This window comes from Aquarana catesbeiana, linkage group LG12, assembly GCF_042186555.1.
Source record: "Aquarana catesbeiana isolate 2022-GZ linkage group LG12, ASM4218655v1, whole genome shotgun sequence".
Classification (NCBI taxonomy): domain Eukaryota; kingdom Metazoa; phylum Chordata; class Amphibia; order Anura; family Ranidae; genus Aquarana; species Aquarana catesbeiana.
Genome location: NC_133335.1, coordinates 224,418,185 through 224,562,363, shown reverse-complemented (window position 1 = coordinate 224,562,363; position 144,179 = coordinate 224,418,185). Strand labels below are relative to the sequence as shown.

Sequence of the window (144,179 nt, the reverse complement as noted above, 5' to 3'; positions counted from 1 at the left end):
GATACCAAACATGTCACGGCGTCAAACTACGTATCCATAGGCACTGCTTTAAAATCCTTTACAGGTTGTTCCTGATCTTCTGATGTTTGCAGTGATACCGCACATGTGTGGTGCGAATCGCGATCACTTTTCATGTACCGACGCAGAATCGACGCTTGCTCGAGCATTGGGGGACGGGGGCTTTTTAAACATTTATTTAAAAAATTTTTTTTTTACTTATTTTATTTTTTTATTTATTTCCGGTGCTTATATAGCGCCATCAATTTACGCAGCGCTTTACATATACATTGTACATTCACATCAGTCCCTACCCTCAAGGAGCTTACAATGTAAGGTCCCTAACTCACATTCATACATACTAGGGACAATTTAGACAGGATCCAATTAACCTACCAGCATGTCTTTGGAGTGTGGGAGGAAACCGGAGTACCCGGAGGAAACCCACGCAGGCACAGGGAGAATATGCAAACTCCAGGCAGGTAGTGTCGTGGTTGGGATTTGAACCAGCGACCCTTCTTACTGCTAGGTGAAAGTGCTATCCACTACACCACTGTGCTGCCCCACTTCACACCTTTTCTTTTTTTTTTTTTTAAATCTCTTATATTGTTATCACAAGGAGTGTAAACATCCCCTGTGATAGCAATAGGCAGTGGCAGGACCTCTTTTTTTTGTGATCACTTATATTGTTATCACAAGGAATGTAAACATCCCTTGTGATAGCAATAGGCAGTGAGAGGCCCTCTTTACTGAGACATATAGGGTCTATTAGACCCCAGATTCTCATCTCTGCCTTTAAAAGCTTTGGATCAAACCAAGATGGCTATGATCTGATGCTTCTTTTCAAACCAGTAATGGTTTGTTTACAACCAGCGAAATATACATACTTGCATCGGTTCAAGCAGGTCCAATGTAACTTCGTAAAAATTGCCATACCTAAAGTCCAGCTTTAGGCTTTTCCCCAAGAGCAACCATTACTTAGTCAAGTGAGCTGGTCATTTTTCATGCGTTTTCATATTAATATACACAAAAAATCCAGAGTGAAATGTTATCATAGGACCTTTCCAAGAGAGCGTTACATAGAGACATTTATAAAGGAAGAGAACAAAGGTCAACCAACATATCGTTGGGTCTATCCAATAGAAATCTAGGCTGATAACTGGGCAATAAATTGTGATTGGCTGGCAGGGGCTGCTGTTAAGTTGGCAATGAAATCAGGGATTACGCAGGATGTCTTGGATTGTAATTGTTACATATATAAACTTTAACAAATTTTCACTCTATTTGTGGAGTTGATAATTGGAAAATCAGCCTCTCCTCCATAAGAATTTAGGGAGTGTTGTCAGGCTGAACACACTGAACCAGCAGAAGAGGAACCCTGAGAAGTGGAAGAAGAGAGGAGGAAGAAGCCTGAAGATTGAAATAGGAGTGGGGGAGTAGGAGTAGAAGAGGAAGCCTGAGGATGGGAGTAGAAAAGGACAGAGAAGCCTAAGGATCAGGGCACAAAAGGTGGAAGAAGCCTGAGGGTGGGAGTAGAAGAGTAGGAAGAAGTCTAAGGGTCAAGGCACAAAAGGAGGAAGAAGCTTGAGGATCAGAGTAGGAGTGGAGGAGGAAGCCTGGAGATTGGAGTAGAAGAGTAGGAATAAGCCTAAGGATCAGGGCAGAAGAGGAGGAAGAAGCTTGAGGATGGGAGTAGGAGTGGAGGAAGGAAGCCTGAGGATCGGAGTAGAAGAGTAGGAAGAAATCTAATTTTCAGGGCAGATGAGCAGGAGATGGGAGTAGGAGAGGGAGGAGGAAGCCTGAGGACCGGAGTAGAAGAGGAAGAAGACGTCTAAGGATTAGGGCAGAAGAGGAGAAAGAAGCCTGAGGATGGGAGTAGGATTGGAGGAGGAAGCCTGATGATCGGAGTAGAAGAAGAGGAAGAAGCCTAAGGATCCGGGCATAGGAGGAGGAAGAAGCTTGAGGATCAGAGTAGGAGAGGGAGGAGGAAGCCTGAGGACCAGAGTAGAAGAGGAAGAAGACGTCTAAGGATTAGGGCAGAAGAGGAGAAAGAAGCCTGAGAATGGGAGTAGGATTGGGGAGGAAGCCTGAGGATTGGAGTAGAAGAAGAGGAAGAAGCCTAAGGATCAGGGCACAGGAGGAGGAAGAAGCTTGGGGATCAGAGTAGGAGTGGAGGAGGAAGCCTGCGGACTGGAGTAGAAGCGGAGGAACAAGTCTAAGGATCAGGGCACAAGAGGAGGAAGCTTGAGGATCAGAGTAGGAGTGGAGGAGGAAGCCTGAGGTTCAGAGTAGGAGAGGCGGAAAAAGTCTAAGGATCAGGGCAGAAGAGGAGAAAGAAGCCTGAGGATGGGAGTAGGAGTAGAGGAGGAAACCTGAGGATGAAAGTTGAAGAGGATGAAGAAGCCGGAGGATCAGGACTGAAGAGAAACAAGTAGAATAAGGGTAGGAATAGGAGTGGAGGAGGAAGCCTGTGAATCAGAGTGGAAGAAGAAGAAGAAATCTGAGATTGAGAGAAGGAGAGGAAGGAGAAGCCTGAGGATCCAAATATAAGAGGAGGAAAAAAATGAGGATTGCATTAAAAGAAAAGGGAGAAGCTTAAAGCGGGGGTTCACCCACACCGCCAAAAAAAATAAATATTAAAAGCCAGCAGCTACAAATATTGCAGCTGCTGACTTTTAATACATGGCCACTTACCTGTCCCAGGGTCCAGCGATGTCGGCAGGGGACGCCGAGAACCCGCTCGGTTCTCGGCAGCTGCCGCCGCCATCCTAGGTGAGGGAATCAGGAAGTGAAGCGTTGCGGCTTCACTTCCCGGTTCCCTACTGCGCATGCGTGAGTCGCGCTGCGCGTCCCAAGTGGTCCCCGCTCTCTCCTGGGAGCTGTGTGTCCCCAGCAGACAGCGCGGTGGGGATGGGAAGAGGCATAGACTCCCATGGGAGTCTATGCCGGAAGTGGGTGCAAATACCTGTCTTAGACAGGTATCTGCAGCCCCCTCCCCCCTGAAAGGTGCCAAATGTGACACCGGAGGGGGGGAGGGTTCCGAAAAGCGGAAGTTCCATTTTTGGGTGGAACTCCGCTTTAAAGATAAGATCAGGAGAGGAGGAAGAAGTTTAGGGATCAGAGCAGGAGAGGAAGATGAAGTCTGGGGATGAGAGCAGAAGAGAAGGATGAAGCCTGAGGATCAGAGAAGAAGAGGGAGAAGCCTGAGTATCAGAGCAGATAAGGAGGAAGATGCCTGAGGACCAGAGTAGAAGAAGAGGAATAAACCTGAGGATCAGAGCAGGAGAGGGGGAAGAGGCCTGCGGATCAGAGTAGACGATGAAGAATAATCCTGAGGATCAAAGTAGAAAAGGAGGAGGAAGTCTGAAGATCAGAGCAGCAGAAAAGGAAGAAGCCTGAGGACCAGAGCAGGAGAGGGGGAAGAAGCAAGAGAGGATCGGGTAGAAGATGAGGAAGAGGTATGAGACGCAAAAATGGAGTACAGTACGCTCCAGATTCTTCTTCTGTTATTATAGCTGGGATAGGAATTCAGATGAGCTCTGTACACCATAGCTGGGATGGGCAGTCAGGTGAGCTCTGTACACCATAGCTGGGATGGGAAGTCAGGTGAGCTCTGTACACCATAGCTGGGATGGGCAGTCAGGTGAGCTCTGTAGACCATAGCAGGGATGGGAAGTCAGGTGAGCTCTGTACACCATAGCTGGGATGTGAAGTCAGGTGAGCTCTGTACACCATAGCTAGAATGGGAAGTCAGATAAGCTCTGTACACCATAGCTGGAATGGGAAGTCAGGTGAGGTCTGCACACCATAGCTGGGATGGGAAGTCAGGTGAGCTCTGTACACCATAGCTGGGATGGAAAGTCAGGTGAGCTCCCTACACCATAGCTGGGATAGAAAGTCAGGTGAGCTCTGTACACCATAGCTGAAATGGGAATTCAGGTGAGCTCCGTACACCATAGCTGGGATGGGAAGTCAGGTGAGCTCTGTACACCATATCTGGGATGGGAAGTCAGGTGAGCTCTGTACACCATAGCTGGGATGGGAGGTCAGGTGAGCTCTGTACACCATAGCTGGGATGGGCAGTCAGGTGAGCTCTGTACACCATAGCTGGGATGGGAAGTCAGGTGAGCTCTGTACACCATAGCTGGGATGGGAAGTCAGGTGAGCTCTGTACACCATATCTGGGATGGGAAGTCAGGTGAGCTCTGTACACCATAGCTGGGATGGGAAGTCAGGTGAGCTCTGTACACCATAGCTGGGATGGGAAGTCAGGTGAGCTCTGTACACCATAGCTGGGATGGAAAGTCAGGTGAGCTCTGTACACCATAGCTGGGATGGGAAGTCAGGTGAGCTCTGTACACCATAGCTGGGATGGAAAGTCAGGTGAGCTCTGTACACCATAGCTGGGATGGGAGGTCAGGTGAGCTCTGTACACCATAGCTGGAATAAGTCAGCTCAGCATTGTTTCCAATAGCTTGGTTGGAAAGTCAGATGAACTCTGCTGCCATCTAGAGAACGGTGGCATTTATTGCACATTTGGAATGATACAAAAAATAGTCAATGAAATTCAAAGTAAAATAAAATTCAGGCCAGATTTCTGGAGCAGAAAAGTTCAATCCTTTGAATGTCTTGTGCTGACAGCTCAGATAACATTTGCCAGTACTATGCTTAGAACAAACGGGAGAGTTTTGATTACTGCATAATTGGATTGCACATCTCTACTGATTTCTTGCGCAGGATACTTTCAGTATGTTTTCACTCTTTAATACATCTCAGTGCTGCTGATCTCTTGCGGCCTCTCTGCAGCCATTTCAGGCCAGTCAAGTTCCTCCACCCCTAACTCACTCATCCATGTATTTATGGACCTTGCTTTGTGCACTGGTCCAAATCATTTGGTGGGGGGGGGGATTATGGTGTGGGGGTTGTTTTCCGGGGCTTGGACTTGGCCCCTTAGTTTCAGTAAAGGGAACACTTGAGGCATACCAAGACATTTTGGACAATTTCATGCTCCCAACTTTGTGGGAACAGTTTGGGGATGGCCCCTTCCTGTTCCAACATGACTGCGCACCAGTGCACAAAGCAAGGTCCATAAAGAAATGAATGAGTGAGTTTGGGGTGGAGGAACTTGACTGACCTGCGCAGAGTCCTGACCTTAACCCGACAGAACACCTTTGGGATGAATTAGAGCGGAGACTGCAAGCCAGGCCTTCTAGTCCAACATCAGTGCCTGACCTAACAAATGCTCTTCTGGAAGAATGGTCAAACATTCCCATAGACACACTCCTAAACATTGTGGACAGCCTTCCCAGAAGAGTTGAAGCTGTTATAGCTGCAAAGGGTGGGCCGACTCAATATTGAACCCTACGGACTAAGACTGGTCCCAATACTTTTGACAATATAGTGTATTTTATCAAAAAAAGGTCAGTCTTACTGTCTTTTTTTGGGGGGCACTTTAGAATTCTCTGCCTATAGTAGGGTTGCCAATTTTTCTTCAAGCCAACCCCGAACACTTTAGCAGCGCACAGCAAAAACGTTTTTTTTTTAACATTACTATAGGAGTGTAGCAGACCTGGGACACCGTTGGGCGCTCCAAAGAGAATAGTAATGCAGCGTGCATAGTGCCCCCTCAGTCCTGTTCGGAGCCACAGTCCTGTCTGAAAATTGTGTCCGGGTTTCAGGCGGACTGAAACCCAGGAAACATGGTTCCAAACTAGACATGTGCGCCGTCAATAAATTTGTTTTGTTTTGTTCCGTTCCGTCTCGTATTAGCCGTTAATTCGTATTTCGTAATTTGTGTCTCCGAAATCCAATTTGGATTCGTACGTAATACGAATTTTCGTTAGGTTCGTTAACTTTTCGTAACAATTACGAACGTTCGTTATGATGAATTTATCATTATGAGGGGCTCCCACCATCCCTGTGCTGTGCTGACTTCCTGGGTTTTTAACTTCATCCTAACGAATAATCGTAATTCACGAATATTCTTATTTTGTCCGATTCTGAATCTCCCATCGACTACCAGTACCAGCAGGGCCGGCCCTACCATGGGACCCGATGAAGCCATGGTTCCAGGCAGCACATTCAGGGGGGCGGCAAATTGCCGCCCACCAGCCAGCCTGTTCCGCCCGCTCCGCTGTGGATCCCACTGTGAGGATCCGCCGAGAATGGTCCCCCATCAGATACTGTCCGCCCTGTACTGCGCAGGCGGTACGGATGACAAAGGAGACGCTAAAATTCTCTGAACATGAATAGCTGTTCATGAGCTCTACACGGCGCCTGCGCTTCAGAGTACATTGTGCCACACGCTCCCGCTGTTGATGTTCGGAGACTTTCGGCGTCTCCTTTGTCCTCCGTACTGTGCAAGCGCAGTACAGGGCGGACACTATCCGATGGGAGACCTTTTCAGCAGAACACCAGGCTCCTCACAGTGGGATCAGAAGCAGTGGCAAGTGACAATCCACAATGTGTGCCAGGTCACGTGGCAAGCGACAATCCGGTACGTGTGGCAGGTGACGTGGCAAGTGACAATCCGGTACGTGTGGCAAGTGACAATCCGCAATGTGTGGCAGGTGGAGTCGTGACAAGTGACAATCCGCAATGTGTGGCAGGTGGAGTCGTGGCAAGTGACAATCCGCAATGTGTGGCAGGTGGAGCCGTGGCAAGTGACAATCCCCAATGTGTGGCAGGTGGAGTCGTGGCAAGTGACAATCCGCAATGTGTGGCAGGTGGAGTCGTGACAAGTGACAATCCGCAATGTGTGGCAGGTGGAGTCGTGGCAAGTGACAATCCGCAATGTGTGGCAGGTGGCATTGTGGCAATCCACAATGTGTGGCAGGTGGTGTCGTGGCAATCCGCAATGTGTGGCGGGTGGCGTCGTGGCAAGTGACAATCCGAAATGTGTGGTAGGTGGTGTCGTGGCAAGTGACAATCCGCAATGTGTGGCAGGTGGCGTCCTGGCAATCCGCAATGTGTGGCAGGTGGCATCGTGGCAAGTGACAACCCGCACCTGAAGGCAGGTGACATTGGCAAGTGACACGCTCAGGGCTCCCACTGATTCTGCATTATGGTGAGTTAAACTATTTTATTTTATATAACAATGTATTAATAGAAATAATGCACTTCAATCATTTTTTTTGCAATATGGCACTGCATCACTTTAACTGACAATTGCGCGGTCGTGCGACGTTGCACCCAAACAAAATTTACTTCCTTTTTTTCCCACAAATAGAGCTTTCTTTTGGTGGTATTTGATCACCTCTGCGGTTTGTATTTTTACAGGTCCTCTTTATACTCCTTTACATGTATAGAGCCATGACAGGTCCACCTTAGTTACCATGATATAAAATAATGGATGTGGGGGCATTTTGGTGGGCGTGATTTTTTTTTTTTTTTGGGGGGGGGGGGGGGGCAGCATTTCATCCTTGGTACCAGGCAGCACAATGTCTTGGGCCGGCACTGAGTACCAGTCTCCCACTCCCATATTAAAAAAGGTCATTTTCCCAACCCTCACTCAGCAGCAGAAGAAAACCTCTGATTGGTCAACAAAACACCAGTCACGTTTCCGTTGTAACGGAATTTGGATCCGAAATTGGTAAACGAAATTTTGCATTTCGTACAAAATTCAAAAGCATAGCAATTCGTATTTCGGATCCTCCCGACTGTACGAATTTACAGAAATTCCTACGAATTTTCGATTTGTGCGAAACTAATCGCACATGTCTATTCAAAACCCGGACTGTCTGGGTGAATCCCGGACAGGTGGCAACCCTAGCCTATAGGCTGCAGAGATGTAAATCTGGCCCTGTAGGAGACAATTCAAATGAATACACGAGGGTTAGGAGGGTTCTGCTCGTAGGAGCTTACAATCTAAAGAAAGGCAGCTCTTTACACTAGAATAAGGAGCTTTATTTTTCAGCCACGTGACTGTCATTTTTAAATCTCATTGGACTTCCACTAGCTGATAATAACTGTCACTTTAAAAATATATATATATTCTTCTCCTGGTGTGTTAGCTCTTTGAATTGTAATGTGTCCTCTGTTAGTCTTCATTCAAACGGCGATTGAATTAAATTAAAACACATCTGAAGTGGTTGTGGAATAAACTATTACAGGGGAAATATTCCAGAGATGAGCGGAGCGCCTGCCAAGTCCTGAGCTCTGAGATGGGTGATGGGGGGGAGGGGGGCTACGAAAGGGGAAAATTCTGCCCTGCTCGAACCTGAGATGGTGCAGATAGAAAAATGATTTATCCATATGGCCCTCCGCAGCTAATCATATCCTATAAGGGGGGGTCAACGGCGGGAAAATAGCACCGTCTGCAATTCTCCGGCCTGAGAGGCCGATATTAGTGACCTAATATAGATCTCTATATCCTGCTGGTTGGAGGAGGGGGTGGGGGGGCATATATAAGAGGTCTGGAGAGGGCAGGATAGTCTCTCTGCTACTCCGAGGGTAGGTGAGTGGCAGAAGAATTTGTATTTTGGGAGTTGCATGAGCAGTGTGTCAATGGAGGGATGATTACTTCATTTTACTTCATTGTAATTGTATTTTATTTTTGTGTATTCATTATTCTGAAAGTATCTATTAATTAGTATATTAATATATTATATTATTATTCATTGTTATTATTTTTCATTTATTTATTTAGTGCCAACAATTTGTGCAGCACCCTTACATACTTTACATTCATTATTTTTATTTATCTATTTATTTATTATTGCTATATTATTATTATACATTATTACATTTTTCAGATTTTATTTCTATAGAGCCAACAATTTATGCAGCACCTTACAAACTGTACATTCATTATTTTTATTTAATACTATTATTTATTTTTCATATTAATAACACACACACTCACACATATACATACATATCTATCTACCTATCTATATACATATATATCTATATAGATATAGATCTACATATCTATATATCTATATAGATATATATCTATATAGATAGATATATATCTATATATCTATATATATATAGATATATATATAGATAGATCTATATATATATAGATCTATCTATATATATATATATATACATATATATATATATATATATATATATATATATATATATATATACATATATATATATATATATATATATATATATATATATATATATATATATATTATATACATATATAATGTGTGTGTGTGTGTATATATATATATATATATATATATATATATATATATATATATATATATATATATATATATATATATATATATAGATACCGGTATATAGATATATAGATATATCTATAGATATATATAGATAGATATAGATAGATAGCTAGCTAGCTAGCTAGCTAGATAGATAGATAGATAGATAGATAGATAGATAGATAGATAGATAGATAGATAGATAGATAGATAGATAGATAGATAGATGTGTTGTATTATTATACATTATTACATTTATCAGATTTTATTTCTATAGAGCCTACAATTCATGCAGCGCCCTACATACTGTACATTCATTATTTTTATTCATTATTATTGTTTTTCACTTTTATCACCGCTAGCGTCCGAAGAAAGGGTTAATACCACTCATGTTGCATCGATTCCGAAATGCTTTTCAGGCACTTCGGAAGTGCTGCTCATTCATTTCAATGGGCAGGGGCGGTTTAGGAGCGCTGTATACAGCGTTCCCAAACCGCCCCAAAGATGCTGCTTGCAGGACTTTTTCTAACGTCCTGCAAGCGCACTGCCCCAGTGTGGCTTTCACCCTGGGGTGGCATGGGAGGCGGTTTTCAGGCTCTTTACAGGCCCTATTTTTAGCGCTAAAACGCCTGAAAAATGCCTTCAGAGTGAAATGGGTTTTAGGCAAATTCCACCCAATGCGCAAAACTGAAATTTCCTGCTTTAAAAATTAACAATTGTACCTACTTATTGACTTTTACATTACAATTCACAAAAAAATAAATAAACAAATAATTCTGCCAAAATGTCAGAATTTTGGTGAAATTTTGGGGAACTAAAAACTCCCAGTTTCGTCTTATGCCTTAATCAGAATGATTGATGAATAATCTTGAAGGCTTTATTACTTCCTCCATAATATAAAAAAATTGCTTGTGATTCATCTCTATTCAGTTTTTAATTGTATTTATTTATTTTTTACTTATTTTATAATTTTCATTCTTTGATTTATTTTTATTGTGGGGAGAATCAAAGAGGTGTAAATATCTGTTGTATGTTTGACTTTATGAATGATAAGAATTCCACCTTGAAGCTCTTTTACATTTTTGTGTTTTTTATTTATTTTGCAAGTACTTTTTCAGATAGTAAATCTGTATTAATGGGTACTATGTTCAATATTGAGGGGAAAAAAAGAATATTTACATAACAATACCGAGATTGACACACACATTTGCACTACATATTTTATATATATATCTATAGATAGATATATATCTATCTATAGATAGGTATATATCTATCTATAGATAGATATATATCTATCTATAGATATATATATATATATATATATATATATATATATATATATATATATATATATATATATATATATATATATATATATAAAATTTCCCTTTGGGATTAATAAAGTATTCTGAATCTGAATTTGAATATATCTATATATACAGACACCCACACTTGTCCCCCCCCCGCCCCCCGGGCTGTCTTGCTGTGTGGCTCTACTGCCATCTACTGTGCTTCACTCATTGTAACATGACAAGCTCCAATGAAGTACAAAGCCAACTTGCAGAGAGCTATTCTACAAAGGGCCACACTAGAGCGACTAAGGAAAGACATTACTTAGCTGCAAAACATACTAAAAGCATTTATAGGGTCAGTCCACCCAGAACTGACATTTCAACAATTCAACCATCTTCTTCCATCTATCAGGAACTGTATTTGGTGCACACCTGCTGTGCACATTATAAGGGGTTCCCACCATTCCTTTGCGGAGTTTCCATCTATGAACACCTACTTTGCCCAGTTTGGGCCCACAGAGGTTTTACTGCCCCTCTTAAGCGAACACTGTGGGCGGATGGGGCTGTGTACACCCACGGCCAGGTCAGCCATGAGAAATGTACACAGCTTTAGTCCTCGGCCTCTCCGGACCTGACCACCAACATTCCCCAGGGCTTGCCCAACGAGCCGTCCCACCGAATCCAACAGCCCTATATATTCAACCAAGGGACATCCCCATATAATCAGCAAATAGAAAAAGCCCAATTTAAGCAAAGCGACATCCCAATCCAGCAAAGCAACATCCTCATATAGCAAAGAGACAGCCCAATTCATAAAAGTGACATCCCTATACATTGAGCAAAGAGACATCCTCATATATTCAGCTAAGAGACATCCCCATATAGTCAGCAAGTTTATATCCCAATTCAGTAAGGAGACGGCCCAATCCAGCAAAGAGACGGCTCAATCCAGCAGACACATCTCAATATATTCATCAAAGCAACATCCCAATCCAGCAAAAAGATATCCCCATATAGCAAAGAGATAGCCCAATCCATCAAAGAGACATCCCAATCCAGCAAAGAGACATCCCTATATATTCAGCAAAGAGACATCCCAATCCAGCAAAGAGATGGCCCAATCCAGCAAAGAAATGGCCAAAACCAGCAGAGACATCCTGATATATTCATCAAAGCGACATCCCAATCCAGCAAAGAGACATCCCCATATAGCAAAGAGACAGCCCTATCCAACAAAGTGACAGTCACAGCCCAATCCAATAGAAACACTCACAGTGCAGGCCCACATCCAGCAACAATGTCAATCAATTTACCTCTGTGATGTCTAACAACTTGTCTACTGTCCACAGTGAGCAGTTAGGCAGACTACATGCAGCTCTTCTGCGCGGCTGAGCTGTGGTTGGCACCCAAACCAGCATCCAGTCTGCAGGGAGAGGCGGAGTGCACGTGATATCACTCCACCTTCCCCTCTCTCAGGCTGCAGCCGGAACTAAATGAGCTGCATCGGCTGACTCTGACCGCCTTGCTAAAGCAATAGTATACAGAGAGTGTTTGTCAGGGCTGGGCTCAGCCCTTCCTTCTCTGAGCTGGCCACGCAGCTGTCGGCTAATTGCCAGCTCCCATCTCTCTGCACAGTTACCCAGCTGTTGTTGATTCTGCTCGTCAGTCCTGCCTACTTAAAGAAGTCCAGCTCACTTGATCTCTGCCTTCGCCTTTGTCAACATCACAGAGACTTTTTCCTGCCTTCCTGTTGAAGACTTGCTCGGCTGACGTTCCTTCTGGCTCCTGATCCTGCTTGCTGTACTACTACGTTTATCTCTGGCTCTCTGACATTGGCTTGGCTGATTCCCCGATCCGGTGACTGAACTCTGGCTTGTTTTGACTACACTTACTCTGTTTACCTTATTATTATTATTATTAAACAAGTGTGATTTAACTATACTTCTGTCTCGGTCTGATTCATGGTTCCTGATAGTAGGCGAAGACCATGAATTCAGAAGATACATTCAATCCACGTGTCGGTAATATTTTTTCCAGATTGGATGAGCAAGATCACTGCATGGATCAGTTTGCCATAAGGTTACAAACACTCCTGAGTCATACGGCTCACCTGGAAACTCCCACTGTGGCTGCTCCAGTACAACCTGAGTTGCAGGCCATCCCTGCTTCTGCGCCAGTCTCTGTGCAGGCACCCGCCTCGAGTATTACCTCTATAAGAGGTATGTCTGGTTCCGCTCTGCTTCCCCAGCGATTTGGGGGCGATCCAGTTCAATGCAGAGGGTTTCTCAACCAGGTAGAGATTTACTTTAAGATGCTGCCCCAGGTGTTTCCCACGGACAGAAGCAAAGTAGGTTTCGTGATATCTTTGCTTTCTGAGAGAGCCCTGGCCTGGGCAAACCCTCTATGGGAGACGCAAAAACCTGTTGTCTTGAGTTACCCTGACTTTGTGACCTCCTTTAAGAGGGTATTTGACGTTACCGCACACTTCACTTCTTCTGCCAAATGCCTCATGTCCATCAAACAGAGTACGAGAACTGTTGCCGACTACGCCATTGAATTCCGTACTCTGGCAGCAGAGGTTGCTTGGAACAATGAGGCCCTCGTGTCTGCTTTTTCTCATGGTCTCTCGGATTCTATCAAGGATGAGATAGAATCCCGAGATAAACCCAAGGGCTGGAGAGGTTGATCACGTTTGCCATCCTCATTGACTCCAGACTCAGAGAAAGACTCTCTTTTAAGGAGCGCTTGCGGAAGCCTCCTGTGCATTTGCCTCCGAGCTTTGCAGTCCCACCTGTGCCTCCCTCACCTCCCATGCCTCCTGGTACCGAGAAGGTCAGTGAAGATGGACCCATGCACTTGGGCTTCACGCGCCTCTCTGCGGATGAGAGAGCCTTTAGGAGGAGGGAGAGATTGTGCCTTTATTGTGGCCAGGCAGGTCACTTTTTGAAGTCTTGTCCTACCCATCCAGGGAATGCCCGAACCTTGAGCTCCTGTCATGGACAGACCTTAGGTGGCGTTGTTTCATCCCCAGTTATCCAGAAGGATAAGCCCCTGGTTTCGGTCACCCTTTCTTGGGCTGAGTCGTCCATCGAGATACAGGCTCTAATCGGTTCTGGGGCTGCAGGCCTGTTCATTGATGCTGCCTTTGTATCGCAGCACTCAATTCCGCTGCAGCTGCGTGACACTCCACTTGCCATTGAGGCTCTTGATGGGAGACCTCTACAGCCTGCCCATGTGACTAGGGGTTCTTCACCATGAGATAATCCAATTCCAAGTTATTCCCTCACCTAGGTTTCCGCTGGTTTTTGGTTATCTTTGGTTACAGAGGCACAACCCCTCTTTTGATTGGCTCCATGCTGAGGTTCTCTCGTGGTCACCACAATGCAGTGAGACAAGCTTCCAGAAGGTAGCCAAGGTCCTGTGCACCTCTTCACTCTCCTCCCTGCCGGAGGAGTACCACGATTTTAGCGATGTCTTTGACAAAGGTAAATCCGGTAGTTTGCCTCCACACCGGCCTTATGATTGTCCAATTGACCTTCAACCTGGTGCCATACCCCCTCCTGGCCGGGTTTACCCTTTGTCGGACTTGGAGGATAAGGCTATGGAGGAGTATGTTGCAGACGCACTTTCTTGAGGTTTCATCTGCAAATCCTCGTCTCCTGCTGGTGCTGGTTTCTTCTTTGTGAAGAAGAAGAGGGGTGAACTGAGACCTTGTATTGATTATAGGGGTCTCAATCGTTTCACGATTAAGAACACCTACACGATTCCGTTGATTACAGAGTTATTTGACCGCCTCAAGGGAGCAACGGTTTTCACGAAGCTTGATTTGAGAGGGGCATACAATCTCGTGCGGATTAAAGAGGGCGATGAGTGGAAAACTGTGTTTAATACCAGAAAAGGCCATTATGAGTACCTCGTAATGCCTTTTGGCCTTTGTAACGCCCCGGCAGTTTTCCAGGAATTTATTAACAATGCCCTCCAAGATTTGTTGCAGTTATGTGTGGTGGTTTATCTCGATGATATCCTCATATTTTCCAAGTCTCTGGAGGGCTACCACACAGATGTCGTGTGCTTCAGAAACTAAGAGAAAACCATCTCTATTGTAAAACTGGAGAAGTGCGAGTTCCATCGTGAACAGGTAAATTCCTGGGCTATGTCATTTCCACTGCTGGTTTTTCGATGGACCCAGAGAAACATTCGGCAGTCCTACAGTGGCCACGATCCGTGGGTTTACATCCTCTGCAGCGTTTCCTGGGCTTTGCCAACTATTATCGGAAGTTTATTCGTAACTTCTCGTCTCTGGTCAAGCCCCTGACTGATATGACCAGAAAGGACGGTAACCCACAGAGTTGGTCTCCGGAGTCCATTAAGGACTTTGAGAGTCTCAAGGCTGCCTTTGTTTCTGCTCTTGTGTTGGCACATCCTGATCCTACGTTGCCTTTTATCCTAGAAGTTGATGCTTCTGAGACTGGAGTTGGCGCCCTTCTGTCTCAACGTCCTAACTCTGAGAGCACTTTGCATCCGTGTGGCTACTTTTCCAAGAAATTGTCACCTGCAGAGTGCAATTATGAGATTGGTGACAGAGAGCTGTTGGTGATCATTTTAGCTCTGAAAGAATGGAGATATCTCCTTGAAGGTACCACAGTGCCGGTTCTCATTCTTACTGACCATAAGAATCACACATTCTTGTCTGAGGCTAAGCACCTCTCTCCCAGCACCTTTCTTGTCCAGTTTTAATTACATTGCCTCATTCTTACCCGGTACTAAGAATGTAAGGGCCGACGCCTTGTCACGACAATTTTCCTCCACTTCCAAGTTGGAGTCGGTTCCGGTTCCTGTGATTCCTCCTGATCGTATTCTGGCTACGGTTCGCACCAGTCTTACTTCTCCTTTGGGTGACAAAATTCTTGCTGCTCAGGTCCATGCTCCTCCTGAGAAACCATGTGACCACTGCTTTGTCCCAGAGAGTCTCTGTACTGCCGTGCTTCAGACCTACCATTCTTCCAAGGCAGCTGGCCACCCTGGTAAGTATAAACTCGTTTGGGCCATTTCCCAACAATTCTGGTGGCCTAGTCTACGGGCTGATGTAACTGCCTTCGTAGCTGCCTGTTCCGTGTGTGCTCAGAGTAAGACTCCACGACACCTTCCAATGGGCCTCCTACAACCCATACCCAATGGAGAGAGGCCCTGGACCCACCTGTCTATGGATTTCATTGTGGAGATACCCAACTCCAAAGGCAACACTGTTATCCTTATGGTGGTTGACCAGTTCTCAAAGATGTGTCATTGTATTCCACTTAAGAAGCTGCCCACTTCTAAGGAACTGGCTTCCATTTTTGCTCGGGAGATCTTTTGCTTACATGGGCTACCCAAGGTGATTGTCTCGGATGGGGGTAGTCAGTTTGTCTCCCAGTTCTGGTGAGCCTTTTGTGCACAGTTGGGAATTCAGCTTGCTTTCTCCTCTGCATATCATCAGCAGTCTAATGGGGCCGCAGAACGAACCAATCAGTCCTTGGAGCAATTCTTACGTTGCTATATTTCTGACCATCATAACAATTGGTCAGACCTATTACCATGGGCAGAGTTTGCTCACAACAGTGCCTTGAATTCTGCTTCCCTATTGTCCCCGTTTATGGCGAATTATGGTTTCCAACCTTCCATGTTGCCTGACTCGTTTGTTCCCGCAGAGTATCCCTGCGTTAGAGGAGCATCTCCGTGGTCTTCGTTCCACTTGGGCACAAATTCAGGAGGCTTTGCAACATGCTAACGATGGCTTCCTACCAGGTTGGGGACAGAGTCTGGCTGTCGTCTCGCAACCTCCGACTTTGTGTTCCTTCCTTGAAGTTTGCACCTCATTTTATTGGGCCTTTCCGTATTCTTCGCAGGATTAACCCAGTGGCTTACGCCTTGGACCTTCCTCCTAGTATGCGCATCTCAAATGTGTTTCATGTCTCCTTATTGAAATCTTTGGTCTGCAATCACTTTACCACCTCGATGCCACGTCCTCACCCTATACAGGTTGAGAACAATTAAGTACCATCCATTGTTGACTCCCATAGGTTCCATGGGCGCATACAGTACCTGGTGCATTGCAAGGGGTACGATCCAGAGGAACGCTCTTGGGTCTCATGCTTGGACATACATGCCCCTGTCCTGATTTCCATAGACGTTTTCCCCTCAAGCCCGGTGGTCCTCCGAGGGGGAGGGGTCGTTAAGGAGGGGGTACTGTCATGGCTGGGCTCAGCCCTTCCTTCTCTGAGCTGGCCACTCAGCTGTCGGCTGATTGCCAGCTCCCATCTATCTCCACAGTTACTCAGCTGTTGTTGATTCTGCTCGTCAGTCCTGCCTACTTAAAGTCGTCCAGCTCACTTGATCTCTGCCTTCGCCTTTGTCAACATCACAGAGACTTTTTCCTGCATTCCTGTTGAAGACTGGCTCGGCTGATGTTCCTTCTGGCTCCTGATCCTGCTTGCTGTACTAATAGATTTATCTCTGGCTCTCCGACATTGGCTTGGCTGACTACCTGATCCGGTTACTGAACTCTGGCTTGTTTTGACTACGCTTACTCTGTTTATCTTATTATTATTATTATTAAACAAGTGTGATTTAACTATACTTCTGTCTCGGTCTGATTCATGGTTCCTGATAGTGTTTCTCCCTCACTATCCCTGGTGGAGCTGCCAGAACGCTGCTCCGGCATGTTCCACCAGAAAAAAAGCCCTGGCTCTTGCTATACAGTAAGTTAATAACGCGTTGGTTTGGGGGCCTGGGCCCCTGGGGCTATCCCCCCCGATGGCAGCCCTGCCCAAGGACGTGGCAAAAATTATATACCCCTGTCACATTCAGTGTCCAGTACCACCGCTAAATGTGACCCATTCAAGTGATTTCGGGCCCACCGCAATCACCCTGCGTTGGTGCTAGATTTACAGAGTTAAAAAAGCTAGAGGACAATAGTGTGTGACTGTGGGGGGGTACATTAGAATGTAAGCTCCTCTGGTGCAGAGACTGATGTGACTGGCTCAGTGTTCTCTGTACAGTACTACAGAATACAGTTGTGTGAAAAAGTATTTGCCCCTTTCTGATTTTTGCATATTTGTCACACTTCAATGACTCAGATCATCAAACAAATTTTATTATCACACAAAGATAACCCGAGCAAATACAAAACGCACTTTTTAAATGGTGGTTTCATTTATTAAGGCAAAAAAGCTGTCCAAACCTGCCTGGCTTTATGTGAAAAAGTAGTTTACCCCTAAACCTAATAACTGGTTGTACCACCTTTGGCAGCAACAACTGCAATCAAGCGTTTGCAATAACTGGCAATGAGTCTTTCACATTGCTGTGGAGCAATTTTGGCCCACTCTTCTTTGAAAAATGTTTTAATTCAGCCACATTGGAGGGTTTTCCAGCATGAACAGCTTGTGTAAGGTCATGATACAGCATGTCAATTGCATTTGGGTCCGGGCTTTGATTAGGCCACTCCAAAACCTAAATCTTGCTTTGTTTGAACCGTTTGGAGGTGGACTTGCTGTTGTGTTTTGGATCATTGTCCTGCTGCATAACCCAAGTGCACTTGAGCTTGAGGTCACAAACTGATGGCCAGACATTCTCCTTTAGGATTTCCTGGTAGAGCTCAGAATTTATGGTTCTATCAATTATGGTAAGTAGTCCAGGTCGTGAAGCTGCAAAGTAGCCCCAGACCATCACGCTACCACCACCATGTCTGATTGTTGGTATGATGTTCCTATTATGAAATGCTCTATTTGTTTTATGCCAGATGTAATGGGACGTACACCTTCCAAAAAGTTACATTTTTGTCTCATCAATCCACAGAATATTTGCCTAAAAGTCTTGGGGATAATCAAGATGTTTTTTGGTAAATGTGAGATGAACCTTTGTGTTCTTTTTGGTCAGCAGTGGTTTTGGCCTTGGAACTCTCCCATGGATGCCATTTTTGCCCAGTCTCTTTCTTATTGTTGAATTATGAACACTGATCTTACCTGAGGCAAGTGAGGCCTGCAGTTCTTTAGATGTTGTTCTGGGTTCTCTTATGACCTCCTGGATGAGTCGTCGTTGTACGCTTGGAGTCATTTTGGTTGGCCGGGCACTCCTAGTAAGGTTCACCACTGTTCCAAGTTTTCTCCATTTGTGGATAATGGCTCTCACCGTGGTTCGCTGGCATCCCAAAGCCTTAGAAATGGCTTAGAAATGACTTAGAAATCCTTTCCAGACTGATACATGTCAATGACTTTGTTTCTCATCTGTTCTTGAATTTCATTAGATCACGACATGATGTGTTGCTTTTTGAGATCTTTTAGCGTGCTTCACTTTGTCAGACAGCTTCTATTTAAGTGATTTTTTGATTGAAATTTAACTCTAGCTTTCCAAAAAATTGTGGTTAATCACAGTTCATTCATGATTCAGCATGGAAGGGGGCAATTACTTTTTCACATAGGGCGAGGCAGGTTTAAACAGATTATTTTCCTTAATGGATGAAATAATAATTTAAAAACTGCATCTTGGATTTACTTGGGTTATCTTTGTGTAATATTAAAATTTGTTTGATGATCTGAATCATTTAAGGGTGAGAAATATGCAAAAAAATTAAAAACCAGGAAGGGGCAAATACTTTTTCACAGCACTGTATGTCAGAACTATATAAATGTTTAATAATATTAGTGTGTGACTGTAAAGGGGACATTAGGGTGTAAATTTTTGTTTATTAAAAAAATCATACAAACATACACCTTATTAATAAAACCATTTTTACATAAAAATAAACAACAACTAAACAAAAACAAGCATGCTTACATCAGCAATTAAAGAAAACTGTTTCCTGACAAGATAACATAGAAAGAAACATATTTTAATGACAACAAAAAGAGACTACAAACCCCGAACCTCAACTTAAACACAATCCAGGCTAAGAAACATTTTGAGATGTAATCGCCATCAGGATACGATTCCAAAACCCCCCTCAATTCACCCCGACTTCCACATCATTCACCTTGCATTCTGCACCAGCCACTCTCATTCCCTTCCCCTTCCCACCTCCCCCCCACCATCATCCAATCCATTCCTCACTCCACCCCTCGGTGTCTGCCGACCTCCAGCTGCACTTGTGCCACGCCGAGGAGGAGGGGTTGGCACCACCATACATGCTGGTCCAGAACCCTCCACTGCCTTTACTACACTAGGAGAAACAATAGGGTCAGTCACAGACTTGACAACCACACTTTTTGACACTGACTGGGGAACCACAGACTGGGGGGACACTGACACCACAGACGGCCTCACAGACACAGATTCTGATGGGACAGAGACACTAGGATTCCCTGGTACAGCCTCCGCCAACCCAGACTCTTCTCTATCTAGACGGAAAAACACCAACTCCACCAACTCTGGCTTATTGTGCAAAGTCTCAGGGCACCAGCTATAAGGGTCAGGGCCGCCTTTAGCGCAGTGCAAAGGGGGCACTTGCCCTGGGCCCAATCTTTGCTGGGGGGCCCTCGCTACCCCTGAATTGGGGCCCCGATGACAGCTTTGCAGAGCCCACAGAGGACACGGAAGGATGTATTCCTGCGCTAGCCAGCTGTGAGGGGGCGGGGCCGGGAGCTCCACTGATGCTCTGACCACGCCTACGTGCAGCCTGTATACTTGTAAAAGAGCGTCTGCAGTGAGAGCCAGTGATCGGAGTGGGAGCGTCAGTGGAGCTCCCGGCCCCGCCCCCCTCAGCTGGCTAGCGAGGAATACATCCTCCCGTGTCCTCTGTGCGCTCTGCAAAGCTGTCATCGGGGCCCCAATTCACGGGTGACGCGGGCCCCCCAACAAAGCATCAGTGGAACTCCCGGCTGTTGTAGTGAGAGCAGAGAGTGGAAGCCCCGCCCACAGACCTGAATGTATGTAGTGGGTTTGGCTGGCCAGGTATGTCCTTTCACCCATAAAATGCCTGACTGCTTAAACCCTGAGCTGTGTTATTCAACTGTAAAGCTGTGCATTGCTGAAAGTTCTCTGACCATCACCTGTATAATGTCTGCAGTCTCTGATTGTCTCCTGCAGTATGTCCGTAGTCTTTAATTGTCTCCTGTAGCATGTTTGCAGTCTCTAGTAATCTCCTGCAGTATGTCCGCAGTCTCTGGTAATCTCCTGCTGTATGTCCGCAGTCTCTGGTAATCTCCTGCAGTATGTCTGCAGTCTCTGGTAATCTCCTGCAGTATGTCCACAGTCTCTGATTGTCTCCTGCAGTATGTCTGCAGTCTCTGGTAATCTCCTGCAGTATGTCCACAGTCTCTGGTAATCTCCTGCAGTATGTCCACAGTCTCTGGTAATCTCCTGCAGTATGTCCGCAGTCTCTGATTGTCTCCTGCAGTATGTCCGCAGTCTCTGATTGTCTCCTGCAGTATGTCCGCAGTCTCTGGTAATCTCCTGCTGTATGTCCGCAGTCTCTGGTAATCTCCTGCAGTATGTCTGCAGTCTCTGGTAATCTCCTGCAGTATGTCCACAGTCTCTGATTGTCTCCTGCAGTATGTCTGCAGTCTCTGGTAATCTCCTGCAGTATGTCCACAGTCTCTGGTAATCTCCTGCAGTATGTCCGCAGTCTCTGATTGTCTCCTGCAGTATGTCCGCAGTCTCTGATTGTCTCCTGCAGTATGTCCGCAGTCTTTGATTGTCTCCTGCAGTATGTCCTCAGTCTCTGATTGTCTCCTGCAGTATGTCCGCAGTCTCTGGTAATCTCCTGCAGTATGTCCGCAGTCTCTGATTATCTCCTGCAGTATGTCCGCAGTCTCTGAACCTCTCCTGTAGTATGTCTGCACTCTCTGACACTCTCCTGTAGTATGTGTATTAATGTGCCCCTTTACTTGCTCAATTATTTGGGATTGCTTCACTGCTCAGTGAGAGGTAATGATGTGCATTAACCTCTAGCAACCAATCAGCGAACAGTAGTGATCTGCTTTAATCTCTAGTAACCAATCAGTAAGTGGTAATGATGTGCTGTAACCCCTAGCAACCAATTAGTGAGCGCTAATAATGTACATTAACCTCTAGCAACCAATCAGCAAGCAGAAATTATGTGTTGTAACCTCTAGAAACCAGCCAATTCCTGACACAAAGAGCACTTCTGTTCTGGACAGTTAGAGGAGAAATGTCCCTTTACTCTATATTTATGGCATACCTTAGGTTGACCAGGGTAGAAGACAGTAATCCTTTCTCTACCAATAAAAGCAGAGGAGGGCAAATGCTGGACCACATTCCCACACACACTCAACCTCATTGACACTGACCACCCACCCATCCAGATTCCTCTATCATCCACAATCTTTTTTAGGGGACACAACGTTTCACCAAACCTCCTCAACCAGACCCATAAATCATCGGGGGGTATAGACTCATCCAGTCCGGCTGGCCCCCATATACATGCTCAAACCGCTCCCAAAACAGATCCAACAATTCTGGACGCACAAATGACAAATCATATTCAGAGGAACCAGCGAGACTGATAAGAGCATAAATATCCTCCGCCTTAAATCCCATGGCTAGATATGTGAAATGCCTCCTCCTTCCCACCTGAGCTGTACCACATTCCTGCCTTTAATGGAAGAAGGTGCATTAGGTGAAAGTCGCACTGGCTACCTTTCACCAGCAGCATGACTGTCTCAACACAGCCTTAGCATAACTCCTAACTGCGACAGATGACAAATTTATTTATTTATTTATTTATTTCAGGTACTTATATAGCGCCGTCAATTTACGCAGCGCTTTACATATATATATTATACATTCACATCAGTCCCTATACCCTCAAGGAGCTTACAATCTAAGGTCCCTAACTCACATTCATACCTATACTAGGGCCGATTTAGACAGGATCCAATTAACCTACCAGCATGTCTTTGGAGTGTGGGAGGAAACCAGAGTACCCGGAGGAAACCCACGCAGACACAGGGAGAACATGCAAACTCCAGGCAGGTAGTGTCGTGGTCGGGATTCGAACCAGCGACCCTTCTTACTGCTAGGCAAGAGTGCTACCCACTGCGCCACTGTGCCGCCCAAATTAAATGGTTGCATAGGAATATTAACTGGCTGCATAGGAACCTCTGAAAACTGGTTTGGTAAATTACCCACCACTTGATCCTCCCTCCTCCCCTCCAGCACAACAGTCCTGCTCACTATAGTCCCAGAAGTACCACAGATACCAGCAGTCCCGTTATCAAGTAAAGTCTTCTGTTTAGAAAAAACACCAGCTGTTTCAGCGTTTATACGGCTCTCCTGCTCTGCAGTATCAATGTTCATGCGACATTCCTGCTCTGCACTGTTGGTGTCCATGTGGGACTCCTCACAGCCAACTAATCCTGCATTCCCTGCTGATTGCAAGGATCTGTTGTCAGGTGCAATCTGAGGAAAGTCCTCCACACACTGAGAGAGATTTTCAGCAAGCACTCCTTTATCATGATCCTCATCTGATGAGTCGGTGCCGCTCAAGGGATATTCCATTTCTGTTATTGTCTGCAGCAATCCGCCATTTTCCTCAACCTCCTCCTGAGAGGACCCAGGCTGCTGGGGAGGGAGGGGGGCAGATACTAACTCAGACATGACAGATCCTGAGACAGGGATAGTACTGGGGCCACCATGTGAAGCCACTTCCTTACCCCCATCCATACTGTCACCATTGCTCTGGCCTCCACCCTCTGACTGATACTGGCACAGGCACTTTTGCCCATCTGTTGGAATCTCTCCTCATTCTCACACTTTTCTCTGAACACACTGCTGCTCTCCTTCAGAGAGGCGGCCAACTTCTCCTGCTTTTTTAATGCCTCTTCCAGAGACTTCAGCTTGGAGACTTCCATCTTACTGTTTCCAGACTTACTGTGCAGGGATTTCTTTTTCCTGAGATCTTCTTTCATGACAGCAAGTTTCTGTTCCTCCTTAACAATGCGGAAAAGTCAATGCGGCAAAGTCACCACTTTATCCTGAAAGGCTGGTAAGGCCTCCTCTTGCATAGGGACAGGCCCAGGATCCATTTCAGCTTGAGCACATGGAGTAGGCCTCTATGCTTCTGGAGAGCCTCCACCTTCGTCTCCCCCCTACCCACTGCATGGTGGTTGGGGGAGAAGCCTGCAGGACAGGCCCAGGCTTGATGTTTCCTTCAACTGAGAGCAAAGCAGAGTGAGCCAACAGCACCTAGCAAAACAGCACCGCCTGGTGGAGAAGTTCCTCTGGTGCAGAAATTGATGTGACTGGCTTAGTGTTCTCTGTACAGCATATCTCCGAACTTTTTAAAATGGAAAGAGGGACACCTATTAGCAAAACTATGTAGACATAGGACACACCCCCTGCCACGCCCTCTTAAAGGAGCATTGTACAAACAAAATGATTAGGTAAACCCACAAGTGCTTTTTTTTTTTTTTTACCACTACTCTTCCTTTATATCCCTTGAAATTTACAAATGCATCAATTTAGAAATCAGATGAAAGGTGTAGGACTAGGAAAGAAAAAAAATGAATTTTATATACAACTATATAGATCAGACCAAAATGAGGGACAAATGAGGAGGAAAGAGGGACACAGGGACTTTGCTCCAAATCAGGGACAGTCCCTCGAAATCAGAGACAGTTGAGAGTGATGGTACAGCACTACAGAATAGGTCAGAGCTATATAAATATATAATCATAATAATGTGTGACTGTGGGGGGGACACTAGAATGTGAGCTAATAATATATATATATAATATCTGTGGGTATACTGAAAGGTCCCAGTTCAATATGTAATGTAATCTCAGTAGTGAAGTCTGATTGGTTACAATGGGTGACAGTGACACCATAAGGCTCAACGCTCTATGGACATCTTTACATGGAAAGTCCCCCTTTTATCTGTTGGATCTCTATGCTGTTTCTTGTCCTTGACTTTGGCTCTTATCAAACAAAAATGATAATTGATATAACAAAACACTTTCAATTGTCTATTTAACAAAGAAAAACAACAAAATATGGTGCAACCAAGGACACCAGGTAAACCCAAAAATTCCCAGGACAATTATAAAAAAATAATAATAAATATAGATCAATGAAGCATAAAATTGATGATATTCAATATTAAATTTGTCAAGAAACAGAGAGATCTCTGTAAAACAAACAAAAGAAGATAGGGGGCGCCACCTAAGTGCAGCATTATAGTACTTTATTGTATAAAAGACAATTAGAAACATACACTGCGCCCATCAAACAGAAAAATCCCGGGCAGAGGTCACATGCTGGTAAGGACTTGCATTATAGCGCTGCCCAGAAGAATTTTCTGTTTGATTGGCACAGTGTACTTTCCCCCATGTAAGTTGCCAATTGTCTTTTATACAATAAAGTTCTCTAATGCTGCACTTAGGTGGCACCCACTGTCTTTCTTTATTTAGCAAAGAGCAGCTTAAACAAGAAGTTAAAGTATAACTAAAGGCAATGCTTTTTTAAGTTTTGGATAGAGTAAAGAGGGATTAGAATCCCTGCCAGGTCTTTTTTTTTTTTTTTTTGCTTTGTGCCCCCATTAGGGAAATTCACCCTCTTTACTTGTCATGTTTACTGTTATCACTGAGAGTAAAAGTGAAAGAAAATCACAATTTTCGAGTTAGACAGGGGCACTAGTTCTAATGACAACCAGGGATTCCTTCCTGATTTGGCTATGAGACAGGAAGTGTATAGATATCTTCAACATTAAATGTCTGGATTTACACCCATATTATCATACCTCCCAATTTTTAGAGATGGGAACGAGGTTATAGCCAGACCATTATTCCTAATTTTTATGGTCAGCATACTGACAGGAATGGTACCAGCTGATTGGCAAAAAGCCAGCGTGGTACAAATATTCAAAAAAGGGCAGAGACATATTCCTGAAAACGACAGGCTTGTCAGTCTAACATCAATAGTATGTAAACTATTGGAGGGGATAATAAGGGGCTAAAGAAAACAATATCATTAGTAGTAATCAGCATGGATTTACGAAGGGTCGTTCTTGCCAAACAAATCTGTTAACATTCTATGAGGAAATGAGCTGCCATCTAGATAAAGGTAGGCCTGTGGATGTGGTGTATCTGGATTTTGCAAAAGCATTCGATACAGTTCCCCACAAATGCTTAATCTATAAACTGAGGTCTGTAGGCATGGACCATAGGGTTTGTTCATGGATAGAAAACTGGTAAGGGTGGTTATAAATAACGTGTACTCAGACTGGTCTGAAGTGGTAAGTGGGGAACACCAAGGCTCTGTCCTAGGATCAATTCTGTTTAATATTTTGCTGATGACACATAAATAAGTAGGGCAATAACTTCACATCAGGATATAGACATTTTACAAGGATAACTGAATAAAATAATGGGGTGGGCAACTACATGGCAAATGAGGTTTAATGTTGAGAAATGTAAAGTGATATCCTTGGGGGCGCTAAACGCAAATTAGTCACTAAAGGGAGAACCTCTGGGGGAATCCAGGATGAAGAAAGATCTGGAGGTCCTTGTAGATAACAGATTGAGCAATAGCATGCAATGTCAAGCTTCAGCAAACAAAGAAAGCCGACTATTAGCATGCATAAAAAAAGGGAATTTACTCCAGAGATAAAACTATAATCCTGCAACTTTATAAAACTTGGGTTTGGCCACATCTGGAGTATTCCGTCCAGTTCTGTTCACCAGTCCTCAGGAAGGATGTGCTGGAACTGGAGAGAGTCCATAGAAGGGCAACAAAACTAATAAGGGGACTAGAGGACCTCAATTATGAGGAATGACTACATGCACTAAATGTGTTATCCCTAGGGAAGAGACGCTTGAGAGGAGATATGATACCAATATACAAATATCTCAATGGTGATCCCAGCGTAGGTAGGAAATTATTCAGTCTCAGGGAGTGTAAGAGGACACGGGGCCACACAATGAGAATGGAGGAAAACGGTTTAACCTTAAGCTGGGTAGGGGGTTTTTCACTGTCAGGGCAATAAGAATGTGGAACTCTCTTCCACAATTGGTGGTCTCAGTGGAGAGTATTGATAGTTTTAAAAGACTCTTATGCCCTGTACACACGACCGGTTTTGCCGTCGGAATAAACTCCGAAGGTTTCTCCGATGCAACTCTGACGGAATTCCGCTCAAGCGGTCTTGCCTACACACGGTCACACCAAAGTCTGACCGTCCAGAACACGGTGACGTACAACACGTACGAAGGGAGTAGAAAAAGGAAGTTCAATAGCCAGTAGCCAATAGCTTCCGTCTCGTACTTGCTTCAGAGCATGCGTCGTTTTTGGTACGTCGGAACAGCATACAGACGAGCGGTTTTCCCGATAGGAATTGGTTCCGTCTGAAATATTTAGAATATGTTCCATTTCTAGGTCCATCAGAATTTTCAAAAAATAAAAAGTTCGATGAGGCCTACACACGATTGGAATAGACGATGAAAATCTTCCGTCTGACTTTTTCTGTCGGACATTCCGCTTGTGTGTACGAGGCATTAGACGTGCATCTTAGTGAACACAACTTACAGGGATTTGGAAAATGATTATTGACATTGACACATATACACCTTCACAGGATGAACTGGATGGACTAGTGTCTTTATTCAACCTTACCTACTATGATACTATGAGGGAAACCTATTAGCAAAAGTATGTGGGCATAAGACACACACCCTGCCACACCCCATTAAAGGAGAGTTATACAAAAAAAAAAGATTAGTTAAACACAGAAGTGCTTTTTTTTACCACTATTCCTTCATAATGGCTTTTGAAATTTACAAATGCCGCAATTTAGAAATTGGATGAAAGGTTTAGCACTGGGAAACACTTTTTGAAAGATAAATAGTGCATTTTTATACCACTATATAGATCAGACCATAATGAGGGACAAATGAGGAGCAAGGAGGGACAGAGTGAAGAAAAGGGAGGCTTCCATCATAACAGGAGGGGAGTGTGGTGGTCCCATCCCTAATTGCAAACCAAGAAAAAATAACCCCCTGGATGGAACTTTGGAAGACCACCAACACTAATTGAATGTAAAAAGTTTATTGCACAAATATTGAGATATAAGACAGGTGAACAATTTTAAAAAAGACGTGTAGCGTCTAATGGTACATACAGCGAACATGGAAAAACATACCAAAAAAACAAAAATGGAATGCACAATGACACTAATACTCTCCGATGGGTAAATACCCTGATAGCCGACACGTTTCCGTTTTTTACCGATGTGGGAACTGTTCTCTTCAAGCCAACAATGCTTTTTGAACGGCGCCCTATGCCTACCCTGACATCCGACTTGTCAAGCTCCTGATATGGAATCGCTCCAATTGAGCTAATATATGTGACCATTCTCCATCCTGTACCCCTGACGAAGGTGTAAAAAAACGGAAACGCATCGGGTATCAGGGTATTTACCCATTGGAGAGTATTAGTGTCATTGTGCATTCCATTTTTGTTTTTTTGTTATGTTTTGCCATGTTCGTTGTATGTACCATTAGACACTACATGTCTTTTTAAAATTGTTCACCTGTCTTATATCTCAGTATTTGTGCAATAAACTTTTTACATTCAATTAGTGTTGGTGGTCTTCCAAAGTCCCATCCAGGGGGTTTTTTTTTCAAAGAGGGACAGAGGGACTTTGTTCCAAATCATGGACAGTGCCTTCGAAATCAGGGACAGTTGAGAGTTATGCGTTAGAGTAAACCTGTTAAGAGACATAGAGTGGCAGCCATCACTATCCTTCTAAAAAGTCCTGTCTCTTTGGAGTCTTCCATGACAAGCATGTGGCCAGTGAAGATAGACCTTGTGATAAATTAGCATTCGATAGTGTTGCTATACTAAGGAAAATAAATGTAACACAAGGAGATTTTTTGGTTTTATGTTTTATTTGCACCTAGAGCTACACGTACTAATTACATACGAACAGTTTTAATTACATAAAAGTCCATATTGTATGAACTTCTGCAAAGTGTTCCTTGATCTCTTCACTCTTCTGATTTCTGCAAAGATAAGATAAAAAAAAAAAAAAACATTAGTTGGACGCTGTGCATTAAATACAGATAATCTGCAATAGAGTCTGCAGTTTTGTAGCTTCATGTGTCATCTTGCTGCCTCCAGCCTGCTCATTGGTCTATGATCATTCAAAACCTCCCTGGTCACCCCCACCACCATGTAGGATGGCTAGACATCTCCCTTCTGCCACACAATGCCTAAAACAGCCTTTCTTAAACTTTTTAACATCAAGGAACCCTTCAAATAACCTTCTGGTCTCAGAGAACCCTTGTCATTAATTATATATTCAGCGCTACAGTGGCATTAATGTGATGGCCACTGGGAAGAATGCCCCTTTATATTTGTGGTCATTGGGAAGAATCCCCCCTTTTAGACAGCTAAAGAGATCATTGGCTTTAGTGGTTCAATTGCTCATTGCTCTAGGAAACCCTAGGAGCCTCTGGAGGAATCTTGTTGTTCCATGGAACCCTGGTTGAGAAAGGCTAGCCTATAGTCATATCAACCTTTTACTGGGACCTTTGGCTGCAGTTTGGTCTAATTACATCACATATTTAAAATGGGGCGTTCTTCAGGCATACATCATTACAGTGCACATATTAGAATCCATACCATTTGTTACTGTACTCAGTTACACAGTCAGGTTGAAAAAAGACATCTTGTTTGTAAGCAGGTGCAGTCTACTTTCTCCACTGCAGGAGGTGCTCTTCCGCAATGGCGCTGCAGTTGGAGAAGAAGTCAAGAGGAACATAGTTCCTCTATGGTTTCCTGGATCACTGAGGAAGTTATCCCATTTGATATTGCCGCCCCATGTGACTCTAGTAGCCATCTTGGGTCAGGCAGAGCCTTTTTAAGGCCTTGGCTCCCAGTATTTGGCGTGCATTTGCGAGTTGGTAGAGTAGGGACAGGTACACTGTCTGGTTGGGACAGAACTAGTGGCAGGGAAAGGTTCCTGATGAGGCGGGCAAGCGTAGGATTTGCAATCCTCTCTGGACATCTGCCTACTGGGGCGTAAGATGGCCAAGCCACATTCTGCTCCTCCCATCAAACACTGTCAGTTTGGCTGAAACCTGCCCTCTTCATGCTTTTTGACCTGTGAGAGTTCCCGGGTGGGTCTGCATTCCCACCAGGCTATTTGTGAACTGTCTGTCATTATTTCAATACAAGTTCTTTACAGCACTGGGACTGTGTGCATTATTGCCGCTGCACCCCACCTACAAGTTCAACCAAAAGAAAAAAAATAAATAAATGGAAATCCTCCATATACAGAATTCAATACCCATGGTTGATCAAAAATGAAGGCAAAAAAACACTATAAAGCACGGTCCTATTTGCTCCAGTGGGGAAGAAAAAACTCCTTCCTTATCCCCAGAAGGCCATTGGATGGATCAATGAATTGGATGAATTTCTGGTTTTATTGAGAAAAGAAAATAGAAATCCTAAAAATTCCTTTGTTTCCTATCTTCTTTTCTCTTTCATGATTAGGGATGAAGTTACAAATTAGCAGCTTGTGCTTCATATACATTTCTTCACATTTCTGGTGTTATTGCCTATAAATGCTAATATCCAAGCATTATCCAATGGTATATTCGCATAGTTACTTTCAAAGCTCTGTAGGATTCCTCAGTCTGCACAAATTCAGAGAACTGACCATATGAGCCCAGAGGAAGGGACCACATAATTCCAAAGGATGGTATTTTCAAGAAGAAGATGCTCTATGCATTTGGACGCTACACATTTACGTATGACTGGAGAACACCAGAAAGCACAAGTCTGAAGTCCTCACCTTGATAATTTCCCGGCTCCTGACTCTGAGCTTGTTGACCTGAGACTCTGCAACATCAGCACGTTCCTCTGCCTCCTCCAGCTCCAGCTGAGTCTTCCTAAATCGGGCTAGGTGGACGGTAGCTTGTTCCTCCTGGAATAATCATGAGCCACTTTTAGAATTTGTCTCTTCTCTGTGTTTTTTATTATGTATCAGTGAGCATCAAAACAATTGTAGACTAGTCTCCGTATACTTACAACTTCCTCTGATTGTCTCTTGTAAGACTTGACTTTCATCTGCAGCTTGTCAACCAAATCTTGGAGCCTCAACACGTTCTTCCTGTCCTCTTCAGACTATGATATGTTAGATACAATTAGACATTTTAGGAAGTGAACTAATTTGCATGCTAAATCTAACCAGGTTTTTGTAAAAAAGCCAGCCAATAAAATGTATTTGGCTTCTGGATTCTTTGAAATTTTATGTTAGGAAAAAACAATGTGTCCTAGAAATCACTTTTTCCTCCAACTAAATTTTATACATAGTGTACTGTACGTTCTCTTGTTATCTACTTTAGTCTGTAAGTTTCCTAGTTTATCAATATCTGGTGATTAATTCTACAAACCTGGTATGACAGCTCCTTGACTCTCCTCTCGTACTTGCGCACACCTTTGATGGCATCTGAGCTTCTCCTCTGTTCAGCATCAAGTTCATTTTCCAACTCACGCACCTGTAGAGTAGTGTGAAATTGAGTTTTAGGTCTAAATTATAGTAAAATTACAAGTTTTGACCTCCTGTCAATAATAAAATATTGGTTCTTACAGGAACACATAATTTGAGAAAACTTACTCTGGCCTCCAGTTTCTGGAGTTGCTTCTTGCCACCTTTCAGGGCCAGCTGCTCAGCCTCATCCAGACGATGTTGAAGGTCCTTCACTGACTGTTCAAGGTTCTTCTTCATCCTCTCAAGGTGAGCACTGGTGTCCTGTTCTTTCTTCAGCTCTTCAGCCATCATGGCAGCCTATGTATTTAATACATTTTAATTACAAAGACAAAATGTTAACTATTCAAGTGTTATGTCTGTTTTTGTCCTGTAAGACTTACATCAGTGATTGCTTTCTTTGCTTTTTCATCTGCATTCCTGGACTCTTGAATGGCTTCTTCCACTTCAGATTGCAGTTGTGAGACATCAGATTCAAGCTTCTTCTTTGTGTTGATAAGGCTGGTGTTCTGAAGGAAAAAATAACAAGCAATTATCACATCTATCACGGTGGATGAAGACTAAAACAAAAAGTCTAAGGAAACTATCTTCCTCACCTGGGTGTGAAGAAGTTGGACACGCTCTGTGACATCGAGCAGCTCTTGCTCAGCCACCTTACGTGCACGATCTGTCTGCTCCAGGGCAGACCTTATCTCTTCAATTTCTGAAGTCAGTAGATTGCCTCGTCTTTCAGAAATAGCCAGCTGTTCTTTAAGATCTTCAATTCCTCTAAGAGCATCATCAAGATGCAGTTGGGCATCCTAAGTAGGTACAATGCGAAAGGTTAGCCTAATCGAAAACCTTATAGTTTCAATTCATTCAGGCCAACTAGAATCTTCAGTAACTGTACCTTAAATTGTGCCTGAACATTCCTAAGTTGCTTTTGAGCCTCAGCTGCCTGTCGGTTGGCATGGCTGAGTTGGATCTCCATCTCATTGAGATCTCCCTCCATCTTCTTCTTCAGTCTCAGAGCATCATTCCTGCTTCTGATCTCAGAATCCAAGGAGCTCTGCAAGGATTCCAGGGCTCTTTGGCTGTTCCTCTTAATCTGGTCTATCTCTTCATCTTTTTCAGCTATTTTCCTGTCAATCTCAGACTTAACCTGGGTCAATTCAAGTTGTACGCGCAGAATTTTGGCCTCTTCATGCTCCAGAGATGCCTCTGCTTCTTCAAGAGCTGCTTGGAAGTCAGACCTCTCCTGTTCAACCTGTTTCTTGGCCTTTTCCAACTCGTGAATGGTTTTTCCTGATTCTGCAATCTGTTCTGTCAGGTCTGAAATCTCCTCTGAAGAAAGTATTTTTAAAACACAAAATTAAATTCAACAAGCGTGTAACTTCAGAAATGATGTGAACTAGTTATTTAGAGAAAAAATATGATGCTTTTGTAGCACCCTCCTAGATAAGTGCTAAGATAGAGGAAGAGGTAGATTTGGTGACTGCAATTGCTGTGTTAGGTAAATTTAGTTGTGGTCCCTGTAATCAGTGCAGCTGCATGTGATTAGTTAGGTCTGCTCAATGTTTCAGCTGCTGCTGGGTTGCTTGCTTAGTCTGTTTTCCAGAGAGCAGGAGAATCTTTTGGAACATAGGTGTGGAGCAATGCAAATAGCAGTATGAACATTTATACAGCCCTGGCATATCCCTGGGAAGTGTGGCCCTGAAACTTGCTGGGAGTCTATATAAATACTCTGAGACACAGAGCTGCTGTGTCTTTTCCTTCATGAGAGGAACACATTTAGGAGGGCTTACTGCCTTCCAGGGCAGCGTTGCCATGTGCTTGCTGTTTGTGAGACCTTGGATGGGCAACCTGAGGGCCTGGATGTTAAAGCTACAGAGAACTGACTGAAGTGTGTCATCTGAAGATCTAGTGTGGTATCACAGGAGAAAGGATGGATGTTGGAATGAGGCAACCATCTTTCCCTGGACATTTGTGAGTACAGACTGCTGTGAGAAATCTTAGAGACTTTTGAGCTGCTGCCACCACTCTGGTGCTAGAGAGTCCATTGTGTGTTTGTTTAAAGGGGCCATTGGCTGGGGTCCTGCAGAGCTCAGTCTACATAGTTTTTTGTGAAGGGACTCTGTTCTTGTTGCATTGAAGAAAGAAACGTTTGCTCTTTTAATTGCTTCTACCTCAAAGCCAAGTCCATAGTTTGCTTGTGCGAGGACTTCTGCTTCCGCTTTACAGAAAGGAGTTCACTGTTCTCAACCTGTACATAGTTCTCTTTTTTTGGAGTATCCCCCTCAGTTCCTTCAACCCTATCCCAGTTAATCCAAAAATAAAAACACCAAAAAAGTGAATGTGATGGGTGTGGGTCAATCTACTGGGAAAAGAACCTGGGCAACTTCCAGCGGCTCCTTTTAAAACTACACTTTTAAAACAAAGTATATGCTTACGTTGAAGGTTCTTGTTTTCTCTCTTGAGGGTCTCCAATTGGTCTAATGCCTCTTCATATGAATTTTTCATCTTGAAAATTTCAGTGCTTAGAGACCTGCATTCTTTCTGAGAAGCTTCCAATTCAGCCTGAGTCTCCTCATACTTCTGTTTCCATTCAGCCAGCACCTGTTGAAATAAAAAATGGAACATGGTCCTGAGATCCATATTTTTAGTTATGAACCGAGTATTGGTTGTAATAACCTCTTAATATTTAAATCATTTGATCCATTGTCAGAATTATTCCTTGATAATCATAGGGCACAACTAAAAAGAATCTTCTATATCAAAGACAAACCTTATCAAAGTTCTTCTGTTTCTTATCCAGAGCAGCACATGCTGAATTGGAACGTTCTACATCCACCATGAGATCCTCCACTTCATTTTGAAGTCTCTGTTTGGTCTTTTCCAGAGAGGAACATTTGGAATTGACTGCCTCAATTTGTTCTTCAGCATCCTGGAGGCGCTGGGCCAGCTTCTTCCTGTAATGTAGATTATAATAAATTACATCAGTGTTTCTTAACCTTTTTTCAGTCAAGGCACCCTTTAAAATTATAGACAATCTCAAGGCACCCTTTAAAATTATAGACAGTCTTAAGGCACCCCATACTAAAATGTAAAAAACTATTCTAATGGCTTTACACAATGCAACAACATCCACACATAGGACACCCAATGTTAGAGGGGATTTATTCTTCCAAAGCAAATACACTTTTGCACACTGGTACTGACTAGTATTCCAATGTTTCTCTTCTCCCTCAATTTCTCTCCATCAGTCAGCTAATATCACCCCAGTGCTGAGGAAGAGGAGCACAGGAGGGGTAAACAAGGAGGCAACAGACATCCTCCTTATTAACTGATGATGTCATTGGTTGTTAGCATGCCAGTGTCTAGAAAGTCATAATAGGGCATAAGGAAAACCCATGGCTTTATGCAACTAAAAGCAGGCTTGATCCACCTGCTGGATTGTATACAATTTGTGATACATTTTTAGGCAGTTTGCACCCTTGAAGAAACCTCAAAGCAACCTGGTTGAAAAAGGCTGAGTTACATGTAAACCAGTGGTCTCTAAACTGCAACCCGAGGGCCTGATGTGGCCCTTGCTAGCCTTAATCCGACCCTTAGGGCACTATTACTTTCGATGATATGAGGCACTATTCCTCCCACTGACACCAACAATGGGGCACCATTTCTTCCACTAATACCAATGATAGGGTAATATATCAATGATGGGAGGCCATGTTTACCCTCACTGATGATGGGCTCAGTACATTTTCTACCCACACTGACCACAATCTGGCCCCTCTAAAGTCTGAAGGACAGTAAACTGGCCCTTTGTTTGGAGACCCCCTGATGTAAACCATCCATACCAATTTTCTGTTTTGTGTGATTTTTTTTAAGATTAATAATGCTAAATGAAATACAGTAGTTTGGGATTCATTCATTGAGCCTTATTACATTATTTAACAATTATTATAAAAGCATTCTTAAGATTTAAAACTGTAGTTGGAAAGAACTAGGACACCTACTTGGCGTCTTCAAGTTCCTCTGTTCGCTGAATGGCATCTGTCTCATATTTTGTCCTCCACTGAGCGACTTCACTGTTGGCCTTGGACAATGAGCGTTGAAGCTCACTCTTAGCTTCCTGTTCCTCTTCAAATTGCTCCCTGAGCAAGTCACAGTCATGGCGAGCAGACTGAAGAGCATGAGCAAGGGCATTCTTGGCCTATAGAAGTATAACATAGCAAGGCTTGTGAGTGCCACTCTCATTTACAAGTTAGAGAACATTTCAGTAAACATTATATTGTACCTTTGTCTCTTCCTCAAGCTGCCTCTTCAACTCTTCAACTTGTTGGGTGAAAGCCTGTTTGCCTCTGGAGAGTTGAGAGACCAAGGACTCTTTTTCTTCTACCTGGCGAGAGAATTCACCTGTTTGGAGAGAAAAAAAAATAATAAAATTGATAAGGCGCTTCTCTGTGTGACAACTATTGCAGAAAAATATTTCAAGGCAGATAAATACCAGTCTCTGTTTGAAGACGAGCTCTTTGGGCGCTTAAGTCATTAATCGTTCTTAAATGTTCTTCCTCTTTTGTTTTGATCTCAGAATATTGGTCCTCTAGGGTTCGGCACATCTTCTCCAAGTTTGCCTGTTAGGAAATTCAAGTGAATTCTTAGTACAGGGCAGTAACGAATTAATAAAACGAATCTCCGTTATCAATTTGTGATTTCGTTGTGAGTTTTAAATAGTAGATTTGCCAGTTTTCAACTACTTCACGCCATTAGGACGTACCGGTACATCCATGGGTTGAAGTAGTTGTACCAGGGTTATGACTGCAGCTATAGCCATGATCTCAATATCAAAATTTGCGGCCGCCGATGGGCTTTCATGTAGTGATACGAGTTGCTCTGCAGCCACCCAATCACTTCTACAGGGCGCAGAAGGAGGGGCCCCTCGCAGTCTCCGCTCTAATTCATCCCAAAGGTGTTCTTATCGGGTTGAGGTCAGGACTCCTCCACCCCAAACTCACTCATCCATGTCTTTATGGACCTTGCTTTGAATTAATTGAATGAATTAGAGCAGAGACTGCGAGCCAGTCCTTCTTGTCCAACATCAGTGCCTGACCTCAAAAATGTGCTTTTGGAAGAATGGTCAAACATTCCCATAGACACCCTCCTAAACCTTGTGGACATTCTTCCCAGAAGAGTTGAAGCTGTTATAGCTGCAAAGGGTGGGCCAACTCAATATTGAACCCTACGGACTAAGACTGGGATGCCATTAAAGTTCATGTGCATGTAAAGGCAGGCATTCCAATACTTTTGAAAATATAGTATAATACTTTTGAAAATATAGTATATACTGTATATATATATATATATATATATATATATATATATATATATATATATATATATGGCCCTGGCACATTGATCTCCTTGCTGGCACAGTGAAAGAGAAGTGTGTAAGCACTTCTCTTATGGCAGAGCTGGTAAAAGAGAGAGATCTTTTCTACCTTCCCACTGGCACACAGAGTGATAATGCTAATGCGCATAGGGTGATTAGGGTGTGCCCAGGCACAGCCAGCACACCCTCCTGTGTGCACGCCTATGCTCCTGAGAGTGATAGTTCTGTGCTGTTAGGTGCTAGAGTGTTCCACACCAGTGATACCCCCAGAGGCGGCTCAGGAATATCAATACCAAAGTAGCTACAGTAATTCATTCATTCGTTCAACAGAAAACATGGATGGATGAAGCATGAAAAAACCTTGAGCCTTTCCATTATTCATTGTATTCATTTTAATAGATTTGTGAGGGGAAATCACTTTATGTTACATTTTGCTATTGAAAGCCAGTATATATCTTTTTACTTTCAAATTATGGTAAATACATAAGGAAAGCAAATATCACCTGTATAAGTTCACCATGGTGGAGAATCAGTTTATCAAAATTTCCCTTTCTCCCAAATGCAGGTTAGTTGCACTTAAGCACCCTCCCAAATAGTGATATTCAGGCTGCTTATATTCCAGAGAAAACAATGGTGCCCGTAACAGTGCCTGTACTCGAAGGTGCCCCATGCTGTGCTGAAGGGAAAACCGGTTGGTATGTGTATGGCAGAGGACTTGCGGCCTTCCAGCCATGGGGAAACCAACCTGAATGTCAGTTTGAATCAGAAGCATTGAGAATAGATTCACTCATCTGCATCATGGAGCCAGTGCTTTTTCACCTTGCCTGCTTATCATCACTAAAAGTTACAGGAAGTGATCTCATTGTTAACATACTTTTCCTTATATCTTATACAGATTGTCATACCTGAGATAACAAAGAAACCATGCTTGCACTTACTTTTGATTTAGAGACAGTCTCCATGTTGCTGGCGAGGTCATCTATCTCCATCTTCAGCTCACTCTTCTCCTTTTCCAATTTCTGTTTGACCCTCTGAAGGTTGTCGACCTGTTCACTGAACTCTGCCATGCTATCAGCGTGCTTCTTCCGTAGAGTGGCAGCGGTGGCTTCATGCTGTAAGGTGGACTCCTCCAGGTCACGTCTCATCTTCTGGAATTCCGCCTCACGTTTCTTGTTCAGCTCAATCTGAGCAGATGTTGCCCCTCCAGCTTCCTCCAGGCGCTCGCTGATCTCTTCAAGCTCTCTGGCGTGGTCGGAGCGTTGTTTCTCAGCCTTGGCACGAGCTGCTCGCTCTGCCTCAATTTCTTCTTCAAGTTCTTCAATACGGGCCTAAAGTTCACATGAGTTATTGTTTTGCTGTATATTTTTGATAACAGAAACACAAAATTATTTGTATCATGCTCTTCAAGTTACCTGAAGTTCCTTAATCTTTTTCTGCAGTTGTGAAGCCAAGGCCTGTTCATCTTCAATCCTGCTCTGGAATTGGCTGATTTCAAAATCCTTCCTGTTTAAGCAAAAGTGTAATGGAGTTAAAAACCTTCATATATGGCAGTGCAAACTGCGGCTCTTTGACTGCCTATATCCAGCCCTTGGGGCACTATTACTCCCACTGACACCAACAAGAAGGCACAATTACTCCCACTGACACCAACAAGAAGGCACAATTCCTCCCACTGACACCAATGATGGAACACTATTCCTTTCACTCGCACCAACGATGGGATTTTGGGACACTATTTCTTCCCCTGATACTAATGATGAGGCACCGTTCCTCCCACTGACACCAATGATGGAACATTATTCCTCTCACTGGCACCAATGATGGGGCACTTATCCTTCCCCTGATACCAATGATGAGGCACGATTCCCCCCACTAATACCAATAATAGGGCATTATTCCTCCCACTGACAATAATGATGGAACACTGTTCCTCCCACTGACACCAATGATGGGGCACTATTCCTCCCACTGTAATGCAGGGCGCAGGCCGTCCACCTAATCCATGCTTTCAGCCCCCTAGTTCACATGCGGGGCGACGGATGCATGGATTCCAATGTTTTTTTTTTTATTTTGAAGCACAGGATTAGAGCCAGAGGTTCTAATAGGCTTCAAAAAAGGGTGGGCTCGGGGCGCAGAGCACTGCGCCCCCCAAGCCCACCCAGTTGTGTGACAATAGAGAATTAATATTTGCTATTGTCTTCCTGATTCTCTTCCCGGCCAATCAGGAAACGTGCCCTGAGACCCTTCACCCGATTGGCCAAGAGGAGAAGCGATCCCATTCGCTGCCGAGGAGGAGGAGGGAGGAGACGGAGGGGGAAGCCGCTGTGAAGCACCAGGAGGAGGAGAAGCTGCCTGCCGCCCGGAGGAAGCGCTGGCTGCCCGTGACTTAGATGGGGTAAGTGCGGGGCTTGGGACCGACCGGGGGGTGGGGATGCCTGTGACAGACCCGACCCCCGGCGGGTGGATTGCTTGCTGCCCTTCACAAAAAATATGCCACCAGCTGCCACCGGACACTATTCCTCCCACTGATACCAATGATGGGGCACTATTCCTCCCACTGACACCAATGATGGGGCACTATTCCTCCCACTGAAACCAATGAGGAGGTACTATTTCTCCCACTAATACCAATAATAGGGCACAATTCCTGCCATTAACATTAATGATGGGACCCTATTCCTCCCACTGACACCAATGATGGGAATTGGGGAACTATTCCTCCCACTGACACCAATGATGGGACACTATTCCTCCCACTGACATTAATTATGGGACCCTATTCCTTCCCATGATACCAATGATGAGGCACGATTCCTCCCACATACACCAGTGTCTTACTTTTTAACTTTTTCATCCAGCTGTTGCCTGTCATTTTCCAGGTCCATCAAGGACTCCTGAGACAACTTCAAATCACCCTCCAGCTTCCTCTTTGCTCTTTCCATGTCCATGCGGAGCTTCTTTTCTTGCTCAAGAGATCCCTCCAGCTACAATATACAGTTAGATTAATAACTATATTCCTACCCTATTATTATAACACACATAACTGGATTACTTTTTGTCTTTTTTATTTGCTCACATCATCCACTTGCTGCTCCAGCTTGGTCTTAGCTTTAGTCAGGGTGTTGACTTTGTCCTCTTCAGATTGAAGGTCATCCAAGGTCTGTTGGTGGGCTTCCTGAAGAGCTTTCTTCTCCTTGGTCAGCTTGGCAATGTTTTCATCAAGCACGGCCATTTCTTCAGTAAGATTTTTCACCTATGCAGTTCAGGAATGACAAGTTATTATGTAGCTGACATACAAGTTACATTCAGTAAGCAAATACCAGTGCCACCAGTGTACGACGTCACATGTACTGGACTGGTTAAATACCTTGTTTTCTGTGGCATGCTTCTCTTTCTCTACTTTAGCCAGAGTCAACTCAAGATCATCAATGTCCTTTTTCAACTCAGAACATTCATCTTCAAGTTTCCTCTTCTTTGCTGTAAGCTCTGCATTTGATTCCTCTTCATCTTCCAGCCTCTCGTTAACCTCCTTGATTTTGGCTTCCAGTTGAATCTTGGCTTTGATAAGACCCTCACACCTTTCCTCTGCATCTGCAAGGTTCTCAGATTCCTGGGAAGTAGATTTAATTATAGGTATAAATTGCTTATTCCTAGATTGTGTATCATGCAAGTTTTTTGGGGGTGTTTGCTCCGATGTGCTAATTACAAATGGTTAAATGCTTACAGATGAAACTTGGAGCTGCAGGTCATTCTTCTCTTGCAGTATGGATACCATCTTCTCTTCAATCGCCTTCCTCTTGGCCTCTGACTTGGCCAGCGCTTCCTTTGTCTTCTCAAACTCTTCCTTCATGTTTGCCATTTCCTTCTCAGATTCAGCACTCTTTAGGAGAGGCTTGATCTTGAAGTAGAGTTTCATCCATGGCCAATGCTTGACATTCATGAAGGAGCGGACATTGTACTGGATGCAGAAGACAGACTCTCTGGAAGGAAGGTTCAACCATCATTTGAATGAACATTTCATAATTGTTTTATAACAAATTTTGAAATTAAAATACCTCCTCTCCATCATTTTTTGGAACTCAACTCTCATGAGGAATCCTCTGCACATGGCCTGAGTACGAGTAATCAGTTGTGCCAACTTATCATCTCGCATCTCCTCAAGAGTACCCAGCAGACCAGCTTTGAAGAACACCTAGAAATCATAGAATCTAATGTAAAACTTGTGCATAGTTTTTTGTGGAGTTGTAAATCACACTGATACGAAAGTGTACCTTAGTGTGGCCAAATTTGTATTGCGTTTGGTCAACATCAATGGATGAAAGAAGCTTCTCGGAAGCCTTCTTGCTGTCAATAAACTGACCTTCTGGGATGGCACTTGCATTCAGGATTTTGTAACTGTATTATTGAATAGGTAAACAAATTTAAATATTTAAATACTTCTATTGTTTTTTTCTGTCATATACCATCACATAATGTATCTGAGCAATTGACCCATACCGTTGTTTAAAGTCAGCGTAGATGATTCTGCTGGGGAAACCTTTCCTGCAAATTCTGATGCCCTCCAGCACACCATTACACCTGAGCTGATGCATGACCAAGTGATGTTCCATAGCACCTAAACATGAAAATGTTTAATGGTGAAACTGAATCTATGGTTAGAACATTGGTATTTTTATATTTCTCAAGATGAAATTTGTAATTTTTATTTTTTCAAAGTTTACTTTAAAAAAAAGTTTAAAAGTAAAAAATAAACACTCATATTTACAGTAGAACTATAGGCAAAACTTATTTTTTTTCATTTTGGTTAGAACAAGGGAGGGTTATAACTCCTATCAGATTTTCTTTAGTCATTTGTGTCCCATTGCGGAGATTTCTCTTCACTTTCTGTCCCATAGCCAAACGGGAAGTGAGAGGAAATCCCTGTAAATCAATGGAATTCTTTGGGGACCCCAGATCATCCGAACTAGTGTACCCATTGGAAGATTTCCCCTCTATTAATTTTCTGGGGACAACACAAAATTTGGGATTTTCTTTTACTTTCACTTTCAATGATAATAGTATATAGGATAAATAGAGAGGCTGAATCTCCTTAACAGGGACACAGATAGCAATAAAAACTGACAGGTGTTCTAATACCTTTCCACTCTATCCAAAACTAAAAAAAAAAAGTTTTGCCTTTACAGTGCCTTGAAAAAGTATTCATACCCCTTGACATTTTCCACATTTTGTCATATTACAACCAAAGTCGTAAATGTATTTTATTGGGATTTTACGTGATAGACCAACACAAAGTGGCACATAATTGTGAAGTGGAAGGAAAATTATGAATCTTTTTCAAAATAGTTTACAAATAAATATGTGAAAAGTGTGGGGTGCATTTGTATTCAGCCCCCCCTGAGACAATACTTTGTAGAACCACCTTTTGCTGCAATTACAGCCTTTTTGGGGATGTCTCTACCAGCTTTGCACATCTAGAGAGTGATATTTGTGCCCATTCTTCTTTGCAAAATAGCTCAAGCTCTGTCAGATTGGATGGAGAGCGTCTGTGAACAGCAATTTTTAAATCTTGCCACAGATTCTCAATTGGATTTAGCTCTGGACTTTGACTAGGCCATTCTAACACATGAAAATGCTTTGATACAAACCATTCAATTGTAGCTCTGGCTGTATGTTTAGGGTCGTTGTCCTGCTAAAAGGTGAACCTCCACCACAGTCTCAAGTCTTTTTCAGACTCTAACAGGTTTTCTTTTAAGATTGCCCTGTATTTGGCTCCATCCATCTTCCCATCAACTCTGACCAGCTTCCCTGTCCCTTCTGAAGAAAAGCATCCCCACACCATGATGATTCCACCACCATGTTTCATGGTGGGGATGGTGTGTTCAGGGTGATGTGCAGTGTTAGTTTTCCTACACACACATAGCGTTTTCCTTTTAGGCCAAAAAGTTCAATTTTGGTCTCATCTGACCAGATCACCTTCTTCCACATGTTTGCTGTGTCCCCCATATGGCTTCTCACAAACTGCAAACAGGACTTTTTATGGCTTTCTTTCAACAATGTCTTTCTTCTTGCCACTCTTCCATAAATGTCAGATTTGTGGAGTACACAACTAATAGTTGTCCTGTGGACAGATTCTCCCACCTGAGCTGTGGATCTCTGCAGCTCCTCCAGAGTTACCATGGGCCTCTTGGCTTCTTCTCTGATTAATGCTCTCCTTGCCCGGCCTGTCAGTTTGGGTGGACGGCCATGTCTTGGTAGGTTTGCAGTTGTGCCATACTCTTTCCAGTTTCAGATGATGGATTGAACAGAGCTCCGTGAGATGTTCAAAGTTTGGGATATTTTTTTATAACCTAACCCTGCTTTATACTTCTCCACAACTTTATCCCTGACCTGTCTGGTGTGTTCCTTGGCCTTCATGATGCTGTTTGTTAACTAAGGTTCTTAAACAAACCTCTGTAGGCTTTACACAACAGCTGTATTTATACTAAGATTAAATTACATACAGGTGGACTTTACTAATTAGGTGAATTTTGAAGGCAATTGGTTCCACTAGATCAGTGGTTCTCAACTCCTGTCCTCAGGACCCACCAACAGGCCAGATTTTAAGTATTACCTTGGGGAGATGCCGACTAGAATACTGCAATCACTGAGCAACAAATGATATCACCTGTGATGTATTTCAGTTATCTGGCAAACCTGGCCTGTTAGTGGGTCCTGAGGACAGGAGTTGAGAAGCACTGCACTAGATTTTAGTTAGGGGTATCAGAGTAAAGGGGGCTGAATACAATTGCATGCTACACTACAAAAATTAAAACCATTTATCATTTTCCTTCTACTTCACAATTATATGCCATTTTGTTTTGGTCTATCACATAAAATCCCACTAAAATACATTTATGTTTTTTGGTTGTAACATGACAAAATGTGGCAAATGTCAAGGGGTATAAATACTTTTTCAAGGCACTGTAGTTATACTTTGAATTTGTATTGTTACGGTAAGGATCTGATGTTATTGTGCAGTTGACTATGCCAGCCAGAACACACAAGGTTGCTGGCACTAGGAGCCGATGCCTCTCAGCACTTATACACTGCTGTGCTTTCCAGACAGAAAGTGTAGCAAACATAAACCGCTATGGAGGCACCCAGCTTATTTATTTTTATTTTTTTAACAAAATACATAAAATACAAATGAATAAATACTGCATTAACTTTAGAAATACTAAAAACAAAAGAATGTGTACAGTATAGACTAAGGGTCCTTTCACAAGGGCTTTCCCAACAGGTCTGCCTGTCATTTTATCAGATGGACCCGATTGGACCCTCCAGTCACCCATATGGAGCGACAGATGTCAGCGGACACATGTCCGCTGACACCTACCGCCATCTGATCCAATCCTGCACACAAAATCCAGACGGATGGTGGCCCTACTTTTCATCCATCTGGTGGATCGGATAAAAATGGACAGGTGGTCCATTTCCACCCGATTTTCCCATGGAGGACAGCGGGACTGTGTCTGTCTCCGCTCCGCACAGTGGAGCGGACAGGACCCCTCATCTGCCTGCTCGGCAGGAGGAATCTGCTCAATGGAGGTGCCCGCGTGAAAGGGGCCTCAAACTTCATTATAGATCAGAGCGTTCCTTATACTTTTGTTTTCGGGAGAGCCAACCTGGAGTCTTGGTTTCATTGGGGATCAAGCAACGCACAAAGTGAGGGTGAGTGCTCCTCAAGTTTGACATCAGTTTGTTCAGATTCTCCTGTAGCCAGAAAAAAATTACATTATATATATATATATATATTGTATATTAGTAAATGTACAGCAGAAATGAGAAAACATGTGTATCCAATATCCAATATAAAATGTTACAAACCCTGAAGAGTGCAGACACAGTCTGAAAAGATGAACCCTTCTTCTTCTTACCACCCTTTGAACCAGCATCTGCAACAGAAAGAATTTCTTGTTAGGACATGTGTAGAAGGATTAGTGTTGCAGGTGATAAGGGTGTGGGCTCAGTTTCTAATTTTGAGAGTATTTTCTTCCCACTTTGGCCTTTTATCCCACAATACTAAACTGCAAACTATGTGTGAATGTCTGTAGACTGTGATGGGAACATTGGAGGGTAGGTTCCTTTGAGTGCAAGAGAGACTGAATAGATGCATGTCTTTTATAAAGTATAAAAAAAATCTCAATCACTTACTATACTGAAAGTGTAGTAAGCAAATGTTTTAGGCACCAATGGCACAGAAGACAAAACAAAGATTACAGAACGTATTACCTGCATCTGTAGCAGCATAGGAAGAATAGAGGAAGGACAAGAGTTTTACTGATGACTTCTGGTAAAGCTGAATGACACTCTCATTCAGTGGGTCCTTGTTCTTTTCCAGCCAGCCAGTGATATTGTAATCCACAGTTCCAGCATAGTGGACCAATGAGAAGTGAGCCTCAGCTTTGCCTTTGGCTGGTTTAGGTTTCTGGAAGTTGTTGGACTTGCCCAGATGTTGGTCGTACAGCTTGTTCTTGAAGGAAGCGTCTGTTGCCTTGGGGAACATGCACTCCTCTTCCAGGATGGAGAAGATGCCCATTGGCTAATCACAAAAAAGCAAAAACATTTTGGTGTATTGATAGGCTCTCAGTTTCTGCTTGTAAAATGTGTTAAAACTGGGTGATAAAATGTAGCAAGCATACCTTCTCAATAAGCTCAATGCAGGCAGCCAAGTCCATGCCAAAGTCAATGAACTCCCACTCGATGCCTTCCTTCTTGTACTCCTCTTGTTCCAGCACAAACATGTGGTGGTTAAAAAACTGTTGCAGCTTCTCATTGGTGAAATTAATACAAAGCTGCTCCAAGCTGTTGTACTGTACAAAAAAAAAAAAGACAATTTACTAAATTTTGCCAAGTAAAACAAAGGCAGGACATTCATGTATCAAGTTATGCTACTCACATCAAAGATCTCAAAGCCAGCAATATCCAAGACGCCAATAAAGTGCTGCCTTGGCTGCTTGGTGTCCAGCTGCTGGTTGATACGGAGGACCATCCAAAAGAACATCTTCTCATAGACGGACTTGGCCAGGGCACCAACATTGTTGTATACCTTGAGAAGAAAAAAGTTGCACGTTTATATGCTTTAAACTGTGTCCTATGAATAAAAAAAATAGTAGAAAAAGGTATATACCTGCTGGACAGTTTGACCTTTGGTGACAAATTCATTCCCAACTTTGACCCTGGGGTAACACAAAGCCTTCAGAAGATCAGCTGAATTCAGGCCCATCAGGTAGGAAGCCTTGTCAGCCACTGTGAAACAGTAATTACATAAATGTCTGCACTTTTTGGCTTTTAGAGCAGAAGACTCTATGATAACAGGAAGAATAACAAGTAATCAGGGCCAAATCTGCCTCACCTTCTGTGCCATCGGGCTCAGCCTGCTCCTCTCTTTGCTTCTGCTTGAACTTCATGTTACCGTAGTGCATCACAGCGCCGGTCATTTTGTAAATACCAACCTTCTCTTCTGGGTTGAAGCCCAGAATGTCAATGGCACTCTGTTAAACATAAAGTCATCAGATTAAACGTCTCCCTGTACCACACTGTAATGCCGCGTACACACGGTCGGACTTTTCAGCTACAAAAGTCCGACAGCCCGTCCGACAGACTTTCGACGGACTTTTGGCGGACTTGCGGCAGACTTTCTAACGAACAGACTTGCCTACATATGATCACACAAAAGTCCGACGGATTCGTACGTGATGACGTACACCGGACTAAAATAAGGAAGTTGATAGCCAGTAGCCAATAGCTGCCCTAGCGTGGGTTTTTGTCCGTCGGACTAGCATACAGACGAGCGGATTTCTGGGTCCGGCGTAGTTACGACGTAAAGATTTGAAGCATGTTTCAAATCTAAAGTCCGTCAGATTTGCAGCCGGAAAAGTCCGCTGAAAGTCCGGGGAAGCCCACACACGATCGGATTGTCAGCCGGCTTTGATCCGTCGGCATCCGTCGGACTTTTGTAGACGAAAAGTCCGACCGTGTGTACGCGGCATAACACATTGTTATATGTATTATATGCACTGCATTAGGTAAATTGATATGTTATAATAAGGGCTTTTTTTCTCAGAGAATAGCTGAAGGTGCTCCCCTGACCTACCTCTTAGCACCTTTTAGAGAATACAGAACCAAGTATCATTTGCGGTGATTTGTATGGAATTGGTTAATAATAATAGACTCCCGACCCCAGCATCATAAGATCACCCAGCAAAAACAGATCTGCCCCAGTAACAACAGACCCCTGCTGGCAACAATTGATTCCCCAGCAGTCAGAATCAATAGACCCTCCCCCTCAACAGTGGATGTCCTCCAACATCTTCCCCAGAGCAAAAAAAGATCCCTCCCCAGCAACAGTAGATCCACCCAGCAACAAGAGACACCCCCTAGCAACATTACACCCCCCCAGCTACAATAGATTCCCAGCAGTCAGGATCAATAGACTCTCCAGCACACCCCAGCCCCATTTGCCAGGACATACATTCTGTGCTGGAGGTGCTGGAACTGCGTTCCCCCGTGTTCCCGCTGAAAATGAGCCCTGGTTTAAAGTATAATGTTCCAGAGAGTGAGTCCACTTACATCGGTGGCCATTAATTCTTCTTGATCATCTATGCTGGCCACAGTGATCTCACCTTGGCTGACAAAGTGGAAGTCATAGGGGTTGGTGGTAATCAGAAGCATGTCTGGAAGAAGGAAAGGAAGCATGTTTTGTGTTGCAGACATTACGGTCATTTTAACTAATAACCAGCCTTGAGAAAGCAGGTTTTCTTTCTTAGTATTATATTCATGTCCATCTTAAGGTTTCAAAGTTTACATCCCAGATCACAAGTCACCAATTCAGTGACAATTTTCTATTCCTTGTCAAATTTTTCTGCTGCTTATTTGTATACATCCTCCATATTCCTTACATCTCCATCTCTTTCTTACATGTAAAAAATATTAATTAACAATATTTTTACTACTAGCTCCCCCCCCCCCCCCGGGATCTTATCTGATCTTATCTGATCTGTCACTTTAAAGCCCCGTACACACGATCATACCAACCACGGCACTACCTGCCTGGAGTTGGCATGTTCTCCCTGTGCCTGTGTGGGTTTCCTCCGGGTACTCCAAAGACATGCTGGAAGGTTAATTGCCTCCTGTCTAAATTGGCCCCAGTACGTGTGTATAATTGTGAGTTAGGGACCTTAGCTTGTAAGCTACATGAGGGCAGGGACTGATGCAGGGGCAGACTGGCAACTCATGGGGCCCCCGGGCAATAGGAGATTATGGGGCCCCCAGGCAATCAGAGATTATGGGGCCACATAGTATACACACAGTATACACAGGCATGTTTCTATTGGCTGTCCCTGGTCCATACTGTCTATTGGCTGTCCCTGGTCCATACTGTCCCTGGTTTTACTGAGGCTGGCAACCCTGTTGGGGCCCCCTAGTGGCCCAGGGCCCTCGGGCAGTGGCTCAATGGTCAATCCGCACCTGGACTGATGTCATTGTATATGTAAAGTGTTGCATAAAAATTGTCAGCGCTACGTACAGTAAGTACCTGTAATAATGTTTTTACACAAAGAGGTTAATAAACTCATCTTCTTCAGCATCACTTACCAATCAGTTCTGCCCTCTTGTTAGACATGATCTGGTAGAAGATGTGGTAGCTCCTCTCAGCAGACAACTGGAATGTTACTCTGGATTTTTCCAGAAGATCTAGGATAAAGTGATAATTTATAACAAAAAAACTGGCTGCATTTTTTAGTGTCTGATACATTTAGACATATTAAAGTAACAATGGTAGAGAATTAAAAAGGTCTCTGTTGACCCTTAATTTTTAAAGCAGAACTAAGTTCTCTCAATCAACACTAACTATTTTAATACTTTTGCTACCAGCCTTACGCTTTTATATATATATATATATATATATATATATATATATATATATATATATATTATATATATATATATATTTGTTTTAATTCTTTTTTTTTGCATTTGCTAAGTTGCTCCCTGTTTTTTGGCCTAGGCCAAAATGATGTCATACATCCCAAGAGTCTTCATGGGCATTTTTTGCTTTCATCTGGAGGAGGGGAGGAGGGACTTTCTATGCTGAGCACACCCTCCAGCCTGAGCAGGTAAATTCCAGAAAGTAAATTCTATATGGATCATCCGCCCTTACTCAAGATGGCCGCAGCTAGAAATGCTGGGGGGGGGGTGTTTCAAATTGTTTTCTCAGCAAAATAAAGCATGGGGACATGGATTAATGGGGGAGTTTGATGTGAATATTAATACTGAGTTTTAACTTTAATGATTGACATCCTGACACAAGGCAAGATTTCATATCTGCTGAGCTTACTACAGGTTTTAATATACAGGTGCCATAGAGCTGCACCTTAAAGAGGAGTTCCGCCTGGGGAAAAAAATAAATAAAAGTCAGCAGCTACAAATACTGTAGCTGCTGACTTTTAATATATGGACACTTACCTGTCCAGGGAGCCCGCGATGTTGGCACCCCAGCCGATTTTCAGATCGGCTGTTGGGTGCTGCCACCGCCATCCCCGCTAAGGGAAAGTGGAAGTGAAGCCTTTCGGCTCCATGGCTGGTTCCTTACTGCGCATGCGTGAAGCGCTATGCTCTTTCTAATTGACCCGGCGGCAGAGGAAGGGGGGGCCAACTTTCGAGGGACATAACCAGAAGTAAGGATGGGGACCTGTCAAAAGCAAGTTCCCGTTCCCTCTTCTCCCCTGAAAGGTGCCAAATATGGCACCGGAGGGGGGAAGGAAGCAAATAAGCGGAGGTTCCACTTTTGGGTGGAACTCCGCTTTAAAACCAACCCAGCCATCAGCTGGGGCTAGCACTATGTGTTTTTTTCTAGGAGGAGAACCTTGTGAATGAGCATGTGGACATCACTGTAGGTTGGGCACAACCATATGGATAGGGGCATCAAAGCTGAGGTCAATGAGTATACTAGACTTTGCACAGAGAGGTGATATACGACCAGGCATGTACTGGCCATCGGGACTACCGGGAGTTTCCTGGTAGACCGATGGCTCAGTGAGCCGGTCGGGCGCAGTCCTGGAGCCACTCCTCACTGACAGTGAGTGATCCTGATTTCACTCCTGTCACCAAGGAGCAGCTGCCGACACTTGCTGGAGTGAGGATTAGGCTTTCTGCTCCCTCCAGCCTGCAGGGGAAATAAACAGCCGGCAGACTTTGCTCTCTCCCCTTATCACTTGTCACTTATCACATGACTGGAGAGAGCAATGAAAAGCTTCCTTCAGAACTGTGAGTACACGTGGGAGGGGGAGGAGAGGGGTGACACCTGATGTAAGGGGGTGCTGATGGGGGACACTCTGATGTAAGGGGGTGCTGATGGGGATACTCTAATGTAAGGGGGTGCTGATGGGGACACACTGATGTGAAGGGGGACGCTGTTGGGGACACTCTGATGTGAAGGTGGACGCTGTTGGGGACACTGTGATGTAAGGGGGTGCTGATGGGGGACACGCTGATGTAAGGGGGTGCTGATGGGGACAGTCGGACGTAAGGGGGTGCTGATGGGGACACTCTGATGTGAAGGGGGACGCTGTTGGGAACACTCTGATGTAAAACGGTGCTGATGGGGACACTCAAAATTAAAGAGGGCCGGTCGGGATGAAGTCCAGGGCCAAATGTTTGTCCCAGTCCAGCCCTGTATACGACTTTGCACAGAGAGGTGAAATACGACTTTATCTAGCATAGAAATACCCTGCAACAGCCATAATTAGGATGTATAGGAGGGCGCTATGCTTTGATAGAAACAAGCCTGTGTGGCACCATAAGGGCAGAAGGGAAGTTGGGCCTTAGTTCTCCTATAAGACATTTTACTTACATGTTTCAATATCGGCAGAAGATAGCTTTCCTGTAGTGCCGAAGTGGATTCTGATGAATTTACCCTGTACATCAAACAAGAAGCGTTAGCGATAAAGTTTGTGTACATGCATTTTAAAATAGTACAGACAGGGACACAGACATCAGGATACCGCAGCCCAAATCCCAGTCAAGTTATTTAGTCCAACTTACAAAGCGGGAGGAGTTGTCATTCCTGACCGTCTTAGCATTGCCAAAGGCCTCCAGCAGAGGATTGGCCTGGATGATTTGATCCTCCAGATTTGCCTAGAATTGGTGGAGTGAAACATACAGGTGTAAGTAAGGATTTCTTCCTGCTGTTGGGTTCACCATGACCTTCCACTGGTGACTTACCTGCACTTTTCCCGGCGCTTCATCTTTGGACTTCTTTTCTCCGATAGCTGCAATTGTGGCAAAGTACTGGATGACACGTTTCGTGTTGACAGTCTTCCCGGCACCAGATTCTCCACTGGGGGATACAAGATGTAATAATCACTGAATCTTAATCTTTAAGAGGACCTGTCAGATGTGAGATTTCTTTAGGAATGGACCAGCCATTGAATTTAGAGCCTCCAAGCTGGGCAGAGTAGGAGCAATCATTTAGTGTCAGACAATACAACCCACTGTATGATATGCGTTCTACAGGCCTGGTTCCCTTCACAGTGTAACTATACCAACAATTTTCGAATGCACCATTAGATTTTTTTACTTACAGTCTGCCATTTTCTGTCATTTCCTAAGTCAAAATTCGCTTTCTCTTCACTGCACAATAAGCATTGAGTACAACATTTTGGGGTTGATTTACTAAAGGCAAAAAGACTGTGCACTTTACAAGTGCAGTTGCTCCAGAGCTTAGTAAATAAGGTGAAGTTTCACTTTGCAAAAAATACCCAGTCACATACAATAATATGTATGAAAATGTTTTTTTTTTTTTTTTGGATTTATGCTTGCACAGGATTGGAGGATGGAAGTCAGCAAAACTTTCCCTCATTCACTAAGCTCTGGAGCAGCTGCATTTGCAAAGTGCACTGTGCACAGTCTATTTGCCTTTAGTAAATCAACCCCAGTGTATGGATACCCATAATCCTCTTCTCCTTGTTTCTGTAATTGCCTTACTTCCTTGTTCCAAGGACTGACCACTAAGATGCAGGAAATCTAATCTGAATGGTGGCACCCTAAGCTGTACCGAGGGAAATCTGAACCATGGTGCGGAATGAATAACACGCCAACTCCTCTATGAAAAATTAGACCAAACCCTATTTTGCCATTTTGCATTCATTCCCCTTCTTTGTGCTTCATTTCCCAGGGCAAGAGTAGATCTGAATAACATTTTATAATATTATAATATTTTTACATCTTGTTTCCTATTGCAATATGGAACCTGTCTTTCCCCCTCCATGAGGTAGCTTCTGACGCCTGAGATGGAAATACGTAAAAACTTTACTGTAGCATCGCTCATATCTTGGACACACCTTATTAAGGTAACACATGTCAGAGGTGCTATGTGTGTGATCTAAATGATACTGCAGTAGAGTAAGGAAAGATAGGTTCTGTGATTTACCATCTCCACCATAGGCTGAGGTTTCCCTACAGTATATGGGTTGATGATGTCTTACTGTATATGGGCTGAGGACACACCACTGTATATGGGCTGAGGATGCACTACAGTATATGGGCTGAGGATGCACCACAGTTTATGGGCTGAGGATATCCTACGGTATATGGGCTGAAAACAAGCTACAGTATATGGGCTGAGGATGCACTACGGTATATGGGCTGAGGATGTCCTACAGTATATGGGCTGAGGATGCACTACGGTATAGGCGCCATGGATGTCCTACGGTATATGGGCTGAGGTCGTGCTACAGTATATGGGCTGAGGATGCACTACGGTATATGGGCCAAGGATGTCCTATGGTATATGGGCTGAGGACATGCTACAGTATATGGGCTGAGGATGCACTACAGAATTTGGGCTGAGGATGCACTACAGTATATGGGCCAAGGATGTCCTACGGTATATGGGCTGAGGATGCACTACAGTATATGGGCTGAGGATGCACTACAGTATATGGGCTGAGTATGCACTACAGTATATGGGCTGAGGACGTGCTACAGTATATGGGCTGAGGATGTCTTACGGTATATGGGCTAGGGACGTGCTACAGTATATGGGTTGAGGTTGCACCACGGTATATGGGCTGAGGATATCCTACGGTATATGGGCTGGGGATGCATTACGGTATATGGGACGAGGATGTCCTAATCTATATGGGCTGAGGACATGCTACAGTATATGGGCTGGGGATGTCCTACGCTATATGGGCTGGGGATGTGCTACAGTATATAGGCTAAGGATGTCCTACAGTATATGGGCTGAGGATGTCCTATGGTATATGGGCTGGGGATGCACTTCAGTATATGGGCTGAGAATGTGCTAAGGTATATGAGCTGAGGATGCTCTATGGTATATGGGCTGAGGATGTCCTATGGTATATGGTCTGAGGACGTGCTACAGTATATGGGCTGAGGATGTCCTACGTGATATGGGCTAAGCATATCCTACGGTATATGGGCTAAGGAAGAGCACTACAGTATCTGGGCTGAGGATGTCCTATGGTATATGGGCTGAGGATGCACTACAGTATTTGGGCTGAGGATTTCTTACGGTATATGGGATGAGGATGCTCTCCCCCCTTTATTCCCATTTGTAATAATGACGCAATGACCAAGTGATGCAGATGTCAATAGTGGTGCAGACATAAGAAAGTGAACTCACGTGATCAGGATGGACTGGTTATCACGATCTGTGGGGTGAAGAATATACTTAGTATTAGTATCCAGTAAAAAAAAAATAATAATAACAATCTTCTACAACTTTGTTCATCCTTCTATCCCTAAGAGGCACCGTACGGCACTGGAGAGGAATGCAGCTCAGCTAAGGCCTAAAAACTAATGGGGCTCCCACATTTGTTTATGCTTGCTACCTTCTATGTGATTTTTAGCCATATTTTTAGGGCGCAGCAATGTTCTAATGAAACCATCAAATGTCTGATGGTATAAAGACTTTACTGAAAAGCCCACAAGAATGCAACTAATTGACAGAACTGGATGTACTGAGCAGTAGACAGAAGAAAACATTTTGTGTCGATCAGTCAATATTTGATGTGACTCACCAGTCAACATGAACTGATAGGCGTTATCAGAGATGGAGAAGATGTGTGGTGGAGCCTCCTGACGCTTCTTCCCTCTGTATCCAGCAACCACCTCGGGGTTGTACACAGGCAGCCACTTGTAGGGGTTGACGGTGACACAGAAGAGACCGGAGTAGGTCTGTATGACAAGCGACAAGTGGAGGCAATGTGTTAGATGTGGTTAGCAAAGGATAATAAAGATTCTTTACAGTTTGAGCATGAGCATCAGACACTCTCTAGTGCGGAAATATTTGCAAATCATGAATGGAATATACTGACAGACAGGGCATAACTCTTTTAATTATAACATCTATCGTTATAATTAATAATAGACAGCGTGGAAATAATCAGATCTAGGGAAATGATCTGACTGATTTTGGGAGATGTGAAAGGATTATTCTCCTCAACTGCCCTAAAATTTACCACATCTGCCCCGGGACTTGTTCCGCCTCCTTTAAACTAAGCCAACTGAAGTTTGTGAGAGGTTGAACATGGTGGACATGTGGCACCTACCTAGCAATTTAATTATGGAAGAGAAAAGGAAAATACAGCCACCACAACTATTTCACGATTAGCGGATGTTATTGTGCCTTTGGGTGTGCTCCCATCACATGTGCTTAAAAAAAGGACCCTATAATGTGTGCTGCTATCCCAACATTCAGTTTTATAGCTAGTACGTTGTCACATTTATCTGTACTTGTTCTACATTGTGGAAGATAATAATCTAAGCAACTTCTCAAGTTCAAAGGAGTGTTAGGAACCTCAACATTTGTCCAGGTATATGACAGGAGATGTGAAAGTCTTGTTCTTTGACAATAAACATTTGCCTTGACCCGTTCCATGATAATTGGATGAAGGTGACTCAGTTACCCAGGTAGATATAAATCTAATGTTTCTGACACCTATTAGAAGTTACTCTCTCAGAAGTCTAGTTGGAGGTGACTATTGTTAGCATCTCCTTCCCAATAAATATTTTATCTCAAGGCCGAGAATGATTAGCCAGTTGCCTCTTTGGTGTGGGGGAAAAGTTTAAAAGTTTTTGGCCCACAATTTCCTTCATTTCCGTCACCTAATTTGGAACAAGACTGAAGTCATGCTTATTGGCACTCCCCATCAATTATGTAAGGCCAGCCCAAATAGCCTATCCATCGTTACCTATCAGGTAGTCGAAATCTATCGGCACTGTACTTGAGCTTCGGTCTAAATTGGAAAATCTGTTGGTGATATTTGATGCTAGTTTAACCTTTCATCCACATGTACAAAATGTTGTCAGAACATCTTTTTTCCACTTGAGAAACATTACTCGGCTGTGTCCTATGCTATCATATACTGTAGCCGGAAGGCTGAACTTTACATTAGTGTTCTCCCGACTTGACTACTGCAATGCTCTATTCGCTGGTGTACCTAAATCCACTAGTAATCGACTACAATATAATATCAACTGCAATAAAATGTTGATTACAATTCTGCAGTCAAAATCCTCTCTAGCCCTGGTACAAGTGACCATATTACCCCTATCCTGGAGTCCTTGCACTGGCTACCCGTCAGGTTTCGCATAGACTTTAAGATCCTCTTGCTCACCTATAAGGCTCTTCATGGCTTGGCACCCCAATACCTGTCTATACTTCTAGCAACTTACTCTCTCCCTCGTATCCTCCGCTCCTCAAATTCTAGTCTTCTGTGTATCCCCCTCTACTCATGTACACTTGATGGGAGACAGACCCTTCTCTTGCAATGCCCCAAAACTCTGGAATTCACTTCCAAAGAACATAGCATTGAGAAGCTATCTTTAACCACTTCAGCACCGGGCCATAGACAAATGACGTCCACAGATGGGATCTCCCATCCTGGGTGGACGTCATATGACGGCCTGGGATTCCCGGCCGTCTAGGGGGCGCGCGCCCGCCGCGTTGCTCGGGACCCGGCGCGTGTGCCCGGCGGCCGCGATGTCCTCCGGGCACCTGCAATTGCCCGTTAACCGGGCCGGACCGTGGATCTGTGTGTGTAAACACACAGATCCACGTCCTGTCAGTTGTGAGGAGAGCGATCTGTGTTCCCAGAACAGCGGAACACTGATCGGTCTCCTCCCCTTGTACGTCCCCGCCCCCTACAGTTAGAAACACTCCCTTAGGAAACATATTTAACCCCTTGTGTCCCCCTAGTGGTTAACCCCTTCACTGCCTGTCACATTTACACAGTAATCAATGCAATTTTATAGCATTGATCGCTGTATAAATGTGAATGGTCCCAAAAATGTGTCAAAAGTGTCCAATGTGTCCGCCATAATGTCGCAGTCACGAAAAAAAAAACGCAATCGCCGTTATTACTAGTAAAAAAAATAAATAATTTTTTTTTTTTTTTAAATGGCATAAATCTATCCCGTATTTTGTAGACGCTATAACTTTTGCGCAAACCAATCAATATACGCTTATTGCGATTTTTTTTTACCAAAAATATGTAGAAGAATACGTATCGGCTGAAACTGAGGAAAACATTTTTTTTTTTTTTAAATTGGGATATTTATTATAGCAAAAAATAAAAAATATTGTGTTTTTTTTCAAAATTGTCGCTCTTCTTTTGTTTATAGCGCAAAAAATAAAAACCGCAGAGGTGATCAAATACCACCAAAAGAAAGCTCTATTTGTGGGGAAAAAAGGACGTCAATTTTTTTTGGGTACAACGTCGCGCAACGACCGTGCAATTGTCATTAAAAGTGCGACAGCGCTGAAAACTAAAAATTGGCCTGGGAAGGAAGGGGGTGAAAATGCCCTGTATTGAACCGGTTAAAGGCACTATATCAAATAAAAGTTTTTTATTATTATTATTAATAAAGTATAACTAAAAGAAAAAAAAAAATTTTCTTTTAGTTTAGGAAAGAGTGGAGAGTTTTTATTGCTGTTTTTATTGCCCCCATTAAGGAGATTCTCCTCTCTATTTGTCATGTTTACCATTAGCATTGAAAGTGAAAGTAAAAGAAAATCCCAAATTTTGGGTTGCCCCCAGAAAAGTTATAGAGGGGAAATCTTTGGGGACACAAGTTCTGGTGATCTGAGGGTCCCCAAGAAATTCCCTTAATTTGCAGGGATTTCCTCTCACTTCCTGTCTGACTATGGGACAGGAAGTGAAGCTAAATCTCCCCAATGGAGCACATATGGCAAAAATGATTCAACAGGGGGTTATAATCTTCTTTTACTCTGTCCAAAATGAAAAAAAGTTTTGTCTACAGCTCTACTTTAACCACTTCCTGCCCGTAGGCCATCATTATTATTTTTATTCAGAATTTATATAGCGCCGATAGTTTGCGCAGCGCTTTACAACAGTAGGGCAAGACAATACAATTACAATACAATTCAATACAGGAAGAATCAGAGGGCCCTGCTCGTCATATGACATCCTGGGCTTTGTATGATGCCAATCATTCAGATATCATTCTTTTCTGCCAGCCTGGAGGAGAGATGTGAGGACTTATAGACCCCAGATCTCTCTGTAAAGAGGACCTGTCATTCCCTATTTCTAGTACAAGGGATGTTTACATTCCTTGTAGTAGGAATAAAAGTGATCAAAAAAAACTTTTTTTAAAGTGAAAGTGTAAAAATAAATAAAATAATCAATTAAAAAAATAAAATGTAAAGCGCCCCCTTGTCCCCGCGTGCTCGCATGCAGAAGCGAACTCATGCGTAGGTCGTGTCCGCATATGTAAACAACGTTCAAACCACACATGTGAGGTATCGCAGCGAACGTTAGAGCAAGAGCAATAATTCTAGTAAAAGACCTTCTCTGTAACGCTAAACTGGTAACCTGTAAAAAAACATTTAAGCCTAGCTCATGGAGATTTTTAGCACCATTCCACAAGCGTGCGCAATTTTAAAGCGTGACATGTTAGGTATCTATTTACTAGGCATAACATCATCTTTCAGATAAAAAAAAAAAATCGGGCTAACTTTCGCTTTTTTTTTTAATTCATGAAACTTTTTTTTTCCCCCAAAAAATTCAGTTTGAAAAATTGCTGCGCAAATACTGTGTGACATAAAAAGTTGCAACAACCGCCGTTTTATTCCCTAGGGTCTCTGCTAAAAAAAAAAAAAGTATAATATTTGGGGGTTCTGAGTAATTTTCCAACAAAAAAAAAGATGGATTTTACTTGTAGGAGCGAAGTGTCAGAATCGGCTGGTTAAAATCAGAGGAGATATCTTTTTTTCAACACTGCTTACTACATACTGTAACACATGTCTACTGGCCAACAGAGCCCCCATATCTCTTGTTGGCCCAGTCTATATAGTCTTTTCGTGTAGTTTGAGATTTTGTTCTTTCGTGTAATGTGATCCCACTTACGTAGATCATCCAGGCTGAATAACGCTCTTTGAGGTTATACAGCACACCGGCCTCGTTGAGGTGGGTCATCATGGCCATGTCTTCAATCTTGTCGTACTTTGGAGGGTTCATGGGGAAAACCTCATCTTCCTTTACTGTTACGGTCTACAGAAAAAGCATTTAGATATTAAACACCACTGAGTGTAGTTATTATAAACACATATTATAATGGAGATGGGAGTTTTCTTTCTCCAACTTACGGTGTTGTCTTCTTTCTTTACAGTGACTTTTGCCCCGTCTCTGGACTGGATAACACCTTTCACGTACATCTCCTTTGGGTCGATTACAAAGTAGGAGGTTTTGGCATCAAAGGGACGATTTTGGGCCTCAATCCTCTCCTTTTCAGATTTGCGCAGGAAAGGGGCTGCGACCCCAAATACGGCCATCTCACCATCACCCATGGCTGTTGGTTTTCTATGAAAAAAATTAATCAATATCAGCATTTTCTGCTACGTTGGTATTACTTAAAATTTTCAGTGTCACTATACTTAGAGGAGAATTCCAGCTGGTATCAAATTGCATTTAAACAGTCTACAATGTGCCAAAACTACCATGTCTGTAAGGTGTGGAACAATTATACAGCAGTGGCCTCTTTGTTATTATCTGCAGCCCTGATGCTACCTTCCTCTGGTTGGCAGCCTAAGATCTGCGAAAGCAACAAAAATAAGACATGTCCCTGCAATACTGATTTCTTGCTATATGAGAGATAATATTGTGATCGGTATATTGGTTCTGCTCATAATTTGTCTACTCCTAACCTCTGTCTGTGTTCTTGCTAGAAAGAATAACTCTCTCTATTTGTCCTGTGGTCACCATTGTCACTAGGACAAAAAGACGATAGAGAACTCACAATTTTACAGTTGTCCCTGGAATAACGGGGAATCTTCCAATAGAAACAACTAATCTGGGCCTGGGCCCATCTGTCTAAAAGACAGTTTACCTTTACTTTCGAGAGATTTCCATTCACTTCCTTTTATGTCTGTAGGACAGGAAATGAAAGGAATTCCCCATAATGGGCTATAGAACATCTCAACACTACTAAAAGCATTTTGGCTTTAGATATACTTTAAGTTTCAGCTACATCTGATAAATAGTCTATGCATTAATCATATACACATTAATATTTATTATATGCCTTGATATATAAAAACAAATCATCTTTAATTTGGTATGTTTAATGCAGATGTGGAAATCTACACTTAACAAGTGGTAGAACATGTAATATAGTCCACGTCTTCCCACAACGGGGCTCCAGGATTTAACATGGGAATAATCATGTATTATAGTTCACATCCTACCACAACAGGGTATCAGAGTTTAACATAAGATGGATCAAGCAATATAGTCCATGTCCTTCCATGGTGGGGTGCCTGGGCTTAACATGGGATAGTTAATGTAATATAGTCCATGTTTTCCCATGGCCGGGTGCTAGGTTTTAACGTGGGATGGATCATATAATATAGTCCATGTCCTCCCAGAGGAGGGGTGCCATGGTTTAACGTTGGATGGATCATGTAATATAGTTAGGGTTGCCACCTTTTCTTCAAGTCAAACCCGTACACTTTAGCGGTGCAAGCAATTTTTTTGTTTTGTTTTGTTTTATAGTATAAGCTTTACATATATTTTGCAATTAAATAACATTTCTAATCATATGAAATTAATCACAAGAGTCTCGCTTTACATCAGAGTCCACAGAGTTCCCCTTTTACATCTGAACTCGCAGAGTTCCCTCACTCAAAGACAGGAGAGAGAAGGGGGGGAGACTTCAGTCACAGACAGGGATGGATGGTGAGCTCATTCACCCCTTGGCAGTCAGCACCTCTCATCCAGATGTATCTGAGGCTACTGGACTTCAAATTTCCCACCCCCACTTAAAGTGGATGTAAACCCAGTGTCATCCTTTCTAAACTCCTGCCATAGGGGTTATCTATAAGGATATACATGCCTCCTGCATGTATCTTTAACTGTCAAATTTCCCCCCTCTGTCTGTTATTAGACCCGAAAAACTGCAGATTCTGTGGGCGGGTCTGTTGTCTGGAGCTCGGTGGGTGGAGTCGTGATGTCTGTAGACTCCCCGCCCACCTCTACACTCCCCTTGTCAATATGCATTTTCTCCTGTGTATTTCTTACACTGAACTTCTGCTATGATCTCTAACATCCAGTGAAAAGACAGGAAAGTAACCACATGACTTCAGCATGCCAAATCATGCTGAGGTGTGGAACAGCCAATCCTTGCAGAGCTGCTGAAGAAAGGAGTGGGGGAGGGAATTAAAAAATAATGCCTGTGTCTTAGGCTGTCACTCACAGCAAGGCGGAGGATTTGACAAAGTTTTTCTCAGTTTGTCAAAATTTATCTCACTGAACAATAAAAGAGGATTGCTCAGAGATGGATTAACTCTTTGTGGCAAGACTGGGCTCAAATGTTAGGAAATATTATACTCTACAGTATGATATAAAAAAAAAAAAAAAAAATGTTCGGGTTTACATCCACTTTAACTTTTCTGAGCCACAGCGCCAGGGATTAGAGTGTGGGCAGATATAGAGGGGTAGGGGTGGGTGGAAGAGGTGCAGTCGAGCCCTCTCTCCTCTCCCATGTGTGTGTGTGTGTGTGTGTAAGAATTTTTAGTGCTGGCTTTGGGCAGTATGAAAGAGTGTAATACACACTCTCGGTTTACACAGCTGCAGCCAGCAAGCCTGCTGGGAAGCCATAGTCTGGTCTGAAAAATGTGTCCGGGTTTAAGGCAGTCTGAAACCCGGCCGCTTGATTCCAAACCCGAACTGTCCGGGTGAATCCCGGACAGGTGGCAACCCTAAATATAGTCTACATCCTCCCACGGAATGGCGCCAGGGTTTAACAAGGAAGGGAACATGTAATATAGTCCACGTACTCCTACGGAGAGTTGCAAGGGTTTAACTGGGGATGGAACATGCAATGTAGGCCACATGCTCCCAAGGTGGGCCACCAGGGTTTAGCAAGGCATGGAACATATAATATAGTTCATGTTCTCCAACAGTGGGGTGCCAGGGTTTAACATGGGATGGTTAATGTAATATAGTCCATGTCCCCCCATGGTGGTGTGCCAGGATTTAACAAGGAAAGAATCATGTAATATAGTCCATGTCCTCCCAGAGCTGGGTGCCAGGGTTTAACTTGGGATGGAACATGCAATTTAGGCTACATCCTTCCAAGGTGGGTCGCCTGGGTTTAACAAGGCATGAAACGTATAATATAGTTCATGTCCTCCAATGGTGGGGTGCCAAGGTTTACCAAGGCATGGAACATGTAATATAGTTCATGTCCTCACACAGTGGGGTGCAAGGTTTAACGTGGGAGGGGAGTGTAATATGGTCCACGTCCTCCCACGGTGGGATGCCAGGCTTTACTGAGAGTTTACAGATAGGACAAATTATTTTACAACAAAGTTCCAACAAGAAGTAAAATGGAATATTAAAAAAAAAAGATCTCTTTATAAATAAAGTACAATGATAGTACAATGATAGATAAGGACTGTGATGACTTCTCACCTCTAATTTGCCTTTAAGATGTAAAAATGATGACTCTGGATGGGAAATGAAGCTGTGAAGAAGAAAGGCATTGTATTAATGGTATTGTATTAAATGGTAGAACATGATACAAAGGAAAAACATATGGACAGATAATATTAGTATAGGTAAAAGTTGGGTATATGATAGTATGGCCTCCTTTCCTAAGCACAGAAAAGTTTCTATAAAAAGTTTTCTATAAAAAAACTGTCAACCATTGCAATTATAATCCTCTGATACGCCTACCGAAAAACTAAAAAAAAAAACAAAAAAAAACAATTGTGATTAAAAGCCAAATTCAGCAGATAATCGTAAATTGCAAACAAAGGGTCCTAATCCAACCAATAATGATGCATAAATAGATCAGGCAGATTGTCTTGATTAATCCTGCTCCAAACTGGGTTATATTGACAGTAATAGAGGTCCTTACAGGAGGACTCCTCCCCTTTGTCTGTGACAGACAGATGAGTCATTATTGAGCGAAACAGACATCTGGTGATTTGCTACACTGTCAAGGTCTGCACCAATCTTATCCTCCCCGCAGGATCCCTATTGGTTCTCATGGTAAAAAAAAAAAAGCAGGCCATAGAAAAGGTTGTTTGTGGTTGGGAATCTAAAAGTTTCCAATTCATGTAACAAGTTGAATCTTTAAATAAAAAGTATTTTATTACTTTCTAAGCTGAATTCTTATAGTCAAATATGAAACTATTAAATCTCAATTATTTGTAATTTCCTAAAATAAGAAAATTCTTTAAAAAAAGAAAAAGTAAAAAAAAATAAAATAAAATGTGCAGCCTGGCAGGAAGGGGCCCCAGGTCCTGTCATAATCCAGATGGAGGTTGGTGGTCTGGGTAGCATTGGCAAATAAAAAGTATTTTTTTTTTCTTTTATAGTCAAATATGAAAATATTAAATCTCAATTATTTGGCCAATTTTAACTTCTTAAAAAAAAAAAAAAAGAAAAAAAAAGACATGTAGCCTGCCAGGAATGGGCCCCGGGCCCTGTCATAATCCGGAAGGTAGATTGGTGGTCTGGGTAGCATGGCGGCTCCTCTGGCACGTTCTTACCTCTAGATGCAGAGCAGTGAAGGATGAGCCCCCTGGTATCTCAACTACTTTTATATACACGCAATTGCTGCCCCAGCACATTCACTCTCTATATTTGGTGGATCAAACTCTGGCCGCAGCTGTAAAAATGTGTCAAGGATGCGATCTGCCATCCATGGGGGCATGGCGGGATATTATTGGCTGCTTGTGTACACACCACCATATGGACAAATCGTTAATGCTATGAGATCTGATGGCTGGTTATTACTGTGGGAGACGGAGATGTAACTGGAGCTTCTACAGACTGGAGAGCAGAGAGATGAGGACTTCACAATTTACACTCCAACGGTAACCAAAATCATTACCCGACAGATAGAGAGACACAGACTTAAGTGAGTGATAATTACCACAGGGATAGATACAAAGACAGATTGATAGATAGATAGATAGATAGATAGATAGATAGATAGATAGATAGATAGATAGATAGATAGATAGATAGATAGATAGATAGATAGATAATAAATAGCTAGATAATAGCTAGATATATAGATAATTGATAGATAGATAGATAGATAGATAGATAGATAGATAGATAGATAGATAGATAGATAGATAGATAGATAATAAATAGATAGATAATAGATAGATAGATAGATAGATAGATAGATAGATAGATAGATAGATAGATAGATAGATAGATCGATCTATAGATCTATAGATATGAGACAGACAGATAGATGAAAGAGATATCAATAGATAGATAGATAACAGATAAAAGAGAAATGAATAGAAAATAAAGAGACGAATAGATAGAAGATAAGAGAGAGCTTAATAAAAGAGAGAGAGAGATCAATAAATAAAAATAGATAAAAGATAGATAGATAGATAGATAGATAGATAGATAGATAGATAGATAGATAGATAGATAGATAGATAGATAGATAGATAGATAGATAGATCATAGATAGATAGATAGATAATAGATAGATAGATCATAGATAGATAGATAGATAGATAGATAGATAGATAATAGATAGATAGATCATAGATAGATAGATAGATAGATAGATAGATAGATAGATAGATAGATAGATAGATAGATAGATAGATTGATAGATAGATAGATATGATAACAGGGAGATGAAAAGAAATGAATAGAAAATAAAGAGACGAATAGATAGAAGATAAGAGAGAGCTTAATAAAAGAGAGAGAGAGATCAATAAATAAAAATAGATAAAAGATAGATAGATAGATAGATAGATAGATAGATAGATAGATAGATAGATAGATAGATAGATAGATAGATAGATAGATAGATAGATAGATAGATAGATAGATAGATATGATAACAGGGAGATGAAAAGATAAGAGTGGGAGGTCCATAGATAGATAGATAAGAGAGTGATCAATAGACAGATAGATAGATATTATTATTTATTATTATACAGGAATTATATAGCGCCAACAGTTTGCGCAGCGCTTTACAACATGAGGGCAGACGGTACAGTTACAATACAAATCAATACAGGAGGGATCAGAGGGCCCTGCTCCTTAGAGCTTACAATCTAGAAGGGAGAGTCAAGTGGAAACAAAAGGTAATAACTGTGGGGGATGAGCTGATGGAGAAAATGAAAATACACGTGTTAGGTGTGGGTAGGGTAGGCTTCTCTGAAGAGAAGGGTTTTCAGGGATCGTCTAGAAGCTAATAAAGTAGGAGATAAGCAGACAGATTGGGGTAGGGCATTCCATAGGATTGGAGAAGCTTTGGAAAAGTCCTGGAGGCGAGCATGGGAGGAGGTGACAAGGGAGCTAGAGAGCAGGAGGTCTTGAGAGGAACGAAGAGAACGAGTAGGTTGGTATTTAGAGACTAAGCTAGTGATGTAGCTGGGGGTGAAATTGTGGATGGCTTTGTACGTAGTTGTTAGTATTTTGAATTTAATTCTTTGGCCGAGCGGAAGCCAGTGGAGGGATTGACAGAGAGGAGTGGCAGACACGGAGCGGTTTGTAAGGTGGATGAGTCTGGCAGCAGCATTCATGATGGAGGGGATAGACTATGTAGAGGTAAGCCAATGAGGAGGGAGTTGCAGTAGTTGAGGCGAGAGATGACCAGCGAGTGAATTAAGAGCTTTGTTGTGTTGTTTAGAAAGGGGCGTATTTTGGAGATGTTGCAGAGGTTGAGGCGGCAGGATTTGGACAGTGATTGGATGTGTTGCTTGAAGGAGAGTTCAGAGTCTAGGACTACACCTAGAACCTTGGCATGTGGGGATGGGCTTATAGTTGTAGTAAGTTTGATTTTGGATAGATTGAGTTTGAGGAAGTGGTGTGACATCCAGACTGATATATCTGATAGTAAATTAGTGATACCTGAGGAGACAGAGGGAGTGAGCTGAGGGGTAGAGAAATAGATTTGGGTGTTGTCAGTATAGAGGTGGTATTGGAACCCATGGGTGGCTATAGGCTGACCCAGGGAAGAGGTGTAGATTGAAAATAGGAGAGGTCCAAGAACAGAACCCTGAGGGACCCCAACAGAGAAAGGAAAAGGAGAGGAGGAAGTAGAGTTGTAAGAAACGTTAAAGGTGCGGTTGGATAAGTAGGAAGAGATAAGTAGATAGATAAGAGAGTGATCAATAGATAGACTAATAACAGAAAGAGATAGATAGATAGATAGATAGATAGATAGATAGATAGATAGATAGATAGATAGATAGATAGATAGATAGATAGATAGATAGATAGATAAATAGATAGATAATAGCTAGATATATAGATATAGTTAGAAACTCTCTGTGGAAGTTTATTTTAAGGTTCAGAACATCATCACTAATAATTCATTTATATCTTTTCAAAGGACCTTTCCACTTAGAATAGACATCAGTGTGTCTTTATAGGGATGCTGGCGGGCAGAGTCTAATCCCTGCCTCAGAGTCTCATTCCTCCTGCTGCATTCCTTATAATGGACGCAGCACGTGTGTAGAGCCGGGAACTCTCTCAGGGGGTTTAACCCTCTTTTACCCACCAAACACATTTCCGTTCTAGGTGAAGTCTCAGCAGTTTTGTGTTGTATGAAATGTATGTTATATTTACTTTGATCTTATCATTTTGAAGGTATGATGTCTTCATAACAGAGAGGAAAAATCAAAACTTAATTTTTATTCCCATTTCATATCACAGGCACTTCAATTTCCTTTATTATGTGAAGGATTGCACTGATATATGTTTTTCTGCTTACAGTAATATATTCAACAATTTTATTTTACACAGCACCGCCTTCAGAACCATTGGATACATACATATAGATAGATAGAGAGAGAGAGAGAGAGAGAGAGAGATAGATAGATAGATAGATAGATAGATAGATAGATAGATAGATAGATAGATAGATAGATAGATAGATAGATAGATAGATATAGACAGATAGACAGATAGATAGATAGATAGATAGATAGATAGATAGATAGATAGATAGATAGATAGATAGATAGATAGATAGATAGATAGAGATAGACAGATAGATAGATAGACAATAATTGTAAGCGGCTCAGTCTCTTCTTTTATATGACAGATTACAATGATTTCTTTTATTCTACTGACTTTAATATATGGAATTATTTGGTTCTGTTGCAGGGTTCCTCCTCCGGAAGTATCTCAGGGAATTATATATCAGGGTGTGGATATTATTATCATACTATAAAGTGTGCAGAACAGAAGAGGAGTCCCTGGACACACCTGGCAGGAGACAGGTACACTTTATCGGAGGAACACCGTTCACAATCCATATCAACACCACAATCAGTGTCAGTGGTGGAATGTCATCTCATAGTATTGTCACTCTGAAAAATTCAGCAGAACTCCAACTATGTCTATATCCCCCACCCCCTTCCCCACCCCCATTTCAATCTTGCCAGGTTCTGGGGGCAATGATCCACTATCGGCTCTATAAGTCTTTCAAGGTCCGGGGGGGGGATTCTGTTCTCTCTACCTATCTATCTTCTCCAAACATTTTAATAAGAGCTCAGACTTCTTGTATATCTACATTGCAATACAGAGAATGGTGCTGATGGGGTGAGAGTCCCTTTGCTGCATCAGAAGGACTTATCATCTTTGTATTCACACCCTTCACGTCATAGTCTCTGTTTAATGTAGTGAACAAAATGCCTGAAAATGTATTCTCAATCTTATTTGTGTCACATATAGATATATTGTAATTGGCCGCACATTCATTATTACCTGTTCATTTAGTAGAGCGGGTGTCTTTTCAACCAATCGCTGACCAGAAAACAGGTAGTGCCCTCCCCTCTCCCTCACCCATGGCATCTTATTCCTCATATACACTCATATATTATACATATAATAATAAATAAAAAACCCATATATATATGTGTAGAGAGTGATATGTGTTGTAACTGTATATTTATGTATATATATATAGAGAGAGATACAGTGCATATATATATATAATTTATTTGTTTTTTTATTTTAATTTTTTTTAATATTTTTTTTTAGTTTAAACTTTATAAATGCTTTATATGTGTTTATAAAAGTTTTAAATATATTTGATAAAAATTCTCTGTTCTCCTGAATGGATTTATTGTAATTGACCACACATTTATTATTAACTGTTAATTTAGTAGAGTGTCTCTAACCAATTGCTGAGCAGAGGATAGGCAGTGCCCTCCCTTTCTCTCGCCGATGGCATCTCATTCCTCATATACCTTCATATATTATTGTTATATGATAATATATATATATATATATATATATATATATATATATATATATGTTTAATATATGTATATATACTTTATGTTTTTTTTAAATGCTGTGTTGTGTTTATATAAGATTTGAATATACTTGAAATAAATGCGTGAAATAGAAATTCTCTTTTCGTCTTTTCCATTTATTTGTGTGCAAGTTTTGGGCCGTGGTGCAGATTCTTATTCATAGTACGTGTGTTCCGGGCAGGAACTCACCCCTATGAAATCTTCGCATTAGGGCAAATACCAATGGTATTTTTGGCATTGGTGGAATCTGAACAGTGGTACAGTTACCATTTGAGAAGTGTTTTGCTGATTATCTATTTGAAGCTACAGAAGGTTGACCTGTGTTCTGTATTATACCTTATGTCAAGTTTATGTCAGTGTAAAATGCATATTGCCCATAGGCGTGCGCAGGGGGTGTACCGGATGTGCCTAATCACTCCGTGCACATTAGTATTATCACTTTGTTTGCCAGCAGAGAGATGGGAAAGGTCTCCCACTGACCAGCTTACCAGCTTTGCCATAAGTGTGTGTGTATGTAAATTAGTAAAAGAAGCAAAGCTTAAGACCCCTTTCACACTGAGCCACGGCCACGTTAGGCCTAAATCGCCGCTCGTTTTAGCGGCGCTTTAGCGCTGTTCAAGCGGCACTTTTAGGCCGTTAGCGGGGCACTTTTAACCCTCGCTAGCGACCGAAGAAAGGGTTAAAAGCACCCATGTTGCGGTGCTTCCGAATCGCTTTTAAGGCGCTGCCCATTAATTTCAATAGGCAGGGCACTTTGGGAGTGCTGTATATAGCGCTCCCAAACCGCCCCAAAGGTGCTGCTTGCAGGACCTTTCCTAATATCCCGCAAGCGCACCGCCCCAGTGTGAAAAGACACACTGAAATGAATGAGAGGAGCTTTTCAGGCGTTATTTAGAGGCTGTTTCTAGCGATTAAATGCCTGAAAACCGCCTCAGTGTGAAAGGGGTCTTACTTTGCAAAGAATACCCAATCACATGCAAGACAAATTTAAAAAAAAACAGCATTTTTGCTTGCACATGATTGGATGATGGAAGTCAGCTGAGTTTCTGCTCATTTACTAAGCTCTGGAGCAGCTGCTCTTGCTGAGTGCAACTGCACTTTGCCCAATGCACATTATATTTGCCTTTAGTAAATCAACCTCTTTAATTCCACCCATGTCCTTGGGAAAACATAAAGAAAAACTTATAATACATTTTTTTTTTTTTTATGATAAGTTTTTCTTTACATTTTCTCAAGGACATGGGTGGAATCAAAGGTGTTGCATTACTAAAGGCAAATATACTGTGCATTGGGCAAAGTGCAGTTGCACTCAGAAAGAGCAGTTGCTCCAGAGCTTAGTAAATGTGCAGAAACTCAGCTGACTTCCATCATCCAATCATGTGCAAGCAAAAATGCAGTTTTTTTTTTCCAGTTGCTCCAGAGCTTAGTAAATGAGGGGAAGCTCTGCTATTGCTTCAGAAGCACTGCAACGCGAGAGTTTTTAACCCCTTCTTTGTGGTTAAATGCGCCCAGCTAGCGGCTGAAAAGCGCCACTTAAACAACGCTAAAGTGCCGCTAATACGAGCGGCCCCAGTGTGAAAGGGGTCTAAGGTATAAAGGGTTACAAATATTCATCAAGTCTATCAAAGCGTCAAACAATGAATATTGTGCAACAGACTCTTGTCTCTGGTTACAGTAAAATGGAGTAACAAATAGTAACAAATAACTTACCATAAGGCAACTATTTGTTGGCGTGACATAAGAAAAATCTGAAATTTTCCTTAAAATTAACTAGATAAGAATATTACTTTGGTGTACAGCAAGACCTTGGATTGTGAGCATAATTTGTTCTAAAAACATGCTTGTAATCCAAAGCACTTGTATATCAAAGCAAATTTCCCCATAAGAAATAATGGAAACTCAAATGATTCGTTCCAAAACCATTTATTCATAGGTCCTTCAGTTTATAGTCCATAAAAAAAGATCACAGCAATGTGACCAGGTTGTGTAACCATAAAATGTCCATCCACAAATGGAAGCCTCCACAAGGGGATTAGAAGCAAAATCCAGCAGGAGCTACAGGGTATAAAAGAGAAGAGAGGCGCCTCTAAGTGTAGCAATATGTTGCTAAATGTTGTACCTTCATTAAATGTAATCATATTGCTACACTTAGAGGCTCCTCTCTTCTCTTTTATACTCAGTTGTGACTTGACGCTACTTGTATATCAAGACATCGCTTGTATATCAAGTCAAAATGTATTAAAAAGTTTTCCTTGTCTTGCAAAACGCTCTCAAACCAAGTTACTCTCAAACCAAGGTTTTACTGTATATCAATCGTTGTAAGGCAAAAGTACAATCGTAAGGAAGCTCTGAGCCAGCACGCACAATCAACTGTTGGAACCATATCACAATAATTGAACCTACATTTGCAATAATCTGTCTAGGGCAGTCATGGTGAACCTTGGCACCCCAGATGTTTTGGAACTACATTTCCCATGATGCTCATGCACTCTGCAGTGTAGATGAGTATTATGGGAAATGTAGTTCCAAAACATCTGGGGAGCCAAGGTTCGCCATCACTGGTCTAGGGTGAGCTGTGGAGGGGCTAAACCGGGGACATTGAGACAGAATTTTTTTTGTGCATCAGTTTTAGTAGATTTCCCCCTATATGTCTGGATCAGACTGGGTAAAGCAAGATCACAGTGTTGTAGGTCATGATGAAACAAAATCACTTGCATATTCATGCCACCATTGCAGGGTGATCAGCTGTGGAAAATCAGTGGGTTATCTGTCCTCTATTGTAAAGTACTCTATATCAGAGAGGTGTATAGGACTCCAACTGCTCTGTGCCTGGACTGTGCAGATCATAATGTAACATGGCCAATCCCAGTGTGATATATTGCTACAGTGTAGCCCACATTCTGACACTGATGAACGTTTCTTTATGAGGGCAGATTGCATGGAAGGTCATCTACATGTTATACTGTAACAAGGTTGCAGCAAGTCATATTGATACTGAAAATTGACAGTTACAGTTGCCCATTACATATGCCTAATTAACATAAAATTTTAAAAAAACTGTCATTATAATATTTATTATGTAAATCACTCAGTACAATAAACTTTAATGCAAGGATAAGGATCTTTATTTTCAGCCATGAGTCTGTTATTTATTAATCTCATTGGCTGGGAGTGGTGCTCCGTATTTTAAAAATAAGGATCTTTTTTCCCGTTGTGTTAAATTTGCGACTTGAGCTCAAAGATGAATTGAAATCTCTTCCCATTCGTACACATATTCGTGGTCATCATTCGGTTTGTGCACGTGAAGAACATTGTTGCTATTAAAGGTCAATGAGTGACACGCAAACCTCTCCGGTTGGGTCCCAGCTTCTACTTATAGCAAGATATTTGTCACCCGATCTTGTAATGAAATATTCCTTGACCTACCACACAGGGTCATCCAAGCTGGAGGAGACCATTCTGAGCTGCTGAAATCATCCTTGTATTAAAAGGACGAGACACAGAGGGGCGGCTACCAAAATCTCACTTTATTTTCGAGATGGTAAATCGTAAGCTCTTCGGTCTTCTCTGGTAAACTGGTGACTAAATATCATTAATAATAACAATTATAATACCAATATCATTCATTTCATTACATTGTTTTTATTTAATGTACTTAACTTGTCAGTCCTTCCTGGCCTTGAAGACCAATGATATGTCCACCTTATGGTTCTTTGTGTGACTATCAACTACACATTACAATCTTCCATCACCTCTGAGCCCAAAGGTGATCATCAAAACTCAGACTTGATTTTCTATTATTACTCTAAATTTATATAGTGCCAACATCTCCTGCAGTGCTCTGCTATGTGAGCACACACAGGAACCCCAATAATGGTCTTTCAGCAATGGAGGTAGCCTTTTCTCATGTATGGAAGAAAAACAGCCACACACCACCAGGAACTTGAATGAAGAAGAATCCTTTATTCACATGTGCCAGAGGTAAACAGGATACACAGAATGCAAGTCCGTTTCACACAAACTCAACACGCTTGTTCACTTCTAGCCTTTTCTTATGGAGGAGTAATTGTGTATGAGCTTCAAACGTATTATTTTAACGCTATCAGTAGGCATACATGTTTTCCTGGATGTTTATTGTTCTCTAAAAATAAAGAAAACATACAAAGTACCAAAAATTATGGATCTCATTGCAGAAGGTCTCAAGAAGAAGCTTCAACTTTCCAGACTGATTGTGGTTCTTCTTCACACCCACCAGATCTGAAATCTCAGAATTTTATGCCGCTCTCTGGAAATCTCCAGAACTTTGAAGTATTTTTCCACAGCCTCTTTAGATATCCTCCAGGAGTGTGTAATAATTGACCAGCTCTCTGGATACTCTGGAAACCTCAAGAGCTTTGAGTTATTCTTCAAAAGATATCCTTCAGGGGTGTCTGATCATTGACCAGCTCTCTGGATACTCTGGACACCTTTGACATTTTGAGGTATTTCGGTAAAGCTTCTTGAAATATCCTCTAATGCCCCGTACACACGGTCGGATTTTCCGACGGAAAATGTGTGATAGGACCTTGTTGTCGGAAATTCCGACCGTGTGTAGGCTCCATCACACATTTTCCATCGGATTTTCTGACACACAAAGTTTGAGAGCAGGATATAAAATTTTCCAACAACAAAATCCGTTGTCGGAAATTCCGATCGTGTGTACACAAATCCGACGGACAAAGTGCCACACATGCTCAGACTAAATAAAGAGAGGAAAGCTATTGGCCACTGCCCCGTTTATAGTCCCGACGTACGTGTTTTACGTCACCGCGTTCAGAACAATCGGATTTTCCGACAACTTTGTGTGACCGTGTGTATGCAAGACAAGTTTGAGCCAACATCCGTCGGAAAAAATCCTAGGATTTTGTTGTCGGAATGTCCGAACAAAGTCCGACTGTGTGTACGGGGCATAAGATAATTGACCAGCCCTCTGGATATTCTGGACACCTCAAGAGCTTTGAGCTATTCTTCAAAGCTTCTTTAGATATCCTCCCGAAGTGTCTGATAATTGACGAGCTCTCTGGATACTCTGGACACCTTTGAAATTTTGTGGTATTTCTGTAAAGCTTCTTGAGATATCCTCCCGAAGTCTCTGATAATTGACCAGCTCTCTGGATACTCTGGACACCTCTAGAGCTTTAAGGTATTTCTCCAAAGTTTCTTAAAGTATAACTAAAGGCAAAACTTTTTTCGTTTTTGATAGAGGGGAGAGAGATTAGAATCCCTGTCAGTTTTAATTGCTGTTTGTCCTGTTTACCATTATCATTGAAGGTAAAAGTAAAAGAAAATCTCATATTTTGGGTTGTCCCCAGAAAAGTAATATAGAGGAAATCTTCCAATGGGGACACTAGTTCTTGGTGATCTGGAGGGTCCCCAAGAGATTCCCTTAATTTGCAGAGATTTCCTCTCACTTCCTGTTTGGCAGAAAGTGAAGGTAAGTTTCCCCAATGGGACAAAGATGGCAAAAATAAACTTTACAGGGTTTATAACCCTCCCTTATTCTCTCCAAAATTAAGAAAAGGGTTTGCCTATAGTTCTACTTTAAGATATCCTCCAGGGGTGTCTGATCATTGACCAGCTCTATGGATACTCTAAAACCTCAGGAGTTTTGAGGTATTTCTCCAAAGCCTCTTTAGATATCCTCCAAGAGTGTCTTATCATTGATAATTGACCAGCTCTCTGGATACTCTGGACACCTCCAGAGCTTTGAGGTATTTATTCCAAGCTTCTTAAGATATCTTCCTGGGATGTCTGATCATTGGCCAGCTCTCTAAACACTCTGAACACTTCTGGAGCCTTGACACATTTCTCCAGTGTCTCTCTAGATATGCTCCTGGTCATCCACTTCCCATCCTCTTCTACTTTCCTGGGAAATATCCCCCTCTTCATGTCCATACCTGGACAGATATCAAAACAATATTAAACAGCCTCATGTAAAAAAAAAAGTCTACAATAAGAGGGGTAAAATTACAGCAGGGGAGACTATATAGAGTAGAAGAAAAAAGTAGTTTCCATTTGGTTTCTACCAAAATAGAGTAGCCCTTTACTTTAACTGGCAAGAGGCTGGAGAGGGGGCATTCTTTAATAAGGTGACATCATTGGGCTTTAATGTTTCTTTTGCTTTTTTTAATATTTTTTATTTGCAATCCTTCAACACAACATTTATAATCTGGAAAAAAAGAGCCTTATTTAGAAGTAGTATGTGGGGCAGCAACTATTTTTAGGTCTTACTAAGAAAATGTTTTGCTCTGTAATATTTGTGTATTTGTATCTCTGTTGCAAATCACTAATACTACTAAAAAAAATACAAGCCTCAACTATAAAGAAAAATATTTTCCACCCTACATCAACCAAACATATTGTTTTGCGCATGAAAGACTTGACCAATGTAATAGTTTGCTGTGGATTTCACAGACTGTCTACAACAATCCTTCCGAGACAAATGCACAAAAATGACCCAAATTCTGTAAGTATTAGTTCAAAAGAACCACTGTCCTGGGACCTCAACAGGTCTATCCAGCAAAGCGGAGTCAAGGTCAGCCCTACAGTAAACGTGCAGTCAGCGCAACCAATCAAAATTCATTTTTCTGATATCAGATATCTCCTAATTGGTTCCGACAGGTTAAAGAGAGGCCCGAAGCAAAAGGAAAAAAAATTAGGCGAAGGGCAGGCATGACTGGGCTAGCAGGGTAGTACAGCAGTTAGTAGGTTAATGGTAAAATGGTCAGTGGTCAGGCATAAGGGGCTGTAGACATTAAAGTGAAGGCTGAGGGGGTACTTCGGGGCAGACGGATGTTTAAGAAGCTTCCCACCCTCCCGCCTTGTGGATATTGGACTTGTTGGTAGTTGTTGTGTTATGGCGGTTGGGAACCTTGGAGGCATCCAAATTTTGCCGTGTAAGATCAGAGTAAGGACCTGTCTCTGGTATGGCATCCTATGGTTAATCCCAGTTAATGGTGGTTTAACAGAAATTTGTGGAGATGGAGGTGTCAGCAGAAATTTGGTATTGTCCTTGAGCCGGTGTTCTGTAGCTGAGGACCTTCAAGTGGTTCTGCTGATACAAATTTTGTGTTGGTTTGGTAGTGCCTCCAAGGATCAGCAACCTGGGGGTCATTATTGTTATTGTTCTATATTTCTGTTAGGAATAGATGTAAGGAATGTTGATATGTTGTTTATTGTTAGTAAATGGCTTCTACGGCCCATTTTGCCAGGTGTATCATTTTTAGTGATAAGTGGGGTTTACTGGGCTGTAGTGGTCTATAGGAGCACATTTAGAACTACCTCTGGTATGCCTTAGTGAAGCACTTTTCACTTTGCTGAATAGGCCTGCTAGCTCTTCTCAAATCCTTCCTTGGGGACCCCAAATGTGATCTTTGCTGAGGCAGGGACACATCAGTAAACAAAATTCCTAATTCTACAAAGCTTTGAAAACCCCCATACGAAGTCTGGATGTCACTTTTAGTAATAGAAAATGGGAGTCCAGACACAAAGGACCATTGTCCTATTTTATGGAGTAAGATGGTTCAAAGTGCAGAAACCCACCAGAAGATCATCCAATCACATTTCAGGATAATGGGGCTAAGGGAATTCTGATTGTTATCTGTTATGCTGCTTTGTCCTTACAATCCAACCCAAATGTTGTGTGAATAGCTGAACAAATGTGTAATAATGAATTAGGAGCATTGTTTGAAGTCTTGTCTCAGCATCCTCATATGCTCAAGGATGCAATGCAGGGAAGTTAAATTTTGATTTGTACTAGGGGGCTGAACAAGACCCCTAAGTTGAACAAATCCATTCATTCTAGTAGATATACAAAAAACAAAACAAAACAAAAAAAAACCTTACTTGCAATTTATTAAAGAGTAACTACACTTTTGTTGGGAATAAACATTCCCCATTGGGTTATCTATGCACATTGCAGGGATTTTAACTACCTTTGTTGCAGATTCCTACCTTTTGTTATTCTAAAGTAGCTGTTTGTCTGTGCCCATGTGCATCTTTATGGGAGTGCTTTTATCATTAAGAATCAGCTGCTGCACCTGCAGGGCTCTAATGAGGAAAGTGGTAGGGTCTGCATCCCTTTAGACATGATTTGCCTTTGGGAGTATCTCACTAAAAAGTACATATTTTTTGCAGGAGATACCAAAAATATGACTTGTATCTAATGGCAGACTTCTGGTAAAATCAATGAGCCAATCACACAATCGGGAAATTACATTTTCAGGGGGCGTTCTGTATACTATCTGTGTACAGGACGCCTCCATATAGCCATATTGCATTGCATTTTTACAGAAAATTACAGAGCTGCAGATTAAAACATTCAATTACAATATGACTAAGTCGCAATTGTACACGCTATATTATTTACACAAAAGTGGAGTTACCTTTTAAAAAAGAATGTCACTAAGTATTTGAAGATGAGTACCTCAACCTCTTTCTGTGACCAAAAAAACAGCTTCTTGCAGTGTACCCATATCACTTATAGTCATACACATGTGAATAAACAAAAAAAATAAAATAATGGCCATGCCTTTTCCATATGGGGCAGGGCGCAGACACAGCATGTCTGCCAATGATCTTAGAAAGGCAAGCACATGCACCAAATCAGGGGCGTACATACAAGGGTCACAGTGGTGGCCATTGCGACCCAGCCCCCTGCTTAAATAGGAGAGTGGCGGCATGTAAAGGAACCGATTCCTCCATGCAGCCGCTGAACCCTCCTCTGCCTCCTGCAGACATTTAGCAGCTGCAAGAGGGAAATGGAGGGCATCGGCTCCTCCATATGCTGCTCCTGTGGCCTCCCTATGCCTGTTCTTCTGCCCCTGGGCTTCTGTGTCCTTCCCTGCCCCCCCCCCCTCGCTGCCGGTTTCCCCCTCCCACCTCCAGCCAGCTGCTGCAGGGGATCTGTCAGGATAGAGAGCGGGGAAGAAGCCTGTAAATGTGTCATTTACCGGCCCCTTCCTTGTTTTAATGAATAGAGTCAGTGATCGGTACTGATCACATTTTTTATTTTTATTTTATTCATTCATAGCTCAGTTTATGAATAAATGGGAAGCTCTTCCTGTTCATTAATTCTGTGCAGCCGAGGCTACAGAGAAAAGGAACGGATGAATCTGTCCTCCATCCCTTTCTCTGTCTCAAAAGTGAAATATTTCACCAAAGCCCTAAAAAATATGTAAAAAAAAAAAACTAACAAAAAATAAAATTGTAACAAAAATTAATTGGTAATAAATTATAAAAAAAAAAACTACTGACACCAGTGGCAAAATTACCCGGGTCGCACTTGTGACTGGGCTTCTCCCATCGTGGGGGGACCCCAAAACGGCAGGAAGGTGGCCTGCTGCAAGACTGTAATAAATGGTCCCATTATGGGAGTAAAGGGCCCCGGGATCAGTGGCAAAGGCCCCGGTCGGGGGGCTAGGGGGGCCCTTCATATCTTCTTGGACCGAGGCCCTGAAGGTTCTAGTTACGCCTCTGCACCAAATGACTAGATTGATTACACCAAGATCTTATAGATTATATCAAGGGATCTAAGCCAAACATTTTACTTTCAGAACCCTGATTTCCTTTACAATGAGTACCAGTTTGTGAGTCACATGCAGGTAAGGTAAACACTGACACTGCCGAGCATTTGCAAAGGTCTAAGGTTTATTAACACTGTAAATTTAAGACAACATCATTTAATGACAAAGTGAGAAAGATTTCACATTATGTGCTTGTCTTTGTTCACCTTGAGGCTCAGTCACTCCCTCATTCCTCGCTCTTGGTGGTCTTGATGACATCTCGTGTTTTAACCCGAAGCTTGTTGACCTGGGACTCAGCAACGTCGGCACGTTCTTCGGCCTCCTCCAGCTCATGCTGGATCTTGCGGTACTTGGACAGGTTAACATTGGATTGCTCCTCCTAAGATTTGACAAAAGAGAAGAAGAAGAGATCATCCATTAAGCACTATCCATTGCTAAGCCTTAATGGTCAACTCCACCAAAAATTCCAGTTTTGCATAGTTACTATTACACTAACATGGTACAGTTCAGTCCAACTGTCAAAACCATCACAATATGTGGCATTCTCAGTAATGTGGAATAAACAAATAATTGGGGTGTTTGGAGAGTGACAGCTTCATTATGAATCTGTGGGGTGGGTGGGGTGGGGCAGAGACAGTCTGTCAAGGAAGGAGAATGTGGTTCAACACACTGGTGGTGGGCTATAAAATTAAATAACCAAGGCTGACTTGGCTACATTTTGCAAAATGACACTATTAATGTACTGTTATCTGCAAATAATTAGGATATAAGCTCTTATACAGATATATGGCTGCAGCTTTACATGGCAAAACTATGTATAGCAAGAGCAGCAACAAAGGTATCAACATGACTTCTGTCACAAATCCTAAAAAACAAGTTTTTTTTCCCCTCATTTTAGGATAGTGGGCAAACCATGCAAAGCATTGCTTTCTGTACCCCTTTGGCCAAATGAAGAAATTCTCATTTATAAAACAAAAACAGCTAAAGGAGCCATTTATACTGTTGGCCATCTTCAGTGTAGTGAATAATTTGCCATAAAATGTGATCTGATCACCATCTAAGTCATAATAATAGACAAGCACAATGTGCTTATGCTGATGACGATGACACATAACAATTTCTGGAGTTCAATTAATGAAATGAGTTTGGAGATTTGGTTAAGAGCTACTTTGATTGATAAACGACACTCAAACATTTTAAGATTGCTGTTCATAAGAAGCATCAGCTAATGTGAACCATGCCTCACAAAAAGGAGCTCTCTATAGACATACGATCAAGAGTAGTTGATCTGCATAGGGCTGGAAGGGGATACAAAGCAATCTCAAAGTGTTTAGCCATCCATCAGTCAACAGTTAGACAAATTGTCTATAAATGGAGACAGTTTAGTACTTAGGCTACTCTTCCTAGAAGTGGGCGCCTAGCCAAGGTGACTCCCAAAACACACAGAATCCTCAATGAGGTAAAGAACTCACAAATAACAGCTAAAGGCTTGAAGACATCACAGGAACTGGCAAACATACCTGTTCATGAGTCTACCATACGTAAGTCTTTGAACACCAAGAAGGAAGCTACTGCTCTCCAACAAAAACATTGCTGCGTGCCTGAAGCTTACCAAAGAGCACCTTGGCAAACTGCAACATTACTGGGAAAATGTCTTGTAGACTGATGAAACAAAAGTTTACTTGTTCGAGAAGGGCACACTTTACCAACATCAAAACATCAACCCAACAGTGAAGTATGGTGGAGGGAACATCATGATTTGGGCTTGCTTCGCTGCCTCAAAGCCTGGACCACTTGCTATCATCGAAGGGAAAATTAATTCCCAAGTTTACCAAAATATCCTACAGCATAATGTTAGGGTGGCTGTCTGCCAGTGGAAGCTTAGTAGAAGTTGGGTTATGCAGCAGGACAATGGCCCTAAGCATCTAAATAAATTCACCACAGACTAGCTTCAGAAAAGAAAGTGTGCCTTTTGGAGTGGCCCAGTCAGGGCCCAGACCTTAACCCCTATAAACTGCTTCGGAATTACCTCAAGAGAGCCGTTCACACCAGACATCCTACAAATGTGTCTGAGCTGAAGCAATTATATTAGGAGGAGTTCCTCCTGAACATTATGCAGGTCTGATCCAGAGCTACCAAAAAAGCTTGTTTGAAGTCATTGCTGCCAATGGAGGTTCGACCAGCTATTAACTCATATGGTTCACTTACTTTTTTCTCCAGCACTGTGAATGTTTAATTGGTATGTTCAATAAAGACATAAGAAATTAGAATTAGGATAAGATCACATTTTATGGCAAATCACTGCAGAAAAAAACAATGTATGGTGATAAGGATATTGGGTCTGCAAAGTATATCAAAAACAAAAACACTTTTTTTTTTCATTTTCATTTAATTTTGGATGGAGTAGGCAATGATTAAAACCCTTGCACCTTTTTTGCCATCTTCACTTACTGTCCTGTGGGTGATGTTTCTTACTTTGCAATCTTTTCAAAGTAAGGAAAATCTCAAATGGGGAAACATACATTTATATAATCCTGGCAGGAGTTCTAAACCCTCTCCTCACTTTATTCAAAGCTTAAAATACACATTAGGTCTCCGGCCAAAGTGTTGGCCTATTAGTTATGCAGCTTTCCAAATAGCATAATTGAATAGCACCATTGCACTCACAATTTCCTCAGTCTGTCTCTTGTAAGCTTTGACTTTCAGTTGTAGTTTGTCAACCAGATCTTGGAGCCTGAAAACGTTCTTCTTATCTTCTTCAGACTGCAATGAAGAGCAACAAAAGGTTGTTGGTTGAGAAGATCTTATTATAAATGGCTTTTTACTTTAAATTCCTATATTGTCTTTGAAATTAAGGTGTTACTGCCTGCATTGTTGCGCCTCAAACTTTCTATAAAGTCAAAATGTAAAAAAAAAAAAACACAAGTTTAACTCCTAACAAACAGTGTTGTTCCAATAATTTGAAGTTTAACCTGAGAAAAAAATACTGACCTGGTATGAGAGCTCCTTGACCCGCCTCTCATATTTACGGACCCCCTTTATGGCATCAGAGCTGCGTTTCTGTTCTGAATCCAGTTCATTTTCAAGTTCCCTCACCTGAAAGCAGACAGAGACCAATGTCAGTGAAGGCCAAAGGCTGGGTTGGTTCTGTCCATAATTTCAGAAAGTTCTCTATACACACCCTGGCCTCCAGTTTCTGGATCTGCTTCTTTCCCCCTTTCAGAGCCAGTTGTTCAGCTTCATCCAAACGAAGTTGAAGGTCCTTCACAGTCTGGTCAAGGTTCTTCTTCATCCTCTCAAGGTGAGCACTGGTGTCCTGCTCCTTCTTTAGCTCTTCAGCCATCATAGCAGCCTGCGTATAAAGCAATACTTAATGTCTGCAGTGGTCACAGTAGATGTAGTCCAGGTCACCAAAACATATTGATGGACAAAATCCACATTTATTATGTTATTTTATATCAATGTAATGCTCTTCAAGTAATAAAGAGTCAACATTTGTAGCACAAGTTATAAGTGAGTATAAATACAGTCTATTGTTTTCCAGTGGGTTCCTTGCAAACACTAGAATTTCCATATAAAAAGCTTACAGGCTTGAAATGGTTTCTGAACTTTCAAAATTTGCATGATTTTTTTTTAATATTGCATGACTCAGTGCTTTCTGTTTTTTTTCTGCATTTCATTCTTAGAAGGAGCAGAATAAAATGCAAAGACAAAATAAAGACAGTTCACAAAAAAAAACCCATGAACTTACGTCAGTGATGGCCTTCTTAGCCTTTTCTTCTGCATTGCGAGCTTCTTGAATGGCTTCCTCAACCTCACTCTGGAGCTGAGCAATGTCAGTCTCATGCTTCTTCTTAGTGTTAATCAAACTTGTGTTCTAAAAAAAAGAACAGAATTGTCAAAATGTGTACATGTTGTTAATTGGCTGCTCCATTCATGGCTAATGTTTGGCTTGCATATGGGTAAAAGTCACCTGTGTGTGCAGAAGTTGGACACGTTCGCTTGCATCCAACAACTCTTGCTCGGCCACCTTCCTGCTCCTCTCAGTCTGCTCCAGAGCTGCTCTTATTTCTTCAACCTCTGCCTGCATCAGGTTGGCTCTGCGCTCAACCATGGCCAACTGCTCTTTAAGATCGTCATTTGTCCTCAAGGAGTCATCCAAGTGGATTTGGACATCCTGGTGAAAACAATTGCAAAGAAACATAAAGTGGTTTGCATGGTTATGTACCAAATTTAAATCTTTGGTAATGTTATTTTCTTGACACTTTAATCCTATTGATTGGGTTGTCTGATTAATTAGCACTCCAAGCGTTCAAAGAACATGCGCTTATCCATCTCTTGTTAAAAGAAAACAGTATTAAATTTGATAGTTGTTCTCCTATAAAATCTAGATGGTTAAGCTGCCCTACCTTTGTGCGCAATAATGTAAATGAACAGCTACTGTTCTGATCAGTGTAATAAAGGCTTGGGGTTCAGGTTGTTCAGTTTTGGGGCCCTGGCTGTCCAAGCAAGGGATTTACGCTGTCCAGACTTGGTGTCCAGGCTGCTAGAAACAAATTCCTCTATAGACATGTATCATGCTATATTCTTTGGCTGCAATGTTTTCACATTTTTTAATTTATATCCTTTTTCTACCTTTGAAGAGAAGTTGTATGGGGAACACATTATATTGGTCATCTTACTTTGGAGTTTTATTTGATATTGTTTGAAGTTTTAGGTGTGAAGTTTGCCTTCAGTTACTTCTTATTAAAACATAAAAAAAAAAAATTAAATAAAAATATTTATCTGCATTGTGGTCATTCACCTTAAGCAATGCTTGGACATTTCTCAGCTGCTTCTGAGATTCAGCAGCTTGGCGGTTAGCATGACTCAACTGGATTTCCATTTCATTTAAATCTCCTTCCATTTTCTTCTTCACCCTCAGAGCATCATTTCTACTTCTGATTTCAGCATCCAGGCTGCTCTGCATTGCTTCCACCACCCGCACATGGTTCCTCTTCATTTGGTCAATTTCTTCATCCTTCTCAGCAATCCTCCTCTCAATTTCTGATTTGACTTGTGTAAGCTCCAGCTGGATTCTGAGGATCTTTCCTTCCTCGTGTTCAAGGGATGCCTAGGGAGCAGAAGACACTTGATGAAGCACCAACAAAACAATCCTTTAGGATTCTCTCTGTTTTAGGTAATTATACAGCAATACAGCCATATGTAATGCAAAATATGGTTAAATGAATATATTTATGATTGAGTACCTCTGCCTCCTCCAGAGCAGTATGGATTTCATTCCTCTCCTGCTCAATTTGCTTCTTGGCCTTTTCTACTTCATGCAAAGTCTTGGAACTTTCTGACACTTGCTCAGTGAGGTCGGAAATCTCCTCTGTGGTCAAATGAAATATTTTTTTATTGTTTTAACAAATTGTTTCATTCCTTGTGATCCATCGGATTCCACAAAGTTAAGAGATACAAAAAGGTAACACAACAATGTTAAATCAGTCTAAGAAAAGACTTCATGAGTTCAAAGGATGTGGTCAGCCAATATAAAATGAACTAATGGGAGTAACAGGAGGTCTCTCTAAGATTGGTCAAGGAAATAAAATGCATACAGATATTTGCAAAAAGAGACAAATAACATTTGATCAAACAGAAATAATTTATTACGTTGCAAATTCTTGTTCTCCCGCTTGATGGTTTCGAGCTGGTCAATGGACTCTTCATAAGCGTTCTTCATCTTAAAGAGCTCAGTACTGATTGATCGGGTTTCTTTCAAAGAAGCTTCTAGTTCAGCTTGGGTCTCCTCGTATTTCTGCTTCCAGTCAGCCAAGATCTATGCAATGTGGCGTGAATAAATAATGATATTGAATGAATAACATTAAATAATATTAAATGATAATAAATTATATTAAATACATAAATTATATTAAAGCAATTATTACGGAGCACATATAGAAGGGACCGTAATATAATTCAAGTGAAGTTATTGCTATAGAATTACATCTATACCTTATCAAAGTTCTTCTGCTTCTTGTCCAGGGCAGCGCAGGCAGCATTGGATCTCTCCACATCAACCATGAGATCCTCAACTTCATTCTGAAGCCTCTGTTTGGTCTTCTCCAATGAAGCACACTTGGAATTCACTGCCTCAATTTGCTCCTCAGCGTCCTGTAGTCTCTGGGCCAACTTCTTCCTAAATTGAAACAGGCATAACAGTCGTACTGTATAATTTGAAACCACTTGGTTCAGAAGTCACCAGTGGTTTCTGGTCCCAGCTTCCAATATAGAGTGATGACCTAACAATCTCTTTTGCAACTAAACATTTCTCATATAAAGGATACCAAATAGACTTCTAAATATTAAAAAAATACATGAGATATCAGTACAAGCACTGGTAACTCACTTGGCTTCCTCAAGCTCCTCTGTGCGCTGAATGGCATCTGTCTCATATTTTGTTCTCCATTGAGCGACTTCACTGTTGGCCTTGGACAGTGAGCGCTGAAGCTCAGACTTTGCCTCCTGCTCCTCTTCATATTGCTCCCTCAAAAGGTCACAGTCATGGCGTGAAGACTGTAAGCTGTGTGCCAGGGCATTCTTGGCCTGTACAGCCAAGCACATGTCGATATATTGGATGGTAACAAAACTGTACTTTGAGTTCTATGACTGCAGTGGTGAGTTACTTCTAGCATTTAATGTATATATTATACCTTTATCTCCTCCTCCAGTTGTCTCTTCAGCTCTTCAAGTTGCTGGGTGAAAGCCTGCTTGCCACGAGAGAGCTGAGATATCAGAGCATCTCTTTCTTCCAGTTGTCGAGAATATTCACCTGTTCACAATATGGCATTTAATGTGATTCCCGGAGGGTGACTAAGCCTTTTATATCATCTAATTCCCAACACAAATATACTGCACATAATAACAATCTAACAAGCTCACAAATTACCAAAAGGTGACTTTAAAAGGCCACTAAACAAAATCTATCGGCTAGTTTATGTAAATCAGTTTAAGTGAACTCTCATGGATGAGTGGATGAGTGTCCAAACAGCATTTTGAATGAAGGGGACATTACCAGTACTTTTCTAGTTTGTATCTTCCTTTTGGGCAACCCACATAACGGCCAACTTTTCACTTAGGTGCCATATATAGCCAAAATAAGCAGCTAACATGGAACAACAGGCTGCACCAAAAACTTACAGAAATGCCAAATATGTCATCCTTTGTTTGGTTATACCTTTACATGTTTGTGAATGTTTGTGTAGCACTTTGACATAAAGGTTTGTTTCTTATTTAATTTTAGTAGTCATTGATTATATTCACCATTTTCAGTTTGCAGACGGGCTCTTTGAGCATTGATATCATTAATTTGCCTCTGGTGTTCCTCTTCTTTTGTCTTCAGCTCGCTCAACTGATCTTCCAGTGTTCGGGACATCTTCTCATAATTGGCCTGAGTATGACACAGAGGAGTATTAAAGTCTTTTTTTTTTTCTTTTTTTTTTCTTTGTTTTTGCTGTGTAACCTCGCTGAAGAGATTTACCCTCTCTATTTGTCTTGGTCACCACTTTCATCAGGATAGAAGGTTATGGGAAATCCCAAATTTTTCAATACACTAACTGTTGATCCAATGGTGGACGTGAACACCTATTGGTTGGGGCCCTTGTGGCTTCTATATTTGGTATAGTTTGTTTTACACTATTACTGTTATCACCTGCCCAAGTGGTTGGGTGGCCAGGTGTAGTCCTGCTTGACCCCCTCCGCCAGGCCTACAGTGTTAAGCCTGGTACACGCTAATAGTTTTTTTTCCGTTTAACCCAGCAAGTTAAATGGAAAAAAAACTGACCACTCTGGTCGAAGCCACTGTACTAACAGTTTGATGTTAAGACAACAATCTCCCCCCTGAGCTGTTGTGTTCTGACAGGGGGACCCCCCTCCCCCTCTTGCCAGGACACTCCGATCAGCGCTGGTATTCCAGACAGCTCATCTGACAGAAGACTGTTGCTTCTATCAGAGACTAAGCTTATAAGGATTAGACACTTAACCAGTAGCTTATAATGCTGCATGCAGTTTCCCAATTGGGATTACGCTTATGTGCACCAACAGCAAAGTGGGCACCAATGTTAGCCGGCTGGAGGCCTAGGGTGTAGGACTGTCTCTTTAGATATGTCATTCTACAAGGACCACTGGTTATTTCCTATAGAAGTAGGGGTATAACTGCAGTAGACCTGGGCTATAGGGCAATCACCTCTGAATTGCACCCATACTGTTAATGTGATTCCTGCCGGCTTCTGTCAGACTGGCTGACATACACACAGGGCGGTTTTTATTGAACCGGCCAATGTCTCCTGACATTTGGCCCGTGTGTACTAGGCATAAGTCTACCTTGTAGACCATTTGTTAACTGGCTTTTTCATAGAATATGGCCTTTTCCACATCACAGAAGACGATGCAAAATGTTCCAATGGGTAAACCTTAAAGGGTACCTCCACTCTTGCGGAAAAAAATAAAGCAAATAAAATAAAATAATATAGCATACAATTGTTACAGAAGCCATATTGTAATTGAATGTTAATTAAAAAATTACCTTTCCTTTTCAATCTGCAGCTGCTGTAACATTCTATAAATTCAATGCAATATGGCAACCTGGAGGCATTCTGTACACAGTTGGTGTACAGAAAGCCCCCAGAAAAATAATTTTCTGCTTGTGTGGAGAACTCCCTGAGAGTTAATAACTTCTAAAGAGATGTGGACACTGCAACCTTTCTGATCAGAACCCCAAAAGTGCGTCAGCTGCTTGTAATACATTAGTTTCCCCCCTTCAGAATCAGCCCTGTACAAGACATGATCTAACAAAGCTATTCCTTCGGAGCAGAAACAGGTAGGAATCACAAAAACATGTGTTAAAAACCTTGTAAAGTACATAGATCACCCAGAAGGGATTGTTTTTTTACTGAAACAAAAGTGGAGTTACTCTTTAAGTTCCCCCAAGTAACTAACCCTTTAAAGAAACTTTTTATTTCTATTTTATATAAAGCTTACTACTCAGAAATGATTTCTCAATTTGGAAAGAGTTATTTGCATCAATGTTGCAGAGAGCCCTCTATGAGGCGTCTATACACTATAATCTAATAATAAAACACTTTATATATATTAAACACAGAATGTCCAGGACCATGTTGATGAGGCCAGTAAACCAAGACAATATCTGTGCTACTAAATGGGGCACTTAATTTAGGGACCTGTGTACCAACTTTGTATTCACCCAAAAGCCAACTCTGCTTTCAGAGAAACCCAAATGATGATCTCAAAGATTAAGGAACTTTCCCCTATGAATAATCCCCGGTGGGCTGGGGCGAAACATGTCAGGGGACAGGGTATACATCCATACTAGGATCGGCTATGGCGAGTGGCGGTTTCAAGCTAAATTGTTCATTGTTCACTGGATGGGTTTTTCTTACACTGGCGTCCCTACTATCCTGAATGCTAATGGGGTTCTACACTTCAGCCTAGAGGGGCACCACCAAGTACGTATGACCTTAATATAAGGAATTTTCCTCCTACAAAAATGTATCTTTCACTTACCTTGTATTTAGTAACTGTTTCCAAGTTGCTTGCGAGGTCATCAAGTTCCATCCTCAGTTCACTCTTCTCCTTCTCTAATTTCTGTTTGACACGTTGAAGGTTGTCAATCTGTTCTCCAAGTTCTGCAGAACTGTCAGCGTGCTTCTTCCTGAGAGCTGCAGCTGTGGCTTCATGCTGCAAGGTGGCTTCCTCTAGGTCTCGTCTCATCTTCTGGAATTCTGCCTCACGTTTCTTGTTCATCTCAATCTGAACAGATGTTGCCCCTCCAGCTTCCTCCAGACGTTCGCTAATCTCCTCAAGTTCCCGGGAGAGATCAGATCTTTGCTTCTCAGCCTTGGCCCGGGCTGCCCGTTCTGACTCAATTTCTTCTTCCAGCTCCTCAATGCGGGCCTAAAGTTAAAAAAGATAAGCAATTGTGAATAAGAGCCATATGACATTGTGGGAGAGATTTACTAAAACTGGAGTGTGCAAAATCTGGTGCAGCTCTGCATAGAAACCAATCAGCTTCCAGGTTTGATAGTCAAAGCTTAAAGTGATTGTAAAGTCTAGATTTTATTTTAAAACCGGAAAGATGTTATACTTAGATGCTCTGTGCAATGGTTTTGCACAGAGCAACCCCTAAACCCCCTCTTCTGGGGTCCCCCCGCCAGCTCACCAGGCCTTTTTTCTGTGTGTCCACATAGCAAGCCATTTGCTATGGGGGCACATTGGCGTGCTCCCCTCAAGCCGTGTGTGTCTATTGGGCTGTGCTCCATAGACACACACAGTATGGCTCGGCCCTGCCCCCTGGTCCCTTCTCACAGAATTAGCTTGACAACAATGGCTGCTGCTGTTTCTCAAGTCCCTGTGAGAAGAGGAAGAGAGGGGAGAGAAGACTGCAACCAGGCACAGCACTGCATTAAGGTAAAAAAAAAAACACCTAGCCTTTAGAACCACTTTAATTGAACAAGCTGAAGTTAGAAGCTGATGGGCTACCATGCACAACTTCACCAGATTCTGGGTGCTCCAGTTTTAATAAATCTTCCCCTGGGATTATTTGATGAAACTTCTGTCAACTGTTGGCAGACTTAACAGATCATACCTGAAGCTCTTTGATCTTCTTCTGCAACTGGGCACCAAGGGCCTGCTCGTCCTCAATTCTGCTACCAAACTGGCTTATCTCAAAGTCTTTCCTGGTGTGAAATTGATATGGTTTAGTCATTTAGTCATATATGTCACTTGGTGATATAAAAAAAAATTACCGACACCATAGAATAAGTAAAACCATATATATATACATGATGGTCAGTGGAGGTCGGGAAAGACATAACTGAGGCGGAATGGGGAAAAGCCTTCCTCTTCACGAACAAAACCTCCGTATCAAGCTATACACAAGAGAAAAACTACAAATTGTTGTCAAGGTGGTATCGGGTCCCAACTACTCTCAGGATCATGTTCCCATCAAACTCGGACAGATGTTGGAGATGCAACACATTGGAAGGTACTTATATACACATCTGGTGGGAATGTGATGTTCTTCTCCAATTCTGGACTCAAATTTTTCAAATTTACTCTGACGTCTATAACAAACCACTATTACCATCACCCTCTATCGCCCTCCTATCCATCCTTCCAGGGACAATCAAATCACAAAAAAACGGCCTTCTGAAATTTTTTGTTAGTGCTGGTAGACAGCTCATACCCAGACACTGGAAAACTACTACGCCCCCCTCCCTAATTGAATGGGTAAGAGAGGTAAACAATTACATGCTAATGGAGGAAATGCAGGCCAAAGCCCTAGACAAGTATGCTAAATTCTCCTTCGTCTGGAGTATCTGGAGGACTTACTCTACCTCAGACAAACTCAAACAAAGACTTTCGGCTAAGAACCCCACCTAGGAAATGAAAAACCCATACCCATTATACCTGTTATTTACAGTAAAGACCTTATACATAGACCGAAGCTCGTTGTCTCCCCCACCCCCCATCCCCCCTCCCCTCTTATTATCTCTCTATTCTACACCTATTTCGCCTTCATCTATTCTATCTTTCCTTTCTTTCCCCTTTTTTAGGTCTCCGATATAATCTCTCTAGATGCAATATAAACATAGGATCTCCCACGGAAATGGAGATCTGAATTCCTGTTATTAACCAAACTGTTGAAACTTATGTACACGTTGATTATTCTAGACTACCTATGTCCAGGGATGCAGCAGGCTCCCAAAGGGGCATCCCAACATAGCATAGTTAATGCTTACATGTAAACAAACACTTGGTATACGAGTTTACTGTAATATTTCATTTATAATAACCCTGACACCTGTAACCGTTTGCACTAATTTAATACCTAAAAGATAAAACTGTTTATTAGGAGACTATATGTCAGGTTACTGACACTGTTTACACTCCTTTATTCTGTTTTTTTTTTTATATATATGTTTATATTCTTGTGAAACATCAATAAAAACTTATTGAACCATATATATATATATACATGGCATATTCTGTGCTATTTGTTGCATTAGCATTGGTTCAGTTGTTTGGCTAAATCTATATGGACACCTACTTTTTCAACTTCTCATCCAGTTGTTGCCTATCATTTTCTAGGTCCATGATGGTCTCCTGAGCTAATTTGAGATCACCCTCAAGTTTCCTCTTGGATCTTTCAAGGTCCATGCGCAACTTCTTCTCTTGTTCCAGAGAGCCTTCAAGCTAATGTAAAAAAATAACATTTTAGCGGCATGAATGTATATACTGTATGTTTGTAATGGGATTTAGAGTGTAGCTTCTTACTCACATCGTCAACTTGCTGCTCGAGCTTGGTTTTGGCTTTGGTCAATGTGTTGACTTTGTCCTCTTCTGCTTGGAGGTCATCAAGAGTTTGCTGGTGAGCTTCTTGAAGTGCTTTCTTTTCCTTGGTAAGTCTGGCAATGTTCTCATCCAGAACGGCCATCTCCTCTGTGAGGTTTTTGACCTTTTTAAAAAAAAAAATGTATTTCATTATTGGTCCATTAAAAACAACTTAGTTAACTAGATGATTGTAGAAAACATTGTATGTGTGAAAAAGACAATGTGAAAAAGACAACTTGGACAATTACAGTTTTTTTCAAACATGCTTATTTTACCTATTATAAATTACCTTGTTCTCTGTGGCATGCTTCTCCTTCTCAACTTTAGCCAGTGTCAGCTCTAAGTCATCAATGTCCTTCTTCAGTTCGGAACACTCATCCTCCAGTTTCCTCTTCTTGGCAGTCAACTCAGCATTTGACTCTTCCTCATCCTCCAGCCTCTCGTTCAGCTCCTTAATCTTGGCCTCTAATTGGATCTTAGTTTTGATCAGCTGATCACATCTCTCCTCTGCATCTGTTAAATTCTCAGATTCCTGTTCAAAACAAACATTTATTAGTGAAAATGTTCTGATTATTATCCTTATCTTTCAGCCTCTCATTCAGATCCTTGCTTTTTCTCCAATTCAATTTTGCCTTCAGCTGATCACAACTTTTAGGGTTTCTAACTGGAGTGACACAGGGGCTACAAATTGCAGATACTTCAAAAGAAGAATTCCAGGTGTGGAAATTTGACATAGCTTGGACCAATGTAACTTTGCATACAGTATACCATACCTGGGCGATGCCCCTGGAATCTGGAAATCATTGTTGTAGACACTGCTACTACAGTGGTCTCCACTAGCTTCCAGGTTGCCCTACTGCATTGTGAACACAGGAGGTCGGCTGCTTGGCATGGGTGCCATTTTCAGAGATTGCTTTGCATTTTCTCAATGAGTGCAAAACATTTTCTGATTGGATAAGGCGGTGACCCAGGCGGTGGCCAGTTTCATTGAGAAACTGCAAAGCATTCTCTGAATAACGCCTGTACCATAGCTCCCAACTGTCCCTGATTTCGAGGGACTGTCCCTGATTTGGAGCAATGTCCCTCTGTCCCTCGTTGCTCCTCATTTGTCCCTCATTTTGGTCTGATCTATATAGATGTATATAAAATGCACTTTTTATTTATCAAAAAGTTTTTTTCAGCGCTAAACCTTTCATCTGATTTCTAAATTGCTGCATTTGTAAATTCCAAAAGCCAATATAAATCAATAGTAGTGGTAAAAAAAGGACTTGTGGGTTTAACCAATCTTGTTTTTTTGTACAATTCTCCTTTACGGGGGCGTGGCCAGGGGTGTGTCCTATGCCTGCATACTTTTTCTGATAGGTGTCCCTCATTCCCATCTGAAAAAGTTGGGAGGTATGCTGTACCAAGCAGCCGACCTCTTGTGTCTAGAATGCGGTAAGAGCAAACGCTCGGCACAGGACCTGGAAGCTAATGGAAGTCACTATAGTAGAGGAGTAGTAGTCTTCTACAGCGATTTCCAGTTTCTAGAGGGATCCCACCGGTATACAGTAGCAGCAGAAGGTACACTGGTCCAAGCTGGACCAATGTAACTATGTGAAAATTGCCATACCTGGAATTCTTCTTTAACCCCTTCATGATCAGGGTCCAAACAAACCTTAATGCCCATAGCCAATTTTGCAACTTTGACACTTGTTAGTAAAACTGTACATATCATCGCAACTACTTAGTGTATCCGGATGAATTATACCTTGTTTTTTTTTTTGTTTTGTTTTTCAGGACAAATTGGGCTTTCATTTGATGGTAAATGGTAATGGATATCCCCTGATTTTTTTTTCCTATCATAGGAAAACTGGCCCAAAATAGTAAAAAAAAAACATTTTTTAAAAAACTAGTGGTATATTTGTTGCTATTATCATAACGTACCACCAAAGAACAACCAAAAAAAATTCTCCTGCTCCTGACGATCCCGGAGATAATGCATATGTGTATATTATTTGTTGTTTGTACCTGTAGTAGGGCCCAGGAACAATAGTGCTCATTTTGCATTTTTTATCCAACCTACAACACACTGACTGACCCTGACCTTGATCTAGCTATTTTTTCTTTATTTTTTTATTTTTTCCACACATTTGTTTGTTTATATTTTTTCTCTGCTAGCAAGAAGAGAAAGATACAATGTATCTTTCTCTCCATTCAGAGGAGAATAAAAAAAAAAACACAGGGGTGTGCTGCACAGTGACTGATCACTGTGATCGCTAATTAGAGGCTATCACAGCGACTGTGTGTTTTATTTTGTTTTGTTTTTTTGGGGTTTCAATGCTTTATTGAACCATTATTTCATAATACACTTAATCACAAAAAAAAATCTAACACCACAAATTCTCCTTTGACGTCATAAACAAAGTCAATAACACAATTTGATCCTATTTACTGTTCAAATTTATATTCGTACATAGACCTTTGCGTCCCTAGATCATAAACCATTAAATTAACTAGCAGACACCAAAAAAGAAGGAGAGGAGGCCATCCGTGGTGATCCTGGAAACATAGAAAGTGAGACCAATTCTGGTAGTTCAGGCAATCCTCTGCCTGTAATATGTACCGTCAGTTGAAATACAGCCGACCCCCGCGAAGTCGCGGTTCAAAGTTCACAGGTTCATTTGTTCGCTGATTTTTCCTTAGAATCTAACTAATAATTGCACTCGGAAACCCCCGCAATTTCACGGAAAAAACGCAAATATCCACCGCAATTTTTTTGAGGCAATATATAATTTTGTATGCGTTTTAAGGCTAAATTATTAAGAACAATTAAATTTAATTATTACTGTATTTACCCCACTTATAACAAAGAAAGTTACAGCGCATACCAAGGAAAACGCGCTTGTATGAATTACAGTACATATAGGGGTAACATCGGTATTTTACATTTTATCACTGTGGGAGACATAGCAGTACAGTACTGTACAGTATACGGGTTTATCTTTACATTCTTTTTTTTTTTTTTTTTTTTTTTTTTTTTTTTTTAAGGGTAATGTATTAAGCTGAGTTTGAAATGAAATTAAAGAGGAACTGCAGTCTACTCACATAATTTGTAATAAAAACATCTTTGCTATTCTGAAGCTTCCCTCCAACCACTTTGCATATTATTTTATATATGCTGTGATTCTGTACTTGCCAAATATGCTGCACAAATCTCTCTCCACTGAGTCTGGCTGCCACCATTTTAACTGTGGGCAGCTGAAGCTGCTGCCTGTTCACTTCCTGGATTTACACAGACACACAGAGGCACGCCTCCAGCTCTGCAGCTCTCATTGGCCCTCTTATGACTCACCCGCCCCTCCCTTCCTGGCAAACTCTCACGAGAGGGAGAGAGAGCTGTGCATGATGTCATAAGCCTAGGCTAATGACCAGACAAGAAACAGGAAGTGGGATGTATAAGGTATTTACTGGCAGTTAAAAAATGTTTTACTATCCAAAGTAAAACAACAAGGGCAGAAGATTTAATAGATGGAAAGATAAAAAAAATGACTGCAGGTCCGCTTTAAAGTGTTTTGGGAGTATATTTGAGGGGAATAATTAGGGTTTAAACAATAAAAAATAGGCATTTATAGGCATTTTTTTTAACCACATCCAAAATGTTTCGCGGGTGCTTTAGGAACGTAACCCCCACGAATTTCAGGGGTCGACTGTATATCCTTCCAGAATGGTCTCAAATACAGACACAACTACCACAGATGTAGCATTGTCCAGGGGCAGACCGACCATTCGGCCACTCGGGCACTGCCCGAGGGCCCCGGGCCACTAGGGGGCCCCATCAGGGTTGCCAGCCTCAGTAAAACCAGGGACAGTATGTAAAAAGCCAATAGAAACATGTCTGTGTACATGTGATTGTATACTGTGTGGGTGTGTATGTGTGTGTGTATACTGTGTGGCCCCATAATCTCCTATTGCCCGGGGGCCTCATCAGTTGTCAGTCCGCCCCTGGCATTGTCCCAAGTTCCTAGCCACAGCGCCAACAATTAGGCGGATAATTAGGTAGCATCTTTTGTATTCTATCAGGGCATCGATACCACCTGGATAAGATTTTGTAATTCCTCTCTTGTATCACGTGATAGGGAACCCAGACACTCAGTTTCCAATCATTAGTAGGAGACTTTCAGTCTCTGTGCTGGGAGCACACTGTGCAGCGCGCTCCCAGCACAAAGACAAGAACAAACATATGCGGCACCCGGGGCTTAAAGCCCACCTCCTGGACGCTGCATATATGTGTTCCTATATTGCACATGTGTCAAACACAAGGCCCACAGGCCGAATGCGGCCCACCAGGAATTTTTGTGTGGCCCTCACACCTCTCCTGCAGCTGAGGCACCCCCCTCGTCGTCTCTGACTCCCCCCCCCATCACCTTGTCTCAGCAAGCAGCAGAGAGGAAGACAGAACTCCTCCTACATATCCTGCGCTTCTTCCTGCAGCCACGGAGAGACCAGTCCCTGCCCCCATCTCAGCAGACAGAAGCAGAAAGGACAGAACTCCTCCTACAGATCCTGTACCTCAGTGTGCAGCTGCAGCACTGGGATCAGCCCTTCATCCCCATCTCGCTAGTCTCACTATTTAGCAGTCTCCAGCAGCTGACTCCAGCTCGCCTCTGGTCCTCCTCCAGACCCTACACTTTCTGCTTCCCAGCACCACTCCCCAGCTTCTTCCTGGCAGCAGCACAAGGAAAGGGGGATGTACTATGATTTAAGGGAGGGTAGGGGATACTCAATTCAATTGCTATTTTACTTTCTATTTTCTCACTAATATTTTTGACTGAGACTCACAGACTGGACTTGAAGAAGAAGGTCGTTTTTCTCTTGGAGAACTTTGACCATCTTCTCCTCAAGCTCCTTCCTCCTTGCATCTGACTTGGCCAGAGCCTCCTTGGTCTTCTCAAACTCTTGCTTCATGTTGGCAAATTCTTTCTCAGATTCGGCACTCTTCAGAAGAGGCTTGATCTTGAAGTAAAGCTTCATCCATGGCCAGTGTTTGACATTCATGAATGATCGGATGTTGTACTGAATAGTGAACAAAGCTTCCCTGGAAAACAGAACAAAACATTTTCACCTCATTCAGCAGACTTAAAAATGATTAACGTGGATCTGGTTTTGACAGTCCGACAGAAACTAGAGGTTTATATGAAAGCCTGTACCCTATATGGAACATGTTTATCTACTCGGAGGAAGGTATGGCTCTCTTCGATGTGGGTCCCAATGGTTGATGGAGTCAATGTATTCTGTCCTCTGGAACTGAGTGGCTCTTCAAAATTTGGCAGTTTTCTGTCACATAAAGGGGTTCCCCCGGAGGGTGTCCCACTTTGAGATTCCTAGTCGAGGCATCTTCATGACATGCCAGGTCATTGCCCACAGGGGTCTATCCCCCCCACTTCCCTTTGTTGGGACAGGATAGCATTCTTGTTGATTATGATTACGTATATCATTTTGGAACTTGATGGATCGTATTGGTCTATTCCTTGTTTCTCCAGGTCCTAGTTTACTGTATTGGTAATTAAATACTAATAGAGCCTTCTTACATTATGTTTTTCTATGTGTATAGTCACTTGGAAACTGCCTTCCTTTCTTAAATAAAAAAAATAAAAAAAAAAAAAATAATAATAATTAACATATGAGTAAGAAAATTAATTATTCCCGCGCTACCTGTGGCTATAGGGATGAATAAACTAGCTGCTGCCAACACCTAATCGGTCAATCAAAACCAACACAAAGAATAAAGTAAAAATCAATAATTGGTGTTGCGCTCTAGGTAAAAACTAAAATAACAGTGATATATAGAAAGTGTTGTAAAACCAAAGTAGATAGAAAGTGGACGCATCTGAAATCAAGTCCAAAATTCTAATCAGACAATAATGTAAACAACCTAGATATGTTCTAATATATAAAGTGATAAAAGTGACAGAAGTGACATATAATCTTCAGACTGTATAAATAAATTGCACGCAATTAAATTTGTCAAAATAAAAAACTCTTCAGGTGAATAAAGTTCTCCAAGAGAATAGTGGCCATATAGACGAGTAAACTGAAGTGCTGCTCCAATTAACACTCTGTGCGGACAATATAACAGTGACTGGTTTCTTCAGTGCAAGTGCACCTTTGTGTAAATTAGCCCCTTACCTTACCACTGTAAGGTAACAGCGTGAAAGAAAAGATAGCATCCAACAAAATCCAAGCTCTTGTAGTGGATAGCTGGTGGTTTCTTGTCTGTGCAGCTCAGCAATGCATGGAAAACGAAGAGGAAGGTTTCCAGGTTCAATGCCAGTGTATAAAAGGAAAGAAAAGGGGGGGCCCAGATCGTGAACTATGTTGAAACTTTGAATCCATTAAATTTAAAACAGACCGTTTGGTACTCACATTAAATTAAATAAAAACAAACACAGCACCACGAAGCGACGAGCTCGCAACCTGGCGTCACTTCCGGTGCCTATCTGTTCCAACGCGTAGCGTCACGGTCACGTGACTTCATCAGGGAATGATGAAGTCCCTGATGAAGTTACGTGACCATGGCGCTACGCGTTGGCACCAGAACTCGCATCAGCTCTTCGCTCGTGGTGCTGTGTTTGTTTTTATATATTTTAATGTGAGTACCAAACGGGTTGTTTTAAATCGAATAAATTCAAAGTTTCAGCATACTTCACGATCTGGACCCCCCTTTCTCTCCTTTAATACAGTGGAATTGGACATGAAAACCTTGCCCTTTGTTTTCAATGCATTGCTGTGCTGCACAAACGAGAAACTACCAGCTGCACAGACGAGAAACCACCAGCTATCCGCTAAAAGAGCTTGGATTTCATTGGATGCTATCTTTTCTTTCAGGCTGTTACCTTACAGCAGTAAGGTAAGGGACTAATTCACACAAAGATGCACTTGCACTGAAGAAACCAACCACTGAGTCACTGTTTATATTCTCTGCACAGAGTGTTAACTGGAGCAGCACTTCACAGCTTCAGTTTACTTGTCTATATGGACACTATTCTCTTGGAGCACTTTTTTTATTCACCTGAAGAGTTTTTTATTTGGACAAATTTAATTGTATGCACTTTATATATACAGTCGGAAGATTATATGTCAATTCTGTCACTTTTATCACTTGCACTTTATATATTAGAACATATCTAGGTTGTTTACATTATTGTCTTATTAGAATTTGGGACTTGATTTCAGATGTGTCCACTTTCTATCTACTTTGGTTTTCCAACACTTTCTATATATCACTGTTATTTTAGTTTTTACCTAGAGCGCAACACCAATTATTGATTTTTACTTTAATAATTAACATATGTTTTTGTCCTGGGGTGAAGACTTTCTTCTTAAAATATCTGTCAGGATCTACGTCTCTAAAAGCTATGTCAAAAATGCTATGTCTTAAAAAGCTGGTCATTATGAAGACATAATGGTAAATATTATAAATATACGAGTTGGGGAATCCATTCTTTAAGTGAACACACACCTCCTTTCCATCATCTTCTTGAACTCCACTCTCGACAGATATCCTCTGAATAATGCTTGAGTGCGTGTGATGATGTGGACCAAACGATCGTCTCTCATTTCTTCCAGGGTACCCAAAAGACCAGCTTTGAAAAACACCTTCAGATTTAGAAAATACAGCGTTACAGTTATTAGAGCTACGAACGTTTTTCGCTTTTGTTGAACATATTAAATATAAACAACTGAAGCTAGTGGTAAGCACCTTGGTATGGCCGAATTTGTATTGTGTGTGGTCAACATCAATGGATGCAAGAAGCTTCTCAGAAGCCTTCTTACTGTCGATAAACTGACCTTCTGGAATAGCACTTGCATTTAAGATTTTGTATCTAGAAAAGAATATAGAAAATGTTTGAGCCATTTTACATGATTAACCATATTCTGATGCCCTGAGTTAATATGATAGCAAAAAGTATCTCGAGCCGACCACAGCTGGATCGAAATTCAGCCGTTTAGCCAGGACCAGCTGAATTTCTATTCATCTATGGGCAGGCTGGTTGTACTGAAGTCGATCAATCAATGGACTTCAGTACAATCAGCCTGTTGGCTTTTTTTTCCACTTGATCACTGCCCCAAGCTATAGCAGCCAGCAGTAATCATTGGATTTTGCTGGTGGGAAAAGCTCCCCATGCTCCCTGCCGGCAGAAAACATTAGCACTGCGGGAGGGGTTCCCCCATCCACACACTGACTGTGTGGATGGGGGAATCGAGCAATTTTCTTTCCTTTAACCCGCAGTTGAAAGAAAGAAAATCGCATAATGGCCTGCCTTAGACAAAAAAAAAAGAGAATTTCATTGAATTCATATATACTTTCATATCACTTTCTGTATCATCACAATGGATTAACCAACTATTTTCAATCCTCTTAAAGTATATCTATTATTATTATTATTATTATACAGTATTTATATAGCGCCAACAGTTTACGTAGCGCTTTACAAAAAAACTAAAGCCTAAACCTTGTTTTTTTGGATAGTGTATTGAATTAATGAAACCCTGGTCAGGTTTTTTTTTTTTTATGTCTGTTTTCCAATGGGGAAAGTTCACTGCACTTACTGTCCTTGAGACACAAAAGAGAGTTAGAGAAAACTTTCTATATTTGGTAAAGGCAAATTCCCTCTTAGACAATTGTCATCAAAACATACTTCCAATGTACCCATTGGAAGATTTAGTTTCACCTACTGTTATGGACACAACTGTACTATTCTAGATTTCCTGTAATTTTTGTCCTACTGACAATATCCACCAGCAGGGCCGCCGATAGGGGTGTACCACCGGTCCCAGAGGCGTAACTAGAACCTTCAGGGCCCCGGTGCAAGAAATCATAAAGGGCCCCCTGTCCCCCGGCCGTGCCCCGCCCCCACGATGGCGAAACACCAGGTCCTGATTGCAAGTGCGACCTTTGTGACCCGGTAGTTCCATCACAGGTGACACAGTTTATTATGCCTCAGTTCTGAATGACCAGAGTCAGCGATCGGTGTGGATCACTGACTCTAATCATTAAGACAGGGAAAGGGCTGGTAAATGACACATTTACCAGCCCCTTCCCCGTTCTCCATCCTGACACATTCCCCGCAGGAGCTGGCTAGAGAGGAGGGAAGCCGGCAGTGTTGTTGGGGGGGCAGGGGGAGTTGAGGGAGCCAGGGGGTACACAGGGGCCTGGAGGGAAGCAGGAGCTGGATAGGAGGGGTGGCGAGGACCCCTCCAGCGCGGCATAAATTCCCCCTCCCCCCAATGTTTCAGCTTGGGTACCAGGGGCACTTGCCCTGCATCTCTTACAGGGTGCCAGGGATCCCAGATGCTGCAATTGCCCCCTCTGAGACAGATGGCATCTCTTTGATGGGGGGGGTAAGAGGATATGTGCTGGGGGGGCGCTTTGGGAGGAGACAGGACTTACAAGGTGTGGTGTCAAATCAGGCTCCCCCAGCCCCCCCCAGCACATATCCGTTTATCCCCCACTCATCACTCCTCCTGGTGTATTTTCGTTAACCCCCCTCTGAGTTACTATTGTCCCCCTCCTCTGAATACATAAAAACACACTGACCTCAGAAGCGCGGCTCTTCTAGTTCTATACTCTTCCTCCCCAGCTCCTCCTGTCTGTATATGTACAGGAGAACATCGGAGGCAAGGAGGAGGAGCCGGCTTCAGTGAGGTCTGCAAGGTGTGTAGCCAGTCAGCGGGGAGAGACATGCTGGCTGCCGGGGGGGGGGTGATCGCTGCATGAATGTGACACGAGGTACCCCGCAAGTGATGTGGGGCAGATGTCACGAGTGCCCACGCTGGTCCACCCCATTAGCCAGAGAACTGGAGCACAGTGCTGGAGCTTGCTCCCCAGCACTGTGCTCCGGGAATTAGCTCAGCATGTTTAAAACGGATTTTCCTGGGGGAGGGGCCCAGGGCCCCCCCACGATGGCAGGATGACAGGGCCCAGTCGCAGCGGCAACTGCTGCGACCCTGATAATTCTGCCACTGACCGGTCCTCCTGTAGGGGGCCCATCACACAGGGGGGGCCCGGACAGCAGGGGATTAGTGTGGTGGGACAGGTGGACAATTACAGACCAATGAACTGTGTCTGTGTCTCTCCCTCCAGCAGCGGAAAGCTGGTTTCTCCCCCTTTCCCTCCCACTGGCTTTCAGCTGTTGAAGGGAGAGACACAGACACAGTGCATTGTTCTGTTATTGTCCTCCCGTCCCACCGATCCTCCTCCATGTTCTGCCCACATCTGATGTAGGTGGTCAGGTAGGCTGTACGGGGCCCTGTGATTTCTAACAGCCACCAGAACAAATAAAGATGGTCAATTTACCCAAAAAGGACACAGACATTAATTACAATCTGAGAGGGGTTCCATGCTCTAACCAAAATAAAAAACAAAAGTTTAAATGTAATAAGTTTAGCTTCTTTAAAATGTTCAACTAATAGTTTTTAGTCTTTATGAAAAAAAAAGTAGTCTTATTAAACTACTAAATATTTGCACATTCCTGTCTATTTTATGTCTCTTTATATGTTTTTTCAATAAATGTTGTACTTTTTTATACTTGTGTATGGTCTGGTTTTACCTCCCATGCCCATAGAATGCCCCTACCTCCTTTTGCAAATTTTCATATGTGGGATGTGGCATGGGTTCTCCAGACCTTATTTCCATCTGAGGTTTCTCTTAAATAATTTTCTATTAAACCAAAAAGGGACAGTAGATGCCTCTACCCCTTCCTCTCATCCTCACTATCCTCAGGTACAAAAAAATCCACATCTCTTCAAGTATCCTCTTTAAGATTCTTACATAAGGAATATCTACAGCAGGAGCTAAGTCTTTGAAAGTCAATGCTTTTCTTACTGCGATGCAGGACCTAAATCCAATATCTAATATCTGGGCTAAATGTCACAATTAGTTCAGTGTACACCCTTGACCTCTAAGGCCAAGCACAATATGTATGTATCAAGCCTTTAGTCAAAGAATGTGTTTAATACCAGTCTTTATGGTTTATTTTTCCAAACTCTAACCTAAAACCAACCTAACTCCACCCCTGCGGAGCTTTAAATTGGCAAAACCTTTGATGGGACTTTTTTAATTTATGGCTCCAGTTGCTTTGCCCCGAAAAAAGACCCTAGTGTATGGCGAATATGATGAAGCTTAGGGTATGATTGAAGAAACATTTTAGGAGCTGGCTGGCCAGTATCTATACTACTGATTAAAATTTGGACAGCTGCTATATCAACTATATTGAATCTTCAGCCTATAAAAACATGCACAAACTTTACACCGACTTTGTTGAACTTTTATCTGTCCATCATTAAGATTCCCTCTCTACAACTTTGTATTGATGTTTCCCTGGCTTTACCACCCGGCTCTTTTGGTACCTCTGTTTGAAGTCAGCGTAAGCGATTCTGCTTGGGAAACCTTTTCTGCAAATCCTGATGCCCTCCAGTACTCCATTGCACCTCAGCTGATGCAGGACCAGAGCATGTTCCATGGCACCTTTGGGGAGAGAGATGGTGGATGTTTATGGATGCTTCTGATCACCTGACTGCACGCTAACGATTCGCCATTCACTGCCTTTGGATCTCACCTGGTGTTTTGGTCTCATTGGGAATGATGCATCGTACAAAGTGAGGATGAGTTGTCCTAAGATTGCTCATCAATTTATTTAAATTTTCCTGTTGCAAAATAAAATCGATAAATTACCTACAAGCTTTCCCAAACCTAAAACAACCTGAAACTGACTCTGCTAAATATTATAATTTTGTATAGGACACCAGGGATGGGGCTTTGATGGGAGGTATGTGTCCTCATGGTTTGGGTTGTGCTCCCTTTAAGGGGGACAACAAGAAGCAGTTGGAGTACTTACCTAGGCCAGATCTTGATCCAGCGATGTGCATGAGAGCCAGGGCTCTCACGGGTCTCTCCCTCCTGATTTCTTGAGATGCACCAACAGGAGCCATTGGCTCCTGCTGCTGTCAATCACAGCCAGTGAGGCGGGAGTGGGGGGGGGGTGAGGATGGACACAGAGAGCCAGCTCGGGAGCGCGCTCACGCACGGGTGCCCCCTTAGCAAGCAACTTGCTATGGGGACATATGTTGTATATTTTTCTTGACCTTAATTGACCTTAATTGACCTTAAATTATGCTTAATTTTATTAAATCATTTTAATTTTAATAAATAAAATAAATAATCTTTGTTAGCAGAAAATGCATGTACAGCAAAGCGCTGAAGTGGGGTGTTGTATGTTTTTCTTGACAATCCTAAATTATGCTTAATTTTATTAAATCATTTTAATTTGAATAAATAAAATAAATAATCTTTGTTAGCAGAAAATGCCTGTACAGCAAAGCGCTGATGTGGGGTGTTGTATATTTTTCTTGACAATCGTAAATTATGCTTCATTTTATTAAAAAATTTTAATTTTAATAAATAAAATAAATAATCTTTGTTAGCAGAAAATGCCTGTACAGCAAAGCATTGATGTAGGGCGTTGTATATTTTTCTTGATAATCCTAAACTATTAATTTTATCAAATAATTTTAATAAATAAAATAAATAATCCTTATTAACAGAAAATGCCTGTACAGCAAAGCGCTGATGTGGGGTGTTGTATATTCTTCTTGACAATCGTAAATTATGCTTCATTTTATTAAAAAAATTTAATTTTAATAAATAAAATAAATAATCTTTGTTAGCAGAAAATGCCTGTACAGCAAAGCATTGATGTAGGGCGTTGTATATTTTTCTTGATAATCCAAAACTATTAATTTTATCAAATAATTTTAATAAATAAAATAAATAATCCTTATTAACAGAAAATGCCTGTACAGCAAAGCACTGATGTGGGGTGTTGTATATTTTTCTTGACAATCGTAAATTATGCTTCATTTTATTAAAAAATTTTAATTTTAATAAATAAAATAAATAATCCTTGTTAGCAGAAAATGCCTGTACAGCAAAGCATTGATGTGGGGTGTTGTATATTTTTCTTGACAGTCGTAAATTATGCCTAACTTTATGAAATAATTTTAATTTTAATAAATAAAATAAATAATCTTTGTTAGCAAAAAATGCCTGTACAGCAAAGCATAGATGTGGGGTGCTGTATATTTTTTCTTGACAATCGTAAATTATGCTTAATTTTATTAAATAGTTTTAATTTTAATAAATAAAATAAATAATCCTTATTAACAGAAAATGCCTGTACAGCAAAGCATTGATGTGGGGCGTTGTATATTTTTCTTGACAATCCTAAACTATGCTTTATTTTAATAAATAAAATAAATAATCCTTATTAACTATAATTACACGCAAAGGAAATAAAAAAAAAAAAAAAAGACAATTGGACAAGCAGAACACAGGATATGAAATTCAGTCACATTATTTTGACCATTTGCGGACCTCACTTACCCTGAAGAGAGCGGACACGGTTTGGAAAGAGGAACCCTTCTTCTTACTGTGCTTCTTTGAAGCAGTCTCTGCAAGACCACAAGAGAGTATTAATAGTGAAGGGCCTGCAAACACAAATAAGCCTGCGGCTGGCCTGGCCGCTTGTGGTGAGATCATTATAATAATCCAATATTCCAATGGCAATAGTCAACAGGTTTTGCAATAAATAGTTAAAATTGAAGTTTCGTCTGCTTATATTTTCCTCCCTTGGTTCCTCTCTCCCCCCTCATCAACATAATAATGACACTTGTAAATAAAACCTGTCCATTTTCATTCCATACCTTATTTTAGACTCAGTGATGTCATCACTGGGTCCATTGGTGTGCGCAGCCTTTTGCATTATTTTAACAATATTATTTTTTATTATTTTTTTTACAATTTTTTTTTTTAAGAGCCCCATTGGGGGGGGGGCTTTGGTGAAATATCAAGGGTATAAACAGTCCCCTGATGTCTCATTTTTAAGACTGTTCATTCACAAACTGAAGCATAGTAAACATAGTTTACTATGCTTTGGGTAAGAATGAACACAGGTGTGACCGGTACAGATCACACACTGTGTTTTCCTGTTCATTCACAAACGACAGGTAAGAATGAACACAGGGGTGACTGGTACAGATCACACACTGTGTTTGTTTGGAAAAAGGAAGGGGCCGGTAAATTAAATATTTACCAGCCCCTTTCCTTTGCTCTCCATCCTGAAACATCCTCGGCAGCAGCCAGCGGGAGAGGAGAGAAGGGCAGCTAGCAGCACTGCAGGGGGAAGACAGGGCTCCAGGAAGCAGAGGATATCGGCATTGCACAGTTTGATTAGGGTGTGCCCAGGCACACCCTGTGTGCACGCCTATGTCTGGGTCTCTGTGCCTCTCTATGCAATGCAGGAAGATCGTGGCTGGTGAGAGGAGAAAATCACAGCACCCGGCCTCAGTACTCTTCCCAAGGGCTCTCAGCCCTGATGCAGGCAGTGGGCTGGCTCTTGGGAGGAGTTATGCAACATCAAAATGCCTTGATGGCTGGATGTGAGTCTGGAGGAGTGGGCGTTCCTAGGCAGGTGTTAGAAGAATCTATATCTGCTTAAAGCAGTGTTCCACCCGTAATGTTTTTTTTAAAAGTCAGCAGCTACAAACACTGTAGCTGCTGACTTTTAATAAGGACACTTACCTGTCCAGGGAGCCCGCAATGTCGCCCCCCCCCCCCCCCCCCCCCGAGGCCGATCCATCCATCGGATCTGGTGCAGCTGACGCCATTTTAACTAAGGGAAAAACGGCGGTGGAGCCTTCACTGCGCAGCTACGCTTCCTGAATGGACCCGTCATCTTCTGGGACACACACTGGTCCCAGAAGGCAGCGGGAGCGAGCAGCAGGAAATGACGCCCTGGGTCGCGGTGATGCTGGGGCAGAAGTACACAAGGTTCTTCCATAAAGGTAGGAAGGAGCAATAAAAATCAATAGCCAAAAACTAGTGGTGGAGGGGTAGGCTTTCCCTCAAGATCTTGTTTAAAAAGTGGGTGGATGGTTCATATCTGGTGGGAGTGCCCTAGAATCCGTCATTTTTTGGAACAAAGTCTTTAACATGATATTCAAGGTGACTGGTTGTCAGGTTCCCAGGTCCCTACCTGTAGCTCTACTAAATGCCCATATACCTCTAACATCAAGGTACACTCAAAAATGAATTCACTTCATCCTCACAGGAGTCAAGCTCACAATAGCCAAAGCTTGGAGGAAACCTAAACCCTTCCTATCGGAAGTTAGAAGGAAAACATCCTGGATAATGACCCAAGAAGAATTTTGAAAGTTTGGAAGAATCTGGGATCCATGGGCTAAATATGTAGGGATTTCTATTTCTCACGGTGCCCAATCGGCTCCCACCCTCACACACCGTTAGGTTAGACACCTATTCCCCTCTTCATCCCTCTTTTCCTTTTCTTCTATCTCCTTTTTACTCACTCTTCTTCTGCTATTCCCTGTTTTTGGGGTTCCTGGAAATGCCCCTAGGGAAACTTACTTCCCGTCTTACTTTATCGTAATTAAAGTTATAGATAAGTTAACCTTATATTTTACTTATTAGGCTGGATCCTCCTGATAAAATGGCCTTTAGGACCAGGGGGTGGGGACATTGGGGAGGTGGAAGGTTCTCTCCTATGGCACAGTATGATCCCGATAGGGGTGCTGTGGGTTCGGGAATATCTCTGTTCCCTGAATGTCTTACCTCGGGTTGGTTTTTCTTTTGATTTAGCCTAATAGACATATATTATATCTTCTCATTATTTGACTATTTGATAATTGCTTTTCCTTCTAAGTTATCATTATCCAGGATTTATCGTTAACGAAATTTTAAAAATAATTATTTTTATTCAATTTGGAAAATAAAATATTTTGAAAGTAAAAAGTGAGTGGAACTCCGCTTTAAAGACAACAGGTCACAAGAAAATGCTAAATCTAATACTGTTAACAGCAGGTATCATAAGGTTCTTGTTCATTCCAACACATGTATAAATTTGCCTTCTGAGCAGGGCAGGCGTTAGAAATCACGGGACCCTGTACAGCCTACCTGATAGAATCCCCCCAAAGGGGCACCATTCTTCCACTGACACCGATGATGGGACATTCCACCTCCTACTCCTAATTCATTGGACTATTTCCTAGACTGACACCAATAATGGAGCACCATTCCTCCCACTGACACCAATGATAGGGCATTTTTCCTTCCCTTGATACCAACAATTTGTACTATTCCTCCCACTATTACCAATGATGAAGCATTGTATACTCCCATTGACGAAAAGGATGTTTCCCAATGGCCACATTCCGGCCCCCAGAGATCCTGAAGGACAGTAAACTGGCCCTTTGTTTAGAAAGTTTGGAGACCTCTGGGCTATTCTATCTTGTAGGAATCTTTGCTTTCAGTTTAGTCCCTTCTGTTTATGGTGCAGAGTTGGGACTCTCATGTTTTAATTATGACACTAAATAGAGGCAACTTCAAAGGCCTGATATTTAAAAATGTATGAGACCTTTAATGTGGCAGATTTCACAACAGGCTTTTCACTTTCTTGGAGAACTATTTTCCACATTTTCTCCCATGGCGCCTGACATTTTTTAGGTTTTGCTTTATACACTAACCTGCGTCAGTTGCTGCATAGCTGGAGAAAAGGTTGGCCAAGGTCTTCATGGAAGATTTTTGGTAGAGCCCAATGACAGTCTCATTCAGTGGGTCCTTGTTCTTGTCAAGCCAGCCAGAGATATTGTAGTCCACAGTTCCGGCATAGTGGATCAGGGAGAAGTGAGCCTCAGCTTTGCCTTTGGCTGGTTTTGGTTTCTGGAAGTTGTTGGACTTGCCCAGATGTTGGTCGTACAGCTTGTTCTTGAAGGAAGCGTCTGTTGCCTTGGGGAACATGCATTCCTCTTCCAGGATGGAGAAGATGCCCATTGGCTATGCACAATATAAGACAAAATATATTTACAGCACATTTTTTACAATACCTATAAGACACACCTAACTGTTCTACAGAACAATATACCTTCTCAATGAGCTCAATGCAGGCAGCCAAGTCCATGCCGAAGTCAATGAATGTCCACTCAATGCCTTCCTTCTTGTACTCTTCTTGTTCCAGCACGAACATGTGGTGGTTGAAAAACTGTTGCAGTTTCTCATTGGTGAAGTTGATACAAAGCTGCTCCAAGCTGTTGTACTATAAGGAAATAAATGTTAGCCAAGCCTTGGATGAAAATCGCTAAATTCTGAAGGTGTTGATGGGGGAATGCATCCCGCAGTGCTATTGTATTAAACCAGTAGGTGGGGGTGCACAAGGGGCCTTCCCGGCTGCTAGGATACAATCATTACTACTAGCAACTATAGTTACTGGCAGTCATCGCATGTAGAAAAATCAGATTGGCTGGTTGGATTCCAAATCGATTGATGGATCGACCTAGGTACAATCAGCCTGCCCATACATGGTCCCTGTTGAACCGATCAAATTAAATGATCACTCATAGTTAGTAAAGAGCAGTGGTCTCCAAACTGCGGCCCTTTGCTTGCGTTTATCAGACACCAACAGTGGGCCACCTTTCTTTCCATTGACACTAATGATGGACCCGGGGCACTATTCTTTCCCCTGATATCAGCGGTTGTCTCTATCCCACCTCCTAATACAAGGGATTATTCCTCAGACTGACACCAATAATGGAGCACCATTCCTCCCAGTGACACCAATGATTAAGCATTGTATACTCCCATTGACGCCAAAGCATTTTCTACTCACAATTGCCACATTCCGGCCCCCAGAAAGTCTGAAGGACAGTAAGCTGGCACTTTGTTTAGAAAATTTGGACACCTCTGGTATAGAGCTTCATTTACATTCCAAGTGTGTTGATCAAAACAACATTTGCTTACATCAAAGATTTCAAATCCAGCAATATCCAGGACACCAATAAAGTACTGCCTTGGCTGCTTAGTGTCCAACATCTCATTGATACGTGTGACCATCCACAAGAACATCTTCTCATAGACTGCTTTGCCCAAGGCACCAACATTGTTGTAGACCTGGAAAGAGGATAACAGACAAATGCAACTTTAAATTGTTTTTTTTTTTCTTTTAAAAACTTTTGACACAGAAGTCATTAGAGTTCCAAAAGAATCATAAAAGACGAGGTCAGTAAAGCTTAGCAGGTCTGTTAAAACAGCTGATCCTATTGGACGCCTAGGAGGTGGGGAGGAGACTCACGGTGGAAGCGAGGAGAAGGAGAAAACACAGGAGCCACTACCCAATGCCCTGATCCCTGCAGCTCCTTGCTGTCTGCCGCTGCCCGATTCCTAGATGAGGTAAGTAGACCGACCGGGAGGGGTAGGGGGCTTTGGGGTGCCGCGTGGGGGGGTGTTGTTTGTCGCCCCCCCAAACAAAAAACCACGAGCCGCCATTGGTCACATGGTATTTGCACAGCGGTTTTTCGAACGCTATTTTTTGGGCCAAAAAAAAAAACCACATGATAGTTACCCCAATTTCTTTGTAAAATGTGAAAGATGGTGTTACGCTGAGTAAATAGTAAATAGATACCTAACTAGTCACGCTTTAATATCGCACACGCTTGTGGAATGGCGACAAACTGCGGTACGTAAAAATTTCCATAGCTGACGCCTTTACAGGTTTCCTCTTTAGAGTTACAGAGGAGGTCCAGCGCTAGAATTATTGCTCTCACTCTAACGTTCGCAGCGATACCTCACATGTGTGGTTCTAATACCGTTTACATATGCGTGCGCGACTTACATATGCGTGCGCTTCTGCGCGCGAACACGGAGGGAAGGGGGCGCTTTTATTTTTTTTTTATTATTATTTATTTTTACTTTTTATTTTTACACTGTCCTTTTAATTTTTTTTTTTTTATTATATCACTTGTATTCCTATTACAAGGAAAGTAAACATCCCTTGTAATCGAAATAAGCATGACAGGTCCTCTTTTGGAGAGATCTGGCGGTCAAAAAGACCCCAAACCTCTTCTTTACCTTTTAAAAGCAAAAAAATTTAAAAAAATTTTTTAGACCCTGGGCAAACATTTTCTTGGGCCCACCCGAATTCAACTATTTGCCGGGAGTGTGGGCTTAAGGGGCAGCTACTTTGGGCCTCACAACAATGACTGGGCCCCGGGGCAGCTTCCCCTTTTGCCCCGCGTTAAAGATGACCCTGGGTATGGGACTCACACCCCTTCTTCCCATATGACAGTGCTGCCACTTTTCAGTTTGGCCACTCAGGTGCCCAGCATTGTTACACTAGGGTGAGGCGTGAGAGTACAAATTCAGGTTAATATGGACCTTTCAGTAACTCTACAAGTCTGGTTTAGCAGAACATAAGCTGTCCTATGCTTCACCTCTCCTACTCACCTCCCAGTGTTGGCCCTTTTTGCCAAGAACCAAGAATCATTTTGTTCTGTAATGTGTATGGAATTTGTTAATGATAACAAGGAATGCAGTAACAATAGATCCCCTATAGCCAGTAACAATAGACCCACCTCAGCAATGATACATCTCCCTGCAGCCAGCATCAATAGACCCTCCGGCAGCCAGCAATAGACCCCTTCCTCAATAGCAAATCCTCCCCAGCAACATGGGACCCTCCTGGAACAATAGATCCCCCACAGCAACAACAGACCTCCACAGCAACAAGAGACCCACCCACAACAATAGATCCCCCAGCAGCCAGCATTAATAGATCCTCCAGCACACCCCAGCACCCCTTGCCATTACATACAGTCAGTGCTGGAGGTGCCGGAACGGCATTCCCCCATGTTCCTGCTGAAAAAAAGCCATGTCCTTAGACAAGGCCACGTACCTGCTGCACAGTCTGCCCTTTGGTGACGTATTCATTTCCAACTTTGACCCTGGGGTAGCACAGAGCTTTCAGAAGATCTGCAGAGTTCAGACACATCAGGTAGGCCGCCTTATCAGCAACTGGAAGAAAAACAAACATATTTATAAGTATAGAAATGAAAGTGTGAAATAGACACGTGCACTGCCGAATAACTTTTTCTTTTTAGTTTTAAATTCGTTTATTTTTTCGTTTTTTCAGGTCATGCGTTATGATCCAAAATTCGTTATCTCGAATTAATTCATACATTCGGAAAAATTCGAATTTGTTATGTTCTATTCGTTTAGATGCGGTATTCGTTATTTTGATAATTCGGAAGAATCCGAAATTTCGAAAGAACGAAAATCCGAAATAATAACGAACTAATTAAAGCTTACTATTAAATTATAGGTATTGGAATTTCCTTTCAAATTTGGCTGTTAGTGAACATAACGAATAAGAATTTATCCGAAGTTATGAATTATCCGAAATAATTAATGCTGCATCTAAACGAATGGAGCGTAATGAATGAATAATAATAAACAATAATAATAAAAAGTTTTTTAAATTTTACTATTATTATTATTTATTATTATTAATTCATTACGTTATATTCATTTAAATGCAGAATTCGTTATTTTGGATACATTCGTATTCGTTACGTTCACTAACAGCCAAATTTGAAAGGAAATTATAATACCTATAATTTAATAGTTAGTAATAGATATTATTAGTTAGTTAGTTATTTAAGATTTTCGAATTTTCGTTCTTTTGAATTTTCGTTTTTTTTGTTCTTATTTTCGGATATCTTCTACTCTAGTCTGGACCCTCACCTCTTCACCCCCGGTAGGACTCCCACCTTCCTTCCCAGCTAGAAGCCCCACCTTTTTGCCCTGGTCAGGGCACCCCCTTCCTCTCTCTGGTCAGGGCCCCCCATCTTATCCCAGTCCATCCCTCCCTTCTCCCCAGTCAGGGCCCCTACCTCCTTTCCCCAGTCAGTAGGACCCCTATCTCTTCTCCCCAGTCAGTAGAACCCCTACCTTGTCTTCCCAGTCAGTAGAACCCCTACCTTGTCTTCCCAGTCAGTAGAACCCCTACCTCTTCTCCCCAGTCAGTAGAACCCCTACCTTGTCTTCCCAGTCAGTAGAACCCCTACCTCTTCTCCCCAGTCAGTAGAACCCCTACCTTGTCTTCCCAGTCAGTGGAACCCCTACCTTGTCTTCTCAGTCAGTGTCCCAACCTTATCTCCCTGGTCAGGGCCTCCACCTCCTCTTCCCAGGCAACCAGTGCCGGGACAAGGTAATCTAGAGCCCAGGGAAAACATGCCAAATTGCACCCCCCCCCCAACATGTATGAGCATTATATGTCAGCCAAAATCATCCCCTCCCCCCCAAAAAAATTAAGCGCATGCTCACCCTCTAAGCATAAATCCCTCCTCCCAGCTCAAATCCTCTCTCTCCCTATCTGCCCCCCGCATAAATCCCCCCCCCCGCAAAAAAACCCCAAAAACTGAGCACTAATTTGCATGCTCACCGTCTAAGCATAAATTCCCCCTCCTTCCAGTACAAACCTGCCCCCTGCTGAAATCCCTACTCCCAGCACAAATCTTTGCCCCCCCAGCTCAAATCCTCTCTCTCCCCATGTGCCCCCAGCACAAATGCCCCCCCCCCCCCGCAAAAAAATGCTCCTCCTAGCACAAATCCTCTACCCCTCAAATTTCACCCCCAAGGACAAATCCACACCCCCCTCATAATTTCCCACTTCCAGCACAAATTCTCAACCCCCCCATCCTAGCACAAGTCCCCCCACAAATTTCCCATCCTAGTACAAAACCCCCCTCCCCCCCCAAAAAAAAAATATTTACCCTTTACTATATTACTTTTATAGCACAAACCCCCTAAATCCCCACTCCTAGCACAAACCCCCCCCCCCCCCCCTTCACCACTCCAAGCACACCTCCCTAAATTTATCCTCCTAGAACAGCTCTTACTCCCTGCCGCCCCCCCAAATTTCCCTTCTCAACACATTTCCCCTTCCCGCCAATCCCCCTGTGGGGCCCCACCCACCTCACGTGATATCACAGTGCCCAGGGTAGCCGCTCCTCCTGCCCACCCCTTGTCCCAACCAGGACCCCCCCCCTTCCTCTTCTCACATCTCCTCACCCTCTGTGCCTTCCGGCTCAGCTTGCTCCTCTCTTTGCTTTTGCTTGAACTTCATGTTTCCATAGTGCATGACGGCGCCGGTCAGCTTGTAGATGGAAAGCTTCTCCTCAGCAGTGAAGCCCAAGATGTCAATGGCGCTCTGCAGATTAGAACAGGAGAGTTACTTGAGCTGGAAGATGGTCTTCGCATCCATCACGCACAAGGATCGGTATAAAGAAAAATAAAATAACAAGAGATGTGATAGAAAAGGCTGACTAAACATGTATTTTAAAAAGGCACCTCCAGCCAAGGTCTTTGGGTCATCCCCACACCGACACCTGCTCCGACCTATCAGCTTCTAGAGTAGCCACACCCACTGCCAGCCTGATTTCTTTAGGCATGCAATTTATTTAGGCTCATTATATAATTCTTGGAAAATAAAGTGATTTCCTGAATTATGAAGAAATACATAAATGAAATAACAACTATTTTATGTTATTCTGGAGTGTCTTGTTAATAAAGCATGTAGCTCAATCAGAGATACGTTGCAATGAAAAATGTGATTTATTAACAATTACCATTTTTAGGAGGAGTCAGTGTGTACTAAGCAAAGGCCCTCTCTGTTTTTAAAGAGGAGTTCCACACAAAAATGGAACTTCCGCTTTTTGGAACCCTCCCCCCTTCCGGTGTGACATTTGGCACCTTCCGGGGGGGAGGGGGGTGCAGATACCTGTCTAAGACAGGTATTTGCACCCACTTCCGGGCATGGACTCCCACGGGAGTCTACGCCTCTTCCCGTCCCCCCGCGCTGTCTGCTGGGACACACACGGGTCCCAGAGACAGCAGGGACCATTCACATTGCGCAGCGCGACTCGCACATGCGCAGTAGGGAACCGGGAAGTGAAGCCGCAAGGCTTCATTTCCTGATTCCCTTACCGAAGATGGCGGTGGCAGGATCCGAGGATCGAGGGACGTTTCGGCCTCGGGTGCCGACATCGCTGGACCCTGGGACAGGTAAGTGTCCTTATTTTAAAAGTCAGCAGCTGCAGTATTTGTAGCTGCTGACTTTTTTTTTAAAAAATTTTCGCGGGACTCCCTCTTTAACGCTAGACTGGGTCAGTCTGGTTGTTTTGCAGGCTGGCTGGTAAGTGTGCTGGGAAATCTTTTGTTTGTTTATGATGTGCGTTGCCCTTCCGTGTGCACCTCGCTGCAAAGGCTACATATAGGTTGGGGTTGTTGCCACTTGTAGACTTGCCTACATACGATCACACAAAAGTACGACGGATTCGTACGTGATGACGTACACCGGACTAAAATAGGGAAGTTGATAGCCAGTAGCCAATAGCTGCCCTAGAGTTGGTTTTTGTCCGTCGGACTAGCATACAGACGAGTGGATTTCTGGGTCCGGCGGAGTTACGACGTAAAGCTTTGAAGCATGTTTCAAATCTAAAGTCCGTCAGATTTGTGGCTGGAAAAGTCCGCTGAAAGTTAGGGGAAGCCCACACATGACCGGATTGTCCGCCGTATTTGGTCCGTCGGCGTCTGTCGGACTTTTGTAGACGAAAAGTCCGGTCGTGTGTACGCGGCATTAGGACCACAGTATACAGAGGAACCTTGGCGTGGGTTACTGGAGCTTAGGCATATATTTGCAAATGTGTGCAAACAAAACGCTCTGTTTTTAATGTAACCGGTTAGACAGGGCCAATTCGGTTGTTTTGCAGGCTGGCTGGTAAGTGTGCTGGGGAAATCTTTTGTTTGTTTGTGATGTACGATGCACCTTGCTGCAAAGGCTAGCTATAGGTTGGGGTGGTTGCCACTTTTTTATATAGTTGGTTGACTTGAGTGGGGGGGGGGGGTGCACTCGCTGCCATTGTGCTCTTACTGGGCGTCATATGCGTCCCTGTGCCTTTAAGGAGGGGTAGGCTCCTTCCAAGCACACCTGCCCTTAATCTATCCACTGCCCTATGTGCTCCTACTTAGAAGGCTCTGGAAACTGTAGAGTTAGGACCACAGTATACAGAGGAACCTTGGCGTGGGCACTGTGGCTTAGGCATATATCTGCAAATGTGTGCAAACTAAACGCTCTGTTTTTAATGTAAACTGTTAGACAGGGCCAATTCGATTGTTTTGCAGGCTGGTTGGTAAGTGTGCTACAAAATCTTTTGTTTGTTTGTGGTGTGTGTGTTGCCCTTCCATGTGCACCTTGCTGCAAAGGCTAGTTATAGGTTGGGGTGGTTGCCACTTTTTTGTACACTAAGTAGAGACTGAGATCATGATAGAAGTTAAAGCTGACCAGTCAGTACAGAATTGATCAGCGAACATACATAGTGTCTGAGGTTGTGACTTGAGGGCTATGTCATGCTAAGAGAAGCTGCTTTGAGTTAAATGGCTACAAAGAGATCTGAGCTGTCTCTTCCAGTAATGGGAATTCCTTGTTTGATCTCTACTGTCAGACAATTTTACATTAAAGTTCTTCCAGGACTTACATCAGTGGCCAACAGCTCGTCAGAATCATCAATGCTTGCCACGGTGATCTCCCCATGGCTGATGAATGGGAAGTCATAGGGGTTGGTGGTGATCAGAAGCATGTCTGGAGGAAATATAACATATACATTTAACATATAAATTCAATACAAATGCCATTGTTGTTTGCTATAAATGTCAGATATAAGAAATATGTGTTAGGGGAACCATCGTGAGTAGGAACTTCGATATATCAAAAGGTGCAAACATGAAACCTAAACTGAGAAGAACAAGCTGTAATAAGTGCAATGCGTGCAATGCCGGATGGGGAGAGCTTTATATATCATGGAGAGATTTAGTAGTAGGGCTGAGCAGATGTATAAATATAGTTTCTTTTTTTGACCCCTTGTATGAAACATTAGCACTTGGGCTCCTCAATATCTAACTTCATAAACCCAGCCGAAGAGGGTCTGTTTTATGGCACAAGAAAAGATCCAGTTTCAGTAAAAGGAGCATTTAATCCTCAGAAGTCATTACAACTAGGGATTGAGCTTGGGTTCAATCTGAACCCACAAGGAAGTGCTCAGTGCTGAGCCAATCAGCTGCTGGCAGGGGATTCCACCACCCTGCACCAGCACATAACCAAAGGGGTGGGATTGCTTGTGACACCATTGATCTAATGATAGCTATGTGACCGAGTATAGTCATGCAGCCCTATTAGGTCAATGATATCCAAAGTGTCCCCGTCCCTTTGTGTTTTGATGCGGGGCGGGAAATCCCCCACCAGCAGCTGATTGGCCGGCCACTGTTTTCTTTCAATAATGCAGGAACAATAGGGGAAGGGAAGGAGATCACCGCTCCAGGTGGAAATGTGGATATAGAACTCTCCTCGGAACTGGAACAATAGGTGCCAGCTAATCGTATAGCAACATGAGGCAAAAAGGAAGTTCTGGATAGCCGCACTCCGGAATATAGCCTTTATTTGTAAAAAAGTCCAACAGATACAAGCCACAGCAAAAAATGGGACAAACGAGCTGACGCGTTTCATCCTTAACAGTGCTTAGTCATCGCTAGGGCTGTCCAGAACTTCCTTTTTGCCCCACTGTTTTCTTTCAAGTTTGGCCAAACATGGGTTCAGACCAAACCCAAGTCAAGCCAAAGCTCATCCCTAATAACAACCCACTGCACCCTTAAAAAAAACAAAAAACTCCTTATTTCACCTCCCCTATTGACTCAATGTATTTCACCAAAGTGAAAGCGGTCAGTTTTGCTCATCCCTATTCACTAGTGATTGGCTGACAAAACATTTTTCATATGATTTTACTCCCACAAATCAAAGTTTTGCTTATTCTTTGTCGTAACTGAACATTGAGCAGTAATATTTCCATCCCTCTGGCAGATCAGATCGGATGAAAACGGACTCTACGGTCCGTCTTCATCCGATCCCCCATAGAGGAGAGCGGCGCTCTGACAGGTCGGTCCCCTGCACAGTGTGCAGAGACAGACCTGTCATCTGCCTGCTAAGTGCTCTACCAAAAATTATGCTAGGGTCTATGAGGTTATGACACAAATTCTCAGGAACGTGTAAACTAGCCTATTATCACCCCGATATATTTTGCTCTAGGTATGGGATCCATAACACGAGAGTCAGCAAAGACTTCGGAATAGTGATCGCTGAACAAAGTTCCTTACCGATTAGCTCCGGCTTCTTGTTGGAACAGATCTGGTAGAAGATGTGGTAGCTTCTCTCTGCTTTCAGTTGGTAGGTGACTCTGGATTTCTCCAGCAGGTCTAATAAAAACAAGCATTTCATAAACAATCACAAAAAAAAAAATGTCCATCAAGTCCAACTTTTTACAAACTCCACCAGTTTTGGGGGGATATAAATATTAAAGTATAACTAAAGGCAAACCTTTTTTTTTTGTTAGTTTTGGACAGATTGGAGAGGGATTAGAACACGCATTAGGTTTTTATTACTGTCTCTTCCCCCGCTAGTGATGTTCATCCTCTCTATTTGTCCTGTTTACCATTATCATTGAAAGTGAAAGTTAAAAAAAAACCCAAATTTTCGGTTATCCCCAGAGAGTTAATTTTCCAATGGGGACACTAGTTCTGGTGACCTGGCAGCCCCCAAGGAATTTCCTTGATTTACGGGGATTATCTCTCACTTCCTGTTTTGGCTATCTGACAGGAAGTGAAGGTATATCTACCCAATGGGACCCAGATGGCAAAAAAATAAACTGACAGGGGTTATAACCCTCCCTTACTCTATCCAAAGTGAAAAAAAAAAGTTTTTGCCTATAGTTCTACTTTAAATCTAAAGCCTAATTCCAGCCTTCTTTTTAGTTTAGATTGGATGGAGTGGGGAAGAGGTAAAATTTCTTCCAGGGTTTAAGTTCTGTATATGACCCATGTCACATACGGAATACATTTTTCTCACATCCTGTCCCTGTGACACCCATACAAGAAATAGTGGTAGCGGTTGGCACGGGCACAGGAGTAAAAACATTGCCGGAAGTTCTGACCCTTCATTTCTTGTCTGTGTCCCTGTTAGAAAGACTTCCCATCACTTCTGGTCCTGACAAGAGATGCTAAAAAAATCTCCCCAGTAGGAACGCAGGCATCAAACCAAATCATGAAAGAGTCTTCAATACTTCTCAGCTCTAAAGCTCTGAACTAAAATTAAAAAAAAAAAAAAAAACGTGGCTGGTCTTTACATTTATTTAACTTAAAGTCAAAATTTTAAGCAGGGCAGAATAAACCAGGGACAGTCCCTCCTTACCAACACTTTGTTCCATAAATGTTTAAAAATTGTCCTGTTTGTCCATCCTAATAAAGTTGATAATACTAATGATAAGAATGGAGGGGTGCTGCACTGGAAACAGCCACATTTAACGCTATCAGAGCAAAACTATTGTAAAACGCGGGTGACATCATGCTAGACTTTGTTGGTGGTGAGTAGGTCTATAGCGACTCATTGAGGATCCTCATTATGGGTCCCTTCAAGTATGAAAAAAAGACGGTTGAGGTGGGTGAGGAGCACTGTGCATGAATGCAAGGTCTGGAACCTCGTTAAAGAACAATGATCATTTTATCAGTGGATGATATAAAAAAAAAACACATTTTGTGGGATTGTGGCCACTGCAGGCACAGCAGAAACTCTAGGAAAACTGTTATCATATTAGGCCATAGACTGCGGTATCTATGACCACCAGATCTAACACTACCAAAGTCTTGAAAAAGGAGGGGAGCCTCAATCCCCCAAAACATGTTAGCTACGTTTTATGTCGTACAGTATTATAGCAACCATTTTTCTTCAACCAACTGGAGCTACCAAGACTTTCTATTCACACATTTGCTTCTCACCCACTTCCACCAGTACAGGTTTGTCAATTTTTATGATAAGAAATGCAAATTTAGCGAGAATTCAGGAATACAAGAAATACGTCTGAACGAAAACATGGTGGAACAAAAATCCCATAGTTTGTTAATGGCTGCCCCAAATTGCTAAAACTGGGATTATCACAATGCTTGGCTTACATGTCTCAATATCAGCAGAGGCCAGCTTTCCATTGGTGGCAAAGTGGATTCTGATGAATTTACCCTACAAAGATAAAGAAATGGAAATCCAGATTTATTCAACTAACGATAACAGCCTTCTGCAAGAATATAGAAAGTTGGGGATAAATAGCTTCACATTTTCTCTGGATATTTTAACTTGTAGCAGTTGAAAGGTCTAGGTTAACTCCATCATTTCCCAATCACTCACCCTCTGGCACCGGTATAAAAGCAAACTTGGACTAATCTCACCTGCACCTCCAGGTTCGTTCTTCCTAGGAGAACCATTATTTGCCTTAGCATTTAATCACCCTGAAAGTTTTGCATGGTGGGAATCCAAATCCCTGGTCACCTTAGCTGCTCTTCAGCTTGGAGATACATTTGCCACATTCGACCTCCTCCGCACACAACATCAAATCCCACTTCGGGAACACTACCATTTTATACAAATAAGACACTTTTATATCTCCCATCATAGTCTCACCCCCGTCCTCCCCCCCACATCCTTCTAACAGATCTGCCATGACTCTCCCAGAGGCAAAGGCCTCATTTCAACTCTCTACAGAACAGCGTTGGCTGCGTTGGCTTCATTTTTTCAGATGACCTTCCATATAGAGGTAAATTGGAGGCTGACTGTAATGAACAGTTCACTCCGGAGGATTGGGATACCATGCTGGAAAACCTACGTAAGGCCACTAAATCACTGGCGGTTAGGGAAACGGCCTATAAGGTATTGACCAGATGGTATTACACTCCTTTCAGACTCCGTGTGATGTTCCCAGGAACATCTGGGCTATGCTTTAGGGGCTGCCAACATCCAGGCACCTTTAGACACATATTTTAGGATTGTGGTCTACTATCTCCGGTGTGGAGAGGAGTAACTGCTGTTGCCGCTGCAATATCTGGAACTCCTCTAAAGCTCACAATCTCAATGTGTTTACTTGGAGCGACTATCCCAGGTATCCTCCGCAAAGAGGAATGTCTTATACATACAATTTGTATATCTACTTTGTGGGTTATTGCTCTTCACTGAAAGACCCCTGTAGTACCCCTATCCTCCATCTTAGACAGAATGGATATGGTTATGATAATGGAGAGGATTTTGAATACCCTACAAGCTAAAATGCACCTATGTGAACGTAGATGGGGTGCTACCTTGGACACGTGTTGCTAATGCAGCACTGAATGCCAATGTTGTTACGTTTTAACTGAACAATACCTTTAGGTTTACCTTTTCCATACTCCTTTTTCTGTATGCCTCAGAATTATTCTGGATTTCTATTATTAATGATATGCTTTTGATGTCAATTTCATGATGAATACTGTTACATGATTGTATCATTTTTCTTTTTTTTTACTTTAATAAATAAAAATGTTTGTAAACAAAAAAAAAAGGTCTAGGTTAAGGTAGGGAGACCATTGGGAAATAGACATATGTTAATGTTAATCTCAGGTCTGAGGTACATGATTGTTCTTCCATGACCCCCATGTCATGGGCACGCCTTCTACAGTGAAAATTGTGACACAATAGGATTACCTTTACTAAAAGTGGAGAGTGCAAAATTTGGTGCAACTCTACAAAGAAGCCAATCAGCCTCCTGGTGTTTTGGTCAAAACTTAATTGAACAAGCTGAAGTTGGAAGCTGATTGGCTACCATGCACAGCTGCACCAGATTTTGCACTCTCCAGTTTAGTAAATCAACCCCCATGTTTGCTGTCCTTTTACTCTTCCTCTCCAAACATTCAGATGAGGTGATCAGGTGATGGAATAAAACAGGTACGGAGGTTGTCACTGCTTTTCCTACTACTGACGCTACATTGCTGCTGTAGAACAGTGTGAATGTACATCTTGTACATGCCTTGTGGCATATAAGAGAATTTACCGAAGAAACCATCAACTTTATTGGTTGAACTAGATAGCCTTGACTCTTTTTTCAGCCTGGCTAACTATGCAACTGTTTGTGACAATGGAACTTACAAAGCGGGAAGAGTTGTCATTCCTGACGGTCTTGGCGTTACCAAAGGCCTCCAGCAGAGGGTTGGCCTGGATGATTTGATCCTCCAGAGTCCCCTATAGAAAACATATAGCGTTAGTAATTATAGGTGATATTAGTCATATTTAACTGTTATTCAGGTTGGTGATTTGGCTTAGGTAATCGAAATTCACAAAAATATAGTGCCATATTGCTGTCCAATATCTGACCATATCATGGAATTGTACACATTATACTCTGCTAAAGAAATTATCTATACATTATATGTATTACACTTCCTATGTAAATGATTTATACGTTATACTTTGCTTTGTGAGTGGTCTATACATTACACATTACTATGTGAATAATCTATACATAATAACGTGCTATGTGAATTGTATAAACGCTATATCTTGCTGTGTGAATGGTCTATACATTATAAATTGCTGTGTAAATGGTCTATATGTTGCTATGTGAATGGTCTATATGTTATACCTTGCTATGTGAATGGTCTATATGTTATACCTTGCTATGTGAATGGTTTATTTTTTGCTATGTGAATTGTCTATATGTTATACCTTGCTATGTGAATGGTCTATATGTTATACCTTGCTATGTGAATGGTCTATATGCTGCTATGTGAATGGTCTATATGCAGGGCCGGACTGGGGAAAAAAATGTGGCCCTGGACTTCATCCAGACCAGGCCCACTTTAATTTTGCAAACACGCACAAAAACAGTATATAAACTATACGCAATTGCGCAAAAAAAAAGCCTCCCCCTTACATCAGAGTCCCTAAAGAGCCCCCCTTACATCAGAGTCCCCAGAGAGCCCCCCTTAGATCAGAGTCCCCAGAGAGCCCCCCTTACATCAGAGTCCACAGAGAGCCAACCCCCCTTTTTTTTTTCAATAATCTGTTTATTAATATCTTTTTCTTCATCAAAAACTCATCATAAAACATACATGGAGAAAAAAAATATTTCCAAAATCCATACAACAATAACACATTACATTCTATACACAGCAATCCCACAAAAAAGAAAGAGGAGAAGAATAAAAAACAAAAAACAACAACCCCTCCCTAAAACATAAACATTCTCTCTCCCTCACCTCCACTCCATCCCGACCAAAAGCCTCTACACCATTCCTTCCTTCTTGAGTCATCATACCTTAATTATTCTATAACTAGTAATAATCTATTAACACCTATGCTTCCATCTGATCCCAAGATAAATGGTGTCAACCCTGGTAACGTCAACCATGGTTCCAGCATTTCACTATTTGCTAATCCCCTATCCTTATATACCTGCCATTCCTTTAGTAATGCGTCATTCACCTGTATCCGCCATTCTTCATATGTTGGGCTACTAGAGGATATCCATTTCATTGCTATCAATTTTCTTGCTATAAATAATATCCTAGTAATGGGGAGTCTAATTGTAGGAGTATATATATTTCTTACTCTAATTGTCCTAGCAAACATATTTTTGGATCTTCTGCCATCAATTGTCCACCAAAAGGTGATGTACTCCGTCCGAGCTCAGAAAAGCCCACACAAAGGTCCCAAAGAGGGAACGACCACCACAGCACGGCCACGGCCACAGTAGAGCCTTCTTCATGTGTTGTACAAATGTTTTGTATAGATTACTATCATGTTTTTACACATGCTTCTTCAAGCAGTTTTTTCTAATAAATAATATGCTTTTATAAAATTTTCATTTGTTCGCCTTCAAGGTCCCTCTGTACCGGAGGGGTACAAGTGTCCCTTCCTTTTTAGGGTCCTTTTTTGCAATAGATTTTGGGGTGTTGGCAACGCTCTACTGAGAATTAAAGTTTCTCTCTCTGTGGCTCACCACTATATACAAAAGCCACCCCCTAGCGACGCCACTGGCTGTCACTGAAATTGTCCCACTGAGCCATCGGCCCACCGGGTAGTCCCAATGGCCAGTACATGCCTGTCTATATGTTATACATTGCTATGTGAATGGTCTATATATTATACTTTGCTATGTTAATGCTACATACTTTATGCCTTGCTATGTGAATCTTCTATACATTATACTCTACTATGTGAATTATCTATACATTATACCTTGCTTTTTGAATTTTGTAAACATTATATCTTGAAACGGGACTTCTCTATACATTATACTTTCCTATGTGAATTGTATATGCAATATACTTTGCAAAGATAATTGCATATACATTATACCTTGCTATTTGAATTGTATAGTATATGCAATATAGTAAACCTTGCTACCCTAATTTTACCTACATTATACCTTGCTATGTGAATTGCATATATACTACACTTTGCTATGTGAATTATCTATATGCTATACCTTGTTATGTGAACTATCAATACATTGTACCTTGCTATGTGAATTATATATACGTTATGCCTTGCTATAAGTCTTCTCAATACATTTTACCTTGCTATGTAAATTATATATAAAAATTATAACTTGCTATGTGAATGAACTATATAATATACCTTGTTTTTTGCAGTAGCTTCTTCCTTCTTTTTATCACCAGCAGCGGCAATTGTTGCAAAGTACTGGATGACACGTTTAGTGTTCACAGTCTTTCCGGCACCAGATTCTCCACTGGCAGAGAAAAAATAATATGGTATCACTTGGCCAGCCAGTAGACAGGTACTCATTAATGAACAACTACATACAAAACTGAAAAAAAAATCCTAAAGATAATCTGTCATCATAATCATAGAGGGCAAAGTGCCAGGTCCTCTTCAAAACCCATTTCACCATTGGTACCATATTTCACCGCCATTTTATTTTATCTGTTAGAACTCTCATAAATAACCGGTGTGACTTTCTCCTCTCCCTACCAAGATTCAGTGCTCAGTCCTAAGCAGCCAATCACCAGGCCCACACACTGTCACATGGGAAGGGGAGGAGAGCATTCACCCTGTGTAAGCTCTGAGTCTGATGCCATCTAGCACAGAGGTCACAGGTATTAGACCTGGGGTTAAACATATCAGTGCCACTTCTGCAAATCTACTGTTTAGCTATTCCACAATTGATAAAAATGGAATAGTATAAGAGTGTACATACGTGATGAGGATAGACTGGTTTTCACGATCTGGAGAAGAAAGAGAGAAATGTAATTATTTCACAAAAAGTTATGTTAACGTTTAACCATGATTCCTATAAACAGTACATACAATGTGTTAGTTTGGGGTTTTTATATTTATGTTTTATATTCTTGTGACATTGTTACTCCTAACACGAACCCAGATAGCAAGCCAACTTGTGTTGCAAGTTTGAAAAAGACTTGCTGAGGTATTGCTAGACTTGCCAGGCTTCACAAGTTTGTTGCACAATTGCAGCAAGTCTGCATTGCATGACTCCAGATCAATTTTCTTTGCCAACATTCTGAAAGTCTGCTGCAAGTTCTGATTTAGTTATGTTGTGCAATAGTCATACCACCACAGGGGGCACTGTGGCTGAATTTTCATGCTGTAGACTTGCAGAGCTCTTGCTGTAGACTCACCACTGCAACTTTGCACTTGCTAGAGACTTGCCACGCAAATTTGCTGCAAATCGGAAAAGTGTCAACTAGAACTTGTGCTTCAAGTGCTCTGCAAGTGTGCAACTGTGAGCCTGTAAACATGTGCAGCAAATTACAATTCAACACTGCCACAAATTTGAGGCAAGTTATCCTTGCTATCTGGGAAGGTTTGAGGTGGAGATAGTCCCCAAAATATCCCTAACTGTGTGTGAAATATCTTCCCTACTTTATGCGAGACAACTCCCAACATATGCCCTACTGTGTATGAGATAACTCCCAACATATCCCCTACTGTGTGCAAAAGGACTCCCAACATATCCTCTACTGTGTGCAAGACAACTCCCAACATATCATCTACTGTGTGCAAGACAACTCCCAACAAATCCCCTACTGTGTGCAACAGATCCCCTACTGTGTGTGAGACAACTCCCAACATATCCCTTACTGTGTGCAAGATAACTGCCAACATATCCTCCACTGTGTGCGAGACAACACCCAACATACCCCCTACTGTGTGCAAAAGGACTCCCAACATATCCCCTATTGTGTGCAAAAGATCTCCTAACATATCCTCTACTGTGTGCCAGACAACTCCCAACATATCATCTGCTGTGTGCAAGACAACTCCCAACATATCCCCTACTGTGTTTGGAGACAACTCCTAACATATCCCCTACTGTGTGCAAAACAACTCCCAACATATCCCCTACTGTGTGTGAGGTAACTCTCAACATATCCTCCATTGTGTGCGAGACAACACTCAGCATATCCCCTACTGTGTGCAAGATAACCACAAACATATCCTCTACTGTGTGTGAGACAACTCCCAACATATCCCCTACTATGTGCGAGACAACTGAAAACATATCCCCTACTGTGTGCAAGATAATTTACAATATATCTCCTACTGTGTGAAAGACAACTCCCAACGTAATCTCTACTGTGTCAGAGACAATTACCAACATATTCCCCACTGTGTGTGAAACATCTCCCAACATATCCTCTGCTGTGTGCAAAATAACACCCAACCTATCCCCTATTGTGTGAGACAACTCCCAACATATCCCCTATTGTGTGAGACAACTCCCAACATATCCCCTATTGTGTGAGACAACTCCCAACATATCCCCTATTGTGTGAGACAACTCCCAAAATATCCCCTATTGTGTGAGACAACTCCCAACATATCCCCTATTGTGTGAGACAACTCCCAACATATTCCCTACTGTGTGAGACAACTCCCAACATATCCCCTATTGTGTGAAAGATAACTCCTACCATATCCTCTACACTGTGCAAGACAACTCTCGACATATCCCCTACTGTTTGTAAGAGAAGTCCCAACATATCCCCTATTGTGTGAGACAACTCCCAACATATTCCCTACTTTGTGAGACAACTCCCAACATATCCCCTATTGTGTGAAAGATAACTCCTACCATATCCTCTACACTGTGCAAGACAACTCTCGACATATCCCCTACTGTTTGTAAGAGAAGTCCCAACATATCCCCTATTGTGTGAGACAATTCCCAACATATTCCCTACTTTGTGAGACAACTCCCAACATATCCCCTACTTTGTGAGACAACTCAAAACATATCCTCTACTGTGTGAAAGATAACTCCCACCATGTCCTCTACTCTGTGTAAGACAACTGTCAACATACCCCCTACTGTTTGTAAGAGAAGTTCCCTATTGTGTCCAAGACAATTGCCAACATATCCCCACTGTGTGTGTGAGACAACCCCCACCCTATTATCTACTGTGTTGGAGACAACTGGATGGGTGGATGGAAGACAGGATAGATGAATAGATGGATGGATGGATGGATGGATGGGTTAAGAAGCAGGAATTGCTGTGACTCACCAGTCAGCATGGCCTGATAGGCATTGTCAGAGATGGAGAAGATGTGTGGTGGGGCCTCCTGGCGCTTCTTGCCACGGTAGGCATTAACCACCTCGGGGTTGTACACGGGAAGCCACTTGTAGGGGTTGACAGTGACACAGAAGAGGCCAGAGTAGGTCTGGAAAATAGAGAATAGTTAAATAGCGGACCTTTTCCTCAATTCAGAAAGCTAACACACCAGGGCTAAGATATTTATTTTTCAAACAGTGATAGTGATTTTCAGCTGAGATATGAAAATGACAGTCACATGGCTAAAATAGAGCACCTTAAAATGGCTGTAAACTCTTAAATATGGCCAGTGACATGACTGGTCTCAGATGATACATAAAAATCAAACAAATTCTCCTACATAAGTTCATAGTTTCCAACATTGTAAAAAAAGTATAGGGACACTTTTTTGCCTGTAGGCGGAGTCTTGTTATAATTAGGGTACAGGGCATTCGTTTGTAGGCGTGGTGTAGCAGGGAAAGGGAAATGTGGGCATGGCTTAAAGGGGCATGACTCAAATTGGGTGTGGTTCGAGTCTGAGATGAACGAGGGATGGAGGGAGAAAAAAAAAGAAATAGGGAAGGAGAGAGAAGGAAGGAAAGAAAGGGGATGGAGGGACAGTAGGCCCAGATCCTACACAACAATAGAAATATTGTATTCCATAAAGTTTAACAATCAGCAGATAAAGATACTCCAAACACCTGGTGTTAGCGCTTCAATCATCCCAGGACCATGGTTGTTATGGTGTCAGGATGATTGAAGCGCATTATTTCTATTATTACATTGTAATATAAAATAGTTCAAATCACCATAATGCAGAATCAGTGGGAGCCCTGAGCATGTCCCTTGCCATGCCGCCTGCCACCAGATGCCATCAGGTGTCTCCAGCAGAGTCCCTCCTTACATCAGGTGTCCCCAGCAGAGTCCCTCCTTACATCAGGTGTCCCCAGTAGAGTCCATCCTTACATCAGGTGTCCCCAGTAGAATCCCTCCTTATATCAGGTGCCCCCAGCAGAGTCCCTACTTACATCAGGTGCCCCCAGTAGAGTCCCTTGGCTCTGCCTCTTGTCGGACACAAACCAGCAGCAGACCACGGGGCGGAAGGTTGGCTCCATGTGTCTTAGCAGGTCTCTTTCCCCGTGTTTTCAGTGGAGAGGGGAGGGGCCTCCAATCTGTGCAGCTAACCAGCTTCAGTGTACAAGCGCATTGCCTCCTTGTACACTGAAGAGAGAAGCCGATTGGCTACATGGATCGAAAGGCCCCTCTCCACTGAGCACACGGGGAAAGGGACCTGCTAGCCAGAAAGAGATCTTGCAGCGGCTGCCGCTATATTTCCGTAGCCAGAAGCTGCATCTAGTGCCCAAAAAAATCTTGATTCCCCGAACAAAAGCAAAATCCTGGGATTTTCATCGGGACACACTCAGATCGGGACTAGGGCCCAATTTTCGGGATTGTCCCGGGAAAATCGGGATTGTTGGCAAGTATGTAAGTTGTACCTGTTTATTTGCAGTCTTCTCTTCTCTACAGCTTTCCAGAATTTTTAAAGCTCGAGGGTGGAGAGCTAAAGTTGCACACTGCAGAGCTCAGTGAGGAGAGCTCTGAGAGCTGATTGGAGGGAAGGGACACACCCCCCTTCACACAGTACACAGGAACAGAGTTGAGGCTGTCAATCACAGGCTGTGTGCTGGAGGTCCCACCCCTGTCACCTTTTTTCTCGATGTCAGGAACTTTTGTCAGAAATTACTCACGTTGATAGCAGAGGAAGAAGACAGTAGACAGAAGTTACACTTAGGAGTTGATTTACTAAAGATAAATCGACTGTGCACTCTGCAAGTGCAGTTGCTCCAGAGCTTAGTAAATGAGAGAAAGCTTCACTTTGCAAAGAATACCCAATCACATGCAAGGAAAATTTAAAAAACAGCCTTTTTGTTTGCATATGATTGGATGATGAAATTCAGCAGAGCTTTTCCTCATTTACTAAGCTCTGGAGCAACTGCTCTCACAGAGTGCAACTGCACTTTTCAAAGTACCCAGTCTACTTTCCTTTAGTAAATCCACCCCTTAGTGCTCTTACTTGAGACAAGTACACACACTATTGAGTGATATGCTTTGTTCGTATTTCATGTCTGAGGTTTACAACCACTTTACCCTTGTGTTAAAGCGTTTTGAATAGAGACAGACAATGTGTCCTATACAGGTCCTGCATAATACGACTTTTATTAGGGGAAAGTTGCAAAGATCCTATTTCATACTTTCTCTGGCCCACCCCTTAAATTTTATTGGATTTCAGTTCTTTCAATCATGGAGGCTCACCATCACATGTCGACATCACCTGGGGTGGTCCGCATGCACATACAGCCTGCTTAGGAACACCCACTCCTCTAGACTAACATTGACCCATGAAATAATTTTGATATTTGCCAGTGGCGGCTGGTGCTCCATTTTTGCATAACTCCTCCCAAAAGTCAACCCACTTCAGATTTGAGGGATCTTGAGAGGAGTACTGATGCAGGGTGCTGTGATATTTTCAGGAAGCTATGAAAGGCCCCCTGCCAGTCCCCCCCCCCCACCAGCCATGATCTACCTGCACTGCATAGAGAAGCACAAGGACCAGGTGATGACATCACTGTGTCTAAAATCTCTAGTTGCAAGGAAAGCGGGAAAGGTTAAGTTTAAGGTGATTCTAAAGGTTGTGCTTTAAAAAATAAATAAACATGTTATACTTACCTGCACTGTGCAATGGTTTTGCACAGACCAGCCCCGATCCCTTTCTTTTTGGGTCCAGGGGGTCTTGCTATGGGGGCACCCCCAAGCCATGCTGTGTGTGAAGGGACATTGGCTCAGCCCCGCCCCCCTGCTCTCTCCTCATTGGCTCACTGGCTGTGTTTGACAGCAGCGGGAGCCAATGGCTCCCGCTGCTGTGTGAGCCAATAGGCAGAGAGAGACCCAGGAGAGCCCCTGCACTCATGCACATCACTGGATCGAGATGGGGCTCAGGTAAGTATAATGGGGGGTTGGGGCTGCACCCAGAAGGGTTTTTTACCTTAATGCATAGAATGCATTAAGGCAGTGGTCTCCAAACTGCGGCCCTTTACTTGCCTTTAACTGGCCCTTGGGGTACTATTTCTTCCATTGACAATTAACAATGGGGCAGAATTCCTGACACTGACACCAACAGTGGGGACACTATTCCTCCCACTGACACAAGTATTGGGGCACTCTTCCTCCCAATGACACCAATGATGGGGCACTATTCCTCCCAATGACACCAATAATGTGGCACTATTCCTGTTACTGATACCAACAATGGGGCGTTGTTACCGAAGCCAGGACATTTTCTACTCACACTGGCCACAGTCCGGACCCTCTAAAATCTAAAGGATAGTATACTGGCCCTTTGTTTAGAGAGTATAGAGACCCCTGCATTAAGGTAAAAAACCTTCTGCCTTTAGAACCACTTTAACAATGTAATTAGCATGTTGATGAGAAGGGAGGGAGGAACCAGGGAGGTAGAAATATAGATAAATTAAACCTCAGCTTTAAATCTATAAAGCTCTAGTACAGTGGTCTCCAAACTGCAGCTCGGGGGGCCGGATGCGGCCCTTCACGAGCCTTTATCCGGCCCTTGGGGCACTTTTCCTTCCACTTATATAACACACTATTCCTCTCACTGACACCAACAATGGGGCAATATTCCTGCTATTGATATTAACAGTGGGGCACTATTTCCCCCATTGATGCCAACAATGGAGCACTATTTATCCCACTGACACCAATGATGGGGCACTATTCCTCACCCTAATACCAAAGATGTATTGTTTACTCCCACTGATGCCAGGACAATTCTACTCCCAATGGCCACAGTCCGGCCCCCGTAAAGTCTGGAGGATAGTATAGAAAGTTTGGAGACCCCTGCTCTAGTAGAAAGTTGGATGGAGTTGGGTGCTTAGACTACTACAGATAACTAATTAGAATGGATGCTGAGTACATTTCATATTATTTTGTAAATTTAATTTGGATACTGATGCACACTTCCCACAATACACTGTTCCTGTGCACTCCAAAGACTTACGTAGATCATCCAGGCTGCGTAACGTTCTTTGAGGTTATACAGGACGGCTGGCTCGTTCAGGTGAGTCATCATGGCCATGTCTTCAATCTTATCGAACTTAGGTGGGTTCATGGGGAAGATTTGGTCATCCTTCACTGTTAGAGTCTAAAGGAAAATAAGGGAATTAAAGAAGCTGCACTATAAGCATACAACAAGCAGCTGATTGGCTGTGGTGGGAGTCCACGCCCATTGCTCTTAGTACTTGCGGTATGTACCTGTCCACCCTCGGTCTTCACAGTCGCCTTCCCTCCTTCCTTGCTGGCCAGGGTGCCCTTCGCATACGACTCTTTAGGGTCCGCCACAAACACAGAGGTCCTGGCATCGAACGGCTTGTTCTGGGCTTCAATCCGCTCCTTCTCAGTTTTTCTGAGGAAGGGCGCAGCCAGCCCGTACACCGCCATCTCCGCGTCTGAACTCATGGTTCCGGATTATGGGGGGGGATTTCTACAGCTCTGAATTTCTCTGTCTAAAGTAAGAGACATTAAAGTCAGTGTGCCACATTGCCAATCCCATCGACACCTCTGTCCATCCACCGCAGTCCAATGTTGTGGTAGAAGTAGATGTAAACCCCAAACTGGAAGAAGGAAGGAGCCGGGAAGGAGCTCATCTATGCTCCAAGTGATGGTAGAGAGTGACCAGGAGTCCCAGGAGCCACACATCAAGACAAGAAGACATGTTGTATGAAAGTGATAGGCATTCTCAGCCTGGACCCCCGCTAGGTCACACCTCTGAACGTATTTCATTCACTCATGATTTCCCCATAAGTATGCTCCGGTAGGTGGAGTGAAACGCGTTGGGACGTGGCCTGGCGGGGGTCCAGGCTGAGAATGCCATTCACTATCATACAGCAGGTCTTGACTTGATGCGGCTCCCAGGACACCTAGTCACTCTCTACCATTTCTTGGAGCATAGATGAGCTCCCTTCCTGGCCAGCACTCACAGCGGTGGGCACAGGACTTCATTTCCATACAGCCTAAGCGGCTCACACACATATCCTTGGTTCACAGAGTGACAACACAGAAGCACAGTTGGTAGCCCGGGAAATAGCATTGTCACCCGATAACAGGAAGTGCCTGAAAAAAGACCTTTACGGCAGGATCACTGTGAATTATTCGAATGAAAGCTGCAGATTATAAAAGTTTGAAATGACATTAACATGCTAAAGCTCCTATGAGATTCCTGTTGTTGGGTTTACAGCTACTTTAATTATTATCAATTACATTGCAGACCTGATGTTGGGGCCCTTTCATGGGGCTGACAATATGAAACCTTCTTTGTCTGTCCCCCCCTTCCTTACCCTATAACAATATAATAATTACATAATCTTGATAAAGAATATTCAGCAATCCGACACTTCTGGGAGTGTCAGATTTATGTTGCCCCCCCTGCACTTTGTGGCTTCTCCCATCATCTCCTGCATCACTATTGTGTCCAGTAGTGGTGTAGGGGCCAGTGGAAAGAACTATATAGTGCAGAGGGGGACCAGATACCAAACTTCTTCAACAATTAGCTTTTTGTGATGGCAAAGATGGACAACGCGGGTGGTGGGACAGATAATTATTAATCATTTTCTTTGTATGGCGATTTTTTTTTTTTTAAGATTATAAATTTAGTGATGGAGTCCATTTAAAGAGGTCTTCTGCTTTGAGCTTTAACTTCCAGATTTATCTACTTCTGTCTTTCTATACTGTTTTTTCAGGTATAAATTTCTGTGCCATAAGCCAGAGGTGCCTTGCGGACCTTGGATACAGTTCCTTATATCTCTGTGCCCAGGGGGTAGGATGTGGAAGATGTACATTATGCCCCTTAGCATCATAAATTATATATATTGCTCTCCTAGATGGTAGAGATACAATCATGAAAAGCACAGAAGACAGGTGAAGAGGAGGATGAATGTTGGCAAAGAACACAGATAAACTGATATTTGAAATCAAAGTAATGAAGTCGTTAGGCAGTGGAAATTATTTGTAAATTAAAGCCTTTTACTGGCAGCCAAGGACTGATTATTATCTGGTGAGCTTGGATGGAACGTTGGGAATGTGGCAGCTGCTCATTCAGTGATCCTGCCCCCAACCCTTGTCTGCTCTCATCTCTCCACCGTGTCCCAACTTGCAGAATAAAGGACCCAATGACAAATAAATCATTACCACCACATCAAACAAGTCTACAACCTCTTACAAGTATCCCTATGGGTCAATAATAACTGTTTAATAATAACAATTTTTTACACTGTCTCCCACAGAGATGACCCCATGGGTCATATATCACTTGTTATAATGTAAGCACCGGGGCCCTCTGCATCCTGTTACAATGTATCTCCTGAGATCCTCTGCAGCCTGTTACAACGTATACCCCAGGTTCATCTATAGCCTGTTACAATGTATTTCCTAGTGGTCCTCTCCATCCTGTTACAATGTATCTCCCCAGTGTTATTTACAACCTGTGAGAGGGATAGAGAAGGAAACGCTTCCTTCTCTACCCCTCTCTCATCCATCACAGAGCCAGCTCTCTGAGGACAGCAGCCGCCTAGCCTACCAGCCTAATTTAACCATTACATTACCGGTTACCACTTAACCCTTGAACTTCCAGCCTGTCCCCTATGGACTAAGTTGCTCAGCCCTTTATATCTCCTGTTATATATGGACTTGTGTGTTTGCACTTACAGTTACCAATACTTTATTTACAACCTGTTGCAATGTATATCTCCGCATACAGGTCCTCTACCACCTGTTATAATGTATCCTCTGGGGGTCATCTACATCCTGTTACAATGTATCCCCTGGTGTCATCTATAACCTGGTACCACCTACCACCTAGAGGTCGTTTACATCCTATTATAATGTGTTCTGGGTTCCTCTACAATCTTTTACAATGTAGCCCATCAGGGTCTTCAACCTGTTACAATGTATCCCCCCAGGTTCTCTAAAGCTTGTTTCAATGTATTCCTCCTGGGGTTCTCTAACACCCTGTTACAAAATATCCCTGGAGTCCTCTACATACTGCCCCAGGTCCTCCACAACTTGTCACAATATATCCTCCTGTGGGTTGCCTACATCCTGTTATAATGTATCCCTCTGGGTCTCCTTTTGGTTGTTACAATGTATCTTCCTGCATTCTCTATTACCTGGTACAATGTAACCTAGAGGACCTATGAGTACCCAGAGGTCCTCTACGACCTGTTATAAAATATTGACTCAATAATATCTACTAGACATGTGCAATCCGTTTTGTAACGAATCGAAATTCGGACGAATTTTGCATCTTTCGGACATTCGGATGCATCCGAATGTCCGAATAAACAAATAACGAATTTCAACTAATACGAAAGAAATTATAGCGAATATAACAAATGAATTCATCATGATTAGGTAAGTCATTAAAGATCTAATGAAACAAAAGGTCAACTCAAAGTAAATCTTACAGTCCAATCAGCTGATTAATTTTGTGCTGGAGGTTGGATTACTGGCAAAGTGCATTCCTGAGAACTGAGTGAGAAGGGTGTTGTATTGTATTTGAGCAGAGGAGAAGAGATATTGTCATTGTGTGTGTTAATAGAATCAATAAACAAACTACTTTCCAAACTACGAATCATTATCACCAATCAATATACATACATAAATATTGAATTTCAACTAATATGAAAGAAATTATAGCGGATATAACGAATGAATTTGACATGATTCGAGATTCAGTAAAACGAATATCGACACTCTACGAATAATAACGAATTATCTGAAAACTAATTAATGTAACATAACGAATATAACAGAACAAAATTATGTATTTTACGAATGACAATGAACCGAAACTAAACAAAATTCACGTTGTGCACAAGTCTAATATCTACAACATGTTGTAATGTATCTCTGCCTTTTCCTGGGCCTCTACAGCCTTTGGGTTCTTTACTGTCTGTTACAATTGTATCTCCCCAGGGTCCCCCACATCCTGTTACAAAGTTTTAGCCAAGGGTCCTCTACATCCTGTTACAATGTGTCTCCCAGAGCCTTCTGCAGCCTGTCACTATGTAATTCCTTGGAGTCCTCTACAACCTGTTACAATGTATCCCCTGGGGGTCCTCTACAACTTGTTATAACATATCTTCTCAATGATATCTACAACATGTGGTAATGTATGTCCTCCTTCTCCTGGGCCTCTGCAGCCTTTGGGTCCTTTACTGTCTGTTGCAAAGTATCTCCCAAGAGTTCTCTACATCCATTTACAAAGTATCTGTTTCAATATAATTCTTTGGCCTTCTCTACAACTTGTTACTAAGTATCTCCCCAGAGTCTGCTACATCCTGTTACAAAGTATCTCAATTAAGTCCTCTACAACCTGTTTCAATGTAATTCCTTGGGTTTCTCTACAACTTGTTACAATGTATCTCCCCAGGGTTCTCTACATCTGTTTACAATGTTTCAGCCAAGGATCCTCTACAATACATCCTATAACAATATATCTCCCAAAAACTTCTGCAGCCTGTCACAATGTAATTCATTGGGGTCCTCAACATTCTGTTACTATTTATCTCCCCTAAGTCCTCTACGACTTGATACAATGTATCTCCCAGGGGTCCCCTATAAATCCTTTTACAATGTATCCCCCAGAGTCTTTTGCAGCCTGTCACAATGTAATTCCTTGGGGTCCTCTACATCCTGTTACAATGTATTTCCTCAGGGTCCTCTACAGCCTATTACAATGAATCCCTCTGGGAGTCCTCTACAACTTGTTATAACATAACTTCTTACTGATATCTACTACATGTTGTAATGTATCTCTTCCTTCTCCTGGGCCTCTACAGCTTTTGGGTCCTTTACTGTCTGATACAGTGTATCTCCCAGGGGTCCTCTACATCCTGTTACAATGTTTCTCCCCAGAGTTCACTACAACCTGTTTTAATGTAATTTCTTGGGCTTCTCTACAACTTGTTACAAAGTATCTCCCCAGGGTCCTCTACAACCTGTTATAATGTATCTCCCCTGGGTCCTCTACATCCTTGTACAATGTTTCAGCCAAGGGTCCTCTACATCCTGTTACAATGTATCTCCCCTGGGTCTGCTACATCCTGCTACAGTTATCTCCCTGGAATCCTCTACAATATGTTACAATATATGTTCCAGAGTACTCTACAACCTGTTACAAAGTATCTCCTTGAAGTCCTCTACAACCTGTTGCAATGTAATTCCTTGGGCTTCTCTACAACTTGTTACAATGTATCTCCCAGAGTCCTCTATATCCTGTTACAATGTATCTCCCAGGGGTCCTCTACATCCTGTTATAATGTAACTCCCAGGGTCCTCTACATTCTGTTAGAATGTATCTCCCAGTGGTCCTCTACATCTTGTTACAATGTATCTCCCAAGGGTCCTCTACATCCTGTTACAATGTATCTCCCAGGGGTCCTCTACATCCTGTTACAATGTATCTCCCAGGGTCCTCTACATTCTGTTAGAATGTATCTCCCAGTGGTCCTCTACATCCTGTTGCAATGTATCTGCCAGTGGTCCTCTACATCCTGTTACAATGTATCTCCCAGGGTCCTCTACATTCTGTTAGAATGTATCTCCCAGTGGTCCTCTACATCCTGTTGCAATGTATCTCCCAGGGGTCCTCTACATCCTGTTACAATGTATCTCCCAGGGTCCTCTACATTCTGTTAGAATGTATCTCCCAGTGGTCCTCTACATCCTGTTGCAATGTATCTGCCAGTGGTCCTCTACATCCTGTTACAATGTATCTCCCAGGGTCCTCTACATCCTGTTATAATGTATCTCCCCAGAGTCCTCTACGACTTTTTATGATGTATCTCCCAGGGGTCCTCTAAAATCTGTTACAATGTATCTTCCCAGACTCTTCAGCAGCCTTTCACAATGTAATTCCTGGGGATCCTCTACAGTCTGTTACAATGTGTTCCCAGGGGTGTCCAACGTACCTGTGAGGGTTCCAGATAGACGACCGGACAGCCCTGCAAAGAAAACAATACATTAATCCCACAGTCCAATAAATATAACCCTTCCTGCGGCATCATTACCGAATTTGGTATCATGAAGTTTAAGGTTTCATAGAAGCTCCAATGTTTTTGCTGGGTGTAATCTAGCAAACGATTTGCTAATTGGGCGATAAAACCTCAGAAAGAGGCACCAATAAAAAATTAGAGACCCCCGAGGGCCTGAAGGTGGGGGGAAAATGCGCCCCTTAAACGACAAGGACATCCCTGGAGAGTTACATACCTGAAAGTGAGGACAGGAAGGACACAGCCTCAGCATCCCCCTCTGGTACTTTTATAACTCTGGGGGGTCGGTGATCTCACTCCCATCTTCTCAAAAAGGACAAAGCAATTTTGGCAATGGTCTCGGAGAGGACAATAATTCTCCCTCTGTGTATGATTTGGACTGGGCTATATTTAGAAGTGATTTTATATTTTTTGCCTTCCCCCTTCTCTAACTGAAGCTATACCCTAAAAATAAGTTCCTAAGGTGAAGCTCAAGGCAGCGATTGTGCCCTTTAGGAAGGGACGGGCTAGACAATCCAAACGCGACACAGAGAGCATAGTCCACATAGCTGTGATAGAAGACACTTACCCTTCTATCATTACACACTGTCTTCTCCCCTGCAGCCTGGAGGAGACGATTGTCTGCACACGACTCCTAAAACCCTCCAGACGGGGAAATCTCCAGAACGAAAACTTTTTTCCCAAAGGAGACTTTTTAAAAAAAAAAAAAATTTACCCTCCAGAATCTCTTAATCAGGTACAGTTTGTCCTGGCCCCCCCCCACCCAATAACACAACGTAACCACTGTAACCCACTAACGTCTCCTGCTAATTAATATGGAAAGCAGTTTTATGGCGTGTGAGAGGTGCAAGAGTGTGAAGGTGTCTAACCCCAGAGGTGACAGGGATCAGGACCTCGCAAACGCATTGATAGCTTGTGGTAAACGAATCTCGCCCGGGGCGGCTCACGTTACATAGAAGCTGCCGGTCGGTCGCGCTGGAGGACGGAGTGCTGCGAAATCCATTAGCACCCAATTAATGTTTGCTGCTTCAATGGGTTTTGCACTGAGAGAGTGATCCTTTCCTCGAAGACGACGGGGAAATGGGACGAATGCTGGGGGAGAAACCGTCAAGGAACGAAGAACCTCTCAACTTTATGGGGTTGATTTACTAAAGGGGTTCATTTTTGCAAGGGAAGTTGCACTTTGCAAGGGAATTATCCCTAGAGCTTAGTGAATGTGGTGAAGCTCTGCTGATTTCCATCATTCAATAATATGCAAGCTAATATGCGATTATTTTTTCCTTGCACATCTCCTTTAGGCTGGGTTCGCACTATTGCGACTGGCTCTCAATGGAGCCAGTTCACACAGCTCCGGGACGGCCGTAGAAGTGTCCTGTGCATCTTTGGCTCAATTTCAGGTCCAAATTCAGCCCAAAATTCGGACCTGTAACGGTCAAGACAGGAAAACATTCCCCTTAATGGACTTTTAAGTCATTAATTACGTAACAGAAAAGGTATTGTAATACAATGTTATATTTATTAAGCAAACATTAAAAACATTGGAATGTGGAATGTGCAATACTCTGATCTGAAAATACACCATCAGAGAATATTGAATAGGATCCTCCTTGACCCGACGCGTTTCAGAGCATAAGTACCTCCTTCTTCAGGGGTGTATTATAAGAATTGATCACATGTCTATAACATAAATGAAAGCAATTGGTGACAAACCAATGGCAACAATATATTACCAAATGGTGAACGGGGACGCACCAGACCCCCATGCTGTGCCCCTTGACTGCACATAGTGTGAACCCAGTCTTAATAATGTGCAAGCTAAAATTCTCATTTTTTTTTCATTTTCCTTGCATAAGGTTGGGTATTCTTTGCAAAGTGAATTTTCACCACATTTACTAAACTGGGGACCATTCCCTTGCAAAGTGAACACCCCATTTACTTTTAATAAAACAAACCCTATGAGGTTGATTTACTAATTGCAAATAGACTGTTCATTTTGTAAAGGAAGTTGCACTTTTTCAAGGGAATTATCCCCAAAGCTTAGTGAATGAGGCAAAGCTCTGCTGCCTTCTATCCTGCAATCACGTGCAAGCAAAAATTCCCAAATTCCCCTATTAAGGCAAATAGATTGTTCTTTTTGCAAGGGATGTTGCACTTTGCAAGGGAATTATCCCTAGAGCTTAGTGCATGAGGTGAAGCTTTGCTGCCTTCTATCCTTCAAACACGTGCAAGCAAAAATTTCCCTATTAATGGCAAATAGAATGTACATTTTGCAAGGGAAGTTGCACTTTGCAAAGAATTATCCCCACATCTTAGTGTATCTCTGTTGCCTTCTATCCTGCAATCACATACAAACAAACATTTCCCTATTAATGGGAAATAGAATGTACATTTTGCAAGGGAAGTTGCACTTTGCAAGGAATTATCTGTAGAGCTTAGTGAATGAGGCGAAGCTCTGATGCCTTCTATCCTGCAATCATGTGCAATCAAAAAATCCCCTATTAAAGGCAAATAGATTGTACATTTTGCAAGGGAAGTTGCACTTTGCTAGTGATCTATACCCAGATCTTAGTGAAAGAGGTGAAGCTCGGCTACCTTCTAACCTGCAATCACGTACAAGCAAAAATTCCTCTATTAATGGCAAATAGATTGTTTATTTTACAAGGGAATTATCCCCAGAGCTTGGTGAATGAAGTGAAGATCTGCTGCCTTATATCCTTCAGTTATGGACAAGCAGAAATTCCCCTATGAGGTGCAAAGTGCAACTTCAATTGCAAAGTAAACAGTCTATTTTCCTTTGGTAAATCAACCTCTTTTTGCGTTTTGTAAATCCTCTATGGACTGTTCATTTTACAAGGGATGTTGCAGTTTGCAAGGGAATTATCTGCAGAGCTCAGCTCTTCAGATTTCTATCATTCAATAATATGCTGTTATGTTTTATCCCTTGCACGCAATTGGATATTCTTTGCAAAGTGACATTTCACCTCATCCACTAAGCCATAGGAGAAAATTCACTTGCAAAATGCAATTTCCATTGCAAAGGGAACAACCTATTTTCCTTTCATAAATGTACCTCTATAACTCCAGTTGGTGCCGGTAGCAACAAATCTTCAGGATTAAGTCAGTGTTATATGGAGTTACTAAAGGAATAGAGACTGTGGGGTTCATTTACTAAAGGCAAATAGGCTGATAATTTTGCAAAGGAGCTTGCCCTTTGCAAGGGAAATTTTCTCAGGGCTTAGTGAATGTGGTGAACCTCTATTCCATTATCCAATCCTGTGCAAGCAAAAATGTTGTTTTTTTCCACATGATTGGGTATTCCTGGCAAAGCAAAATTTCGCCCCATTAACTAAGCACAGGGGAAAACTTCTGTGCAATGTGAACACCCCATTTGCTTTTAGTAAATAAATTCCTGTAGGGGTTTAGCAAATTCTATGAGGTTGCTTTAATAAAAGCAAATACGCTGTTCATTTTGCAGGGGAAGTTGCACTTTGCAATGGGATTTTCCCCAGAGTCAACCCGATCATCCGCAAGGGAAATTCCAAAAAAAGAAAGGATTTGTGCTTGCACGTGACTGGTTTATGATTGGGTGATTGAAGTGAAGGCAATGCACCTCACTCACTAAACTAAATGAAATTTCCCTTAAAAAATTAGCAGCCTTTTCTCCTTTGATTTATTAAAAGCAAATCCTCTGTTCACCTTGCAAGGGAAGTTGCACTTTGCAAGGGAAGTTGCAAGGGAAATTCCCCCCAAATTTAGTGAATGAGGTGAGGCTCTGCTAACTTTCATCATCCAATCACATGCAAGCACAGTTACGTTGTTTTTTTTTATCTTCTGTGCACATAATTGGGTATGCTTTGCAAAGTGAGACTCAGGGCAGCCATCAGAAATATTGGGGCCCCTTACAGAGCTTTAGGCCTGGCCCCCGCCGGGCCTGACCACTAACATTCCCCAGGGCCCACCCACTGGCCGTCCCACCGAATCCGCCCACTGGCCATCCCACTGAGTACTTCGGTGCACCCACTTTTTTTTAACACTCTTACAACTTAATATATGAAAATGACTCCAATCCAGCAAAAGAGACAGCTCCATATATTTAGCAGAGACATCACAATCCAGCAAAGAGACATCCCAATCCAGCAAAGAGAACGCCCCATATATTCAGCAGAGAATTCACAATCCAGCAAAAAGACATCCCAATCAAGCAATGAGACCGCCCCATATATTCAGCAGAGAGACATCCCCATATATTCAGCAAAGAGACATCCCAATCCAGCAAATAAACTTCCCCATATATTCAGCAAAGAGACTTCGCAATCCAGCAAAGAGACATCCCAATCAAGCAACTAGACTGTCCCATATATTCAGCAAAGCGACATCCCAATTCAACAAATAAACATCCCCATATATTCAGCAAAGAGACATCTTAATCCAGCAAAGAGACAGACCAATCCAGCAAAGAGACATCTCAATCCAGCAAATTGACATCGCAAACCAGCAAAAAGACATCACAATCCAGCAAAGAGATGGCCCCATATATTCAGCAAAGGGACATCCCCATATATTCAAAGAGACATCTGAATCCAGCAAATAAACATCACCATATATTCAGAAAAAGAGACAGCCCAATCCAGCAAAGACACGGCCCCACATATTCAGCAAAGAGACATCCTCATATATTCAGCAAAGATACATCCCAATCCAGCAAAGAGACGGCTCCATATATTCAGCAAAGAGACATCCCAATCCAGCAAAGAGACTGCCCAATCCAGCAAAGAGGCATCCCTCTGGCTGTAATGGCTCATTCTGTGGCCACCCTGCTTTAGCATTTGCTAGTTACTACAGCAGTAACAACTCAGTCTCATTGGTTGGGGCCTGGGCAACTGGGCCCCTCGGGATGCCCGAGCCCCCTACATGTGTATAGGCTGTCGCCCTTTGGTGAGACTTTACCACATTCAGTTCTGGGGCAAATTTCCTGGCAAAGTGCAAACTGAACAACCTATTTGCCTTTTGTAAGTCGACCCCCTTGCATCATCCTTCTGGGTGGCGTACCCAGCACAGATATCAGTGGAGCTTCTGTGCAGTGGGATCGCCCTGTTTCAATCTGTATATAAAGGGATCATGTAATGGGGGGGCTTCCATTGCCATCTTTTCTCTCTTATAATATGAATTTCCTGGCTGTTATGGTAATCCTCTGGCTTCTGTATGCCAGAACCTGGTTTGCAACAATTAAAGTTGGCCATACACTTACTTTAAAAACATTTACATTAAAAATTAATTGGGAACTCAAGCGAGCCATAAATGATGCAATTTTTTAATCTGAAAACACAGGTCGCAGAGAAAAAAAATTGCTTGATTTCCTCAATCAACGCAGTCTGCGTTGATCGGGGAATCCCTCATATAGCAGTGCTATTGTGTTCTGCCAGCGAAGATCCTTCCCTGCTAGCAGAACACAGTGATCACTGCTAGAGGCTACAGCCACCGTCAATAGATGATTTGACTTAAATGCAATCAGCCTGCCCATAGATGTATTGAATCTCGGCCGCTCTCTGCTGAACTGGCTGAGATTCAATCTATAGATGGCCGGCTTAACCACATGCCTACCGGGCCTTTTTACCCCCTTCCTGCCAAGGTAAATTTTCAGCTTTCAGCGCTGTCGCACTTTGAATGACAGTTGCGCGGTCATCCATCACTGTACCCATATGAAATTGTTATCATTTTTTTCACACAAATAGAAATTTCTTTTGGTGGTATTTAATCAATACTGGGGTTTTTACTTTTTGCTAAACAAACGAAAAGACCAAAAATGAATTAAAAAAAAAAAATTCTTAGTTTCTGTTATAACATTTTGCAAACAGGTCATTTTTCTCCTTCACTGATGGGCACTGATGAGGCTGCACTGATGGGCACTGATAGGCTGCATTGATGGGCATTGATAGGCTGCATTGATGGGCAGCCACTGATGGGCAGTGATAAGGCTTCGCTGATATGCGACACTGAGGGGCACTGATAGGCAGCGCTGAAGGGCACTGATAAGTGGCACTGATGAGGAGGCACTGCTTGTCAGCATTGGTGGGCAGCGCTGATGGGCACTGATTGGCAGCAATGATGAGCACTGATTGGCACTGATGGGCACTGTTGGGGCTGCACTGACAATCGGTGCCCTAAATATCAGTGTAGATGCCCCCTTTCACACTAGCCAGTTACCAGCTCTCTCGTGAGGAAAGGAATGACGATAACCGTTAAGTGTGTTTACATCGTGATCAGCTGTGTTTGGACACAGGTCCGCCCCAAAATACCAGATCCTTTGAGTATGAATTTTAAGGGGGTACCTCATAAAAGCAAGAAAGGTCCCCCTAAAAATCCACATCAGACCCCTAGTCTGAGCATGCAGACTGCCTGGAAAGTAAAGGGGGCAGAAGCCTTGCCAGGGAGGACCCTCCTTCTGGCAAAGCACCTTGTCCCGATGTGGATGAGGACCTCTTCCCCATGTAAATAAGTATGGGGTACATAGTACCCCTACTCATACACAAAAAAAAAGATGTAGCCTAGAAATAAACACCCAAATGTTTGACCTTCATTAAAATAAAAAGCCCCTCAAAAATGCCCCTCGTTGTAAATCCATTGTCAATCACAATGCCCACTGCCAACCCACCACCAGGGCTGTTTTTTCCACTGGGCACGCTGGGCAGTTGCCAGGGGGCCCCACTTGTCTAGAGGGCCCCATCCAGGGCCAATCCTCAGCGCTGCAATCTGCTGCTTAAGTTGACTGACTGCACTGGTTGCTCACTTGCTAGAATCGCCGGCCGCCCGGCGTCTAGCTAGCAACCAGTGACGTCAGTGAGAGGCCACGGCCGCCCCAGCTTCTAGTGCACAAGCTCCGCCCACCTCTGCCATGTTCTTCAGACAGCGTGGAGAGGGAGCAGAGCGCAAAGACGGCCCTTGATAGCTGGCACTGCCTTGCTGCTGTGAGTGACACACTGTACTGCACCAGGCCGGTGGCCTCAAGTAAGTCTAACACGGTCTACTTAAGTAAGTTCAAGTTGTGCATCAAACACAGCCACTGTCTGTGCCCCTCATAAGCTGCCACTGTGCCCATCAAAGTTGCCACTACGTCCATTAAACAGCCACTGTGCCCATCAAAGCTGCCACTGTGCCCATCAAACGCAGCCACTGTGCCCATCAAATGCAGCCACTGTGCCCATCAAAGCTGCCACTGTGCCCATCAAACAGCCACTGTGCCCATCAAAGCCGCCACTGTGCCCATCAAACGCAGCCACTGTGCCCACCAAATGCAGCCACTGTGCCCATCAAAGCTGCCACTGTGCCCATTAAACGCAGCCACTGTGCCCATCAAACGCTGCCACTGTGCCCATCAAAAGATGCCACTGTGCCCATCAAAAGCTGCCACTGTGCCCATCAAACACAGCCACTGTGCAAATCAAAGCTGCCACTGTGCCCATCAAAAGCTGCCACTGTGCCCATCAAACACAGCCACTGTGCCCATCAAAGCTGCCACTGTGCCCATCAAAGCTGCCACTGTGCCCATCAAAGCTGCCACTGTGCCCTTTAAAAGATGCCACTGTGTCCATCAAAAGCCACTGTGCCCATCAAACGCTGCCACTGTGCCCTTTAAAAGATGCCTCTGCGCCCCTCAAACACAGCCACTGTGCCCATCAAACACAGCCACTGTGCCCATCAAAAGCTGCCACTGTGCCCATTAAACTCGTGTTATATTGTCCAAACATTGTGTTAATGATTAAACACTGATTTTGTTGGAAGTACCAATAAATATAGCCTTATTGATAATTTGCATTTTTATTCTCGTGCGTGATTGTGTAGACAGGGCCCCCGGTGCACTGTATTGCCCGGGGGCCTATAATGCTCTTGAGATGGCCCTGCCCACCACATAACCACCTATCCCGATGGTACTAATGGTGCTGAGGCTAAATGACAGCTCTTTAAGCGGTCATCGACAATATTAGAAAAGTGGTGGGGAATAGTGGTGACATCATTGACTAGATATGAACATCGTATCCTCCGTATCCACCCATTTGGTAATGTGGCCATTGAATGCCCTGTGAGATCAACAGCTCCTAGGGATGCAGCGGGTGCAAGTACCCACTACTTTCTTAGCAACCAGTGACAGCAGAATGCTTTTATGTATAGAAGCAGTAGAAATATTGTTTCTATATAGGATTTTGAGCTCCCGCTCAACAGGGGGCCAAACGGGCAAAAGTCCCTGCTCCCTTATCTTTCCTGAGCACCTATGGTTCATTGAGCCCTGATGAAGGGGCAGGGGGGAATGCGTTGGCTGTTTCTATATGACTTTTTTACCAACAATAAAAATGATCTTGGATTCTTTTATCCAGTTTTGGTGTGGCACTCCTTTCTATATACCTATGTTTTCAGCTACTGTTGGGCGTCCATTGAGGGAAGCGTTTCCATGTGGAAGCTCCCTCACCAGAACTATTGAGCTTGGTCTTACTACACATGCAACTCTAAAAGTTTCCAGCGCCTCTGTTGTTTGAAGTCTACAAAAAATACACGGCCTTGTAGCAAATGTTTGTTATTGCCAATAGCAACCAATCAGCATCCAGCTCTTATTGCCGCAGAGCAAAAAATAAAACAAGAATGTAGTCTGCTGTGGTGGTCTGAGCAGTGGCGGCTTCCACCGCCCACCCCCATCCATGCGTCCGGCCCCCTGATCTACATGCAGGCCGCTGAATGCATTGATTCCAATGAGGGATTTTTGTGTTTGTTTCTTAAACATGTGATTAGAGCCAGAGGCTCTAATAGGCTTCAAAAAAGGGTGGGCTCGGGGCACAGAGCACTGCGCCCCGAGCCCACCCAGTTGCATGACAATAGCATATGAATATTCGCTATTGTCACACTGATTCTCCTCCCAGCCATGACCAGTGTAGTTAAGATATCCCCAACTTCTCCTAACCTCATTTTTACCCTTAAATTCCCCATACCACATTCCCCTACCCCACCAATGATAAGACCACACATGAGTTTTGGAGTTTAAATGGCCATAGCAGCCTTTTATTAATAAAAACTTAAATAATTTCCAAATAACATTTGTAACGACAACTTTTAAACACACAGCTTGTTGGTCTTTGACAGCAACCCCAACTTAACATTTTTCCACCAATACGCTGTGGGACCTTTATAACATACTAGGCCTCCAGCCGTATCACAGCTCGGAGACAACCCCTTTTCCCCGCAGTGCAACCATAACCGTATTCCAGCATACTGTTCCACTGGAATACCCCCAGAGGGGCCCATACCACCGATAAGCCCCCCACCACTTCCATCACATGTGTTATCCGCCACCATCAAAGACCAAGGACACTGCCACAGCCCGCAAGGATAACACCTTACCATTAAGGATCCCTCCACACCCACAGGGCCCACTGAATCCCATCCAGCGCCCAAAGATCAATTCCCACAGCTGAGCTCCAACTCCATGTTCCCTGCTCGACCCGACCCCCAAATCATTCCCTCCCAAATGGAGAACCAAAACGTCTGGCGGGCGTTCGAGCCGAGAGTAGCGCTGCACCTCTGGCACA

General features: G+C 42.5%; 2 protein-coding genes across 2 annotated transcripts; both read right to left on the bottom strand.

The window, feature by feature from the left end:
• Positions 1-28,329: 28,329 nt before the first annotated feature.
• LOC141113586 (myosin-4-like) lies at positions 28,330-62,496 on the bottom strand. The gene is made up of 40 exons (XM_073606783.1): positions 62,408-62,496; positions 61,323-61,374; positions 57,998-58,211; positions 57,759-57,902; positions 53,409-53,565; positions 53,012-53,039; positions 50,587-50,701; positions 50,407-50,499; positions 50,216-50,279; positions 47,959-48,057; positions 46,936-47,039; positions 45,719-45,857; positions 45,494-45,612; positions 45,263-45,412; positions 45,006-45,176; positions 44,596-44,905; positions 44,191-44,258; positions 43,989-44,076; positions 40,822-40,939; positions 40,596-40,719; positions 40,380-40,516; positions 40,049-40,304; positions 39,692-39,934; positions 39,401-39,577; positions 39,163-39,308; positions 37,737-37,827; positions 37,263-37,652; positions 35,443-35,569; positions 35,233-35,351; positions 34,952-35,148; positions 33,721-33,904; positions 33,386-33,551; positions 31,846-32,279; positions 31,553-31,756; positions 31,340-31,465; positions 31,086-31,256; positions 30,862-30,966; positions 30,497-30,592; positions 30,261-30,392; positions 28,330-28,464 (listed from the first exon to the last, which is right to left on the bottom strand). The coding sequence occupies exons 3-40, from the start codon at positions 58,196-58,198 to the stop codon at positions 28,450-28,452; spliced, it is 5,808 nt and encodes a 1,935-aa protein (XP_073462884.1). The 5' UTR covers positions 58,199-58,211; positions 61,323-61,374; positions 62,408-62,496; the 3' UTR covers positions 28,330-28,449.
• Positions 62,497-76,837: 14,341 nt separating this feature from the next.
• Positions 76,838-134,937, bottom strand: LOC141113584 (myosin-4). The gene is made up of 40 exons (XM_073606781.1): positions 134,825-134,937; positions 134,527-134,559; positions 128,813-129,063; positions 128,559-128,702; positions 124,460-124,616; positions 122,134-122,161; positions 121,554-121,665; positions 119,061-119,153; positions 117,065-117,128; positions 115,217-115,315; positions 113,548-113,651; positions 111,083-111,221; positions 108,906-109,024; positions 106,976-107,125; positions 106,104-106,274; positions 105,706-106,015; positions 102,551-102,618; positions 100,728-100,815; positions 100,519-100,636; positions 96,869-96,992; positions 96,629-96,765; positions 93,949-94,204; positions 89,417-89,659; positions 89,075-89,251; positions 88,844-88,989; positions 87,380-87,470; positions 86,299-86,688; positions 84,040-84,166; positions 83,430-83,548; positions 83,126-83,322; positions 82,732-82,915; positions 82,390-82,555; positions 81,984-82,108; positions 81,539-81,847; positions 80,708-80,911; positions 80,486-80,611; positions 79,916-80,086; positions 79,726-79,830; positions 79,402-79,497; positions 76,838-77,113 (listed from the first exon to the last, which is right to left on the bottom strand). Exons 3-40 carry the CDS (start codon positions 129,014-129,016, stop codon positions 76,961-76,963), a joined length of 5,814 nt encoding a protein of 1,937 aa, XP_073462882.1. The 5' UTR covers positions 129,017-129,063; positions 134,527-134,559; positions 134,825-134,937; the 3' UTR covers positions 76,838-76,960.
• Positions 134,938-144,179: the final 9,242 nt, after the last annotated feature.

What these genes read in the sequence shown, in the direction of transcription:
- LOC141113584 (XM_073606781.1), bottom strand. Translation starts at nt 129,016, where the DNA reads ATGAGTTCAGACGCGGAGATGGCGGTGTACGGGCTGGCTGCGCCCTTC. An exon ending in ATGACAACTCTTCCCGCTTT is followed by an intron (nt 117,129 to 119,060) that starts GTAAGTTCCATT and finishes TTATCTTTGTAG; the next exon opens with GGTAAATTCATCAGAATCCA. An exon ending in AGAAGATCAAAGAGCTTCAG is followed by an intron (nt 86,689 to 87,379) that starts GTATGATCTGTT and finishes TTTTAACTTTAG; the next exon opens with GCCCGCATTGAGGAGCTGGA.
- LOC141113586 (XM_073606783.1), bottom strand. Translation starts at nt 58,198, where the DNA reads ATGGGTGATGGTGAGATGGCCGTATTTGGGGTCGCAGCCCCTTTCCTG. An exon ending in CAATGAAACCAAGACTCCAG is followed by an intron (nt 40,940 to 43,988) that starts GTTGGCTCTCCC and finishes TTTCATGTTTAG; the next exon opens with GTGCTATGGAACATCACTTG. An exon ending in TGGAGCAGCAAGTGGATGAT is followed by an intron (nt 39,309 to 39,400) that starts GTGAGCAAATAA and finishes TGTATATTGTAG; the next exon opens with CTGGAGGGATCTCTTGAGCA.